This window comes from Lonchura striata, chromosome 8 (genome assembly GCF_046129695.1).
Source record: "Lonchura striata isolate bLonStr1 chromosome 8, bLonStr1.mat, whole genome shotgun sequence".
NCBI classification, from domain to species: Eukaryota; Metazoa; Chordata; class Aves; order Passeriformes; family Estrildidae; genus Lonchura; species Lonchura striata.
In genome coordinates, this window is record NC_134610.1 from 39,084,421 (window position 1) to 39,228,599 (window position 144,179).

Consider the following 144,179-nt stretch of genomic DNA (forward strand, 5'->3'; position numbering starts at 1 on the left):
CCATCACTGTCAATGGCCTCACTGGGTGTCTGTTGTATTTCTTGTAAAAGTACTGTCAAAGCTGACTTCCACTTATTTTCCCATATCTCATATTCAGAAGGTGTTAGTAAACATTTAAATAAGTAAGTGATATCTTTAGGTACCATTTCATTTGAATTAAATGTTGCCCTTATCATCCCTTTAAAAATCTCACTGGACCTCTCAAATTCTCTCTGTATTTTACAGATCTCTGTTTTGTCTCTATATGGTAGTGGTTGGTATGTTGTGGTACCATTTCTTCTTCCTAAATAAATAACCGGTGCTATAGATGGTATAGAGTCCTCGTCAGAGGCAGGTTTATGTCGCCCCGCCACTTCCTGGGGTCCGGTGAGAGGTAACTCCCCCTCCTTTTCTCGGGGTGCCAGTGCCGTGGTGGAAATTCTGGCCCCACCCATGCTGTGAGCTGCTGGGCTGCCGTGCCCTCCCCCTGCCTCATCCTCGGCACCGGGGCTGGGAGCTGTCCAGGGGCCGGCCTCGCCCCCGTTCCCGTTCCCGGGGCAAGGCGGAGGCTGGCCCTGATAAGGAGGGTGTGGGGGGGCTGTGGGAGATTGGAAGGGATTGGAGGAGGGGCAGGTGGGTGGGGGCAGGAAAGTATTGTGAAGGGGGAGGGGGTCGGAGCACATGGCCGCCGCCATTATGGTGCCACGTGTGTTTCAGAGCCATTGCAGGGTGCTGGGGAGAGAATTCCTCGGTTTCAGAGAAATCCGGACTATATTTCTCAGAAGAACCAGGTGTTAGAGGAAGATACAGGGTGGGTGAAGGGGTATCAGGGCTGGGGTACTGAGGGGGTAGGTAGGTGGTAGAAAAGGGATTATTTGGACTGTGATCCTGTGTCTGTATGCTCTTTTCTGCTTCTAAAATCTTTTTTTGGGCTTGTAAATATATCGGAATAAATCGAGAAGCTTTATGTTCACCATTTTTGACTTTTAAAGTTAATATCTGTCCAATTTGGTCCCAAAAAGAAAGCAAATTCAGTTCTCGCACAGTAAAATTTGGTATTTCTGCTAGTAGCCAGTGTTATAAATTGTGACACGGCAATTTGAAGTGTCTTAATTCAATAAAGCAATTTTATTTAAAATAGCAAGCGAGTAAGGCAGGCAAAGCACAGCGCTGGGCGGCCGGGGAGTCTCCTGCTCCACCAACGGCGCGCCAAAATGTTCTGTCCCAACCTTCCTTTTATCCCCCCTTTTCTCCTTGCAGGCGTGACTCTCCAGATGTAGTCTGAGTCTGGTCGTTGTGATAGCTTCTAAGTCTCTTCTTTTGAGATACAGCAAGCAGACCAGATAAACATACCCAGGACTCTAATCTCAACCTCCTTATCACCTTGTAAGCAAATAAGCATTTCAAAGACACACCAGTACATTCTTATGCAAACCAAGGTAATCGAGCATATCACAGTGAACAAATGATCTTCCACTTATCTCAATTCCCCCATTTTCTTGTTCATCTTTATTTTGTTCACTGAATCTTTGTAACTCTTGGTGACTTAGTATTAGGGTCTCATCTACATCGTGTATGGGTTCATATTTTGCCCTAATGAGCATTAAATGTGCTGCCTCTAAGCGTCCCTTCACTATTTTTATTGCCTTATTGAAGATGCATGGCCCAAAGGTCAGTCCCAATATTATCAGTATCAGAGGTCCTGCAAGGGTGGATAACAAGGTAGTTAACCAAGGAGATTGAGTGAACCATGATTCATACCAACTTTGCTGTGCCTCTCTTTCCCTCTTTCTCTGCTCTAATCTTCTCCTTAATTCTGCCATGGTGTCTGTAACAACTCCAGTATGATCAGCGTATGCACAGCATTCCTCCTTCAGGGCTACACACAATCCCCCTTGTTGTAATAATAGCAAGTCTAAACCCCTTCTGTTCTGTAACACCACCTCAGATAGGGACCTTAATGATTTTACCAATCCATCGATGGCCTGCTCAATTTTACTCAGATCTTCATCTACTGAAATTCTTAATGCTTTAAATTCCTTTTGTTGATTTACTAGGGATGCCACCCCAGTTCCAGCTCCTTATAACTGGTGAATCCTCCCATCTTCCTAAAGTCCACTTGAAAGGTTCATGAGTTGTTACTTATGCAGTATTACAAGATATACAAAGGAAAATCGCAAGCAGTAAGCAAATGGCATGTGGGGTCTGGTTTCTCACACTGCAACAATTATACCCTTGTGACTTCTTTCCCTCTATTAGCTGGTTATCACCAAAATACCCTTGAGCCCAAAAACTATTTCTGCCTTTATTACTCCCAGTCCCGGGGTAGTTCCGCAAATATTGCTTGCGTATTCCATCCTGAGGGCTCCTTCCTCCACAGCTGTTTACTCCTCTGCCTCGCCCGTCGACTCGGGTGCTTCGAGCCACAGGGTGTACCATCTTCTCGGCAGCAAGAGTATTCTTCAGGAGGGGATTTATCCCCTCTAGTGCCTTGCCGCATGTAATAAGAACGCCAATTCTGATCTTTTACCTCTGGTGCGGTACAACTGACCCCTTTTAGGTCTTTCCTACAAAGGCCTTCTATGATCTCTGCCACAAATGGGCTCGGCTCGTTTGTATGGTAGCAGTAATAGTCTGGGTGAATGCCCTTTGAGAAAATTTCCCACCACTCTTTAGATTCCAATCGGATTTCCCCTCTAGTCACTTTACAGGTCAGTACCCAAGCTGTAATCTCTCTTTGTACGTTCCAACAGGAATTGCAAGTTCCTCGTGGAGGATACCCTCTGTTGCAATGTGACCACCACCGTTCCCCACACACCTTACAGATATAGCATACAAAAGGATAGCAATTACAATTTTGATTTTTACACTTTACTCTAACACTTGAATTACTAATTAGTCCACTATCTAAGTAATATAAGTCTGATGTTTATTCAATCTGATAAGAGTCCATTAGTTTCTCAGTAACTTCAATTTCAGGTTCCCGGGAGGACTGGTTACTTGCCACACAGTGTTGTTAACTCGTCCTTTTACTCGACTGGCATGTGTCCATCCTCTTTCTGCAGTCCGAATTGCAGTTTCTGTAGTGAGTAACACAAGATAAGGACCTTCCCATTGTGGGGTTAGTGTAGATTCTTTCCAGGATTTTATTAACACATAGTCTCCTGGATGTATTTTATGTATTTTTAAATCTAAAGGGGGTCTTTGCGTAATGATTCCTTTTTCCCAAAGTTCATTGCGGCGTTTCATCAAGGCAATAATATATGAGGTTATTTTATAGTCCTTCAACCGGGGGTGGTCTCAGGGTTCCTCCAAATCATATGGCATCCCGTATAGCATTTCAAAAGAGGAAATCCCAACATCTGCTCTGGGTCTTGTTCTTATGTACAATAGGGCTAAAGGGAGACACTTGACCCATGTCAATTTTGTTTCTATTATTAATTTGGTTAATTGCCTTTTTAGTTCCCCATTCATTCTTTCCACTCTTCCCGAACTTTGGGGATGCCATGGGGTATGGTATTCCCACTTAATTCCCAGAGCATGTGAGATATCCTCAGTTATTTTGGACACAAAGTGGGGTCCCCTATCAGAATCTATTGTTTCTACTATCCCATATCTAGGGATTATTTCTTCTAATAATATTCTGACCACTGTCTGAGCAGTAGTCCGAGTAGTGGGGTAAGCTTCTACAAAATGGGTGAGATGATCTACTATTACTAACAAATATTTATATCTACCCACTTTAGGCAATTCAGTGAAGTCTATTTGTATTTTGGCAAAAGGCCTGTGAGCTAATTCCCTTCCTCCCATGGGCCTTTCCCTAAGATGTTTTCTGTTTACTTTTTGACAGATCAGACAATCTCCCACTACTCTTTTAGCCAAATCATAGATTCCAATACTCATATATTTAGTGGCAAATTGATCTACTAATGCCTGAGTTCCCCAATGAGTCTGGTCATGCAATCTTTGCAAAATTTCTGAGGCCTTGCTTTTAGGTAAAACAGTTCTCCCATCTGGGAGCTTCCATTGCCCTTCAGACCCCTCCTCAATTCCCATCTTTTGTAATTTTTCCTTTTCTTGAGTGGTAAAACTATATATTTGCCATTTTTCTTTGGGGGAGTCCACAGATACAGTGTCGCTCTGCCCCATGTCCCCCCGAGTTCGTAGGGCTGCTTTCTTGGCTTCTTGGTCAGCTAAATTATTTCCCCTGTTTCTAAGGTCCAATCCTCTCTGGTGTCCCCTTAAGTGGACCACAGCAATTTGAGCCGGGCCCCTTAAGGCATTTAAAACTTGGACAATTAGCTCTTGATGAATTAGATCTTTTCCCTGTGAGTTTATAAGTCCCCTCTCTTCCCAAATTTTTCCAAATGTGTGCACTACCCCATATGCATATTTAGAGTCTGTGTATATTGTTCCAATTTTTCCTTTTAATAACCTTAAAGCCCTGAGTACTGCATATAATTCACAAGCTTGTGCAGACCAGGAGTTACTTAGTGGTCCGGATTCAATTACCTTTAAATCTTTTTCCCCAATTATGGCATATCCTGACTTTCTTTTCCCTTCTACAACCCGAGAAGAACCATCTACAAACAATCGCTCCCCTTCGTCCAATTCTTCCTCTTCCAGATCGGGTCTAATTTTTGTTTGACTTTCAATAGTTTGAAAACAGTCATGTGCTAACTTTTCATCACAGGGTTTCCCATACAAAAATTGGGCAGGATTTTGCGAGGTAACCACTTCAAGTGACAAATTGGGGGAATCAATTAAAATACCTTCATACTTCAGAAGTCTAGAATCTGTAATCCATTTATCAGCTTTCTGTTGTAAGATTCCTCTGATATTATGTGGGGATAACACTTTCAATTTTCCATTAAAAGTTATTTTATGAGCCTCTTCTACCAAAAGGGCAGTGGCTACTATAGCCTGCAAGCATGTAGGCCATCCTCTGCTCACCGGATCCAGTAATTTAGATAAATATGCTACAGGCTTCTTTTTATCCGCCCATTCTTGGGTTAAAACCCCGTATGCTGTTCCTCCCTCCGTATTAACAAACAAATAGAAGGGTCTTTTTAAATCAGGTAGGCTGAGGACTGGCGCGTTTACCAAATCATTCTGGAGCTCCTGGAGTCGCTGATCATCCATGGGGCTCCATTTCATTAGGCTATCTTGGCTTAATTTATCATAGAGGAATCTGACCTTCTGACTGTAATTTTCAATCCATTGTCTGCAATATCCAATTAATCCCAGTAGCTGACGAACTTGCCTTTTATTTCTGGGGGCTGGAATCGAGAGGATTCCTTTTACTCTTTCAGGATCAATCTTCTTTACCCCTCCACTTAAATAATGCCCCAAATACTTCACCTCCTCCTCTACAAACTGTAATTTAGATTTGGATACTTTTAGTCCTTTTAGGCTTAGGAAGTTTAGTAATTTAATACTTTCTTGCCTCACTGTTTCTTCTCCTGTCCCAGCAATAAGCAAATCATCCACATACTGAATCAGGGTTGTCCCTTCATCTACTTTATATTCCTGAAGAATTTGTTCCAAAGCTTGGCCAAATAAGTTAGGTGAATCCGTAAATCCCTGCGGCAAAACCATCCACCTTAATTGCTGCCGCCGGTGTGTTGCCGGATCCTCCCATTCAAATGCAAAATAATCCCTACTTTTCTCATCCAGGGGGCATGCCCAAAAGGCATCCTTTAGATCAATAACACTATACCATCGATTTTCAGGTCCCAGACGGCTCAACAAAGTATATGGATTTGCAACTACTGGAAACCGGGCCAAAGCCTCTTATTTATTTCTCTTAAATCGTGCACCAATCTGTAGGACCCATCTGACTTTTTTACAGGCAGGATGGGAGTATTGAAGGGAGACATACAGGGCTCTAAAAGCCCTTTTTCCAATAACCTATCTACTTCAGGTTTTAGTCCTAATTTTCCCTCCCTAGGGATAGGGTATTGTTTTATTCTTATGGGTTTGCCAGGATCACTTATTTCTACTGAGAAAGGCTTAATCTGCAATTTCCCCACCGTTTCCGGGGTATACCACACCTCAGGATTAATTTTCTTTTCATCCTCTACCCTTAAAGGGCAGAGCTTTATCTGTAATTCTTTATTTACAACTTCTAAATTAATTCCCAATTCTATTATCAGATCTCTCCCTAATAAATTGTAATCTGCTTCAGGTACCAGTAGTAAAGAACCTATACCAAATTTGGAATCAGTTTCTACCATCACATCCTTGATAACAGATACCTCAAAGGGCTCTCCTTTTGCCCCAATTACATGTACAGTGTCAGATGACTTTTTACATCCAAGCGGCAAGGCTTGCACCGTGGATCTTTCAGCCCCGGTATCCACTAAAAATTCCATCTCTTGTTGTTGGGGTCCCACTTTAAGCTTTACCAAGGGCTCCTTAAGATGTTTCTTCCCCAACAAATAGAGCCCTTGACACCCCTAATCTTCCTTAAAGGCCTTCTCATCCGCTATCTGTTGTCTGCATCCCCTCTTCATATGTCCCTTCTTTCCACAGTAGAAGCAGACAATTTCACGACCTCTTTCTTTTCCTTCCCTAGAAATATAACTCTGCTCCCGATTCTCCCTTTGTTCTACATTCCTTGCACGGGAATTAGGGTTAGGCCCTTCCCGCACAACTGCAGCCATAATCCTCGCCTGTCTCTTGAAATTCTCATCCTCCCTTCTCACAAAAACCTTCTGCGCTTCCCTCAAGAGCTCCTCTAATCCTCTAGTCTGCCATCCGTCCAACTTTTCTAGTTTCCTCCTAATATCTACCCATGCATTTGCCACAAACTGCATTTTCAACACCGCCTCTCCCTCCTGGGTATCAGGGTCTATCCCAGAATACAAGCGGAAGGCTTTCCTTAAGCGCTCTAACCATTCCGTGGGATCCTCATCTTTTTTTTTTGTTGTAATCCAAAAGCCTTCTTCACATTCTGCCCCCGCGGAACTGATTGTTTTATTCCCTGAATGATGATGTTTCGCAAATCACCCATGTGAGTGCGATGCAAGGGATCCTGGTTATTCCACTGGGGATTTTGTAGGGGCCACTTTATATCTGCTAAGGGTCCTTGGTGGTGTTCATCATCCCATATCCTCATACCCGTTTCCCTTATCATCCTCCTTTCCTCTGCCGTGAACAAAATCCTTAGTATTGACTGTAACTCCCCCCATGTGTACACATTGGGCCCCAAAAATTGGTCCAACCGTTCTGCCACTCCTAGAGGATCGTCCAACAAATGTCCCATTTCCTTCTTAAAGTCCCTGACTTGCCCAGAGTCTAAAGGCACAGTTACATAGGCAACCCCTGCTATTTGGGGTGGCTGACCTTCCTGTCCCGCTTGGGGATTCAGGATCATACCAATGCTTTGTTCTCTTAGGGGAAAACATCCCCAATTCCTGTTCCTTTTTCCTAGTCTGACTTCTAGTTACCCTACGATTGTTTTCCCTTGTTCCTCCACTCTCTGCCTCATCATCAGAGTCTGAAGGAGCCGTGGGGACCCCGGGGCCAACCGGGTCCGCAGGCAGCTGGTGATATATATTTTGACTAGCAGGGGGTGGGAGTGGAGGAATATATGGAGGAGAAACGTAGGGGGGCATATTATCTTCCTCCTTGTTTTTTCTTGTTCTTTTCCCTGGCTGATAAGGCAAATAGTTTTGTCCTTGTCTCCCCAACTGTCCACAGGGAAGCATATTTGCTCTCTTCTGAATCAAAGGCTTCCTTTGAGTTAACATATATATTAAGAGCCTGACAAATCCAATCCTCAAAGGACCCGAATACCGGCCAATACAAATGGTTTCCCCTAATTTGTTTCCCCCCCCACACTTCCATACAATAATGTATCATTTTAACTTTGTCTTTCCTTTTTCTAGATGGGAAAGCATCCCAATTAATTATCATCAAACCCAAGGGGCTATCCCTGGGAATCTGGGGAAGCTTAGCATGGGTCCCCTCTCCCATGGGACCAGAGGGCTTGCTTTTCCTCTGTCCCATCTTCCGGAGTGCACTCAGTTTCTCACACACGTGCTCCCCTGGTTCGTGGCCCAGCCCCTCGCGGGGAATGGAAAACACACTAATACAGAGTTCGCACTCACTTGGTCTCCACGAGACCTCTCACACACAGCACTCCGGGAAAACCACCCCAAACCGAGCGGGAAACCGGCCTATACTCACGCGTCCTGCGTCTTCGCTGGTTCTTCGTGCACAAAGATTACAGGGGTAACCGGTTCTCCTTTGCCCGTTACTCAATTTAGGTTCGTCGGTGGAGAGTGATCAGAAAGCCTGGGGCAGCCGGGCCGCCATAAGGGCGGGGCGCCTCCCGATCGTCCCGTAGCGACTGATCTACTTCTCCATCCGAGTCACGGCACCAAATTGTTATAAATTGTGACACGGCAATTTGAAGTGTCTTAATCCAATAAAGCAATTTTATTGAAAATAGCAAGCGAGTAAGGCAGGCAAAGCACAGCGCTGGGCGGCCAGGGAGTCTCCTGCTCCACCAACGGCGCGCAAAAATGTTCTGTCCCAACCTTCCTTTTACCCCCCCCCCCCTTCTCCTTGTAGGCGTGACTCTCCAGATGTAGTCTGAGTCTGGTCGTTGTGATAGCTTCTAAGTCTCTTCTTTTGAGATGCAGCAAGCAGACCAGATACACACACCCAGGACTCTAATCTCAACCTCCTTATCACCTTGTAAGCAAATAAGCATTTCAAAGACACACCAGTACATTCTTATGCAAACCAAGGTAATCGAGCATATCACAGTGAACAAATGATCTTCCACTTATCTCAGCCAGCATACGAAATGCAGGAGGAGCTTACTTATCTGAGAAGGATACATTGTTTAAAATATTGATAAGGTGTTTTAGTGTGCTCTTTTGTTCCATCAATACTTTTGCACCCATTATTTTAATCGTATCGCTGGTCTATTCTCCACCAGATTTTGTAACACAGTACAAATATTTTGAATTCCCGCCATAACACGGGATCCAAATGGGGGGGGCATGCAGGGGGATGGGCACTGCCGGAGCGGCTCCTGTCCTAACTCTGGGACAGGTGGTTTCCCCTGCCGCTGTGCCACAGCTGCTGTCTCCCTCCCCTGGGAACACGGGTCTCAACTCGCCAGTTCCACGCTGGCATGCAAAGGGTTCCTGGCTTACCCCCGCATGCAGCTTCCCGCAGTCACTATGGTAGATCCTCCCAGCCAGGTGCAACCCCAGGGTGTCACGTTCAGAAGAGTTACCAAGCCTGTGAACTGTGGAGTTCGTCTGTGAACTTGTCTGGGGTCCCTTTCCAGCTGCCCGCCTCGGGTACAAAGGCAGGGTCCCCGAACTTTCCCTGTCACTCAAAGCCTTTAAAGGCAGCTAGAGTAATAGGGCAGTTGACTGTCCCAAAAAGCTTTCAAGATCCTATGAAATACAACCTCCAGCTTCTTCGTGGGCTTATGGCAGCACACACTCGGGGCCAACTAACATTCCCCCCCTTGCACAGCCCCCTAAATATCAGGCTAACCCAGAGGTCTGAGGCTGTGAGGGGAGAAATATCAGGAGATGGCAAAGATTTCCAAAAGAGGCTCTTACACCGATATGTTGGTTCAGCTCTCTTTATTCTGTGATGTCCATGTGGAGAGCGGGGCAAAAGAGAAGGAACAGGAAATGTCAGGGGTCTGTATAGACTTTGGACAGGGTGGGCTTCCCTGGCGCTCCGCCAACCCCGTTGGGGCAGGAAGGAGGGGTCAAGGGTTATCTTGATCAGAGTCACAGGATCCCGGGGGAAGGGAAATAGAGTACCGATGAGCTCACTATAACACTATGAGACACTCAAGGCAGCACAAGTTTGAGGTGTGGGCAGCTGGGATCTGGGACATATCCTTCGATTTTCAGATATTTTGCTCTCAGCCGCCTGCTAAGGGCCACAAATCCCTGGGCAGAAACACTGGCCCATTCCCCTGGGAAAGAAAATTTACCAGTCCAGGTCCCTGATATCAGTTAGTAGGGCTCCCTTGGGACTGTCAGGACAGCGCAAGTTTAAGGTGGGGGCAACTTGGGTCTGGGACACATCCTTCGATGATTGGATTTTTTGCAACCAGCATCCTGCTCAGGGCCAGGGGGCCCTAGGAACAAACTCTGGCCCTTTTCCCTGGGAAAGACAACTTGCCAGGCTAGGTTCCTAATGTCAGTTTGCAGGGCTCCCTTGAGACAGTCAGGGCAGCAAAAGTTAGAGGTGGGGACAACTGCGGTCTGGAACCTACACTTTGATACTCAGATTTTTTGCTGTCTGATGCCCACTCAGGGCCACTAGGCCCAGGGCACAAACACTGGCCCTTTTCCCTGGGAAAGAAATCTGGCCAGTCCAGGTTCCTGATGTCAGTTTGTAGGGCTCCAATGGGACTGTCAGGATAGCACAAGTTTGAGGTGGGGGCAGTTGGGGTCTGTGACAGATCCTTCGATGTTTGAATTTTTTGAAGTCAGATATTTGCTCAGGGCCAGAGGGCCCTTGGCAGAAACTTTGGCTATTATCGCAGGGAAAGAAAACTCACCAGTACAGGTTACTCATGTCAATTTTTAAGGCTCCCTTGGGTCTATCAGGGCAGCACAAGTTTGAGGTGGGGACAGCTGGGGTCTGCAACACATCCTTCAATGTTTCGATTTTTTGCAGTCAGCTGCCCACTCTGGACACAAACTCCAGCACTTTTTGCCTGGAAAGAAAACTCGCCAGTCCAGGTTCCTGATGTCAGTTTGTAGGGCTCCCATAAGACACTCAGGGCGCCACAAGTTTGAGGTGGGGGCAGCTGGGGTCTGTGACAGATCCTTCGATGTTTGAATTTTTTGAAGTCAGCTGTCCGCTCAGGGCCACAGGGTACTGAGCATGAACTCCAGCCCTTTTCCCTGGGACAGAAAACTTGCCAGTGCAGGTTACTGATGTAAGTTTGTAGGGCTCCCATGAGACTGTCAGGGCATCACGAGGTTGAGGTGGGGGTAGCTGTGTTCTGGGACACATCCTTCAGTGTTTGGATTTTTTTAAGTTAGCCGCTCACTGAGGCCCAGGGGGATCTGGGCAGAAACAGTGGCCCTTTGCACTGGGAAAGAAAACTTGCCAGTCCAGGTTCCTTGTTGGAACTCAAAATGTCTCTCAGACATTTTTAGAGGTTCCAGACCTTGGTCAGAAGCATTTTAGACCCTGGCAGGCAGCTGGAAACAGCTGTGATTTTGAGTTTGAGCCATGGAATGAGTTACCAACTTTGGAGGTGGAACAAGCAGTCACAAAAGGTTAGACAGCATAGTAAAAGTAGTTACAAAACAAAGGGGAAATTTTTTTAGTATTGTACAGGGGTGTTTTAGCACTTGTATAGGGGGGTTTTTACTTTGTACATGGCGGACAGAAGTTCTAAGATGGAGGAATGTGGGCTGATCCTGTTCTTCCTCCTTCTTCCTTGCCACCATGTTCTTGGTGATGTTGGCACTCACAGATTTGTTTAGAGTAGAAAAGCACTTTGTAATATAGGTAGTAGGTATTGGGGGAAAACTATAAACATGTAATACGTAATATATCATATAAAAGATAGCAGTAGCCCTGGGTGGGGGGAGAGAAGAAGAAGACAGCAGACAGAGAGGATGTCAGGGTGTGTGTATGCCTCTGTCTCGGCTGCTGACCAAGCAGCCACAGCCCAAGAAGACTATCTTTTGGATAACTCACAATAAACTGCCTTGAGACTGAACAGTAAGAGCCTGCGCAGTTTTTCTTTGGAAGCACGGGTTGGAGAAGAAATTTCACCACCATATGGGACCCCAGACCAAGCCCGGGGTTCCCACAGTTCCTGATGTAAGTTTGTAAGGCTCCCATGGGACTATAAGGGCAGCACAAGTTTGAGGTGGGGGCAGCTAGGGTCTGGGACACATCCTTCGATGTTTGGATTTTTTGCAGTCAGCTGCCCGCTCAGGGCCAGGGCCCCATGGGCACATGCTCTAGCCCTTTTTCCTGTGAAAGAAAACATGCCAATCGAGGTTCCTGATGTCAGTTTGTAAGGCTCCCATGGGGCTATCAGGGCAGCACAATTTTGGGGTGGGGGCAGCTGGGGTCTGGGACATAGCCTTTGATGTTCTGAATTTTTGCAGTCAGCCATCTGCTCAGAGCCAGGGGGCCCTGGGCATAAACACTGGCCCTTTGCCCTGGGAAATAAAACTCGCCAGTCCAGGTTCCTGATATCAGTTTGTAGGGCTCCGTTGAGACGGTCAGGGCAGCACAAGTTTGAGGTGGGAACTGCTGGGATCTGGGACACATCCTACGATGTTCATATTTTTTGCAGTCAGCCATCTGCTCAGGGCCAGAGGGTCCTGAGCACAATCTACAGCCCTATTCCCTGGGAAAGAAAACTTGCCAGTCCAGGTTCCTGATGTAAGTTTGTAGGGCTCCCTTGGGACTGTCAGGGCAGCACAAGTTTGAGGTGGGTGCAGCTAGGGTCTGCGACACATCCTTCAATATTTGGATTTTTTGCAGTCAGCCACCCAATGAGGGCCTGCGGGCCCTTGGAAAAACATTAGCCCTTTACCCTGGGAAAAAAAAACTCTACACTCCAGGTTCTTGATGTCAACTTTTAGGGCTCCCTTGGGACTGTCAGGGCAGCACAAGTTTGAGGTGGGGGCATCTGGGGTCTTGGATATATCCTTCAACGCTCGTATTTTTTGCAGTCAGTTGGCCGCTCAGGGCCACAGGGTCCTGAGCACAAACTCCAGCTGTTTTCCCAGGGAAAGAAAACTCGCCAGTCCAGTCAGTTTGTAGGGCTCCCTTGGGTCACTCAGGGCAGCAAAATTTTGAGATGGGGGCAGCTGGGGTCTGGAACAATAATGTCAGAATGTACACACTAGTGTTTTAAATGGAACTAAATTAGATCAAATTATGCTGTCAAAGTAAAATGGGATCCAATTTTACCTTTTTTTTCTTCCTTTTTAAGCTATTTTCTTTATGCAATATAATGATGACTTCAGAGCATCTAGTTAAAATTTTGGATTTACCAGAAAATATAATTTACTGGAAAATGTTCACAATCTTCAAGGTTAAGAAGAGCTGAGTTTTTGAACATTTGGAACCATATTATTGCAAAGGAGGCACCATAAGTGAACTTGAAGCCAGAGAGTCCAAACTGCTGCTAAAAGCTGCTGAACTTGGACCAGGTTGCTCAAGGCATTTTTTGTCTGGATGTGGAAAATCTATTGTTAATTTCTAAATATTTTTAAACTTTAAAAGCAATCAGAATTTTAAAGACTTTATTAAAAGTCTTTAAAACTCTATAACTCCAAGTTATAATGTCTTCTAGTGTCATCAAATTTAACTGGCAAACTAAACTTTCAGAGTCCCACCAATAAAGTTGAATGGGTTCTCTGCAGAATGAAGAGATCTCTTCAACCAATATTGTCTACTAAAAAGAATCCCACAAAGAGTTGAGCTGTTCCATTAAAGCTGTCATAAAAATCAAAAAAATGAAACAAAAAAAAACCCCACCACCACCAACTTCTCAAAAAAAAACCAAAACAAAAACCTGAAAAAGAACCCAAACAAAAAATAAAAAGAAACCCTCAAAAAAGCAAGAAATAATAGTTTATTTGAAGGAAAAAAAGAACACCAAAACACACTAAAATGTATGTTTCCAGATAAAAATTAATTTAATCAATTTCCTTGTTAACATGCTAACAGTGTTTTCTGCAGCAGTGTTGAATATGACTGAACACCTACTATAGATAAACACATACAGTATTGAAAAAAGTAAAACTCCCAGCATGTTGCACAACTCTGGAGACTTACCTCTAACCATCTAACAATTTGCATATTTTGAGAACATACAGTAAATCTATTAGAATAAAATGAAACTAAAACCAGTGAACATAACAAAACCGAACAACAAACATAACAAAACTAAACATGAACCTTGAATTAATTCAGTAGTGACCCATACTAAGAATCTATTTGGGCCATGTAACTGAGCCCGGATTTTAAGGGTTTCTTCTTTTTTGGTCTAAACTGACAAAGAATTTTTTTTCCTGTAGGTCATGCCATAAATGATCTGCAAGGTACATAGTTTCTGATGATGTGAATCTCCAGCTGACAATCAGAGAAGTTCCATGTCATATAGTGGTTTGCCCAGGTGGATGGAAGTGATTCAGGCATAAAGAGTGTCCACCATTTGGGAAAAATTACGATTGTTTATATGGTTGTATAATGTGTGAACAAATGGTAATTCTCAACTGAAAACCCAAGACTTTGCTGATCGTGTATTTCCTAAAGGTATCTAAAGTCATGTTCCTTCCTGCTATATTTATTTCAATTATTTCTTTATGCATGTATTAAAAGAGGACAAGAATTCACTTAGTAGCTTGCTTGCCTTGATAGCTCATCATGATATACCCATTCTGATGATAATTGTACAGACAAGAGCTGTTCAATATAAGACATAAGCATCAGGTAGCTGAATTCTGTGGGACACTGGCTTATCTTTTACAGCACCAAGTAGGATGCGACAAAATCATAAAAAATAGCAATAATTTCAAATAATGTAAAGCTACTAGAAACTAAATAATGTATGATTGTTTTAGAAGGAATGTCCAGCTCAAGATGAGTCAATCTCCTCAGATCAAGGGCAGACCTTTCACTGATTTTGGCAGAAGTTGAGTAAAGTCTATATAGGATGGTTTTCTTGCTGGTAGAAGTATGAAACATACAAACATAAATGGTAAAAGTAAGGAAAAAAGAAGATGAGACTGTTGTGCCCACATCACAAACACAAAAAAACAAAATACTGTATTGTATGATGTTAAAATTTGCTCAATTAGTTTAAAGCCACAGTAGTTAGGAAATTAAGCCTTTGCTGCCCTTTCAATTGAATAGGAAATGCTGGATGCAGTACTTTAGAGAAAATTATTAACATAATTGTTAAATCAATGACTGGAGCCAACATATTTTACATTAATGAATGGAATTTGTCAGCTCTTACTATCAGTGTCTTGTATTTGTGTGTGTATTGCATTAAAGAGAAGTTCTGTGAGTTCAGAATCTTCTGGGAGAGCTCAGTCTTCCTTTTATGTGGATGTTAGGACATTAGCACTAAACATAAAATTACCATTAAATTTTAGATAAGCCATTTTTATATGTTTATGTTTTAATAGGGTCAAAATAGTTTTATGGGCAAGTAAGACTGGATAGTGCTAAGAATATCTAACTTAAAAAATCATATTCAATGAAGAAGGAGGTATGCAGATAATTTTAAAATATTCACTGTATACAACAACAAAAACAAAACAAAACAAAACAAAAAACCCAAACAAACAAACCCAAGACACATGGATTACAAATAGATGTGTTTAAAAATAGTTAGAAAAATTCAGGTTTTGAAACTTGCAATCCTGAATTCTATTTATTATGTAAATACCTGTCTTAATGTAGATTGACTAAAATCCTTGCAAAACACTTCTTGTTTACTTCAATGGCATCAAGAACAATGAGCCTTTTTTCTTCAAATGGCATGAGCATTTATCTATTTAATACATATTATCAAAGAACTGTAGAGACTGATAAATGAAGTAATTATTTTGACGTTTATGGGAATTTCTTTTACGTTTCTGAATAATTAATAGGAGCTCAAATAAGTACAACAATATCTAAATGTAGGCTTCATTTTTGTATTGGTATACATACTTTTGCCATGTTGCTTTGAAGTAATTTTGTTATATAAAATTTGTTTTAAAAACAAGCCAGGTCATTCATGACTAAAAATATCTGCTGTCTGTGATCCAAATTTAGTCAAAGGGCTTGAATGTATTTCCAAATTCTGACTTTTCCACATTTTAAATAATGCTAAGCTAGTATGAGCACTTGCTCTTTAAAGATGATTCCACTAATGCCTCAGATGAATTGGGAAGACTTACAATGTTCTACCATTCCTTTTATCTCTTTTGTGAACAGATGGATAATTTCTTGCCTATGAGACAAGTGTGCAATTTTTCAGGACCACTGCATTCAGCTGAAATACAAAACCAAGGAAGTTCAGCACACATGCAGAAGTAAACCAAGGATTTTAACTTCAAATATCTTTAAAAAGTGCCTTTTCCTAGCATTTTAAGAAAGGCATTGTAATATGGAAATAATAGAAAAAAACCAGTAATTCATAAACATATAATTAACAGGTTTTTAAACTTATCAGTAATGTGTGTTTTCTATGTAAAACTTTTGATACTACAAAGAAAGCAGATAATACTGTATAATGTTAACTTATGGAATATGAAAACTTGAATCTGAACTTTTCTGAAATTGATGGGTCTTCAATTGTGTCTAAAAAAGTATCTCATGAGGTTTGTTAAGAATATATTCTTAAGAAATATATTAATGTAATGTTTGTGTGGGAAGAATCCAAGTGTCATATCTAGATTTTTCAGCATGACTGAAAGCCCAATACATGTGTGAATAGACACAGTCCTGCAAAATAGATTCAGACCCAGCCATTGCTCTGTCTACTGTTGTTTGTGGGCACAAGCAGTTTGCATTAGAGGCAGCTGGCCACAATTATGATGAAAATAAGCTAACTGGTTGCAAGAACAGGGAATGTTCCCCAAAGCAGATAAAAAATGTAGTACAGGCTAGCTAAAATTATGAGTAACAAGGCTGTTGAAATGCTCAGACATACTTCTGAACAACGATGAGACTTTGGGTTGAAAAAATAGAATGTAGATGATGGTTGGAAACAGTGAACTTCTCAGTGTTTTGAGGCATAACTGACTGGCTTTGGTTAATATTAATTATTATTACCAGTTATTTTATTTAAAGAGATTGTGTTAAAATGTTTGGATATCTGTCAATTTATTTGCTAGAGATCAGCCTGCCCTTGATTTTGACTTCATATATCATAGTATAAATATGGGCAGTGTGGAATGGATTTTTGTGTTTCACTGGATATGTTGCATTATGTTTTATGACAAGCATTTGCATTTAAAATATATTTAATCAAGTATGCTAGCTACTCTACATGTAAAGTTCAACCAGAGTGTGTCACCTCTGGTGCAAAAGCTATTCTGTTGATAGGATTTTTAACAGTAAGCAGCTCAACTACATTTAGAAATATGATTGCTATTTAAAGAAATCTCAGAGAGATAAAGAGCATATCTAATAATTTACATCTTTCTTACGTGACAGTGAAGAAGCATGCAAAGTATAACTGAGTTAAGTTGATATAACAAAGACATTGGTCACTGAAGGTTTTCTGTAGCCAGATGCGTAATTTGATTTATTTTTTGCTTTATAAATGTATTACCCGAATTAGACATCCAAAAATGCATTTTGAAATTGAATACCAGAGAATAATTAAAGGTTGATGATGAGTGTATTATGAACAGTTAAACTTCCTTGTTCAGACATTTTGAAAATATGTATCATTACACCTTATTTAAAAGTGTAAAAAAAGGAGGAGGACTCCAGGAAATATTGACCAATCATTCTCCCCTCCATGCCCAAAAACATAATGGAACATATTATTCTGGAAGATATATTGAAATATATGAAAGATAGAGAGATGATTAGAGACAGACTTTAAACTAAGAGTAGGTTTAGCTTTCACATAAATATGAAATTTTTTACAATACAGGTGGTGAGACAGTAAAGAAGCTGTGATTTCCAGATCACCAAAAGAGTTCAAAGTCAGGCTGGATAGGGCTTTGAGCAACTTGATCTAGTGAGTGATGTTCCTGGCCATAGCAAATAGTTGAACTAGATGATCTTTAAAGGCTGTTTTCAACTCAAACCATTCTGTCATTTTATTTTATTCCTAAACATTATATTTTTGTGTTGAAATAAGTTGACGGATTTAATGAATTTCCACCATTTTTACTATGATTCAATCTAACTGCTAAGTACTGTAAAACAGTCTTGCTATCACTGGGGGTAAAAGGAAATTAATATATTATCTTCTACAAGTAGAGAGTGGAATAAAGAATAATTGAAAGTTGTGAAAAATAAACTATTAGAGCTGGTTAAAATTAATAGTTTATAAAATAATCTTTCCTAATAATGACTGAAGAAGTTACTGAGCAGCAAATAAAATATAACTTCTGACTACAAGAGGCAGAAAAAATAGAAGAATAATGGTCCCCTGATAATAATTTTGACATTGTTATTGTTGCAAATTAGGATTGAACTCGCTCTTCCTGGCACACCATTGCAGCTGTGCTATCAATCCTTACACTTCTTACAAAGAGAATCAGTTTTTATAGTTTTAAAATTTTATTAAATCTTATGAGGGAAATTAATTCAATACTGTGGTTTCATAAAGATTAACAGTACATGTCCTTTTTGTGCTATGGCAAAAGAAGATAGACTCTGGCTCTGATTAAAACCATAGAAAGAACACATATATGTTTACAGACATAAAACAAAACTGGGCAGAATTTCCTAGTCTGATGTCATGGCTCAATATCATAGAACCATGGAATCAGAGAACAGTTTGTGTTGGAAAGGACCTGAAAGACCATTTAGTTCCAACCCCACTGCTGTGGGCAGGGACACCTTCAACTAGAACAGGTTGTTCAATGACCCATCCAAACTGACCCTAAACGCTTGCAAGGATGGTACATGCACAGCTTCTCTAGGCAACCTAGTCCAGTACTTCACCATTCTTACAGTAAAAATTTCTTCACTATATCTAATGTAAGCCTATTCTCTTTCAGTTTGAAGCCATTTTCCTTTGTTCTGTCACTACATGCCCTTGTCAATACTCTCCAACTTTCTTTTGGGCTGTTTTCAGGTACTGGAAAGCTGCTCTAAGGTCTTCCCAGAGCCTTGTCTTTTCCAAGCAGAACTTCCTCAACTTTCTCAGTCTGTCTTCCTAGCTCTCTCTAGGTCTCTGGTCATCTTCATGGCCTTCCTCTGGACTCATTCCAAGGTATGCATGTCCCTCTTACGCTAGTAGTCCCAGAGCTGAACACAGTACTCCATATGGAGAGTAGAGAGAGAGAATTACCTCCCTTGACCTGTTAGTTAGGTTTCTTTTGATGCATCCCAAGATATGGTTGGATTTCTGGTCTGAAAACCTACATTACCTGGTCATGTTGAGTTTCTTTTTGAATCACACATCCAAGTCTTTCTCTGAAGAACTGCTTTCAATCAATTTTCTTCCCAGTTTGGGATTTGCGCTTGGGATTGCCCTGACCTACATGGAGGCTATTGCACTTGCCTTGTTGAACTTCATTAAGTTCATATAGGCTTGCCACTGAAGCCTGTCCAGGTCCCTCTGGATGGCATCCCTTCCTTCCATGTTGGTGAACAGATTTTGGGACTGTCAATAAATCTGTTGAGAGTGCACTCAATTTCACTGTCCATGTCAACAACATGGATATTTAACAGCACTGGCCCCAGTATGGGTCTCTGAGGAACACCACTCATCACTATTCTCCGCTTGGACATTGAGATTTGACTGCAATTCTTTAAATGTGACCATACAGACAATTCAAAATCCACCAAGCAGATATTCCATTTCTCTCCAGTTTACAGACAAGAATGTCATGCAGGACCGTGTCATATGCTATGCACTAGAGCAAGTAGATGCTATCAGTTGTTCTTCCCTTATCCACCAAAACCTTCACCCTCCTGTACAAGGCCACTAACAATTTCAGACACTATATTTGTTGCAGACCAGCTTCTGTCTTATATATAGGCCTTTAAATAACACATTTTTTATATGTGAAAAGTCCTTCTCTTTAAGGGAAAAAAAAATTGTCAGATGCCTTTGAGTGACAGATTCCTTCCCTATACCAATAGCAGTCCTTAAGTACTAGAGACATTGGTTCTATATAAGATATTTTTATCAGTGTTTGCACTAAATATTGAAACTTAAGCAGTGTATTTATATGTTGGAAAATGTTTAAATAGGTGACTCCCCTATAGAAAAGTAATTTACCTAAACACATATGGTATTATTGTTTTGTCCTGGGGGAAAAATTAGTACAGTAATTTGGATTTTGCAATTGAAGTTAAAATACTGTGAAGAAATTGAATTTCTGTTATGAATTTGTCTACATGTGCTGCCTCACGTCATGCGAGATGTGTGTCCTAAAAGTGCATCTCCTGAATCCCTAGCAAAAACTGTTCTTAGCAGTATCTTCCTTAATACTTGCCTCAGAACTTAGATTAAATATATTTTCTATATAGTTCTGTATACTTGCCTATACTATATACTTGCCTCAGAACTATGTATTAAGTGAAGCTGAGGCAAAAATTGGGAGATAGATTCTGCCTTCTGGTATACTTGATATGGTTTCATTATTACTATATGGGTCATCTACATGCCTCTGAGGAGATTTTACTCAATCAAGTAACTTCACACAATATTACAGGAAAAGAAAATTTCCAAAATTTCAGGTGCCAGAAATCTCCGATTAAACTCAGGAGAAAAGAACCTGAGGGAAAAACCAGAGAGGGAACATAAAACTATGAAACTGAGCTAGTATGTAAGTGAGAAGTAAATCTGATGACTACGTGGATGCATTAACTGAAGTAAGAAAAGTTTCAAACCTGAAAACTAATGGATTGACAGTTTGGCAGTGAAAAAGGAGAAGGAAAAAAAATCTTGACTGTCTGATACATGTATGCTGGACCTTATACAATGAAAGTCATTAGAAGGAAGTTTGGAATAAAGAAAAATCAATTGCTTGTGATGAAAGCATAGCAGGAATGGTTTGTCTTGATTGAATGAGGTACCTTGAAAATATTTTTTTGTATTAGAATATGAGTGATGACAACACTATGTCAAACAGAAAAAAAGCTTCATTACTCCTAAGGAACTGAAAAATAATCTATTAAATCTATCATCCAAACAAAGAATGACTTTCTGATGGATTTCCCATAAGTATTTTCAAGAAGTCACATACAGATTTTTACTCAATAGACAGATTTTTCATGAATTTTGAGCAACTGTATAGCTATCTTTTAGCAATATAAATGTACTATAAAATGTAATATTGGAATCTGGAATTACTTTTCCTTGGTGAAGTATCACAAACTTGATAATATTTCTCCATGCAAAAACTTCAAGTTCTTGCTTTTTGATCAACAATTAAAAACTAGATTGCATTAATATAGGTGGAAATTTGTAAAATTGTAGACAAACACATGCATGCATTCTATTCTTTTTTAATTGTCAGTAGCATCTTCTGGTTGTTTTTGCTTCTCTCTCTTTCAAAACAGAAGCAGTTTTCAGGCTGCTTTGTGCCTACGTGCAGTCCTGGGCACTCCATTCAACAACACATGCTTAGGGTCTTGCTCAGTCCTCAGCGAGCTGGCACTCCTACTCCATTTGTCAAATACAGCCTAATTGCCTAGAAGTAAAGTTATGAAGTACATATTGCATAATGTTTTATATAAGAAAAAAAATGTAGCAATATTTGTCTGTTTCAAAGTCTGTTTGATATTTTTCATTGTAAAATATAATTTTCAATTGCTTAGATAAATTAAGTGTAAAGTGATTGCATAGATAATCACATTTCTAAGAACTTGGTAAATTAATTCACCAAAGCAATGCTCTGCCTAAGCAGGAGCTCGAGATTTACAGAGAAACAGAATATTTCAGGAATGGAAGAATCGAGCAAAATTTCTCCTCTATTGACATGGATGATTCCCTGATGAACTCTGTATGAGTTTGGTCTAGTTTTTGATTGTATCAACAGAATGTGCTGGAGAAGTACCAAGAAATAAACTAATCTCAAATGTGGTGTGGGATGAGAATAAAATTGTTGGACAATTTTGTGACTCAGAGATGGGGCAACTGAGAGGTGTTTTAAAAACTTTTATTCTATTCTCAGTCTCATGAGAAGGGTGAGACAATACAGATGTTTTGATTCATGCTATTACAATCAGAAGCAATTTTTTATTATAAAACACTATTAAGCTTGTAATAATGATGGGCAAATCTTTTTTCTCTACGTTTTCTTTTGATGGCTTTTTAAACTTTAGGTACTATTATAGTGAACTGTCAAATGTTGCATGGGCCACCTTTAATTTTTGAGGAAATGCCTTGCTAGGCTCTATCTCCATAAATGAGCCAATATCTTTCTGGCAATTGCTGTGGGGACTCATCTAGGTCAGAAATTTTACTCTTAGGGAGCACTGGGGTAATACAATTGCACAAACTTGATTTTCTGTATACAGGATGAAGGGGAGTAACATTTAGTTGTGGATCTCCCGGGTACTGAAACTCAGCACAAAATTCTATTGCCAAAGAACTAAGAATTTCTAATTCTTGAGGTTCAGAAGGTGCTTTAAGAAGATCAGGAACTCAATGATGCTAATTGGTTATGGGATTGGTCTTGTTGGTATCTTCATGCTAATATTTGTCACGATTGGGTATTGGCCATTCTTTGGCTGACACTGGCACACTGCACTATTGGTTTGGGCTTGAATTGGCCAAACATATGGTGTCTGTGCCTGCTGACTTGGCTAAAGCACCCCAAACATTTGTTTTTGGTTGATCTACAGTCCCATCTGCATTGCAAAAGTAAGTAAGTAAAACTAGTAAGTGCCTATATATAATTTGATTAAACTCAATGTTCTTGTTCAGCTGCTTTTTGGCAAAAGCTTTTCCATATATTTTAGTTCTTAAGCAAATCTTTTAGCACTTGTTCAGGGCCCTGAGAACTCTCTACAAATCAATTTCCCACATAAAATAATAAATGCAAGAGCTAGAAGCAAAGATAAAGAAAAGGAAGGCAGAACTATAGAAAAATGTGGGATGCCACTGGCAGAGAGGATGAGGAGCAAGAAGAGAGAACTTCAGATGATATGAAAGGAAAAAGTAGTTGTGTGTCTTGATGTACAGCTCTGTGTGTTGGTATGATAGCAAGAAATAGTTTAGGAATATTCATCAGGAATTAATTTTCTTACAGCACATCTTTCTATCCTCACACTAAAGTGGCTATTCATACAGATTGCTGTAGTATGTCTGTTTGCAGTCCTGAATGTGAAATGTGTTTGCAGATTTGAATCTATCCTTGTAAGCTATTCCAGTACCTGGAATACATTTTCATATTATTTTGTTTATATTGAAGAAATAGCTGTGAAATACTTTTCTAAAAGCATTCCCCTTGCACACCCTTTAGAGGCCCATTTGTTCAGAATGTCATTCAATGTCTGGAGGTATTAAGGTTTTTAATCATAAAAGTCTGCATTGTTACACTTAAATTCTTAACCTTAATGACAATCCAGACAAAAGTCTGAGGTTTTTGGTGGTTTTGTGGGGGTTTTTTTTGGGTTTTTTGAAATGTGTTATTGAATATAAGAAACATAAAAAATCTGTCATAAATGAATTTTGAGAGGATGAACTTAAGCACTCTAAAGATGAGATATAAAGTTATCTGTGCATTCTAGCTTTTTTTCCTTCCCTGCAAAGTGTATTCTACACTGCAAAGTGTGAGGTTGCTATAAATCAGACATGTAAAAATATTCTCAATGTGAAAGTCTCACAGTTTTGATGCCTCATAATTACTCTTCAAGAAAGAAATATTATTTCCATTTCACAGGTAGCACCTAAAAGCATAGACATAAGTGTCTTGCCCAAAGCTGCAGAGGAAATCTGTGTTACAGCAGATAATTAAATGTCTCAAAACAGCTACAGGGCAGATGAATATTCTTCTGTTAATATTGTACAATATAATATTGGGATAGGTTCAGACATTTACACACAAATCCCTGGGCACGTATAGACAGGACGTCTGGAAGGATTTATGTGTTTTTTAATATCACTAAGCAAAAATTCAAAAAGTCCAAAGTTAAGTGTAACAGAGACATTCTGTGTCTGAGGAACCTAATCTCTTGTCCTACTGCCCCACTTTTGAAACCTATGCTTTTTGAACTGTGGCACCACTTAACTGAAAGTCTCTTGTTGAAATCTCATACATGAATGCTGAGGGATATATTTTAGTCTATTTAAACAATAAAGTCAAAATATGCCCCATGAAAAATGTGTCAGACAGATACTTAGATCCTTCATTGTCTCAAAGAGAACAACTAAGATCACTTTCTGAATTGCAAATTTGCAGTAAATGTTACCAAATTAAACTATAAATTTGTGTCCTTATATTTAAAGGATTCCCTCACTTTCATTGATATAAATTATTTTGGAAGCAATATTGCATTTTATGGAACAACTTAAGTGTCTTAGAAAGAAGAAATCACAACAGAACAATTCTTAGTTTAAACATTGCTACAGAATTGTCATGGTTTGACACAGGAAAAAGAATCTTCTCAGCAGGAAGAGTTCAATCCAGGCAGGGGTCAGGTTTGGATATTGGCACTTGGAATGACCAATTGAGGGTGGGCACACCTCTGAGGACACAGAGGGGTTAAAAGCAGAATTCCCAGGAGAACTGGCTTTCTTTGGTTCCAGTCATTGGAGAGTGCAGACCTCCCCTGCCCAGGCACAGGCTGGGTGAGGAGGGGAAGCCATGTGGCCTGGGGAGGTAGGCCGGGGGTGAAGGGTCTGGAACCGAGCTGGGCCAGTTCCTGCGGACAGAAGGGTGGAGAAAACCTGAGATGTCTTTGTTCCCCACTCCCCTGTCCCCCCCACACCACCAGAGGGAAAGAGACAGAGAGCCTGAAGGCACCTGAAAGTTTGCAGGCAGAGGAGAAGTGGGGGGAAGGTGCCCAATGTGGGAGTTGGAGTCCAGGGCCAAGATTTCAGCCATCCAAGGAGTCTGGAAATGAAGGCTTGGTGAAATATTACTCCTCCTCAATTTTGAGGAAAGAGAGACAGCCTGGGACCTGAGATATTAGGGAAAGAAGGTTGGGGGGAGATGATGTAGTGGCTTTTGGCTGGGCTTTTCTTGTTAACCATAGACTGGACCAATTTATCCTGCAACAGAGACTGCATTTTTACGGGGATGCAATGGTGAGCCAAAAGACCTGCTTCAGCAACTACCAGTACAAGAATAGAGTGAACAGAGAAAGACTGGGGAGGGTGTGATGATGCCCTCTGTCCTCAGAGAAGAAGATCTCTGTTCTTGGACCCTCAGCCTCAGGGGAAAATGGGGGGGACTATGGTCCCAAAAAGAGACACTGGACTGTTGTTCCTGTTGGTCCTTGGCAAAGCATCCTTAAAGGTAACCTATGAGCAGTCTTGGTCCATGCACGGTGGTGAGAGCACTGTGACATGGAGAGGAGAGTGTCACACTGGCAGATTCTCTCCGGGCAGTGCCATGTGTGACATGGAAACACAAGAGGTGGCAGCTGTGTTTTCTGGGGGTCTGTGGTGCAAGGGAGACTCCTGTTTCCCCTGACAGATTTAGTATTGATTATATTGAAGGGTGAATACTTGATTAAGGGTCCAAATGTGTCTCACTGTGGTTTGTTGGAATTGGATGGTGGGAGGAGGATTGTTTTGAAAGGTTTTCATTTTGGATTTTGTGTGTGGTTTTCTTTCTTTTTTTCTTTTATAGTAGTAGCTTAATAGGTTTTTTTCCCCCTTGTTATTAAGCTTGGGCCTGCTTTGCTCGGTTCTCAATTGCATTTCAATTGAGAGGTTGTATTTTAATGGGGGTGCTGGCATTGTGCCAGTATCAAACCATGACAAGAATATAAAATATATTATCAGTTCTTCTTGTGTATGATAGTCTCTTGCTTATGTCATTAAAATGATACAACCTCAGTGTTCAGGAAACAATTTTGGTTCACGCAAAAGAGAAATAGCTTGTCATATTTAAAGCAGAGAGTAGTCCAATATTTGCTCTGCTCCCTAGTCTATCCTGCCTGGGATATAATTCAATTAATTTTGTCTTTTTTTTTTTTTTTTTTTTTTTTTGTAGGTGGTGGCCAATATTGACTGAAACAAGGAGACTGAGATTGAGATTCCATCACCTATGTTTGTGTCTGCAGTGCAGACAATTGCATGTGAGCTAATTGTGTCTAAGCTCCTGCTGCAGTCCAAGAGCAACAGAGAGTTAACACAGTCAATGAAACAATGAGAACTATTAAAATACAGACATCAAAGTTACGGTGAGATGAGCAGTTCCCTATTGTCCACGGCTGACAAGATCTGCATCTGTAACAAGCAGCTAGCCTGCTAAAACTTATGTTGCATGTACCTAAACTTGTGTGTCTGGATATAGACCTGAATACTGCTCTAGGAGCTCATAGTAACCTGGGGGCAAAGATTCTTCTAGTGGTACCTGCTTCAGTCTATTTGCATTTGTAGCCATCTTAGCCCATTGGCCAGATAATTCATTGCTAGAGGAAGTAAAATTCCAGATTTTAGTAGCTTTTGGAAGATTTACATGTAATGTTACTGTTGTAATATTAGAAAAGTAAAGCGAGGCTCTAATAAGTCCAGGGCTAAGGATACCACATTGTTTGATAGCAGAAGTTCATAGGTCTGTCAGGTCTCAGGCCTTGGGTGATTTCTTTTTCAGACAATGGCTGGATTTGGATGCAGTAGACAATCTTCAGAAGTTCAAGGAAAGATGAATACCGAATATACGTATGTCCCTTTTCATATGTAGTGTTTCTTCCTTTCCTAGGGGACTAAGACAGCAGACACCTGCACTTTTCAGCCATTTTCAACCCAGATGCAGTCAATACTGAAGCATCATCTGCTACCAAACATCAGCATTTTGTTACAAATATTCTGCTCTTTCTTCAAAGAGAGGAAGTGTAAATCTTACTTGTCAACCAAGTTGGTACATAATATTTTTATTATCTAACAGCTTTCAGTACAATACAGTTAAAAACATGAAAGTGAATACAACCAAGTCCCACCGATATATTACTACTAAAGGGTGGAATAGAAAAAGAAGATGCCACAACTTACATAAAAACTTAAAATATATATATAAATATAATATAATATTATTCTATTATATATGTATTACCCTTATGGACACAAGAAATATTAAAATGAATTGAAACTATTGAATCAAATCTATTTACACAAGTCAAGGGGTTTTAATCATGCTAATTTTATAGCAATATAAGATCTCATTTTAATTTTCATTTTGTAGGAGTATTCTAGAGAAAGGCCAAACATGTCAATTGGTATGCAGGCAGCAGTATTTTCAGCTCTGAATATTTTATCTGGTTTCTTGGTCTTTATATTTCTTCAGATACTGCTCAGCACGTAGAATTAATACTGATCACTGTGCTACTTACTCTGTCAGAGTGTCTCTGAAGTTAATCCAGAGTCATGCAAAAAATGCTTCACTATGCTCTCACAGAGGTTTTAAAAGGTCAAAATTCTCCATTAATTTATAAGAAATGTGGTCGTTCTAATTTGTACCAATAAAGGTCTTTTTATTTCAATGTCCCAGTCTTATGCCATGCAATAAGATTCTCTGAGATGGGAATTTGTGGAATAATAATTTATGCGTATATACTGTCATAGCTGTTGACCTTCGGTCTTACACTCAACACATTAAGTCTGAATTACTGGGTAGTATGTAGAGCTTTATAGTGATTCATTCCTCAGCCATGGTGGTGTGGGTGAGGGAAGGACCCAGATAACATCATCATAGTAAATTACTTCTCTAAAGGAAAAATTACTTAATTGTTCTAGTGAATCACTACCATTTCCTTATAGAACTTCATGCATATAGAAAATAGATTTGTTAAGAATGTAAGAAAATATTTTTTTTCCCAGTGATAAATGAAAATATAAAATAAAATATTTTTGTTTAAGGCTTATTTTCCTGTTTTGATCCCATCTGGGAGCTGAATGCTTCTCAGTGCTGAGCCCACATGGGAAATGTCTTCCACCTTTACATTCATCAACAACAACAACATTTTTTTTCTTTTTAATAAACATGTTATCATGTAGAATTTTTATTTTAGATACAACTTCATTCTCAGAAAATAGTGTTTCCACAGGTGCTACAAACATTTGTATGACATTACTGAACTTTTAAAAACACCACCATAGGAATTTCTTCACCAGTAACTCTCAAAAATTGTATTTCCTGCTATCTTATGATGAATTATTTTGTTTTTATGTATTAAGTTTCATGAAGTGAGTGATCATCTTTATATATTAACTACATCTCCGAATATGGTTTCTTTCATATCTAAAATATTTTGGTCTCATATGATGAAGCATAAACCAGATTTACCACAGAACACAGTATTTTAGGCAGTACAGGATACAGGATACAGGATACCTCTGTCTGTTTCTGTTCTCCTATTTGAGATTTATAAAACTCTCTCTCATGGATGACATTTCCTCTGTCTCCCCAGTAAAGTTAGTGGCAGGGCCCTGAGAGTGCCAACAGGCTCTGCAGACGTTCTCTACTGTGGATTTAGCCTCCTGTGCTGTAGGCTAGCTCTCACTTGGTGCAGCTGTTGGACTCTGACTTCTGCGAAAGAGCTCTGAGAGTAAAGGATTTGCCCTCATCTCATGGGGTCTGTATGGACTCAAGGGTTCAGATCTTTTTCTTGAACTGAGTCTAAATATGACCAGAAGTGTCCTGATCATATTGATGATGGCACTGACAATGGAAACAGCACATGAGGACACAACAGCACAAGCTGAAAACACAGGTCATGTGAGAGGCTGGACTGCTAGTGTTTAATGACTCAATCAACCAAAATATTCTTGATTCAACCCCATAACTTGGAAAACGGAAGACATTTAAGGGACACTAAAAGGAGAGAGGTGTAGGATTCCTTAAAATCAGAGGGCTTTGGGCACATTGCAAAAGGCAAGCCTCAGGGACAGCAGGATGGTGATTAGAACTAAGCAGTAGCTATAAGATTTGTCAGCAGAAGAATTATTCAAGAAGTAGAAAGAAAGGGCAAATAGAACAATGGTCTGTGTATTAACACTTGGGTAAAATAACTCCCTAAGTTGCAGAAAAGTATCTCTGGTGAGATAGTAGGAAGTTCTAAGCTTAATAATGGAGCTCTGTGCATTGTATCTTAAGGTTTACAAGCAAGTATTGTATTTGAAATAAGCAAGCATTTTTTTAACTAAAGGCACGTGTATTTATAGTGATTGGATAGAACTACTGTCAATATGCTTTTGCTTTGTGTGATTGGTCAAAAAGATTTTAAAGTAAGTTGTAACATTAAGTTCTTGGTCTGCTGCCTGGGATGTGAGCTTCTGGCATCTTCCCATTGTCATAGCCATGTAATGAGAGTGATGCTAAAGAAATAAACAGCTCAAGATGCATTCCGCAGCAGTCCCGTCCTGTTTGTGATTTGTACATAGCCCCTGGCTGGCGATAGAGAGGCTGTGGAGGGAACCCAGAATCAAGGAGAACCTGAGAAACCTTGGGGGAACATAAGGGTCCTCATTACTTTGCCAAGAATTATTTTCAAAAGTAGTTGTGCAATGTCTTTATGTTTAGAGACATAGCAGATTGACATAGTGAAATATATGGAATTCCTGAGTAATTTTAACTCTGCATTTATTTTTCTTGTTGATACTGAGATCATTTTTCCTCTAGAAAAATACAACTTAATTGGTGTCACAATATATTTTTTAGTGAAGTAATGTTTTATAAATCTTATGAATCTACATTTCATCTAATAGCTAGTGTGGAGTTGTGTTTCATTTAGAAATGCATGAAGTGAAAGTACAGTTCTCCAAGGAAAGCATATCACTGGCTTTAAAGTGGGCTGGGCTGCTATGCTTCAAGGGCTTTGAATACCCATTTTAATTCTTTCTACAAATCATTTTTCATAGCAAAAGATGTTGAATTAGGCTATACTTAAAGCAAAAAATTCTATGTTTTATAACAAGTTAGATATGTTAGTAAAATGACCTTTACATATTTTTAAATTGCTTAAATTGGATCACACATGCATTTGAGATACCATTTTGCAAATTCTGTATTTCATGAGTGAAATAAATGTTACTCTATATCAATTTACCTTTGTCTTCTAGTAACAGCAATGCATTTAATTGCCACAAGAAGTAGCAACTCCTGATTATATTTTTATTTTAAATGTAGATGGACTTGTAGGTCTTCCCAAGGGTTATGTTTGCTGTATCAGCAAACCCTTTAAAAACTCTACTTCAGGAGTTTGATGGTACCTTGCAGAAATTGCATATATCTTACACATGCCTAGAACTTCCTTGTTATTAATTTGAGAAGGTTCAAAGACTAGATTAGATTATTACAGACCATTAGAAGATGAACATATTTCAAAAAGCAGCAGTTTCTCTCCCAGAAACAAGTCTGGCCGGGATATCTCCGTCCCTGCTCCCAGTGTCCCCCCAGGGCTAATAGGGCTGTTTCTTGCTCGCTTCCCCTCACTCAGCCCTGGCTGCGGGGCAGTGTTTTGGCCTGCCTTGCCCAGGCTTTCCCCAGGGCTGAGGGGCTCAGCCGTGCCCTGCGCTTGGGGCCGCTGCAGCCACTGCACCGCCTGGGGCCAGCCTGGCAGCCCCAGCACAGCCCCAGCGCCAGCACCTGAGCATTGGCATTTGGTACAGAATCAAATACTGAACACCACTTGCTTTGAAAATCCATGTAAACTGGTTCAGTCGCCTTCTATCACAGCTGCGAAAACACCTCCAGCCCAGATTTTCCCTGTTGAGACCCCTCTTTGGTGTCCTAGGTCTAGTTTTACCGTACAAGTACAAAAGTTTCCATGGGTACATCATAAAAGCTGGAAAGGGGCTGTAGGTGATCAAAATGTTACCTGGTATAACTTCTGTCATTGATATCCAATCATAGATTGGACCAATTAAATTTCTTTATGAAAATCTGTAGTTTCATTTTCACTTTGAAAGACAGATGTAGCTATAATTTCAGTCTTTAAATTTTCTTTATAATCCAATACCCAGCTGTGCCTGACACATTTCTACAATATTTTTTTCCCTGAAGGAAGCAATGAGCTATTCAGTGAAATTGTTTGATTTCACAGCAAGGTAGAATAATCTCTGTAGGATTTTTTTTTTTTTTTTTTAATGGGGAAAACCTCCCCAATGATATGTTTTGTACAAGAGATGCATTTACTGAACACTTTTGTAATTAACAATATTTATAAGGCTGTGAGAATTACTAACACTCCATGGGGTGCTTAATTGCCAAGTTCTTTAGCTTTTTTTTAGCATATTCCAACAGACAAGTTAGCTAGTGTGACTGGATCCACCTGAAAGTTTTTGTATGAAACAAAGCTGATATCCAAGTGTAATGTGGACAGAACTACTTCCTCTTTTTATTTCTTTTGCATGATAAAAAGGAGTAAAACCAGAAGTGCTATTAATATGTATGGGAATAATGAAGCTTCAAGGAGGAAAACTCTATCATTTAAACACAAGTAAATGTGATTTTCTTACCAAGTGATTAATATTTAAACAATATAAATTAAAGACAAGAAGAGTTCATTTGAGTTGCTCTACCTTCCTGAATATAAATAGGACAAATAGAGATGTTAATAGCAATGTCAAGGTGCAGTAGGAAAAATATTAAAGGATATTAAGCTGTCTCTGTGCTGAACAAATCAAAGTACAGCAAAATTGTGATGTGAAAACCCATGCTGACACAATATTGTTTAAGGGATTTGCAGCTCTGATTTTGTATTACTACAAATAGTTCTAGATTACTTTTGGAAACCTTTTTTTTTTTTTTTTTTTTCTTCACCTTTGGAAATTTAAAACAAGCTAAGGAAAGCCCACTTTACAGAGTGAGATTTTACATAGTTCTTTCAAGCTCATATCTCATGTGAGTTATAAGCAAAAGAAGGCAGATACTGCTATCGAAAAGAAATAAATGAAAAATTTCAGTTTCTCTTCTCAGTACCAGAACTGTTAATCATTACTATTTTTATCTTTGATCTTCATTGAATTATTTCATAGTTAATTATATTATGATTAACAAAAACCAATTAAAAATCAGCCCTTGCTTTTAATTTGTCCTCCTAAGGCTTTTGCAGTAATTTCACTTTCTAAAGAAAAATGATGAGTAGAGGCTAACTGACATTGAAGCATAGAATGAACTGAGCAACTGTTGGTTGTTCTGAAGCAATGTGAACTCCCATTGTGTTTAGAAAGCACATCCTAAGATAAAGATTAACCATATTTACAAAAATTTATGTTTTTGACAATGATTCTAAGTGGAAAGGTGGGATCTTTTGATATTATTTTAATTCAGGATTCATGCACGTAATGCAGCCTCCACTCTGAAGCCCTGGGGAGAGCAGACAATCCCTCTGGGTGTCTCTTCCCTCTCTTTTAAAGCCATCCTGGGCCAACCGTCTCCGTGAACCTGGGGTAACACATCCCAGTTCTGCTTCCAGCCCCTGGGTCTGAGAGAGACAGTGATATCTTGGGCAGGTCAGCATAGGAAACATATAGAATACCATATACATTTTTTTTTTGGGTTACCCAGGACACATGCCCTTGATGAACAAAATAAATATTTTTTCAGTGAGCTAAAACACTATTTTTTTCAGTCCTCTACTGAAGTTTTAAGAAAATGAAATCTTTAAGAGTTGTCTTTAATAGCATGCTTTCATCTGTACTGTACAGTACTTAGCACCTGGGAGTGAAATCTGCCAGTTCTCCTAAAAAATTTAAAATTCCTTTTTTTTTTCTAGAGGACCTAGGTCATTCTACATTCTAACATGAAGATCAGCAGAATTTGCAAAACACCTCAGACAGTGAGTTTCCTAAAGTTTCCTTGTAATCTGTCTCCGAGGAATTCCTTGAAATATCACAGCCTTTGGCCTTTGTTTCAATGTGCCCAGATGTTCCCAGCATTTCATTCGATGTCTGTGATAATATCATCACATCTGATAAAGATAACTGATTTTGTTTTAAAAATGACATTGATTCCAATCTTATAGAGAAAAGGAAAAATGCACAGATAGTGAAATACTCCTACCTCTGTTGTTCTTGTAGGCAAACTCAACAAAGCTTCTGCCCATGTTACTGTGACTGCTTTGAAGAGACAAACCTGCTGTGTCTGTTATTTCTTAGACTTTTTTCCGTATTTAGGATAGACCAACTTCATCTCTTCTACTTTCCTTTCCCAGTGTAGTTCAGACACAAAATATGTCATTACTCTGTTTTCATTTTAATTCAAAGAAAGAAGAAGAAGAAATGGATGTTACTTCATAGTTTATGGCGTGTCACAGAGAACCCTGTCATCCAAAAGAAAAGCAGAGGAACAATGATTTGGACTAAGTTAAACTCTCTTATTATCTGAACTTTCATTATAGTATCCTAGAACCCACAATTTCTGCATTATCCTTTTAAGGATTATCATGTAGAGGATGAAAATAAAAATTATAAATATATATAGTAACATATACATTAATTAATACTTTTCATTATTATTTTTTAAAGCATGGCTCTTCAGGGTGCTGGTAATGTCAAGCTGCACATTGTGAAAGGAGCTTGTGGTAACAGTGAGTGCACTTCATGAAACACCAGAAAACCCCATAGAGATCAACCCTAATTAGATAAGATGTGAAAAATGTCACCTTTGTCACTACTAGGGATGGAAATTCTGTTAAAAATCTTCTACAGATATGCTAACTTGCAACTTGTATTGACTAACTCTCCTTTCTGGTTATCGTCTTATTAAGTGCTCATTAGGTACACTTTTTGGCTCCTATCTCTTTCAAAAGAAGTTTCATGTCTAAAAAGAGTTGCCTAATTGGGAAATTGCCAATTGTACTGAGCTTTCTCAAAGACCATAACTGGATGATTGCTACCTCTGTGGATAGATAGAAAGAGGAAAGATCTTTTTTGAGTAAAAAAAAAAAGAAAAGTAATATTTTTTGATTCCACCACAGTTTTTGATATTGTCTCTCACAGGATCCTTCTAGAGAAATGTCCAGCAAACAGCTGTAAAAACACATCATACAGTGAGTGTGCAACTGGCTCATGGGTGAAACACAAAGGGTTGTAGAGAATAGGGTTCTACTTGGTCTGGCAGGGAGCCATCAGTGGGGCTTCTCAGGGCTTCATTTTACGCCCTGTGCTCTTTAACATCTTCAAAAATTAATGGGATGCAAAACTCAAAGGAATACCAGGAAAAATTTGCTGAAAATAATAAATTGAGAGGAGCTGTTGATTCCCTTAAAGTCAGAGAGGTCCTGCAGAGACTCAATAAATTAGAAGTCTCAGCATCCATCAACCACAAGAAGTTTAGCAAGAGTAAGTGCTAGATTCCACAGCTGGAATAGGAAACCATAAATGTATGGACTGATGGCTAAAGCAGAGGGTGCTGAGTGCTGCAGAAAGGGACCTGGAGGTCCTGGTCAATGGCAAGTTGAATCTGAGTCAGCAGTGCCCTGGCAGCCAGCAAGTCCAGCCGTGCCCTAGGGGGCATCAGGCACAGCATCACCAGCCAGGCAAGGGAGGGGATTGTCCTGCTCTGCTCTGCACTGGGGAGGCCTCACCTTGAGTGCTGGAGGCAGATGTTATAAATAAAAAAATTACGTAATGGATCTACTGTTACACAATAATTATGTATATATTGCTAAAAGATTTTTCTTTTAGCTGTTAAATAGATAATCAATCAGTCTTAAATTCTCTGGGATTCTATTCACTTACTTCCTACTATCATAATTAACATTAAAATGAATGTATGCTGCATGCAGGTGTTATACAGTTTGCTAAGTTACTGGTTTGTGTATTACTGTCTCTTGATCTTTTTTTAAACACATTTATTATGCTACTAGGGATTAGAAAAAAAGTCAGGATTACATTGCTGCTTCACATCTCCATCAGTGTATCCTTCCATCTTGACTGTGAGCCATCTGCAATCTTTTTCTCAAGCAGCAACAGTCACTGCTTTTGAATAATTGATCTATCCTGCCACAGAAAATATTGGATTTAGATGCTTCTGTTTAGTTTGAAATCATATAACAGTCACAGTTTCTTCAGTACAAAATCAGTGAGCTCACATCAGGCACATGAAGCAGCAGTAGAAAGACATCAAGGCTTTAGGTATACTGGCAGTGTATTCCCCCTCCACAGCATCTATGTTGGCTGGTATACTCTACGCCATAGAGAGGTACTGCAGTTCTAATGGACCTGGGAATCTGGCAAGCTCTCGAGGTCAAGATCAATGTCATATCAGTCTTTCCCCAACAGTGCTGTTTTCTTTTTGTTCTTCTTGCCAGTTTTTAAATGTCTGCAGCTTCTCATGATTTCTGTGCTACCCCACTGAATTTCTTAAATACCTTCCTTTATAGATGAATCCTTCCTATTCTAAACCATTTCTACCACCTCTTTGAGCATGAGGATAGGAAACAGTGATGCCAGAAGGCTTCAGATGAAGAGATGTATGCCAAAAACATGAATAGCTGCCTCAGCAAATGGGTTACTAGGAGCCATGGTAGCTATCATAGGTTGACAGAAGCACCCACGAATCCTTTTAACATAATTTTTGGACTCTTTTTTTTTTTTTTTTTCCAACAGCAGCCATATAATTTTTGAATATAGCAAGCAGCTTTTCCCATGAGCTTGCCTTTCTGTTTCAGCTCACAGAATCATGAGTACGATCTCTTCAATACAGTCAGGGATAAGTTAAAGCTGTTCTGGACTGACACCAGCATTAGGAAAAAATGTGATCTTTCTGACTCATGGAATAGAAACCAAGGAAAATAGAAACCAAGATCATATTTAAAGCTGTAGATTAAGCAAATGGCCACATTATATAAAATAATCCCTCTTTAAGTTAATCTCAAATACAGAGGATTTAGAATTATTTAGTTGAAATCTAAGTCAGAAGATAAAGAAAGGCTTTTCTGTCCATGGACTCTCTTATGTGAATTTATTTTTTTTTCTTTTAACTCATGAAATTTTAAATCAATGGAACGCTCAACCATGAATTTTGCAGAACATTGAGTATATCATAATGGTAATCTAGTTTACCTTTTGATTTATATTTTTCTGAAAATATTTAGTCTACAGTAAAACTATAAAAACTAAATTAACCCAAAATTATCAGACATAGAAATTTATCACTTTTTAAAGCATGACTGTCCCATAGACATATGTTTAATGTCAACCAAATAAGTGCCTTTACTATTTTGTACTTAGATTATTAGACTCCATTTCATTTCATTTGAAAATTACTTCAAATATAATTATCAGTTATATGTAATAGCCCTGGCAGCCAGGATGGCCAACCCTGTCTTGTTGGGGCATCAGGCACAGCATCACCTGTGGATATTCTCAGTTCTGTCAGAGGGAAAAAGAGAAGGATTTCTGCCAGGCTAAGACTGGGAAAACGTCCAGGAGGAATGTAAACAATCTATTATCTTGTTTTCCATTCATATTTTTTATAGATATGTTCTACCACACTGACCTAAGTCCAGTGTACCAATCTGGTGAAATGTTTTTACTTTAAGACCAATGTAATTAATGTTCACAATGTTCTCTATAAAAGAGGGAAGTGCTTTTGAAAAAACATTCATTTGCCTTCTGTAATCGTCCAAGTCATTTCACCCGTCCCTGGCTCAACAACATCAATCACCAGCCAGACAAGGGAGGGGATTTTCCTGCTCTGCTCTGCACTGGGGCAGCCTCACCTCGAGTGCTGGGGGTAGGTTTGAATGCCACAATATAAGAAAGACATTAGGCTATTAGGGGATTTCCAAGGGAGGGAAAAAAGGATGAAGGGTCTACAGCGGAATCTCCATGGGGAATGGCTGAGGTCAGTTGAGGTTCAGCCTGGAGAAGAGGACACTGAGAGACCTTATTGTGGTCTTTGACATCCTCACAAAAGGAATCGGAGGGGCAGACACTGATCTCTTCACCCTTGTGACCCATGATAGGACTTGACAAAACAGCATGAAGCTGATTTTGGGGAGGTTTAGGTTGGCTAACAGAAAAAAGTTCCTCACCCCTCTGGGATGGATGAACACTGGAAGAGGGTCTCCAGGGAAATCATCACAGCACCAAGCCTGACAGAGTTCAAGAAGTGTTTGAAAAATACTCTCAGGAGCATGGTGGGATTATTATGGGGTTCTGCATAGGATCAGGAGTTGGACCTGATGATCCTGAACAGTACATTCCGACACAGCATATTCTTTTCTTTTATGAACCTATGATTCTCTTTCAGACATGTAGGATTTGACTGTTACTGAATTTCTTTCTGCATAAAAGAAATTGAGATAAAGAGAACAGGAATTTTTTGTTTGTTTTTGGGGTTCTTTTAAAGTAGAGTAAGACTATAAATGAGTATGAGAAGTACAAGTGCTGACTCAGACTTTGTTGAGTACTGTTGACCAGAAGAAGAGACAGCTAGTTTTCCCTTTTCATAGATTGTAAACTGCAACAGAAACACTAATATTTCCTTAAATTATGCACTTATGGCAGAGAAATATAATTGTATTAATCTGTTCCTTTCTTAGTGTCCCTTGAATTCTTAAAATTGTCCCATTAATGCTTGCATCTGTCTTAAGCTCATTGATAGGAAGAAGGACAGCATACCAGAAGAGAGTAAAGAAGATTAATATTTTCTAATGGAACAACATGAAGGACTATATCTAGGATGTATTTACCATATGTTCTGTAATGAATTTTTTCACAATACTTTTTTTTTCAGAACATGGAAAAGTTGAAGTGGCATTTTAATTTTGAGTATTATAGAATTTAAATTAACATCCCAAGGTTTCAATATTTAAACACTCTAGTGTTTACACAGTAGACACAAATTAGGCAATTTTGATCTGTTAAGTAGATGAAGTTGTATTGAAGCACACATTTTCATGTTTATTCCCTTTCTTAATGCCTTTGAAGAAATGTATGTGGGAAAGGTGCAAAATAATGTTTTTTCCTTCCCAGAAAAGTAGCATACCCTTTTAGAGAGGAAAATTTTGTCGGCGCTAAGTAACTATTTTGGTATCTTTGTCTCAATTTCTTTCTCTGCTACACGTTTTCTGTGTAATTTTGGATATGCCAAGTTCTTCCACCAGGAGTCCCTCTGGTGGAACTAGACTGCCTCCACATTCAATACAAAATTACGAAAGTCTTTTTTTAAGGGGGTCACCACTTCAGTTAACCATTAAGCGATGTCATTTGTCCCTTAAGGTGTAGTATATTTAAATATAAGCAGGTGTCTTAGAAGGGCCATATCTCAATGCAAGTTTTTTAAGGACTTCTGGGATTTGGTATCAGAACAATTTTCTTGGGACTTCTCAGCTCCAAACTCCAGTTGTTCTTCACAAAGTGTCAGTGACTCAAGGCACCTGTGACTTCAGATGGGATTGCTAATGGTTCCAGAGCCCAGCTGAAGTGCAGTTCTTCTCACTAATCCCAGTTACAGGTGAGCTTCTGTATTTTAGTGTAACCAACCTAAAGCCTCAGTAAACATCACTGCTCCACAACTGCAGAGTCAGAAACTCATTTTCTGGCAGCGATGTATTTGATGAAGAATCCACACAGCATTTCCATGGATGTAGTTGAATTAGAGCAGTTGAAAGGCAGACAGTGTATGTTTATGATACCACTAAGATAATTTCCTGACCTATGACTTCCTGACCTCAATCACTATTTTTTTTTTTTCACTAGTTTAATTCCCAGACTGCTTGGTAATTTTTCTTACCTTCTTGTCTTAACAAACATTATTGTTTCCTTGTTGTTCTGGGTAAGAAACGAACTCTTGCTGTTTTTTTATTGGAGTATCATAATGGAATGTTTTGCCTGCAGTTGTATTGCATGATTCATTTTAAAGCAACAGCTTTTAGAACTTTGTTCTTTATTAATGAAAGATAAAAAAAATCTAAAACAATATTCAGAATCCATGGTAACAGATATTAATACATAAAATATGCAAGCAGTAGTATTTGCTCCTGAGAAATAATCACCCATAGTTGACTATATTTTAAGTAAAATCTTACCATTTTCAATAATAAGAAATTGTTTATTATGAATACACATTACATTTTATCATTGAGATTCTTATTTCAGTTACATAACAAAGGAAAATTCTTTTTTTCCTCTATAAGAGAGTGTTATTCTACGCTCCTCCTGATTTGTTCTGACTTTGCCCAAAGATATTCTTTGCTGCAGAATCTGAGGTTGAGTAATTGAAGAACAGACTTAAAAGGAGGAAGAATGATTACTTCAGAAGAGATAGTCTTCTGAGGAAAAACAGGAGTTTTGGAATGAAGTTATTATTTTATGTCATATTCAAAATAGTTTTACAATACTGCTTTTTTTCAGAGTAGAGATCAACTAAGTCTGTATTGTGGCATATCTAAAACTTCAGCTTTATTTTGTATATCTTGTTTTGGTAAAATTCATAGAATCACAGAATATGCTGAGTTGGAAGGGACTCATCAGGATCAAGTCCAGTTCCTGGCTCTTTCTTTGCAGAACACCCCAGGAATCACACCATGTGCCTGAGAGTATTGTCCAAATGCTTCCTGAACTCTGTCCAGCTTGGTGCTGTGACCACTTCTCCAAGGAGCCTGTTCCACTGCTCAGCCACCCTTTGGAGGAAGAACATTTTTCTAATATCCAGCCTAAATGTTCCCTGACACAACTTTAGGCCATTCCCTTGAGTTCTGTCACTGGTCACCACAGAAGAGATCAGTGTCTGCCTGTCCTCTTCCCCTTGTGAGGAAGTTGTAGACTTGATGAGGTCTCTCCTCAGTCTGCTCTTCTCCAACCTGAACAGACCACATGACCTCAGCAGCTCCTCATACAGCTTCCCCTCTACACCTTTCACCATCTTTGTTGCTCTCCTTTGGGCACTTTCTAATGGTTTTGTATCTTTTCTATATTGTGGTACCCAAAACTTAGCAAATTGTATAACACCTCCATGCAGCATACATTCATTTTAATGTTAATTATGATAGTAGGAAGTAAGTGAATAGAATCCCAGAGAATTTAAGACTGATTGATTATCTATTTAACAGCTAAAAGAAAAATCTTTTAGCAATATATACATAATTATTGTGTAACAGTAGATCCATTACGTAATTTTTTTATTTATAACATCTGCCTCCAGCACTCAAGGTGAGGCCTCCCCAGTGCAGAGCAGAGCAGGACAATCCCCTCCCTTGCCTGGCTGGTGATGCTGTGCCTGATGCCCCCTAGGGCACGGCTGGACTTGCTGGCTGCCAGGGCACTGCTGACTCAGATTCAACTTACCATTGACCAGGACCCTCATATCCCTTCCCATGGAGCAGTTTTCCAGCTTCTCATTCTCTAGTCTATACACACAACCAGGGTTGCTCCATTCCAGGTGCAGAATCCAGAAATTGCCCTTGTTAAACTTTATATAGTATATCCCTATTATTATGTAGTGTATAAGTTTTATATTAGTGCTGTGGCTTATATCTCAGTGAAGATGCAAATGTAGAGAATACAATTCATGTACTATAAAAATTGAGTGGCACAGTGTGTTCTGTAAAATTAAAAAAGGGTATAAAGTTCAACATAATTGTGAATACACTTTTGATATTCCCCTAGTTGCAGCTATAACAGTGTTGTTAATTAAAAAATGTAAGCTGCAGGTACTCAGTGCCACAACTAACAGATGAATGTTATTAGAATCAGATGAAGGCAAATTGAATTAATTCCTCCTGGGGTACTATGGTGTATCTGACATATACTCCATAGTCCCAAAGTTTAGACCATTGTCTGTTGCACTCTATGAGACATCCCTGAAATGAAAGAGTGTTTGGCAGATGACCAGAAAGCCACAGGAGAACTTATAGATTTAACACTCAAAGAATGGTTGTGGTCTTTTTAGTATTCTTAAAAATTCTTGTATGCTTATGACAAGGAATGTGATGTTTTTCTCTGAAAAATCAGTTCCTAGGTGGTTTTTTTCTGTTTTTTTTTTGTTTGTTTGTTTGTTTTGGTTTTTTTTTTTTTTTTGTTGTTGTTGTTGTTTTGGTTTGGTTTTGTTTTTTGTTTGTTTGTTTGGTTGGTTTTTTTGGTTAATATGTGGGGAGGTGAGTAGAGTTCTAAATCTTTGCAACAATTCTGCTTAGCCCAGCAAACAGAAGAAATGCCAACAGGCTGAATATACACTTAATGTCACTATGAACATACACTTTAAGACACTATCCACATATAGTGATCACAGTGGTTTTTGTGATTATGAAAATGTAGGTAAAATGTAAGTGCTGGTAAATCATGATTGACAGTGGGGCTACACAAAAAGAAAATCTGCTGATAAATCCTTGCCTCTGTAAAGAAATGAAATGTGGCCACATGGCTGGTAAGACTTACATGATGGTGTCACTCTATAATCTAGTTCCCTATCCAGCTAAGCATCTTATTGCCGAGCTGTGTCTTGGAGAGTCTCCTTCATTTCTATCTCTGAGGTAGGGAGTATCCATTTTCTGCCTCCCAGCTAGACAAGATTTTAAGTCAGAAAAGCTGACCATCTCATTGATTCATTGATCTAATGAGATCTGAGTCAAATTCTAAGTTAACTCAATGTAACTCCAGTGTAAATTTGCTGAAGCACTGCTGCTACTCTGCATTTACAAGACATAGCAGAACGTGACAACATTATCATGTTAGGACTGAAACTTTGGTTGTATCCTGATAGTTTTCTGCAGCTTGGATTTAGCAAGAAAGAAAATACAATCATATGGTTCCAAGGGAAGTAAACTACTTTAGTAACATGCACTTTTTAGCTTTTTTCTTTAAAAGGTAAGTCATTCAGTAGTCAATCAGCCCATGATGATTATTCAGAATGATCCTTATTTGTCCTATTGGTTTCTTTTCATAGTTAAAGAAAAGGAAATAGAAAAAAAGAAAGAAAAAAAAGAAAAAAAAAAAGAAAAAAAGAAAAAAAAGAAAAAAAGAAAAAAAAAAAGAAAAAAAGAAAAGAAACAGAGAGAAAACCCCCCAAACATATATTGTAATAATATCTGAATATCACAGAGCTGAGGAGCTCAACAATTTTTTGCCTCAGTATTCAATGGCAACCTCTCTCCCTACACTTCTTGAGTAGATGGAGAGCAGGGTGATGACTGGGGAAGCAACGTGTTTCGCACTGTAAGTAAAGATCAGGCTCATGACTACCTGAAGTACCTGAAGGTAAATAAATATTTGGGACCCAGAGTTCTGAGGGAATTGATCTATATAGTTGCCAAGCCATTTCCATAATATTTGAAAAGTCATGGTCAGCAGGTGAAGTCATAGGTGACTGGGAAAAAGGAAGCTTTGCATCCATTTTAGAAAAGGGTAGGATGGAGGATCTGGGTTGGGGTAATCCCCAGTACTAACACAGGATGAGGAATGAACAGACCAAGAGCAGCCCTTACAAGAAGGACTTGGGGTTGATGGTGGATGTGAAGCAGAATGTGAGCCATTGATGAGAGCTTCCAGCCTAGAAAGAAAACCTTGTTCTGGGATCCATGAAAAGAAGTGTGGCCAGAGGGTTGAAGGAGCTGATCATGTTCCTCTGCTCTGGTGAGACCCCATCTGGAGCACTGCATACAGTGCTAAGGTCCCAGCACAGGAAGGACATGGTCCCATTAGAGTGAATCCAGAGGAGAGATTCAGAGATGCATGGAAAAATCTCTCCTGCAAGCAAAACTGAAAGAATAGGGATTATTCAGCCTGGAAAAGGGAAACCTTGGAGGTAACCAAATTCCTGCCCTTCAGTACCTGAGGGAATCCTACAAGAAAGCAGGAGAGGGGCTTTTGGCAAGGGTGTGTAGTGACAGGACAAGGAGGAATGGCTCCAGACTGAAAGGGAGTAAGTTTAGATTAGATATTAGGAAGAAATGCTTCACTGTGAGGATGGTTAAACACTAGAACCAGTTGTCCAGAGCAGTTGTGGATACCTCATCACCGAATTGTTCAAGGCCAGTTTGGATAGATCATTGAGGGTCTATTAGAAGGTGTTCTTGCCCACAACAGGGGTGTTGTAATTAGATGATCTTTAAGGTCCCGTCCAACCCAAGCCTTCTGTGGTCTCTTTTATACCTATTGATAGTATTTGGACAAGCCATGTGTTACTACTGCCTATTTTTTTTTTTTTTTCAAGAATATAGGATTTCTATACCAGTGAATGGTTTAATACCTTGGTGACTGAAGGAAAGCTTAATTTTTAGTTTAATATATTTTTTGCCTCTGTCAGTTTGTTCTGAAATTAGAAGGCAGCAAATGTCTGGTTTGTTATCATGAGAGGGAATTGTGATTCACATTGCTATTATTTTCCCATTGAGGTTTTTCTTGGATTCTAATGACAACTATGAAAATGAACCAATTTTATGACATGTAAGTTTAATGGGTTTGATAATATAATCCTGTGGAGTACTAATGTTCTGTTGCTCTTCTATCTATTCAATCTGCTGCTGTTCAACTTCTGTTTAACTTCTAATACATGCTTAGCTTCCACAGGAAACTCAGGTGGGTAGAACTGCATCTATGGCTGTGGAGAGAATTAACTAATGTGCTGGCAAGATTGTTGTCTACAATCCTTGACAGATTGTGGAGATCCAGGGACTTCTCAATGTGTGGAGGAAGGAAAGTGTTGTCCACAGCCGAAAGGATAATCTGGGGATTTTTAAGCCACCACTTTTAGGCCTCACTTCAGCTCTTGGGAACATCTTGGAGGAAGCCCTCTTGGAGGTAACTTCAGGGCACATGCAGAAGGGAAAAGTGACTGGGGAGAGTCAGCATGGATTTACTAAGGATTTACTAAACCACCATGGATTTACTAAACCACTAATACGTGATTTATTGCCTTCTGAGATTTATATTTTCTTTAGCAGAGCTATTGCAGTCTGTAGAACTAGACAATTAGGTGAGTAAAGAATTGGGTTGATATTTGAACCCCAAGAGCAGTCGTTAATGGGTCATACTGAACATCTTTGGCAAGTGGGATTCTATGTGGGTCTATGCTGGGATCTTTTTTATTCAGTGTCTTTGTCAACAGCCTCTATTTTTTCAGCACAGAATCAGTGAACCAGAAGTGGGTTTATTAATAAAGTTTACTTTATAGGTCAGAGAGCATTCACATTATCAAGGACTGGCATCATCTCAAGTGTAACAAGTGATTTCATAAACTAGTTTTGCTGCAGACTATTAATTTGTGGTATCAGACTAATGGGAGGTGTCTCACAACTCATAACAAATATATGAAAGTCAGGAAATCCATCTGTTATGTTTTGTTTGCCAAGTATCTTTTTTGAAGTGTATTTATTGCATCTATGATTTAGTGGGCTTCAGTGAAGTTAGTGTTGTCATATAGGATATTTCAAAGGGTGTAGGTGTGCCTCTTTTGCTCATATTTATTTGTTAACTGAAAATAAAATTGCAAGTTTTCAGCAAGATGAAATTGGTGTCAGTATTTGAGATGTCCAACTGAGTAATGTGCCCAGACCTGCACTCTAAAGATTTTTTTCTAATGGGAATACATTTTTCTTCACTCCTTTATTTCTTTCCTATTGATTAATTTGAAGATAAATTACTTTACAGGTAAAATCTGTCAGTGCAGTATGGTGAAAATGAAGCTGATGCAGGGAGCATTAGACACTACTGAAACCAAAAAGATAAATTAGTTAACAAACAGAAGGTTTTCTTTCTTTTCTGACCTTCTATGGCAGAACTATATGAGAGAGTCCAAACAGATTTCGATAAATTTAAGGTATTTCCTTTTCATGTCCTATGTTCACAGAACAATAATTAAGAGACCTATCCAGGCAAAAAAAGAAATTTGAGATTTTTTTTTTTTTTTTCTTTGTAGAGGAATGATTTTAGGCTGTTTTTCTAACTCTGTATGAAAACTTATGACTCATTGACTTTGTGCAGTGCTTAGGTACAAGTACAGTGACCACACATTTAGTTTTCTTTCCTCGTGAATCTTACAGATAACAAAATAAAGAAAGGCTGTTAAGGAAGTTTTAATTCAAACACCCCATGAGTTTAAAAAAGATGGAAGGTATAGACAGAAATTCACTAATCTATTTCTAATTCCCTTGTAATTATACAGTGCCTATAAGGAATATATCATATTATTTCCACCAAAATAAGATGTTCCTTTCCAAGAACATAAGCATGTTCTTTTCCGTGCTTAGTTATTGTTCTTTCAAAGCTGAGCTGAGTTCTACTATTTTCTCCTTGTGATATCATCAATTTTCCGCCATTGGAAGATTTTTCTCACTACTTCTGAGAGTTCTTTTTTCAAGTCACAAGATCGAAGCTGAACAGATACTAACTTTAATACTCTTTTGGTACTATACTTATAAACTTGCTCTTCCTTCAGGTCACTTCCACTGAGAAAAAGCTTATGCTTTGAGTCTGTGGAAGGTATTCTTTTTTTCCTATCTCTCTCCAACTTCTTTGTTGTCCCAGACATATTTTACTGCACCACTGCTTCAGACTGTTTTCCAAAGCAGGGAAAAAAATGCCCAAAATACCTTTCAGTGTCTTTTCTTCCAAGGTATATTTTTAGGACTGTTAAGACACGATAATAAGGTTTTGTTAATGAATACTATATATTCTTGTGAGGTTAATAGTTTCCTTACTTTTTATGAGAGACACATTATCTGTAGTTCTCACTTGGATAAGGAAGGATATCAACAATAAGGATTTTTTTGTTTTGCTGCCATGAGAAAATGATAAAATATATTACTGGGATTTACTTATGGCATACATTCCATGGTGCCATTACCTGCAGCCACTGGAGAAAAGCCCTGTATTACTTGACCATACTTACCCTTATTTTGAAAGGCCTTACTGGAGAGAAATGAAAACTCTGCCATTTAGTATATGAAGTAATGTAGAAAAGTTCCTTCCTTAAAAAGGAACTGAAATAACAGATGGATTTTGCCTTGTTTCTCATTTAATTCATTGAAACATTCAAAACTTCTGTCTATTTAAGACCTTCTTTGCCCAGTGTTTCCAAAGAGGCAACTAAAGGCCTTCTGTTAATATTTACTAGTTAATTGCCATTGAGCAGTGGAAGTTTTTCCCAGTAAGAAGATTTTCATATATTAAAGTATGGAAAATCCTATTATGACTGTTGTACAGAAAAAGCCAATTTCAAACTGGGATTTTAGTAAGATTTATGTTCATTCATTCATGAATGCCTGGTAACTGGCAAATGTTAACAGTCGAGCGTAACAGCAGCAAATGTAGTCTGCAACACAAATACATCTATCGTCCACAGAGATTAGCAATTTCTTTGAGAAAACATCCAAGCAGGTCAACATAAAAAAGCTGCCAGAAGGTCATGGCACTTGCTGCTGATGTCTGACACTCTATGTTATTACTTGTTTGACCTTTCCTAACTGGCACTTAAAGAACACCTTAAATTCTAAGTTTTCTCAATCTTTCATGTGGGTAATGCTCAACACCAATTCAGTGGGTGATGAGCTCCTATACTTATGCAAATCTTAGACAACACAGTATTTTTTGTTTTGCTCAGGAAAATTCTAGAGCTTCAAGATAAAAGAATAGAAAGTTCTTGCTCCTCCCCTTGACCTGCAGAAGCATATTTTTTGAGACTCGCATTCCATTGAGCCTTGAAACCTCATGTTATATCCCCTCTTTATGATTGTTATTTCACATGTAGAGATGGTTTAATATCTCCTGATAGAATTCTTTTTACTGTTAATGCTGCAAACTCCTCAAATGAAACTGAGATATTTTGTTGACACTATTAAAATAAATGGATAAGAAAATTCCAGGCAGCTGAAACAATTTTATCATAGTGGAACTGAGGTTCTAAAGAAATAAATAAAAAGGAAAATTTTGATTGGTTATAACTTTCTGCTCACAGAAATCATAATTTTTACTAAATTTCCTCTATGTAAGCAGATCTATTGAAGTGTTTGAAGAATCAGCAAAATTATTTGATTTTTAAATTATTTTATAAAATTATAAATTAACTTGTATGTTTTCCTAGGACATAGATAGTATCCTACATGTGAAGTAAAATTAATTGTGTATAGTAATTTTTTGCCATGAGATTTAAAATCTATGAACTCTTAATTTCACAGGAAACAGCTACAAGTAAGTGCAAGACAACTGCCTGTTACCTGAATGTCATGGCATTTCCCCATTCCTGTAGACATTGTTAATGCTAAAAGCTCTTGGTTCCATTTTATTCTTAATGAAACACATAACTTGATTTCTGTCAGTGTTAAATACTATGTTACATAACAAAAGGGAACCATCTCTTAATTAGTTCATTTAGTGGTTCACACTATTGTTTCCAAGGAGCCCAATCTAATGAAATTAAATAAAAATTGCTTTTATTTTGCAATATGTTGTCCTGCTTTTTAGTAAGTGACTAAAGACTGTTGAACAATGATAGTGTCTCAGCATATCTATCTACAAGGAAGCTCACTGTTATAAGTGTAAAAGTATACATAAAAATGTCTATTTTCGGCATTTTTTCCTTTTGCATAATTTCTTTCTTAATTTGATTTTTATTGATTTTTCAAATTTCATTATGTAATTAGTCATATGCCACAGAAGAACAAATTTCATGCCTAGAACAGCTGCACTGATTTCCACAGCCTTCTAATGGAGATATTAATGGTATTTGTTGAATTTATGAGATATATCTCTACTCTGACTTATAATGCTTCTTTTTTTCTATAAGCAACATAAAAATTTTCTCAAAATATGAAAATAAACTGTAATTTCTAAAATATATCAGCATTAGTATGACTCAGCCTTTGAAGATGAAGAGTTTTCTTTGAAGCACATGCAGATGTCTACATGAAAAATAAACTTTAAAGAAGTTGCTTAATGATTCAAATCAGCTACTAGATGACCTGTACTAACATAACTCTTAAACTTTTACTTTTCATAGTACAAATACCTAACAGTTCCATTTTAAGCAGCTCTTTGGCTTTCTCCAAGTTGTCTTGGAAAGTGACCTTCACAAAATAGTGAAGAGATTTTAAACGTATGAAGTCTGTCGGATTAAGTCATAGGGCTTTATCATGTGACCCAAAGTTGCATATCAATGCAATGAAAGACAGAGCAATAGCTCCACCTGTAAAAGAGAAAAAAAAACTTTGAACTTTAATTAAATGTGTTATTAATTAAATTTATTAAGTTAATGTTAAAAAATAGGACACTAAAGGAACTGAAAATCTTATTTTTTTTCAAGAAAATTATAGGCAGAGCTAAAATAGTATGAAATGAAGAAGACCAGAGTTTTTAAAAGAGTACAATAAACACATGAAAGGAGCTAAAAATGGTCTCAAGATTTATGTAAAGGATTACAAAAATTTATTATGTATATAAAAAATGTAAGGATGTGTTCTATTTAATCCCTTTGTTGAGTGCTTTTCTTCAACAGCATTAGTTTTAGTGTCCTCATTTGACTTGATGTTGTTTTACAGTGGTATTCCATGCAGATTTAAGTAGATTTATTCTGTTTCATACCATAGTAAATTAAGTCAAAATCTATCTCATTAAGGTTCTTCATTGCAAGTAAGGCTACTAAAGAAGCAATGCCCTTTTGCAAGTTATTTTAAAACTTTATCTAGCTTCTATTATGTATGTCAGTAACTTTTTTTCTGTAAAAATAAATTAGGCATGTTGTGTACATTATTTTCTCATAGAATTATTGAACTGGTTGCATAAGATCAATATTGGCATCTGTATCATGTTGCAGCTTAGATTTTAGCTAAATATTTTTTCTTCATGTTTCCCTAAAGGATCTTTCTGTACTAAGGAAATAAATAGTTTTATTAAGCATTTGTTTGGTAGATACCAAGAGGAAAACCCAAATTATTTATTTGATTCGAGTCCTATTAATTACATGTTTTTCTTTTCTGACTATGTTATGTACCATTGCCACTTTTGATTTTAGATCCAGTAGTAATAGTGAAAGAAGTAAATATTTGCATCTTCTAGTAACAACCATAAATTACATTCTAATTATATTCTGCATTTATAAAACTTGAGAAGAATGCTAATGCATGCAGTTACATCAGACCTGTTTCAACAGAAAGTTTTCACTACACAAATAAATCATAAAATTTTGTTTATTTTGCTTTGTAGGATTTATCTTTTTCTAATTATGATGAAACTGAAATAAATGAAAAATCCAGTTGGGGGTGCATAGAATGATTCCACAACAATAGAAAATAATATTAAGAGACAAATCTTCACAGAAAAGGTGGTTAAGCGTTGGAACAAGCTTCCCTGGGAAGTGGTAAAATCACTATCCCTGGAAGTGTTCAAAAAACCTGTGGATGTGGCACTCAGGGTTGTGGTTCAGTAGTGAATATGGTGGCTAATGGTTGGACTCAGCAATCTCAGGGGTCTTTTCCAACTTTAATTATTCTATGATTTTATGAAATGTACATCCAAAAGACCTGGCAAATATCTAAAATTTGTATCATTTTGTCTGTAGACAGAATGATTTGAGATTGGTTTAGACTAGAGTTTGGCAGTTAATAAACACAAAAAACTTTGCTATCTGCCTTCATTTAAGAGGCCTATCATGAGGTGTTCCCTCTGATTCTTTGATTCAAAATTAATCTTAAATTACTAGTGAAACAAAGCTCACAGTATTCATAACAGAACAACTGAACCTATTGCAGCTTATTTGGGTTTTTAACTAGCTTTTTGCTTGTTTACTTGGTTGACTTTTGACTACATTTAGAGATTAGAGCATATAATTTTTTTTTCATTTTCTCTTTATAGTCTTTGTAACATTATCCTTTGAAGCATAGTTGTAAGTAGCTTTCATGTAAGCCTCTTAGAAATGGTGCCACAGTCATAATGGCCTGAATTAATATGAAGGTAATCCTTATTAAACTGGAAAGAAATCCCGAGTCCTTGATGTAAAATGATTTGAAATAGAAGGAATGAACAAGATTTCCAAGGGCTTCTTCCAGTTAATTGTTGTGTCATATTAAATGTATAATTTTGTTTTCCATTTCAAACAAAATGTTGGGTTTTGAGTTTTTAATAGTTACTAAAGAAGTATTATTTTTTTCGCCATGTGTTGCCTTCATGGGAAGGCAAGGCGACCTGGTTTCAAGGAACAGCACGGCAGCTCAGTCTCCCCTGGGCCACTTGGGCTAACAACACACGCTGGACACCAATGTGGTGGATGGTCGAAAGCGTTTATTATCTTATCTCATGGGTTTAAATAGTCTTGGGGGACTCTGCTACGTCAGGGGGGGTTGGTAGGGTCTCTAGGGTTAGTCAGGAGTGGAAAACTACTGGGTTAGGTGTGGTTACATTCTTTGGGGTAATGGATAACATGTTGCAGGGTGAGAGGGGGATGGGGGTCTTTCTTTCCGTCACATCCCGAAATCTTCCGTTCGCCTGTCCCTATCTACTACATCTCCCCCCTCCTTTTCATAAATAAAATGAGGTAGTCGTAGATATAGGCACTGGAGTGAGGCACAAACTTGTAACTTGGTAAGGAAAAAAGGGTTTTGGTAAACCTGAGTAATTCTCGCAAGGTGAGTTTTGAAGGCTTTTGCAGCTGACTGTGTTCGCAGTTTTTGGTTTACAGCATTTGTTGCTGGCCCACGAACAGAATGTTCGCCCGTTCTAGACGGGCTTGAACAAACGAGACTAGCTTGTTCAGCAGGCATGGTCCTATGTTAACAGCTAAAAGCAGTATTGCCAGTGGACCTACCAGGGCGGAAATTAAAGTGGTGAGCCAAGGTGATTGATTGAACCAGGATTCGAACCAGCTCTGCTGGGTTTCCCTGTCTCTCTTTCTCTGAGCCAGTCTATCTCGGAGTTCTGCCATGGAGTCTTTAACGACTCCTGTATGATCTGCATAAAAGCAGCATTCCTCTTTCAAAGCTGCACACAGTCCTCCTTGTTGCATGAACAAGAGGTCCAGTCCTCGCCTATTCTGTAAAACTACTTCTGAAAGCGAAGAGACTGATTTTTCTAGATAGGAGATGGATTTCTCGATCCTCTGCAGGTCTTCATCGATGGTCATTTGCAGCTGAGAGAGTCCGTGCTGTTGGGTTGCGATGGCTGAGACACCCGTGTCTGTGCCAGCTGCTCCTAGGCCGAGCAGCATTGCGATAGTTATACCTGTGATTATTTCTCTTTTGTGGAGTCTGTCAGGTTCTTTGAAAAGGTGGTACACTTCTTCATCTGAGTGGTACAGGACCCTAGGAACAATCAGAACTTGGACACAGAAGTCAATAGAGTCATTAAATTTGGCAAGGAACACACAAGGACTCACTCCGGATCGCTGGCAAACCCACATCCCAGATGCGGATGGGACCACTCAGTTATTGGTCTTTCTGTTGGGCTTGACAACTTTAGTGCAGAAGTTGCCTTTCTGCTTTGCTAAAGTTGCATTGCCAAAACATTTGCCTTGTCCTGTGATTTGACTCAGGGTGATTCCTCTGCGGGGAGTGTCCCATCTGTACTGGTGGGGGGCACTGGCTGTGGAGTAACTGAAGGGGGTGTCTAAAGCAATGCCTTCGTAGAAAGGGGGTTTAACATCATAACAAAGCCAACAGGAGTTAGTCAGGTTTGGTTTGGTTTCGTTTAGGGTTAGAAAGGTAGCTTCTAGCATATAAACACAGGGGTGTTCCACAGGCTGGTGGAGGGTTCTATGTGACCCTTTTGCAGCTCGCGGTTGACTAGTTCTAGCAAGGCTGCCGTTCGAGGCTTTGACAGGGGCCACTGCTCGATCCATACGGGGTCTGGTGATTTCCAAGTCAGTTTGATTGGCAGCAGTGGGTGTACGGCAGTGGCCCTTATTATAAATTTGTAATCCTGACTCCTAACATAGCAAGGATGTCCCTTCCTCCCGCAGCCCCAAACAGGCTCCTCTCGGGCGTGTTTGGGGTGGAGGCGCCGCGGCGGGCTGCCGTGCCGGCTGGGGACAGCTCACCGCGATGTGACCTGCCTCACCACACTTGAAACACGCCATGGCACTGGTCAGGGTGTGGACGGCTGCCTGAATGGGTGTCAGGTGTTCTTCCCTCACTACATGTCTGATCATGTCAGCCAGGCTGGCTCCGGCTGGCAGGGAACATAAGATATCTTTGGTGACAGAGTTGCACTGCTGGCGCAAGCAGTCAGATACCACGGGGTCCTTTGCCTCTGCCGGCAGGGTAGAGGAGTCTATTGCTGCCTGCAGGCGATCTACGAACTGCGTGAAGCTTTCGCTCTCTGCCTGCCTCACAGTGGACCACGGCGACGGCTTGGCTACGACCCGGGAGGCTGCACGAATAGCCTCCCTAGCAGCCCGAGTGGTCGCCCTGACCTCCTCAGCCCGCATCTGTGTGGCTTGTTGCTGAGGCGTGATCATATCATCGTGCTTTCCCATAAGCCTGGATAAAGTCGATCTGTTTAGTGGCTGCCTCGCGCCAGATGCTTGGGCTAATAGCTTTGTACAATTATCCTCCCATTCCTGTCTAAACACAATCATTCCGGCACCATCAAGTATCATGCGACCTATTCGCTCGATATCAAAGGGAAGCAGGTCGTCATTACTAAAAAGACCATAAATTAATGTGGAGACCATGGCCAAATTGATTCCTTTTTCTGCAATGGCTTTGACAATTGACTGTACATCTTTTGGGTTTACCGGGGCATATACCCTCTGCTGGTTCCCTTCCGGGCCGGTGATCCTCACCGGGAAGGCTTGTACGGCAGCCGCTGAGGACCATTCGGCACAGGCTATTTTTATTTCTCCCGAGTCGGTAAACTGGGCTGGTTCGTATTGTGGCTGCTTTTCGGTGCAGCTTAAAGCTTCGTTTTTGATTTAAATTGCGTTGGCTCCGTTCCCTTCGTCTTAGAGTCCCAGCCGGCCCCCGGCAGCTCTTCCGAGCTGCCGGAGCTGCTGCTGGATTCAGAGTCGGAAGTCGAATGCCAGCGAACTTCCGGGCCTCGGTGCCGTTTTGTGTGGCTCCGACCCCGCTCCTCCCCCCGGGGGTGGCGCCGCTGCCGACCCCAGGCTCGCCCTGCCTCCTGCAGGGGGGGGTTTCTCCCTTACATGGTAGCGGCGTCAGGCGCGGCTGCCGATTGGCTCCGAGCCCTCTGCCGCTGTCCTCCTCTTTCTCCCGCACACGCGCATTAGCAAAACTCCGCGCCTCTGGGCTCTTCGCGCCGAGACTGCCCACGCCCCGCCCCTCCCCTTGGCTGCCGGCGCCATTTTCAAAGGGATACGGGGGCGGCATGGGTAGGATCTCCTCTCGAGCCGCGGCTCCCGCGCCTCTGGCTTCCCCCGCCAGTCCCCGACGACAGAGCTCTGCGCGCCGCTGCACCTCCGGTAGCGGGTCACCGATCGGCGGTGGTGGGGCGGATGGGGAAGCCGTGGATTTTTGGGAGGTTTCCGCGGGGGGTCCCGGGCCCCGGCCCGGGGAGGGGGGCGACGCGCCGAGCCCCCCCGGATCCCCGCTCCCGGGCGGATTGCCCTCAGGGGCAGTTTGCGTTGCCGCTCCTACGCCTAGCTTGGGTGTAACTAATAAACACGTACGCGCTGCGCTCCATGTCTCCTGCTCTTCTATTGCTTTGCGTAGGGCTTTCTCTACTTTTCCCCACACCTTAAGGCATTTGCCGCTTCCTGAGGATTTCGTGTCCTCGGCCAGCACGGCTGTGCATTTTTCCCATATCTCCGGATGCAAAACATCCACAGGGCGTTCAATTGCCCCAAGCTCAAGCAGCCTTGCTATAGCAAGATAAAAGTCTTTGAGCTTACACTCAATTCCCCATTGCTTATGAACCTCACTTACGACCCTGGCGATGGCGTCCATGACGACTGTGGGTCCTGGGACGTCTCCCTCACCGAGAACACGGTTTCACCGGTCTGGCCGCTGCCCTTGTCCAGGCGACACCCGCTGCCCGAGCTAATTATTCCCCGGCTTCGGCACCAGTTATGTTGCCTTCATGGGAAGGCAAGGCGACCTGGTTTCAAGGAACAGCACGGCAGCCCAGTCTCCCCTGGGCCACTCGGGCTAACGACACACGCTGGACACCAATGTGGTGGATGGTCAAAAGCGTTTATTATCTTATCTCATGGGTTTAAATAGTCTTGGGGGACTCTGCTACGTCAGGGGGGGTTGGTAGGGTCTCTAGGGTTAGTCAGGAGTGGAAAACTACTGGGTTAGGTGTGGTTACATTCTTTGGGGTAATGGATAACATGTTGCAGGGTGAGAGGGGGATGGGGGTCTTTCTTTCCGTCACATCCCGAAATTTTCCGTTCGCCTGTCCCTGTCTACTACAGCCATGCACAAATGAGTAGTTAGGCTTTGATTCTCCCCCAGAAAAATATTCCGTGGCTTCTAACTTTTTTTTTTTTTTCATTTGGAAGCACTGGTTTTTGGAGACGCCTAGAGAAGCAAACAAAATAGATCTAGGTTCAGATATAAGGCAAGTTAAAACTCACATGGACTTTTGCTATTTTTGTTGTCCAGAGATGTTAGTAACACAAAACCTACATACTTTTTATGCTTTTCTTGATTTTTTTTTCTGGCCATCTGAACCAGCAACAGCTCATTGGACTTCATGTTTAATCCGACTAGGTGTCTGACCCTTTCTTGTGGCTTAACCCCAGCCAGCTGCCAAGCCTCAAGTCGCTCGCTCACTCTCCCACCAGTGGGATCAGGGAGAGAACTGGAAGGGTAGAAAATGTAAAATGTAGAAAACTTGTGGATTGAGATAAAAAACAGTTTAATAAGGAAAGCAAACAGTGCACAAAAGCAAAGTAAAACAAGGAATTAATTCACTGATTCCCATGTTCAGCCATCTCCAGAAGAGCAGGGCACCATCAGGTGTAACTGTGACTTGGGAAGAAAAATACCAGCAATCTTGATATTCCCCCCTTCCTCCTTCCCTCCAATTTATATATTTAGCATGATGTTGCATGGTCTGGAATATACCTGTGGTCAGTTTGGGTCACCTGTCCCAACTGTGTTTCCTCCCAACCTCCCAAGCACCCACAATTTCCTTGACAATGTGGCAGTATGGAAAGCAAAAAAGACCTTGGCTCTATGTAAGCCCTGCTCAGCAATAACACAAACATCTCTGCTTCTATTCTGATCCCTGTTCAAATCAAAAGCACAGCCCCATACCAGCCACTGTGAAAAAAATTAACTCTACCCCAGCCAGAATTAAAACACCTGTACAATATACTTAGAGGTAACTTCAGTATTTGAGGATTTACTTAGACATATGGTACATGCAATAATCCATTTTACAGTATATTTAGATGAAATTTGTATGTACAGTAAAATTCTATGGAAAAACAGATCTGTGGGTAACTGTCATATGTAGAGAGAATAATGAGAGTACCAAGGTAGTGCTAGACACCTTGGTTCTATCTAGGAAGAATCTTAGTCTGGATTTTCTCAACTGATCTGATAGAGTCAGAGGACTTGTGACCTCTCTATAACATGGGATTGAGAAGACAGTCTTATAGTATAAATACCCTTTGACTCAGATTTATTAAATGTATGAAGTTGTGTAAGTTTTGTTTGATAAAATAATTGAAAAAGAACAAATCCATGCTTAACAAATACCTTCAGACTACATTTTCTCCCATTTATGATAATGAAAAAAGTGACAACTTCGTTCTTTTCATCTCAAACCTGAAGTATTAATAAGCAAAAGGATTACAGCTTTGTAATTTTTATGATGCTAAAATAGCTTTATAAATATTGAAAAATAATGAGGAAAAATCCCTATGATTATATAAAATTCCTGATCTATTGAAAAAAGTATGAGCATTTCCTGATATGCTTGATGTCAGCATTTTGTGAAAACAAACAAATGTGTACATATGCAAGAGCTAAGTCTGAAAAGTAGGTGACATTTCTGAATTTACCAAAAACAGCAAGTACTAGTAGTTTGAAATTTTTTTTCTTTATTTTCATTGGCATTACAGACAGTTTAGCTGTTTTCAATAAATAATTATGGTGCTTGACTCATAAAACATAGAGAAATTGAAATATTTTTAAAAATCTTCGGCAAAATATTTGTATGCCAGACAGTAACACAATTACTTATATTAAAAATAACAGCACTTCTACTGCATAGTGGAGAGAAGTGGATCACTTCGATAATGTAGACATAAGATAAGCATTGTTTATTGAAGGAAACTACCTGCTGAGAAATTTGTTTTCACTCTAGTATTTGTGTACAGATTTAAGCTCACTGTAATGATAGTGCCATTGAGAGATCTTCATATGGCAAAAATAATTAGATTTGTGTGGCCTTGAGATCATCAAATAATAGTAAGATTCTCTAATTTTCAGTGTCAATTTTCAGGTTGTTGACTTTTCCAAGATCAACTGCAACATTATCAAATTATAATAGAAGTACAGAAAGAATAGTAAAATACCCAAAATTTAATATACATTACATTGTAGAGCATAAGTAAAAATACCTTCTTTTGTGAGAACCCTGGGCTTGCTCTGGGGTCTCATGTGGTGGTGAAATTTCTCCTCCAACCCATGCTTCCAAAGAAAAACTGCGCAGGCTCTTGCTGTTCAGTCTCAAGGCAGTTTATTGTGAGTTATCTAAAAGATTGTCTTCTTGGGCTGTGGCTGCTTGGTCAGCAGCTCTGACAGAGACACACACACACCCTGACATCCTCTCTATCTGCTGTCTTCTTCTTCTCTCCCCCCACCCAGGGCTGCTGCTATCTTTTATATGATATATTACTTATTACATGTTTATAGTTTTCTCCAATACCCACTACCTATATTACAAAGTGCTTTTCCACTCTAAACCAATCTGTGAGTGCCAACATCACCAAGAACATGGAGGCAAGGAAGAAGAAGGAGGAAGAACAGGATCAGCCCACTTTCCTCCATCTTAGAATTTCTGACCCCCATGTACAAAGTAAAACCCTCCCTGTACATGTGCTAAAACCCCCTTGTACAATAATAATTTTTTTTTTCTCTACTTTGTAACTACTTTTACTATACTATCTAACCCTTTGTGACTGCTTGTTCCACCTCCAAAGTTGGTAACTCATTCCATGGCTCAAATTCAAAATCACAGCTGTTTCCAGCTGCCTGCCAGGGTCTAAAATGCTTCTGACCAAGGCCTGGAACCTCTAAAAATGTCTGAGAGACATTTTGAGTTTTAACATTCTTTTACCCATGCAAACTTGAAATACTGGCTGGATGAAGTACTTAGATGTAGAGTGTAATTACGGACTATGTATATAATATAGAAAAAAATCTAACTTCTCCACAAGAATTTCCAAGTGAAGATTTTTTTTGAACATAAATACAATTTAGTAGATTTAATTGCAACTCAACTCATTTCTTATGAATCATACTTTCAGGTGCTCAGTTGGTCTCCCACCTTTGCCACTACCTTTATGAGCTAGAAGCGAATGCAGTCTCTTGGATCTTTCCATCATGACAATTGGATATATCTGATTTAACTCGTGATGTTAATCACATGACCTCTTCCTAAGTTTTTGCATGATTATGTAGACTGCAACACAAAATAGTAGATTAATTTTCAAAAATTGGAAATTACCACCTGCTTTGCACTCTGTAAACATGTAGAATGAATATTAATTTTGCATACATGACTTTGTTTATCTATTTTTTCTTGATCCTTCTGTTCTCTTTTTAATCCATTTAATGATCATATGAATTCAGCTCTATGAATTGGGAAATCCTACTGAATTCTTTCAAAAGGAGAAAATAAATACAAACGGATTGCTGCTGCATTCAGACAATGTTTTTTTCTTTTTTAATTTATCCAGTCTTAGAGGAAAATGAGTTGTTTGAATGAATTGCTGAGTATTTCAGGTGACGATTTTATATTTTCCCACTTTTATTCTGTGGTCTGTTTTTTATAGACTTGCAGCACTAGCAGTTCTCTTGGTGGTGTTATCAAATTTACACTGTGTGTTACATTAATAAATATTTTACTTATTTTCCTTAATTGCTGATTAGGTGTTAAAATAACAATACCTCACTTAAGATTTGGTACAACCACTAAACAGAATATTGAAGCATCATATCTAATTTAAACAAATAAAATCAAGCATCTATATGTTGGGACAATCACAGCTTGAACAAACACATGTCCTATCTAAATCAGACAACCTGAAACATATGCCTTGAAACTGATTATGGAGCACTTCTTTATTCCCCATTAATTTGCAAAATTTCTTCATAGAGTAACATTAGAATAAAAAACATGGAAGATTTCTCTACAAATTTCTGTTTACTTCCAAATGAGGTTCAGTGAAGTCAGTGCTTTTCTGTTTTGTTTACATCTTATTTGTGAATAAATCATGCTGTGATCCAGCAGTTACTGCCACCGGTGCTGATCTCCAGTAGCCTATGACAGTTACCAGATAACCATCATTAATTTTTTGTTGTCCTTCTTGTGGAAAATGAACTTTTCTATAAGATGCTTAGTTCTTTTCTTCCCAAGCTATAATGCTACCATTCTGAAACACAATCAGTCACATCAGTGCAATTATGTAGTTCATACTTAATTTAGATTTTAAGTGCTGCATAACAAAATGTGATACATGCTTAATCTCTGTTGTATCTATTTGTTCCATAAAGTGATTTGTACAATGTTTGTAATGCACTTGGTCTCTTGTTCCTACATATGTCACAGGAATGAAAGAAAGAATATTTGAATGTCACATGAAAAAAAGCAGCACCAACCAACCAACCCACTCCTCAAACTCTCCTCCTTTGCCCTGCTATTATAGCTAGTGAGAGTGAAAACTTTTTTTCAGCATCAGAAGGATCAAAAAGAGTGAATATCCCTTACTGCAGAGGGAATTATAGGAATTGCACGGCTTTGTGGCTATCTTGTGCATGGGGAAGAATAGAAAAGTGCAGAATCAAGGTATTGTATTGATGTATAATAATGTATATGCTTTATAGTGTATTGACGTTGGAGGTTTTTTGATCTTAGCATTAACTTTCAAGATTTTTTTTCTAACAGTTTTCTCATTGAAAGTCCCAAGAGCAAAGTCTTCCTATCCTCTTGCCTCCTTCAAAACTACTACACTATGCTTGTATTATTTTAAAGTATGTAACAGAACTGCATAGCATAACCGAAACTATTTTAGAAAAGATCCTACCATTGGGGATCAAATTCAGCAGTGTTTTTCTGTTAGTAATTTATACATTTTGCAACAGGCCATTGTTTGTGAAGTTCATTTGCATACCAGAAAGACCAACATTCCTTAAAGCTATTCCATTTTTGATGTCTTTCATTTTTGTATTGCTACTATTTCACCTTGAGCGCAACTGGTAATCTGTCATGATTATAATGACTAGGTAAAAAATATAGCTATTTTTAAATAATATAGGTATTTTTTATTAAACAAAGGGGAAAGAATGAAGGAATATAAAATAATAACTTGAAATTAACAAACTTATTTTTTACTCTGAAAAGAGTAAGCTCAAGGTGCACATTTTTGATGTATGGAATTCGTTGAGGCAGGAAAGACATACAACATGATTTCTCTCCTGACACCACATAATTTTCAGGCTCTATATCTCTTCAAACTACAGCTGCAAGGTTACCAGTGTTCATATGCCCCAGGCTTGGAAATATCTCAGTAAGTTGGGCATACTCTAGAGATGAGCTTGCACATCAACTGTGAGGTTTCATTATTTGTGCCTGACTTGTCTTTGCTCAACTGCTTCCCATGCCTGCAGCCTTTGCTTCAGAAGCTGACATACTTATCTATGGCTTTTTAAAATACACATATTTTAACCAGAAGCAGGGAAAAGTAATTTAGGAATCCATCCCTGATTTCTAATATTCTTAAAAAGCAAGTGTATGAAAAGTTGTAGAGATGCTATAGTGTGTTTTTTCTGCCTTCAAGTAGGGAGGAGAAGGATAAGAATAGTGTCCCATCCCACAACATTCTCTCTTCTGTGTTTGATGTACAGAAAGATTTGATCTGTTGCCCTTTGTCAATAGCAGTGACCATTCTGTAGAACTTCACAGAAGGCTTAGCAGTTCAGTATTTAAAGATAACAAATAAAAATGCTGTGGACATGGCAGAAATTTAGGTTCCAATTGAAGCTTTGCTACGTGCCAAATCATGGGAAAATAAAATCACATGCATACTCTTTTCCAGTAAAATAAACTGGGTTTTCATCTGCAGTCTCAGGATCCAGCTTACTGATGTGCTCAGCACCCTTAAACATCCCTTTGATTAGGTCGCTCATCAGATCCACATGGCTAAAGCATGTCAGCTTCTGTAACCAGCAGCGTGCCATCAATATTTTCAGCATCAGGTATTTTTGCTGTCTGATAGATGAAGAAATTTATAAAATTACATCAGCAGCAGAATGAATATGAGGAACGGTAGAGTTTAAAAAAGCAGAATTCCCTACTCTATTATAGTCTTACTGCCTGTTTACTCAAATAAATGAGGAATAGCTTCCCATCTTGACCTTATGACACAGCACAAAAACCCATAGGAAGGAGATAGAAAAGGAAAGAAAGGAATGGGAAATCACTCAGAAGGCATTACTGTCCTAAGTCTTAAGAGATGCCTTTAAAATGCTGTTCACAATATATCACATTTGTATCCCCAAGTAGACACATTTAATTCATTTTGGAAAGAGCAGAAACTGGGAATATTGCTTTTTTCCACAAAGCTGCTTTATTTTAATTCCTTTACTCATAATTAATTCTTTAGCGTATGTCCTAGTTTTTTCTGGCTTTTGAGGAACAAACCTATAACAATTTTTTTAAGTGGAACTGTTTTTTTCCAGTTTTATTTTTTTCTATAAGTTAATTTTTTTTAATTTTTTCTCTTTGCTATCCATGCTTGATTTATAAATGTATCCAACTTAATAACTGAGCTGTTATAAGTATATGTTTACTGTCCAGTTCTGATAAGAAACTCTGGCCTGGTAAACTGTAGGACCTACTATAGAAATACAAAGATTAAATAAGAAATAGAGACACACAGTCTGTGCACCAATGATACATTAGGAAAAACTATTACAAAAGTCCATAAAATACCAAAAAAAAAAAAATTGAAACACATGTCCTAACTAAATCAAACAACCTGAAAAATATACCTTGAGACTGATTATGGAGCACTTCCTTATTCCCCATTAGTTTGAAAAATTTCTTTAAAGAGTAACATTAGAATAAAAAACATGGAAGATTTCTCTACAAAATTCCATTTACTCAAGAACATTCAAACTCAAGAGCATTCAAAGATACACAGTTGAAGAGTTTAACCCTTTTTTCCCTGATTGCTGTGAACCTTCTCTTGTAGTTGGCCAGATCCTGTTGAAGCAGAGAATGCTATGCCTGGAGAGTAGTATGTTTCGTCTTTGCTTTGGAGTCCAGTACAATATCTGAGGTTCTAAAACTGAGATCAAGACCAGGAATCACGTTCTCCTTCAGACTTAGATTTGAAATGCTCAGATCTCAGCAGACATGTTTCAGACAGTGTGGCTGCATAATTCTCCAACAGCATCATCCCAATAGTTGTCTTCTAGCGAACTGATTAGCTATTGTCTTGTGGAAACCTAGGCTTTTGACTCTGCAGCCAATTCCTTTCTTGCTGATTTCCCTAACTGGTATTGGAAGATCTGTGCAAGCCTTTTGGTTAGATGGATCTGTTTCTTTACACAGAAATTCTGTGTGATCATCATGTGCTTGCAGAAATAGCATATCTTCCGATCTTATGCCAGCTTTTCTAGCTGAGAAATGTCACTTTGCAGCATATGCTAGCAAAGGAGAGTTATAGGAATCCAAAGCAGTGGAAACTTACTATACATGTTTTTGTTTCCATAGCAGGAAGCCTGACAGTCGTGACTGCAATGCTGTTGCATATATTAACTTTCCTTTGACATCCATCCCAAAAGTTCTGAAGGTACCAAAACCTCTTCTGCTGTATTCCCAGTTCCCTCATGATGCCAAGACGATTCCATAAATTTGAAAGGACTCATGGCTTGTGACTGGAATTTTAGATGACAGAGAAGTGTCAAGTACAAACTCACTCATATGAACCTTTCACCTTCATAATGTGTATAGCCACACTCGGGAAACAGGACTTCAACCTGGACACATTTGACAAGGGCTACATCATGGTCTAGAAATAGGGAAAGAGAAACATCTGAGTTTGGGATTACTTCAAGTGAGTTTGTGTCCATACTAAATAATTTTTTTGTGTGTTATAACAGCTAGGTATACTTCTATCCTTTTTGCAATGCCAGCATGAATTGGAGGAATGGAAGACTTGAGATGTGCAAAAATTTTCCTGAAGAAAAATATATACACATATAACAAAGCATACGACCCAAAATGTTATAAAATTAAATAATTTTTAAAAAATCATTACTGAGCATAAGTAAGCTTCCTCCTCCATACACAGCATCCTTTTAAATCTTAACCTTTTTACAAATAATTTTGAAGTAGGTGTATGTAGGAAGAAGTAAAATACGTTTGCATTTGTCTGCATATGCCTAGCAGAAACGGGAAATTATTTACTTTAACTGATCTACTAATTATCTGCAAAAATAATAAAACTCATGTTTTATACAAATAAAACATACCCATACAAATTCCCCAAAGTAATTTTCTAGGGCTTAGGCCAATTATAAGCTCATTAGCATTTGTCTTCAGTCTCATAAAGCTAAGGTGATAGGTAAGAAGAAGAAGAAAAAAAAAGACAAAGAAATCAGTAAAGACAAAAATTTTCTTAGATGTGTGTTGGACTTGTTCTGTCAAATTATTAATAATGCTGTGCCTTCTTGTTCCCTTCCTCCCTGTCTCTCCAGTAATTGTCATAACTGTTGATCATTTCTGTGGGAAGTCTAATGATGACAGAAATTATCTACAAAATCCTTTAGACCTGATGCATGAGAAGCAAAATGAATACTCTGTAATAAAACTTGTTTTTCAGAGAATTAATAAAAAAAATTTAAAGGTTTTAATATTTATTTTCCAGTATATATGCAACTAGGAGGAGAAGGTTAGCATTTGGTAAAAACCACAGAATATAAAAAGTTACCAAAAAAATCAAAAGTTTAACTTAATAATATATTTACACTAGTTTTTATTTTACTTTAATAGATTTGTCAGTTTGCAGCAATCATGTGCCAGTTTGGAAGTACCTGTCTTACTTGCTTAGGCTAACTGACTAGCTGTCTCTAGATAGTGCCTAGCAGGAGTGAATAATTTTCACATTGTTTGATTTCAGTCTCTTAATACAACATAACATGTTATTTCCCTTTGCAAATGAAACACATTTAAAATTTAGGCCTAATCACAGAACATTCAACTCTGAGGAATTTTTGATGCCCCAAAATGTTTTTATCTGCATAGCAGTTCTCTCTATAATTCTGTGGTATAAAATACCATGTTAGTAAGGAGATAAACCCCAATGGATTTGCTAAACCAAACAGCAAAACCTTATCTTTGCCTGAGTACAGTATATGGGGGGAAAAAGAGGGGGGGGGGGGGGGCAGGAGGGGAACATAAACATAGTTTAAAAAATTGAAAATAAATCTCATTGTGTGTCACAGAATATTGCAGGTGGCATCTTAGTAGCTGACAACACAGCATGCAAAATGAGTGATTTGCTTTACAAAGGTCTGCAAAAAAGAAATATACCTCATCTGAAGTTTGGAAGCTTCCCACATTTTTATATTTAGAAACCCAAAAAGAGTCATATTTTGCTTATTAGCTGGAAGTAAATACCATTAAAAGCACAATTTCATAGCTTTCTCCATTTAGAATCAGAGGTAAAAGGTTTTGCAACATAACACGTTCTTTAACCTGAAAAAAAAGAGCAAAGTATAGCTGCCAATGAGGTTCAAAATGCCGAGTGACTTTAACACTTCCCAATCAGAATTTGTTGAGACCGAGGCCAGTATATGATTTTCTCTTCTCAGATATTTAGTTGACTGAATAATTTATTCTTAAATCTCTCTACCTGATAAGTGAGAATTGTTTTTAAGATTTCTGAGAGAGACGGGACATGTTTTTTATTTAGAGTGAAGGGTTGAGCTATCCTCATGACAAGGCCCCTGATAAACAGCCTTAGTGGGGCCTGGAAGTCTTGATGCAGCAAGAAGATAGTGTGGCACAGTTAGAAATTATGTTAAGCTGATGTCCTAGTTTAGGGCAAATTTGGGGGAAACCCTCTGGAAGGAGCCCCCAGAAAATAGACCCCCATGGCCCCTCCCCCACCCACCTGGTTCGGGAAAAAAAAATTTCTCCTGTTCATTTAACAAACAAAGCACTCCCCAGAACCAAAGAAAATAACAACACCAGATGACAAAACTCTTTCACCACTCTGAAGAGATGACAAATCCAGAAAGTCTTTCCTGGGAGTGGTCGCCCAGGTCTGGGCACTGGGGATTGCTCTGGGCACTGGGGATGGCTGCTGCAGATCACAGAGCGCAGGCTCTGGGTGTTCCTCGGTGTTTCCAGGTCCCAGTCTGGAGCAGGTTGGATGGTATTCAGGAAAAGGAAAGGAAAAGAAACAGTCCAGGGAAAGATAGGACTGCTTAGCTAAACTAACTAGGAAGCAAAGGCAAAAGCAGAAGCAAGCAAAGCAAGCCAAGCAAGCAAACAAGCCAGCACCAGCCTTTTCTAGACAGCAGACCATGGGGGGACGTGAGCTGGCTGATAACAAGGCAAAACAAACCTTCACTTTCAGAGTCAGTTCTGAAAGCACAGAACAGAATATCAAACATAAACAGAACACACGATTGGAGATACAAACACCATAACGTCACCCTAGGACAGGTGACCACAAAGTAATGAGCTGAGTATGAATTAGAGCAGAGCTGCAGTGTGAAAAGCCTGACCACCTTAAGGCAAAAGTAAACAATGTTTGCTAACCAATTATATGGTACTCACAATGTGTAACCTATGTTGAAGTGTATATAAACTGCCATCTTTTAGAGAATAAACGGAGAACGTAGCTTTAACCATATTAGCTTGATCTGTGTTTGTCCAGTCCAGCTCCCCTCAGATTATAAGAAGTCCCTAGCTTCTGAGAATTATTGTGCTTCTGTTGGTCTTCCCAAGTCTGTAGAATTCAAGTAATGACCGACAGAGTCCATAGGGATATCTATGCATTTATCAAGAGATAGACAATGGGTAAATTACTGTGGACAGAACAAGATCTCCCCAATCTGTGGCCATTCTTAAATGAACTAAAATTCAGTCATTTAAAGGAAACAAATGCTTGCATATATTTAATATATTTTCCTTTCCAGACATGGAAGAATTTAAATGCTGTAAAGGAACCTCTCCTTCTTTCTAAGTGAGCACTTCTCTTTCCTGCACACTTGGGAAAGTCAAGCAGAATGGCACACCTGGTTAGTTTAACAGTGTCAATCCCTTATTCCGGAACTTACAGAGTTAATAAAGATAAATCATATCTACATCCACACAAAAATTTAGTGCAGGTAAACAATGAGTTTTAAATTCACCCTCCAATTAATTCAGGTTGATTTTACCAAGTGTCCCTGAAGATAGTGGAATTGTTGTAAATCCCAGTTAAGAACCTGATCGTCTGATGTTTTCAGCTTATAGTGAAAAATATGTTTAGGCAAAAATGTCATTGCTTGTTATTTTGATTGAGGGCTGAGTGTTAAACTTTTGAGGGTTAAAAAAAAAAAAAAAAAAAAAAAACCCAAACAAAAAACACCAACAAAAAGAAAGGCAAATCAAATCTATCTAAGACTACGAGACAATTTGAGAACATCTGAACATTACCCTTACTTTATTTCTGTTTGCTTTTCCTTGTTTTTTAAATCAGAATTTTCTTTAATCTCATGGAAAATAAATACTGGTCTATTTAAGAGAGGTCTTGAGTGTTTGCCACTCACTTGAGCTCTATAGACTACACACTAGAAATGAAAGATAGGAGTATTAGGAAAATTTAAATTCTAGAGTTCAATTGTTGTACAAATATTCCTTTGCTTATGTCAATTATTTGAATTAGAAGAAACAATACTCATTTTGATTTCTTATGTACCCTTTCCCTCCTGTTGAAAAATCAATATTTCTGTCAGATACCATCATGTAAAAATAAATATTAAATACTGTTTTCATATAGGATTCAATATTTTACTTACTAACTTGGGAACATGAAGACATATAAGGGTAAACTCCCAACTTACTTGCAGATGAAACTGAAAAAGAGGTTTCTTTGCTAATTTTGTAGGTATGCTGTAATTTAATTATTTAAATATGTAGGGGAAGATGGAGTTGTACATATATCTAGCTCACATTTAAATACAGAGGGTATAATTCTAAATTCACCCAGGATTAATAATCCAGTTGTCACTTTGTTTCATCCGCAATATAGAAGCAGATTTCTGTTTGAGAGAGAAAAAGAATAATTGCATCTGTATAGCACAGGTGATGCTAGAAGACAAGCAAGGGGTTGGATAAGCAAGAGGCTGGAAGAAAAGTAATGAGGCTGTGATATCACAAAAGAGTTTCCCATCCAAGGGATAGGGTTAGGATTAGGGTTAGGGCTAGGGTTTTGGATTAGGGTTAGGGTTACCATTAGGGTTAGGTTTAGGTTTAGGGTTAGGAAAAGGGTTAGGCTTAAGGTTAGGTTTAGGTTGAGGGTTAGGTATAGGGTTTCGGTTCAGGTTTAGGGTTACGGTTAGGTTTAGGGTATGGGATAAGTGTAGGGTTGGCTTTACAGTTAGGGTTAGGGTTAGGATTAGGTTTAATTTTAGTTTTTGAGTAAGGAATAGAGTTAGGCTTAGTGTTAGGCTTAGGGTAAATCTCAGGTTTAAGGTAAGAGTGAGGTTCCGGTTTGGCTCAGGTTTAGTGTTACGGTTCGTTTTAGTCATTAGCTTTAGGGTTAGGTGTATGAATCGGGTAAGGGGTAGTCTTAACATCAGTGTTGGGTTTAGGATTAGGGTTAGATTTAGGATTAGGGGTAGGTTTAGTTTTAGGTTTAGGGTAAGGGTTAGAATTAGCGTTGAGGTTAGACTTTGGGTTAGTGGTAGGGTGAAGTTTAAATTTAGGGTTGGGATTAGGATTAGGTTTAGTTTTATGGTTAGTTTTAGGCTGTAGTTAGGGTTAGGGTTAGAGTTACCGTTAGGGTTAAGATTACAGTTAGGGTTTAATTTAGGTTTAGAGTTATGGTTAGGTTTATGGTTAGGGTTAATGCTAGGTTTAGGGTTAGGTTTAGGGTCAGGGTTAGGTTTAGGTTTTAGTTTTGTGATAGGATTATTGTTGTGCTTACCTTTATGGTCGGAGTTTGGTTTATGTTTAGTTTCAGGTTTAGGGTTCGTTTTAGGCTTAGCCTTAAATTTAGGCTTAGGCATAAGCTCTGCGTTCAGTTTAGGGTTGGGATTATGGTTTGGGTTCAGGTTATGTTTGGGTTTAATTTAGCGATATGTTTATGTTAGGTTATGTTTAGGGTTAGAGTTAGGGTTAGGGTTAGGGTTAGGTTTAGGGTTAGGTTTTTGATTAAGAAGAGGGTTAGGTTTAGCGTTTGGGTTAGCGTTAGCGTTAAATTTAGGGTTATGGGTTATGGGTTAGGGTTAGGGTTAGGGCTATGGTTAGGGTTAGGGTTAGGGTTAGTGTTAAGGGTTAGGGTTAGTGTTAAGAGTTAGGGTTAGTCTTAGGTTTTTGGTTTTGTTTAGGAATAGGGTTTGGCTTCTGTTTAGGACGAGTGTTTGGTTTACGTTTAGGTCCAGATTTAGGTATAGGTTTAGTCTTAGTCTTCTGCCTATGCTTTGGGTTCAACTTAATGTTTTGATTAGGATTACTTATAGGTTTAGGGTTGGGGTTAGGGTTGTGGTTTAGAATTATGGTTAGGGTTGGTGTTAAGGTTAGGGCTAGGGTTAGGTTTGGGTTAGCATTAGGGTTAGGTTTTGGTTTAGGGTTAGGCTTAGGGTTAGTTTTGGCGTTAGGGTTGGGATTAGGGTTTTTGATAGACTTTGGTTTAGGATTAGTTTTAATTTTAATATTAGTGTTAGGGTGAGGATTAGGGTTTGTTTTAGTTTTAGTGTTAGGCTTAGTCTCAGGTCTAGTTTTAGGCTTATATTCAGGTTCAGTCTTAGGTTTAGGCTTAGGGTTAGGTTTTCGTTTTGGGTGAGGAATAGGATTGGGTTTAGATTTAGGGTTATTGTTTGCCTTAGGCTTCAGTTCCAGTTTAGGGTTAGGTTTAGGCTTAGGCGTACGCTTATGCCTAGGCTTAGGGTTCATTTAGGGTTAGGAACAGGCTTTGTCTTCAGTTTAGGGTTAGGTTTAGGTTTGTGGTTAAGGTTAGGGTTTGGGTTAGTTTTAGAGTTAGGTTTAGGGTTAGGGTTGGGATTAGGTTTAGGCCAGGGTTATGGTTAGGGTTAGGGTCAGGATTAGGCTTACGTTTAGACTTCGGTTTAGGCTTAGATTTAGGCAGAGGCTTAGGTTTAGGGTTAGGCTGAAATTTAGGCATATGTTTTGGTTATATTGTGTTTGATAGTTCTCTGAAGGTGTCCTTCCCTATGATGGAAGTCATAACAGTCTGTTTTCAAGCTAGTGGCCCTATATAACGTAAAAATTCAGTTCCTTTGGGTATCAATTGCTCATACAATTCATATTTGATGTCAATTCCTAGTTGTACAGTGTACCTGGAATGTTAATTATAACAGTAATTAACATAGTCTGTTTGTTCCTCTGGAACCTACAGGCTGAGAACATCTGAGGTGGGTTTATGTATGAAGTGTTTGACAACCAGGATCTGAATCATTAACAAATGAAAAAAATTAGCCTTTGCCCCTTTTAGCATAAAATTAATAATAAATTCCTAGCTCCTGAATAAAGTGCATTTTTATCTTTTGTTCAGTTGCTGAAACTGATGACAATTACTTTTTTTATGTATTCCTTGATAGTGTGATGTGCTTACTTAGATGGGCTGTAGGCCGTGCATCTGAATTCTGTGAACTGGGTGCAACAAAAAGAAACTGCAGAAAACCTGCTTAACGTAATACTAGATAATCTGTTAGTCTTTAAACATATCTTTTTAACTGACAGCAGTATTGTGCTCAGGATTGTAAAAATAAAATGGACAATACTTCTTAAAATAGAACCAGACTTTTTTGTTGTTTTTTAAATAAGGTTTCATTTGCCTGTTTCTTCCATGATGTACTTAACAATTCTGCTCCATTGGTAGATAAAAGAGTAGTTGCAAAAAAGGCCTCCAGGCCTTAGGGTTCTTCTTTCTGTACCTATCATCCTCACATATACTTTAAATATGATGCCATTACAACTGTTTTCTGGTTTTCAACTTTCAGAGAAAGAGTCTAAGAAACATGGTTGGTGGACTTAATTGGCACAAGCTGCTTCACTGGCTTTGGATTACACAACTTAAAATTTATGGGAAAAAAAAATTGTAATCTTAACCAGAGATTATTATAGCTCCAGGAATAGGTTCTGTCTGTCATTTAATACCTACATTTTACAGAGCAAAGAACACTTCCTCCTTGAGTTTGTCTCATTAGATAAAAATAATGTCTATGAAGGATATTCTGTTTCAAAATTCATCTTTGAAGCCATCAGATCCAGAAGTTTCTCCTTTTCCACTCAATTTTTTTCTGCTAATGTAAATATTTTCATGCTGTTGTAATTAAAAATCTACACTAAGTAAACAGATAGCTTTGCCAAATATTTTTTTAAGTGCAAATTGTAATTGGGATTTCCAGGGCCAAGCTTAAATACATAGACAAGAAAACTGCATTTCTCAGGAAGAGTTCCACTTCATTAGACAACTAGGTTGTTTCTTGCTGGAAGCAATTAAAAAATGTAGCTTCACACCTGCCTCTGCTAAAAAAAAAAAAAGAACAAAAAAAAAAAAAAAAAAAAACACCACAAAAAAAACCCAAAAACAAAGCAAACAATTGTACCAGCAATGTGTTTCCTTTTCTTGCCTTTTTTCCCTGGTAATCACGTGTGCTGAAGAGTCTTAACTTCACAAACCATTTCAGACTGTGCAGTAGAAAATGAACCATGAATGATGTTTTGAACATCAGTTTTTGAACACCCTGGGTTCACTGATGATAATTGCTTTAGTTTTGGCTACGTTAAAAGCAGTAGCATTAAAATACCTAAATTAAACTATATTAAATTAATACTGGACTTTAAAAAACAGATCCCATTGTGACTGATAATGGATGTTAATTTAATATATCTTTGGAAACCAGGAGTAGGAAACTATTCAGAGATCTCTCAAGAAGTATACGCTTTCTGAATGCAGCACTAAAGCAAAGCCTACATGCACATAAAGCTTATATAGAAATTAACCATTTACAGCTGTCCTGCTGAAAATAAGACTCTGCCCCACACTCCTCCTCTAATTTTTGCATGTCTGATACTAGCCAAAGGCACTTTGAGAGTGTTTAGCTGTGAAAATTTGACAATGGTGAATCACTTTTGTACAGTTTTTATTTTAAAATGCTAGTGTATTGCTGATAGCAGAGTGCTTTGGACACTGCCAGTCCCTCCTTTCCCAAAGGAGTTATCCTGTATAACTGTTGTTGGAGAAGCTATCTGAGAAACCACACTTGAGATACTCATTAGGTATCTTTTACAGAAAGTGAGGGTTATTATTTTATGGACAGTTCTGAACTATACCAAAATCCAGATTGCACATTTTAAGACAGACATGAACTGCAAACACTGACTTCTGTAGCTGTTAAATAATGCAAAAGAGAAATTTGCTTTCTAATTTGTAGATCTGAATTCAGAAGAGTGCCTTTTGAGCTCATCAGTGCATTCAAAATTTGGGACTAAAACAATAATTTTTTAAAAAGAGTTAAAGAGACGGACAAAAAAAGTTATTGAATTTTCTTTTAAATTACTTATCAATATTTGATTGCTTTCCAAAAGTTTGTCATATAATTAGTGATGAATAATTAGAAATCTTTGCAAATTACCTGTAAGAACAGTGTCTATCAAAAAGTTGCAGTTGAGGAAGATCTTCATTAGAGAAATAAATAATTTAAAATTCTGGGAAATCAGTTTACTGTGGCACATACTTAACTTTGCTAATAGAGAAGGAAACACACATGGCATCAGTTTTACTTCAGAGGGAGGAATGGTACAGATATTTACCAAATCCAGTCAATATGATGCAAAAATAATTTCACATAGTTTTGTATTTGACTCTACCACAACAATTATTTAAATGATTTTCACATGTCAAATAATGACCTAATTTGTGTAGAACTGTTTCAAAGAATGTGGAAAATAGTCTTGACTAAATTTGCAATAGTGACATGGTCCTTAGTTCTTTAGAGACATTGAGCACTCATAGTACTTGAAACATTACTGAGGAGTGTAAGAGTACTGAAAGTAAATTACAATCCTGTTACTTTGTGAAGCTGCACTTCAAAGGAAGATGTGCATTCAAGAGTATCATCATGGAAACAATCTAAAACGACTGTAACGAGCAGCAGCAGAAGTTGTCAAGCGCTGGGAATAAGGTTCTCCACTACCCTCCCTCCTTCCTGTCCATTGGTCCTCTCTCCCAGTCATCCCCACTACAATTCCTGCCTGCCTTCTGCTTGCCATTCCTATCTGCACACCTCTGTCTTTGCTGCTCCTGATGTCACTGACTCCAGCCATGCACTGGACGTGGCAGACATCCTCTAGTTTAACACTAGAGGATGCTCTGGGCACCTGGGGGTTCTGAACATGTGGAGAAGCCTGAGGGACTCCCCAGGGATTCCCCAGGGACTCCCCAGAGCCCAGAGCAGATCTTTGTTCAGTGCACACCCACCCTGACCACAGCGTTTCAGCAGGAACTGATCATGTCTGTGTACCCAACTGCATCACACATGGTTTGCTCCTCAGAAGAAGCTGCCAAATTACAAAAACAGGCACTCATGGTAAATCCATCTACAGAATACATATTAGCAGTTACCTGACTTGCTGTAAGCTAGTGTTTGCTAAGGTACTAAGTTGTATTATTTGTTATAATAGCCAATCCTATTTGTTTGCTTATTTAAAGTTAAATTCTACCATGGAACAAACATTAAATACATTGTTAGGCCAGGTGCTGTTAGTTGCTACTCACATTTGAACTTTTTCTTGTTTTACTAGGACTGCCTATCAAGATACTTTATCTTAGAATTTGAACTAAAAGGAAAAGAGAGGAAGTGGTACATCAAATATGTCTGAATCTGTAGCAAAAGCCTTAGAAAAAAGCAAAGATATACTCAAACCATACCACTGAAGCATGGTCACCTTTTACATTTACAAGAGGAATGTCAATAATACAAGATACTTGTATAAACTGACATTGGAAATCATTGCTGGATTTATTTTTACTTATCTCTTATTACTATCATATATACACGTATGCATTTCATGAACAAAAAAACAAAATGTTTTTAATTCTTTCCTATTTTAGTAAAACATGAGACTTCTTCCAGGGCAATACAGCCTAATAATGGGAAGACAGTTAATGAAGGAGAAGCAATTTAAAAAGGAAGTGGTCTGTAATGTCTGAAACAAATACAGACATCAATCTAGCAGGGCACTTAAACTTAGAAGTACTTCACTGAATCAGGGGTTTAGGATGATAATTTAAATTATTGCAATTCAGAGTAGTGTAATTCATAATTAGTAAGTACCTACTTACAAAGACAGTGATAAAATTAAGAACATTCAGTGGCAATTTTTATTAATAATTTCTTGGTTTTCGCATTGTAATACAAATCAAATTTCAACTTGGGTCAATTCTTTAAGGATGACATGCTAAATGCTTTAAGGGACTGCGATCTGAAAAAGACACAGCTCTATTGCCTTGGGTGCATGAATTAATTTTTGTGATGCTCATTACTTATCTGTTCCATGGCTTTATATCGCATAGGGAGAGTTTTAAAAATATAAACATATGCACATATGCTCCCTCATTAATCAGATAGATTGTAAAATACTTTGAAAACATAAGAAATGTAAGTAAGATATGATAAAGGAGATATGATCTACCAATTCACTGGAATGTTAAGGAAAAAGCTGCCTTTTTCCCATTTTCTCTTCCTCTCCCACTTAATCCCCAGAGGTCCAGTTCAGACCAGAGCCATTGACAGTAATAAGTACCAGAATTTAAGAAATAGTTTATTGATGTCTATTATGTAAAATCAAAATCAAACAATCCCTCCCTATTTATTTCGCATATATCTGCAGAATTATTCATTCAGAGAAATAATTATTTTGATGGACACGAACTGCAGTTTTCCTTGATGCCCTTTAGAAATCTAATAGCCTGCAGCTTACATCCTTCAGGTGAACTGCTCCAAGAAGCTTGTAGTGTTCAGATCTATATGGAGAGCAGACTTCCCTGAAATCTTCAGTAAGCCACACAGAAAATAAAGTTTAGTGGGATGGGAAGGGAGTGGCAGGGGAAAAGGTAAAAGTCCAGTAACGTGAAAGTAGCTAGCAGCCAGGATTTTATCCCAAACATTCATGCTGTGCCAACAGGAAGACTACCCATTTCATTTATCAGAAAGAGTAACAGCTTCATAAACCAGCCACAACAGCAATGCTAACATTAAATCTGTTATGTTTCCAGTATTAAAGCAATTAGAAATGAAATATCACCTGTTCTTGCCCAAACCTAGCAGCCTCTCTCTGATCAAACAGTGTCCTGGGTTACAACATGGGGTGTAACTGAGGTTTATATTCTACCACCACCTACATTACCTTCTGATGAACTGTTAAGGTGGGTGGAGCATTGTTTCTCTATCTTTGCCATGACTCAAGCATGGTAACTCCTTCTGGGGAAACAGCAGCCACCCTGAGGGGTCGGTCATCTCTGCTAATGGGACATCAAGGACTCCCCAGCATGACTCACAGAATCACATCAGCCCACTGGGAAATTCTCCCACCCTAAGGGACGTACTGAACACTCCTTCCTCTACATAACCTGGGGTTTGGGACAGATACACTGCTGCATCCCCAAGAACCACAAGAACTCTCCACCACCACCACCACCACTGGACCTCAGAGAAGGACCAGACCTTCCCATAGGCTCACTGCTTCGACAAGACCACATCCAATGGGACTGCTACCACCATTTGGACTGCTATCACCACGCTGACCAACAGGGTATCAGGTCATGTTCTGACTTTGTCAGTTTAAACCAGTGTTTCTGTACTATTGCCATTATTGTAATTTTCCTATTAAACTGTAGCCCTGACTTGAAATCTTTCACATAGCACTCACAGAGCACTTGTGTGGGGTTCATTCTCTCCACTGTTTACCTTCCACTCAGCACAAGCAGATACTTAAAAAACTTTCCAGACTATATGTCTTAGGTTGACTGTATGATGCTGTCCTGGGTTGTAAGATAAGCTTGTATTCTATTTGCCATCTGTTGAAGGTTGGGCAGATTTGTTATCTCTCAAGAACAATGGTTTGCTCGAAGAGGTAATGGTTTGTTAATGGGCCATTGACTGATTCAATGCAGGGCTGGTAACGTAACACCATCCCATTGTGAGGTGCTCCACCCAGAGGGGGAAGCCAAGCACTCTTTTATTGGATAAAAGGGGTACCTTTTGGGGGACAGAGCAGCTCTCTCTTTACGGGATTCCCAGAGAAGCAGCTCTCTCTCTCTTCGCAGGATTCCCCGAGAAGCAGCTCCTTCGGCGGGATTCCCAGAGAAGCGGCTGGAGCGCAGTGAGGCAGTGGCGGCGGAGCTCGGAGGCAACCCCGGCGCAGAGGAAGACCGGCCCAACTGCCACCAAATCTTCAGAGAAAACTATACCCTTCTAAAGATCACCACTTCAGCTGCAATTCATCAGCCACTGCAAGAGGAGCAGCTATCATTCCAACCGGACTGCTACCAACACCCCGAATCCTCAGGTTGTGGACTTTATCACTAGTTTTGTTTGTACTGATTGCATTTGCCTTTTTTTAAATTGTTATCTAGTTTTCTCCTAGTAAAGAATTGTTACTCCCATTCCCATATCTTTGCCTGAGAGCCTTTTAATTTAAAAATCCGGGTAATTCAGAGGGAGGGGGGTTTACCTTCTCCATTGCACAGGAGGCTTTGCCCTCTTTCACAGACTCCTGTCTTGTCAAACCAAGACAGATGCCTTTATCCCCAATCGTCTGCCCTGTTTATGCTGAATAATAAGTTCTACACCTTTAAGACTTGTTCCAGGAGTGAAGGTGGGCGGGGGGGAGAAGCGTGGAGTTTGTTTTCAAGAACTGCACTCCCTCCTCCACATTCCTGCTCCTGGACTTGAAATGAACAGGTTTTATGTCTTTATTAGTGTTCAGCTCTTTATTAAAAAGTCAGCTTGGCAGGGGGGTGTTTGTAGCTTCTTCCGGTAGCTGAAGGGCGTGAAGTCGTGCAGAGTCTGTCCCTGGAGTCTCTGTGGCACGCTGGTAGCCGGAGATGAAGAGGTGTCCAGTCTGTATCTGCAGTCCCAACCAGCAGACCATCCTCTCTCCTTTCCTCCTGGCACACTGGTAGCCGAATGGTGGGGGGATGTGCAGAGCCTGCTGCCGAGATCCAGCAGCAGATATCCCTCTCCTGCCCTCCTGGTAACACCAGGTAGAGTGTCTGATTCCTTGTGCCCGCTTCCCACAGCCCAGTCCAATCTGGTCCTCTGCAGGTTATAGTGACAGGTTAAACACAGACTAGGGATGGGGTTCCCTTTTCCCCAACCAACACACCCATCCAGCCCCTTCTACTGTGCCCCTCTTTTTCATTTTGGGGTGTTTTTCATCCCCAAAACCCCCTCCCATGATTCCACTGGCTTATTTTGCATCCTAGTCCTAGTTTGGGTGGGGGTGTAGGTGATTCCCAGGAGCGATTAGCTAATTAACATTTCAATGTCAGTACTTAGGTCGAGCCAAGTGTCCCAGCCAGGCTGTTTTGTTCATAACAGACTGAGTTGTCTGCGGACGGACAGACAAGACAGAGCTCTCCTTTGTTTTTTTTCCGAGTTAGTTTTAGCTAGCTGAGGCAAAGAAGTTCCCTGGACTGTGGTTTTTTCCCTTTCTCTGGACCTGCTCTGGGCTGAACACCAGCAGAGCAGCAGCAGCAGCACCTGTGGCCCAGCGGGCCAGGCCTGGGCCACGGCATTTCCAGCGCTGGAGGGACTGAGCAGAGACTGAGTGAGCCCAGCTGCAACCTGGGGGATTTTTCTGAGTTTGTCTCTCTCTTGGAGTGGCAAGAAGTTTTATTGTTTAATATTGTTTAAGTTTGCTTGTTTAATAAACAGGTTTTTTCCACTTTTTCTCCAAAGAGGCATCTTTCCTGAACTGGTTGGGGGGAGGGGCCAATTGAATCTGCTTTCCTGAAGGAACCCTTTTGGGGTTCTTTCCCCAAATTTGCCCTGAACCAGGACAATTACATTTAATGGCGCCCAATGTGAGGCTCGAAAAAAAAAAAAAACAAAAGTGGAAAAAAACTTTATTCCTTGACTGATTGGATGTTGGTTGTGCTTATTTTGTAGTGGATTAAAGCAGTCAGTAGCCATGTTGCTTACATTCATAATGTCTCTTGGGGTGGAAGCCTTCATGTGGTTCTGGTCTCTAGGCTTTTTTGAGGTTCTAGTACTTTTCTGGTCACTAGGATTCTTGTCCCTTACACGTAGTTTTTACAGTAGAAGAGCACGGATTAAAATAGCTATTGGGCTGGGCTTGGTGATAGTGATTTATAAGGCGCTTGTAAAGATACTGGAGTCTCTTCAAGATATGTATAGTTTCTGGTTTTTTCATCCTACCCTGCATCCTAGTTCCAGTTGTATGTTCTGGGGGTTTATTAGTAATTGCACCTGGTTTGTTAGATGAGGAGCAGGGCATGAGGTTTTCCAGACTCTCCTTTCCTTCTTTTTTGAATCTGTTATGTCACATTTTGAGAATGTTCCATTTCCCCTGAATGTTAAAGAGACCATCTTTCTAGTATTTATTCTGGTAAACTTCCTTTATACAGCCTGCAGTTTCTCTAGAGTGAAGGCTGAGATGTCCAGAGGAGCTGATGAAACCCCTCACCCAGGTGTGGAAAATTCTGAGTGGTGTGGAGAATGGGAAAATATGGGCCAGACCCTGAAGGAATTTTCTGACCCTGCAGAGTGGGATTTTCCATGTGAACAAATTCAGAACCCAGCTGAGGTGGGGAAATACCTGAAAGAGAAGTGCCATGATGACTCTAATGAGAAAAGGATCATTGCAATAAGCTGGGCCTTGGCTTATGCTTATCGCACACTGCTAGATATTGTAGGCTGGCAGACAGAGGCAGGGGAGCAGGGAGATAAACCAGCAGCTATCCCAGTCACTCAGGCTGCAGACAACACCCCAGTTACTCAGGCTGTAGCTAAACCAGACAGTGAATCTAAACCACTGGCAGTCTCTGTGGGAAAGAAGAAAACCAAAACTGACCAGCCAGGGACTGACGATGATGATCCAGGAGAAGGACCCTCAAAGCTAATTACTGACACAAAAGCCGGAGTTAGGACAACTGAGGCAGGATCAGAAGCCACTACTGAGTCCTATTCCCTGAAGGACCTTCGTGGACTAAGAAAGGATTACACTGGACAACCTGATGAGTCTATAATTAGTTGGTTGATCCGTCTTTGGGATGCTGCAGGGGAGGCTAAAATTCCGGATGGTAGTGAAGCGAGACATTTGGGATCCCTGTCACATGATCCTGTCATTGATCAAGGAATGATGAGTGGGGCTAACCCTCACAGCCTCTGGGCATGGGTTCTGGAAAGTGTAGCACAAAGATACCTGTGTGCAGATGATCTTTATATGCAGCAAACCCAGTGGAAGACTACAGAACAAGGAATTCAACGCTTGAGGGAAACGGCAGTGGCAGAGATTGTCTTCTCGTAGATACTGTAAATCCAGACTTGATACTGTGTACATCTGTGATGTGGCGAAAACTTGTAAGACTTGGGCCACATGAATACGCTTCTGCTGTAGCAATAATAAGCGAGATGACGCTGAGGAGACTGTGCTCGATATGGCAAAGAAGCTCCAAGCATATGCAGATGCTGTACATGGCCCAACCCATGCCAGAATTGCAGCAGTGGAAACATGTCTGCAGAAACTAGGAGAGAAACTAGAAAACAAGATAGAGGAGACTCATAAGAAACTCAGGGAGGAGATGAAAGAGGGTTTTCTCCAAGTCTCAGCAATACAGATCAGAGGTCCTGGTACCCAACACAGATGTTCCCCAGATGGGGAAAGAAGGTACATCTCACGAGCTGAGCTGTGGTTCTTCCTGCACGATTGTGGAGAAAATATGAGGAAATGGGATGGGAAACCTACTGGTGCTCTGGCATAACGGGTGGGTGAATTGAAGGGAGGCAAGACTCCAAAAGGAAGTTTCACCAAAAGGGAAGCAGCTCCAGTGACCCATAATCAAACTGCCGTATATGATGATGATGACGATATTTTCGATCCCCTTGAAGGAACCTCCAAGACATATGCCCCAGGAAAAAAGGATAACCAGGCTTAGAGGGGCCCTGCCTCTAGCCAGGTAGAGGCTAGGGAAAACCGTATTTTTTGGACTGTGTGGATTCATTGGCCTGGCACATCAGAACCACAAGTATATAAAGCTTTGGTTGACACTGGTGCACAGTGCACATTAATCCCATCAAAATATGTGGGGGCAGAACATGTTTCTATTGCTGGTGTGAGAGGGGGATCACAGGACTTTACTTCAGTGGAAGCTGAGGTCAGCCTGACTGGAAACGAGTGGGAGAAACAGTCCATTGTGACTGGCACAGAAGCCCCATGTATTTTAGGCATAGACTTCCTCCAAAGTGGGTATTTCAAAGACCCAAAGGGACTCAGGTGGGTATTTGGGATAGCAGCTGTAGAGACAGAGGGCATCAAGCAATTGAACAGTTTACCTGGACTATCAGAAAACCCATCTTCAGTAGGACTCTTGAAGGTAGAAGAGCAACGAGTACTAATTGCCACCTCAACAGTGCACCGCCAGCAGTATCAAACGAATCGAGATGCCGTGATCCCCATCCACAAAATGATTCGTGAGCTGGAGAGCCAAGGGGTGGTCAGCAAAACCCACTCACCTTTCAACAGCCCCATCTGGCCTGTGAGTAAATTTGAAGGAGAATGGAGGCTGACAGTGGACTACCGTGCATTGAATGAAGTGACTCCACCACTGAGCGCTGCTGTGCCGGATATGCTGGAACTCCAGTACAAGCTGGAATCCAAGGCAGTGAAGTGGTACACCACTATTGACATTGCTAATGCATTTTTCTCCATTCCTCTGGCAGCAGAATGCAGGCCTCAGTTTGCTTTCACCTGGAGGGGCATGCAGTACATCTGGAACCAACTGCCCCAGGGGTGGAAACACAGCCCCACTATCTGCCATGGACTAACCCAGGCTGCACCAGAAAAGGGTGAAGCTCCAGAACATCTACAGGATATTGATGATATCATTGTCTGGGGGAAGACAGCAGCAGAGGTGTTTGAGAAAGGAGAGAAAATCATCCAGATTCTCCTGAAAGATGGTTTTGCTATCAAGAAGAGCAAAGTCAAGGGACCTGCTCAAGAGATCCAGTTCCTGGGAGTGAAGTGGCAAGATGGACGGCATCAGATTCCTACAGATATCATCAACAAGATCACAGCGATGTCTCCACCAACCAGCAAGAAGGAAATACAAGCTTTCCTAGGTGCCATAGGTTTTTGGAGACTGCACATTCCCGAGTATAGCCAGATTGTGAGCCTTCTCTACTTGGTCACCTGCAAGAACACTTTCCACTGGGGCCCTGAACAGCAGCAAGCCTTCACCCAGATCAAGCAGGAGATCACCCATGTGGTAGCCCTTGGCCCAGTCAGGACAGGACCAGATGTGAGGAATGTGCTGTATTCTGCAGCCGGGAGCCATGGTTTGTCCTGGAGCCTTTGGCAGAAGGTGCCTGATGAGACTCAAGGCCGACCACTGGGATTTTGGAGTTGGAGCTATAGAGGGTCTGAAGCCAACTATACTCCAACAGAGAAGGAAATTTTAGCAGCCTATGAAGGAGTCCAAGCCACCTCAGAGACGATCAGTACAGAAGCACAACTCCTCCTGGCACCCCGACTACCGGTGCTGGGGTGGATGTTCAAAGCAAAGGTTCCCTATACCCACCATGCCACCAATGCCACGTGGAGCAAATGGATTGCCCTTATCACACAGCGTGCCCGGACTGAAAAACTGAATCACCGTGGGATTTTGGAGATAATTACAAACTGGTCTGAAGGTGAAAACTTTGGTCTACTGATGAAGAGGAAGAAGAAGTGACACATGCTGAAGAAGCGCCACCATATAACCAACTGCCAGCAGAAGAAACACATTATGCTCTTTTCACTGATGGATCTTGCCGCATTGTGGGAATGAAACGGAAATGGAAAGCAGCTGTATGGAGTCCCACACAATGGGTTGCAGAAGCTACTGAAGGGGAGGGTGGATCAAGTCAACTCGCTGAACTCAAAGCCGTTCAACTGGCCCTGGACATTGCTGAAAGGGAGAAATGGCCGAAGCTCTACCTCTACACTGATTCATGGATGGTAGCCAGTGCTCTGTGGGGGTGGCTGGAGAGGTGGAAAAAAGCTAATTGGCAGCATAGAGGAAAACCAATTTGGGCTGCTGATGAGTGGAAAGACATTGCTACCAGGGTAGAGAAGCTACCTGGGAAAGTTCACCATGTAGATGCCCATGTTCCCAAGAGCAGAGCCAATAAGGAGCACCAAAACCACCAGCAGGTAGATCAGGCTGCAAAGATAGGGGTATCAAAGATAGACTTGGATTGGCAACACAAGGGGGAATTGTTCTTAGCATGATGGGTCCATGATGCCTCTGGCCATCAGGGTAGAGATGCCACTTTTAAGTGGGCACGAGACCGAGGGGTGGATTTAACCATGGACAGTATTTCTCAGGTTATCCATGACTGTGAGACGTGTGCTACCATAAAACAGGCCAAGAGAGTGAAGATTCTATGGTATGGTTGTCGATGGTCCAAGTACAGCTATGGGGAGGCCTGGCAGATTGACTACATCACACTGCCCCAGACACGCCACGGCAAGCGTTATGTGCTCATCATGGTAGAAGCCACCACAGGATGGTTGGAAACCTATCCCATGCCTCATGCTACGGCCCGTAACACCATTCTGGGCATTGAGAAGCAGATCCTTTGGAGGAATGGTACCCCTGAGAGGATTGAGTCAGACAATGGGACTCATTTCAAGAATAGTCTTATCAACACCTGGGCTAGGGAACATGGTATTGAGTGGGTGTACCATATTCCCTACCATGCACCAGCTGCAGGAAAAGTAGAGAGGTACAATAGACTGTTAAAAACCACCTTGAAAGCATTGGGTGGGGGATCTTTCAATAATTGGGAGCAGAATCTGGCAAAAGCCATTTGGTTAGTTAACACCCGAGGCTCTACCAGTCAATTGGGCCCTGCCCAATCTCAGCTTTTGCATATAGTAGATGGAGACAAAGTCCCAGTAGTGCATGTCAGAGGTTTGTTAGGGAAGACAGTGTGGATCAATTCTGCCTCAAGCACAGACAAACCCATTCGTGGGATTGTCTTTGTTCAGGGACCAGGTTGTACTTGGTGGATAATGCAGAAAGATGGAAGAATACAATGTGTACCTCAGGGAGATCTGATTGTTGGGGGAGAACTGTGTGTAAATATCACTGTTTGCTGAATATTACTGCCATTGTCTGTGTATAGCTGTATACTGGATGTATAATGCATGTGTTTGTAGGGTTTGAATATATATATATATTAGTTTTAGTAGTAAGCTGACGATATGGGGATAAGGGGTGGAATGTCCTAGGTTGACTGTATGATGCCTTTATCCCCAATCGTCTGCCCTGTTTATGTTGAATAATAAGTTCTACACATTTAAGACTTGTTCCAGGAGTGAAGGTGGGCGGGGGGGAGAAGCGTGGAGTTTGTTTTCAAGAACTGCACTCCCTCCTCCACATTCCTGCTCCTGGACTGAGTTGTCTGCGGACGGACAGACAACAAGACAGAGCTCTCCTTTGTTTTTTTTCCTAGTTAGTTTTAGCTAGCTGAGGCAAAGAAGTTCCCTGGACTGTGGTTTTTTTCCCTTTCTCTGGACCTGCTCTGGGCTGAACACCAGCAGAGCAGCAGCAGCAGCACCTGTGGCCCAGCAGGCCAGGCCTGGGCCACGGCATTTCCAGCGCCGGAGGGACTGAGCAGAGACTGAGTGAGCCCAGCTGCAACCTGGGGGATTTTTCTGAGTTTGTCTCTCTCTTGGAGTGGCAAGAAGTTTTATTGTTTAATATTGTTTAAGTTTGCTTGTTTAATAAACAGGTTTTTTCCACTTTTTCTCCAAAGAGGCATCTTTCCTGAACTGGTTGGGGGGAGGAGCCAATTGAATCTGCTTTCCTGAAGGAACCCTTTTGGGGTTCTTTCCCCAAATTTGCCCTGAACCAGGACACTATACTAAATGGCTTCTACTCAGCTTAGTGTGTGTGTCTTCAGACATGAAACACACATGAACCAGCACACTGAACTTACCCTCCCCCCATCTCATATGATTTAAGAGAACAGCATAAGGTTGCTGCTCCCTCTGCTTCACAAATCAAATTTTCTTGGACAGGAAAAGTATTTATGAATAAACCTGCAAAAAATATTTCTGGTTACATATAAAGGATATACCAATATTAGCAAAGCAGGCATTCAGTTTCATACAGAATTGCACACTGTCAAGAGATGTTTCAATTATTTACATATAAATATATAATTCACAATTCATCAACATTCTCCATCTAAAGTTCTTAGAGTTTTTTAAATTACATATGATCATAGCTTACCTAGAAAGCAAGTAACTATCCTTATTTTGCAATAAAAGCACTCAGAGGAGAACCCACACTACCATTACCTACATCTCAGCTGGTGGCTCTAGTGTTCATTCATAATCAAGAACAGTGGAAAATGGATTTGTAGAAAGTTCTCAGGGCCTGACAGAAGGTCCACACGGCATGCATACATATGTAAACTTTGAGACAAGACTTACTCACTTAGAAATGCCATGGAATAGGACAGATATTGTTGAGAGAGAAATGGAACTAGAAACAAGTTTCAAAAGATGGCCTTGCAAATAAGACTAGATACTTTGGACAAACAGAACTATGAAATATGTATTGTAGTGGGACCCACGAGGGGTAATTTTAGATGTTTAGATTTAAGGCATCTACAACATGGCATGGCAAAAAGCTAGGCCAAGAAACACTTATAGTATATTTTAATTAGGAAATATCTGGCTTCTGATTGTGATGGTGTGAATTATAAACGTCTGTATTGTGTAACCCTTCTCATGAGACTGAAAATGGAATAAAAGTTTTTAAAACACCTCTCAGTTGCCCCGTCTCTGGGTCAGGAAAAGGGTATTGTCCTATAAAGAACCATGTATATTAAAAAAAAAATCAAAGACTTTTAAGGTGTAATTCATGTGGTCAAATGTAGACATAGTCTTCAGAAGATAACCCTCCACGGATTTGAAGTGGAGACTATGATGGAGAATGCCATATCCAGTCAGATGAACCCATTCCCATTCACACGAGACACATTCCTGCCTTTAGTGCAGTTCCCCACATGTGTGCCTTAACTCCTACACTGCCACAGTTCACTGAAGCAGTCTTAGGAGAGGGTGGATTTCACTGCACGTATGTCAGTGGCTTGCTGGACAGCCTTTCTGCATATTCACTTGTTTATGTGCCCGTTTTCTTTTTCATCTTCTATAAGCTTTTTTCAGGTGGGCAGTACTTGGCAGGAGTTCCCTTGCTAAGCATTAGTAAACACCCTACCATAACTCAGATCCTTTTTTGGGATCACTGTGTATTAGCGTAATGAAAACAGCAGGAAGATAATAGTGCTGAGCAATCCTACTGCTTCAGCCAAAGAAAACAAACTTTCACAGCAAGGCAAGATTAGAATTTTTGATCTTTACCTCTCCTCGAGCTCTCCATGATACTGAATTTGAAAAAAGATGTGTTGCTTTTATTAATACTAGATGCCTTTAAAAGTTAAATGCCTAGATCTATAATATACCTAATTTTTGTCTCTAAATCTGTTTCCCTGGTTTTGGTCTTATGGAGACCAGAAATAAATGTCCCTGAAGAATCTTGGAATAAACCTATACATAAAAAAAAAACAAACAAACAAACCAAAACCAAAACCCAAGGGAAAAAAAAAAAAAAAAACACCAAAAAAAACCCGCACAGAAATCACACTGTCTTTTTAATGGCCCACTATATTTATTACTCTGTATTTCTCTGTATTTACATATTCACAGGCACTGTATATACAATAGAGAAACAGCAGAGAGAGTTAAATGCTTCCAGAAGACAATCTGGAACTCATATTGTCATGAATGACTTGTAAGTAATTCTAGGTCTAGTAACTTGGAAGATGACTACTTAATGTCCATCCTTTGTGCTGGGAATATATAAAAGGACTACTCCACTAAAAGTCATCAGTCAGATGACCCACATCTCTCTCCTCTTCCTTTTAACAGGGATTAGCTTCTCCCTGTGTTAACAAGGACTAGATGTCCTTCATCAATGTCTTTATGCCCTCCTTTAGTTTAAAAACTTTTATTATTTTTTAAAATGTGCTAGCTAGAGCAGACTATTGATTTGGATTATTTTAGCAGCAGATGTTTCTTTTTTCTTAAATCTTCAGACTTATGGAACACTACATTGCTCAAGCTTATCATGAACACAGAGATTTACTTTAAATGTTAACAATAGTTGACTTTGCCATGGAAGAGTGCTAATTAAAGGAAAAACAAGAAGCAGCTGTAAAATATTATATCATTCAGTTAAAAAGATGAAAGATGTTACAGAATGTATGGAATAGGGCAACAGGTTTTATTCATCAGCAGTAACCTAGAATTTTGCTTTTTGCAAGCACAAGTCTTGATGCTTTGAGTTCTTTTCAGAACAAACTTATTCCTGAAAACTGCAATAATAAAGGCAGCTATCATATTCCTACTTCACTACAATGCTGTATAAATGCTAATACTTTAGCTAACTATAGTGAAATAAAACTTACCTTAAAATCAAATCCTTTTTCCCATAACGAAGCTCTTTCAGCTGGGCTTGGATCTTTTTTGACTGAAAATGAGGATAATCAAATCAGCTTTTGGGTTTTTAAAATTTTAAATATTAAAAAAAAATTGTGAATTCTGAGAACAGCAGAATCTAGATCAGATTTAAAATGTAGAATGCCCCCTCCAAATAATTGTCGATTGCTTTTCCAGTTCACAAGTCAAACCAACCAAAAGTACTGAGGAAAATGCAAAATGGCACACAACTAAAGCACATACCTGAGTTAGTACTGTAAAGAACAGCAGCTGGGCTTACACATTTTGGACATGAGCTGTTATTAATACGTGCCATGAAGCATAACTGAAGGCATCAACTTCAAAGTAAACAATCTTATTCTTAGAAGCAAAAAGGCTCCATAGGCTTATAAAAGTCTTCGTAAAGATCAGGGTGTTCCAGGTGGTATCCAAAGGAACTAGTTTGGAGCTACCTTCTCAGTTTGTAACCATGCCCTTGAAAGTACAGGTATAGTTATGCTTATTTATATTAGTTTAAGCTGATATTAACTTTATATATTGCTAAATATATCCTTAAAATAATTCTAAGTAGTAGTCTATATATTATTTTAATAATTTAAACAAAAGAAATAGAAATTGCTTTTTTGTACTAAACTTAACTATTCAAGGAACATTATTTCACCATTTATCCAAGAATCCTCTCAAAGGAATAATTTGTTTTTAATAAAATCCACAATCCCAACTGATACACAATACATTTTCTTGTATTAATTAATGCCAAGTGTTTTGAAGTCCTTGGAATGGATTAGAAGTCTGTTTCACATTTATTGAAAGAGCATTCCATAAACATAATATATTACAAAAGTAGTATATCTTAAGTTGGAATTTTTAAAAAGATTTTATTTCTTACCAATTGATGCAGTCAAATTCAGTGACAGACTTTTGGGAAGGCTGAATGAATCTAAGGAATCTAAAATTTTAGAACCTGCTTTATATGTTTAAATAGTAAGGCCAAAATGGTTATGGTATTCTGTAAAATCTGAAACTAATAAACAAGATCAGTCCAGCAAAATTCTTTGAAACAATTTTGATTTTGAAAGACTTAAGAAAAATATTTCTAATCCTATTATTTCCTACCTTTGAGAATTTACCAGAAACTTGACTTTCTAAGTACTGATCTCAAAAGGCAGAGACTCTAATAAAGAAAATGCTTTCAATCATCATTAGGAAAATTTTAGTACAGAGGAAATTTTTTATGCTTTGGTTTCTTTCTGGCAAGGTGCAATAACCTTAAGAGAAATTATATATGCAAAAAACCCAGAGTAAAGTAATGTGAGTAAATCAGATTCACATGTAATAATTTTTTTTTAAACTAAAAGAAAAATAAAGGGAATGCTTATATGAGTGCAGGTACTTCTACATTGAGGAATTTGCCAAAAATAGGATCTTTTTTCCCTTGAAATAAGGAAACAGAATCAGTAGTAATAGGTTGTTCCTGTCTCAGTGTTAATTTCAAAACAGACCTTTGGCAATTCCTGGCTTAGTGTAGACATGGAGTTCATATAAATCAAATCAGTTTTATATATGTTATAGATATATATATATACATATATAGAGTTATATCATAGGCACGCCTAGATGATTTTATTAGTCTAAAACTTGAGTTTGCAACTTGCTTTCTAATACATTTGAGCCGCTTCTTGTGAAGTCACAAAAATAAGTTGGGATGACAGCACTTCAGGAATACTCACCATATAAGCATAATATATATTCTGTACTCATATATATTCTTGTGTATATATATAATACACCAGAACCTCAGTACAAAATACTTTGATGCAAATTTTTTGGGTACATAGATTTAGAACAGAGAAGAATCTTCCTTACCTCTTCTGCGTGCATACCACAAAGCTTGTTTCCTGACAAGAGCTTGTTTTTGAGGCTTTTGTTGTGAGAGTGGGACAAAAAAAGCCAAAATAATTTATTAGTAAGTGTTACAAAGTATTAAGAGACCCTTTAACTATTTGATCAATACTGGCATTATTTCTAAAATGGATAACATCTTCAATTCACCAACAAAGATACAAATAAACAAGAGAGGTTAATCAAGGCACAGTATCCTCTTACAGAATTCTTAAAGGCATTTGCATTACAATTTGCTTCAGCAGGAACAGGACTGCCCATAGAGACCTTCCCAGAACACTGGCAACTGAAAGCAACGTAGATTTAATACACTGAGGTGCAGCATATTAGGGCAGAAAAAACCTCTCTAATCCTTTCTTGGTATCAACTCCATAGCTCAGTATCATTTTCTGTAAATTATTTTAACATCTGAGTAAAAGGGCCAAGGTCTCATCACTTGACCTTGATGATGAAATCAAGGGGTGTTTCTGCTAAATTTTATAATTTAAAACTGCAAATAATAAAACCAGTACGAAGTTAGTTACCTGAAAGCATTCTGCCAACTCAATATGGTTTTTCATGTAGGAGTTTTAAATGTTTTTCTTCTCATTTTCAGAGAAAATAACAAACCCTGACAAAATTAATTCTTCATAGTAATTATTTCTCCATTCCTTACTCATATTATCCCATAACTGACAGTCAAACATGAAGATTTCTCTGCAGTGTGAACATCTTTTAAAACTGGTCAAAACCGTACCGTAAGTATTCAATACACAGATCTACAACTGCTGAACATAACACCCTTAACATGAAAAAAAAAAAAGAATACAAAACTCAACTATTCCTGAGTTAATGAATTGTAAATATACAAACAGAAACAGAACCCACCACATTTCAGTATGTTTCTTACTGAACAGAAATAGCTTTCCTGTACATTGTGCACAAGAACAAGCTGTCATTAGAGAAAAAAACATAATTCCATCCAGTTCAAATATGGGTCTGCATCCCACTGAAACACTGGAAGTTTTAAAACCAGAATTGGAAGCTTTGAGTTTCTCTTGAAAATTAAAAAAAAAAAAAAAAAACCAACAACTTTTTTTTAAAAGCAAATGCAAAGAAACTAAAATTTTATTTGAAAACTCATTTTCATGATTCCAAAATAAGGAGATCTGACGCAATTTCACATTTCACTGCAGAAACAATAAATTTTTCCCAGCTGTTTGACATGGATGCCCATAGTTCTCTGATTCAGAATTCAGAAAGGAATTAGGATGTTATATTGAATGAGACAATCCAACAATCCGGATTCTATCTTTGAAAACATGATTTGCAAAGAGCTGGATGTGTTCTAGTAAGTTGCACAGTCAATTACCTATTTTAGTTCTTTGTTTGAAAATTTATGTTGAAACTCGCCAAAGAGAAACTGCCTATTGTACTAACCACTATAAAAATATTGAATTAGACAACTGGCTCTGAAAAAATGGAGCTGTATAGCAGATACAAGATGAACAAAGGTAAACAAAATGAAAATCAAAGACATGAAGCACATCTGACTCATCTATTGCTCACCAGGGGTACACGCTGTACTTGTGAACACAAAGTGAATGTGTTTTACACACATCTTAATCGTTTGACATAAAGATCAGCATCACCTTTTGGGATGATGTTAAAACAGATGTGCCAAAGGCACTGTTTCATTGGGGACTTGCACTTAACCCAGGATAGCAAGTCATCCTTTTCGTTTCACTAACTCATTATCCTCCAGTCCTTCTGTAGGCTGGTGATGGTTGGCTCAGTAGCACTCTGTCCAGATTTCAGAAGCAAAGAAAGAAGGAATTGTAATCACTACATTTTGATTCATTTATCTTCCTTTTGCCAGTATTAAACTATTATAAGAAATAATGTCTACTAATACATTAATCTTTTCTAAGTAATTTCTACATAGGCTATTTTGAGAATACCATGCAGTAACCCAGAATGTGAAAAACTGTGTGGCAACAGGACACACAATGTACTAGACGAAAAGCCAGGGAAATCTCAGGAAAACGGGAAGCTGGACAAGACAAACACAGATCTGAACCAATGTGGTTAATCAAACATTCTCCCCTTATTTGAGATAAGATGGTAGTTTATATAAGCTTCTATATAGTTTACAGTTACAAAGACACTCTGGCACACTAACATTGTTTACCTTTTCCTTAAGGTGGTCAAACTTTTCACACTGCAGCTCTACTCTAATTCATGCTCAGATAGCTGATTACTTTATAGTTACCTTAACACAATTTATATCTGCGCCACAACTGAATTCTCACTGCATCAAAGGCTTTGAGGCCCCATCAAGGCCACTTATCAGGGCCTAGTCTGACTGGGTAGTTCAACCTTTATTCCAAACATAAATCACGACCTCTGTCTCTCAGAAATTCTGCAATTTCCACATTTTGTGCCAAATAAACCAAATAAATCCAAAAGTATATAGTTTTATATATATATATATATATATATATATATATAGTTATATATATATATATATATAGTTATATATATATATATATACACACAGAGAATTTGTCTGTTGGAATCCTGGATGCTGAGAACGTTAAACTTTCTGTGCTTAAAGGTACAGACCCACAAGAGAACATTGCATTTGACCTGAGGTTGTGGAACAGGCTTTTAAAATTGATTAATAGCACTGGGATTACGGGTGTGTAGTTGGTTAGAAGTGTGTAGTACCACAAGGTGGAAAATGTAAGAGTTTGGGATTTTACAATATAGAAATAAATATGAAGCAAGGTGGAGGTTTTAGGGCAGAGGCAGGTTGTTCTTCTTTACCTTCTTTTTCATGGGTTTGGGTGATGTTTCGCAACTGGACAGAAAAGTCCGCATTGCAGGTTTTGGGGGATCAGTTACTGGGTTAAAAGGGAAAATAATCTAGGTGTCTTTTCTTAATTGGATAGTTCAGTTTTAACAGACCTTGTAACAAGAGTTAGTTAGCCATTCTGTGGGAAACCACAGACTGAGGTATTGTTTATTAAGATATATATATATAAAGCTAGGAAACGGATTTGTGAGAAATCACAGACTGAGGATAGGAAACCAAGTGTGAGAAAATACAGACGGCTTACAGACTAAGGTATTGTTTAGGAAACAAGGATACGCAAATAGCCTGCGGACACAACATTTGCAAAATAAGGAAACCAAACACTTACACCTGGGGACTGACGATACAAGATAAAGATAACCCCCATTACTCACAGACTGCTTACGTAAACAAAAGGAAACTGCAAGTTTAAACAAAGGAGACCCCTCGGGAATTCATGGAAAGAAAATGGGATAAAAGAGGGCCGTTTAGACAAATCGGCGCGGCAAAGAGGGAGCAGAAGTCCCTCCACCGCCCAGCGCTGTTTGCTCGTATCCTACTTGCTGTAATTAATAAAATTCTAATTGGATTATGACCCGTTATGGCGTAAATTTATAACAATTCTGTGCCTTGCTAATGAAAAAGCTGCCGAGCTCACAGTGGTGAGACTAATTCAGGTAAGAAATGAACACCTGAGTCTGAATGCGAAATACCGTCCCCAGCGCCTTCAACCCCGACTCGAGAAACCCATAACTGCTGCCTCTGTGTAAAAGTGGCAGCTCACTAAGGAGAAACTGTGCCAGGAACCCTTGAGGAAAACCAGAACTCTGGAAAACTCCTCCTCAGATGAACATCCCGGTGTTTGGAACTCGGAGACCCAGGTGGAAGGAGCCGATTCCAAGGTCGCAGCATAGACCAGACCCAAGAACTGCAGACACGGAGGGTCGGGTAAGCTGTGAAAGAACCAGGATGGGGGCTAACCTCTCAAAAGCTGAGGACAGGGGACGTTTTATCCCTGCGGAAGCGCTCCCCACAGACAGGGACCGGCCGAGAGCGGGCGCATCACTCTGCGGCGCCCCCAGCCAAGACCGCAGAAAGCCGCAAGGTACGCAACCTGCGCAGCCAGGAGCTGCACGGGCACATCGGCTACGCAAAGTGCGCAGCCAGCACAAACAGCGGAAATAAGGAAACAGCGCAGCCCGGTGCTGGTGGGACGGTGCCCAGTGCCAGCGGGGCGGGCTCAGCGGCTCCGCGGCAATTTTTAAACGCAACAAACACAACTTTGCCTTTAGCAAGTTCGAAGAGCCCGGCGGGGATGAGCCAGGAGCAGACGGAGCTTGCCGGAGAACAGGGAACGAGCGAACGGGAACACAGTTCGGGTTCCGGACCGGGTGTTGCAAACGCAAACCCAGAAATCACAACCGGTGATTCACTATAGCACCAGCGCCAACTCTTCCTTCGCTGCCTGCTTTCTCTCAAACGCCGACAGACCGCGCAGCAGCAGCCACGGTCTGCCCAGGTCCTTAGATGTCCTCAGGCATCTCGGCAGCACCGACAGCCTTTCCCTTCGCACAGTCCGCGGTACCGCAGGAATTCCTCACAGACTTCTTTTAGCGCAGAGATTGAACGTAGGAGCTGTCCGTACAACAAAATGGCAGCGCCTAGCAGACGTGTTCCGTACGGAAAAATGGCGCTCCCGTGAGCAATGCCACCTATTTCCGCCGCCGCCATTTTGCAAGCAGCAAGGTGGTCATTCATATTTAATGATCTCCTAAAAGTCATTTAACAAGATGAGGCGAAGTCAGGAGTAGGACCTAATTCAGAGGATCCAACCGACTTTTTTTGAGCCATTAACACTATGTCTTCATGAATCATTGACCTATCCATGATACTAAACTTACATTTTATGCCAGAATCCCTTGTCTTGGGAAAAGGGTAGGAAAGCAGAATATTCTAATTTAAAATTAGCTATTTTTTCCTTGCTTTTGAAAAGTCTTTCCCCGTATTTAAGCTCAGCACAGAAATATCAGGTAAGATACTTCGTATCAGGCTTCTTTCTAAGCATTAAGAAAAAATAAAAAGAAGGCTCTGAGTACGTATTAAACTTCTCTGGTTTTTGAGAGTAAATAGCATGTATTTGCAAACTAAACATTTTCAGGAAAAAACCCTCAAAGCAAGCACACTAAATAATATTTCAGCAGAAAACTGAGGAAGTTAAGGACTAGCATAAAAGAGAGCTGGAGATGACATTTCTTACTACTTATAAACCAGCCTAATCTATGAAGGGACACCTAGCTGCTAAGAACACCTAGAACACAAGGTGATCTGTCTGATCATCTTCTGATCAGTTCCTAGTTGTGACATGGATATCACCTTTTCATTCATCCTACCATGAATATGGACCTGAGTGAAAACCATAAAGTCAAGGAAGCGTTTCAGGGAGATTGGGGTCATGCCTGAAAATGGTAACAATTGCATATTTAGAAATAAGCATTTTCTTAGTAATTTTTAGATGTATTTCATGTGATGTGATAATCCAAAGCTCTTTAAAATCATTCCCACAAAACCCTTCCTGTTGATGTCTTGATTCACTACTTATGCTCAGCAAAGAAAAAGGTAATTTGTTGATCTTTACCTCAGACAATGTATTATTTTAAAAAAGAGGCTGTACTATGTAACACTGAAATTAGACAGATCACCATGCTGAATTATATTAAAAAGGACAAAGCCCCAAATAGGCAAAGAAAATATGTTGGTTTCTATTCTGAATTTCCACCCCAACACACTATAATATTTGAAAAATATATACCTCCACAGTTTGACAGTGAACTGTGCCTAGAAAAGAAAAGCATATGCTTCTGTTTTCAGAAAAATGCATTACTAATATTCTCCTATATCTTTTAGTATACAGGGAACTGTCAAAGAAGTCTTTTCCTCTCTAACCAGACTATTAGTCTTTATTGTTATCTCCTGGCATCTTGCTTTTTGTGCACATTCCAAATGTCACCTATTATAGATAATATTCTCTGAACAGCTACGTTGATGCAAAAGCTACAAAAAGAAATTTACTGGAGCTATTTACTGTAGCTGAATGTAAAAAAACCAACTCTATAATTACTGAAGTGATGTTCCCCCCGTCGCACAGCCCCCTGAATATCAGGCTAGCCCAGAGGTCCGAGGCTGTGAGGGGAGGATTATCAGGAGATGGCAAAGATTTCCAAAAGAGGCTCTTACCCCGAAATATGTTGGTTCAGCTCTCTTTATTCTGTGGTGTCCAAGGGGAGAGCGAGGCAAAAGAGGATGAACAGGAAATGTCAGGGGTCTATATAGACTTTGGACAGGGTGGGCTTCTCTTGCTCTGTGCCTACCCCATTGGGGCAGGAAGGAGGGGTCCAGGGTTATCTTGATCAGAGTCACAGGGTCCCAGGGAAGGGGAAATAGAGTGCCCATGAGCTCACTGCAACACCTCCCCATTATTTGTTAAACAAGATTACAGGAATTCACTGGGCTCGATTCAACCCTGAGTATGGGTTTCCCACCACCTACAGTGGCGTAGTCAGGCCTCCTCAGGTTAGCCAGCCCTATGTGGTTGACTTCTGAGGCAGAAGGTATGAGACCCTTGATAGCCTTGAAAATGAAGTGACGCAGGATCCCGAACGCTAAGGTTACAAGGAACAAAATAACAAGGAGTAACAAAATTGATTTCTCTAAAAGGGGAAAACAAACATTTTAGAAACATTAAAGTTTCTGTTTCTGCCGGAAGGAATTCACACTTTGGAACATTCTTCTTCTTCCATCTGGCGGCGTCTTCTCTTAGAAGCATCAGCTACTTGCTTCCTGTCCCCTTTTGTCTGACCTGGATTCTTGGGGACAAAAGGTTTCACCCACTTCTGGGGAATCCACTGAGGGCCTGAGGGAGTAGCTACACATGCATAGCCACGACCCCAGGTTACAAGTTCATGGGGACCCTTGGTTTCCCAAGTTTCTGGATCCCTAATCAAGACCGGGGGATGCTGAGACAATTTGAACTGCTTGCCACGTGTAAAGTGATGTACAACAGGTGGACTCATGTTTTCAAATGAGCAGTTCAGAAAATTGATGGCAAACATGGCTTTACAGAGCCTCTCTCGTGGAGACATCCACAGAGCTGAGCTGTTTTGTTTTTTCAATACCTGTTTGAGCATCTGGTGTGCACACTCGACTACAGCTTGACCTGTGCGGGAGTGGGCAATGCCAGTTTTATGTTCCACTCCCCACTGTTGGAGAAATTCCAGAAACTCCTTGGATATATATGCTGGGCCATTATCTGTTTTGATAATTTTTGGAACCCCTAATACTGAAAATGCTTGCACTAGGTGTTGTTTGACATGTGCAGCCCTTTGTCCTATATGAGCAGGGGCATACACTGCACCTGAGAATGTGTCCACGCTTATATGAACGCATTCAAGGTACCCAAAACTCTGAATGTGTGTGATGTCTGTCTGCCATACCTCTGGGGTTTACCCCCATGCCCAATGATGGCATGGCCTGGAGCTGGCAATTAGGACAGTTGGTCACAATGGCTCGAGCCTGACTCCGTGTTGTCTGGAACTGTTGAATCAAACCTGGCACATTCTGATGGTAGTGCTGGTGACTCAGCTTTGCCTGTTGGAAGACATCAGGGAGATGTGCTTTTTTGACTGGAGCAGCAAGGGAGTCTGCTTTGCGATTCCCCTCTGCAATCTCACCTGGAAAATCAATGTGTGACCTTACATGCATCACAAAGAATGGATGCTCTCGGTGAGAGATTAAATAAATCAGCCTCAAGAGCAATCTGAAGAGATGTTCATTTTCTATTTCTTTGAGCACGGCCTGCTCCGCCCTGGACACTACTCCTGCTACATAGGCAGAGTCTGTCACCAAGATGATTGGCTCACAAAACTTCTCAAAAGCTCTCACCACTGCAGCCAGTTCAGCCACCTGGGGGATCCCTCCACACTGAGGACTCAAAATTTTTTCCTGTATTTTTTTTCCTGCAAAAAGCAAGATTCAGACTGCTTGATACCAACATTTCCTCTAAATCTATTTTCATAAATTAGATTATAAACTCTTCAGTTCAAGTTACTGAATTTATGTCAGCATGTTACACTTTATATGTTAGAAGCTCAGCCATGAGTCCATCTAGTTTGTAATGCTTGGCATGTTGAATTACCACCTCTAAACCAGCATCTTCCCTTTTTTGACATACTTTCATCTTCCCAAAGCAGAGGAGAAATGACAAAATAAATTTCATTCTACTCTGTTTTGACTTTCCTGTGATCACCTTTGGCAAGCATTGCTAAGATCAAAAAAACTTTCATTTTTAGTGAAATTTTCAAAATAAAAATACAGCATTTCAGCCAGTCTACTAGATTAGCTTCAGCATATCTAGTGTAAATATCCACACTGCATTTTGTATATAGCAGTGTGTAATTTTACTGCAAACAATATAATAAAGACAAATTATTAATTAGAAGAATGAGCTTTTTATATAAATGATAAATGTGTTCAACTCCATACACACACAGAAGGAGAGGCTAGACTGGAAGAGCACTGCTCACCTCACAGACCATGTGTGTCATCTGACAGATGTAAAGGTCTGTATAGACAGATCAAAATGCTTGAAGATAACATGTGTTTTAAAATAGAAAATAACTATTGCCATGACAAGCTATAATTTCAACATTTTTGACATTCTGGATGGGAGCCACCAGTTAGTCAAAACAGACTGCTGAACATTTCCATTACTTTATCTACCAACAATGGCCCATTTGTTCAGCTCCTCATGAGGCCCATTAAAAGGAGTCTAGATTTTCCTTTGAGGCTACAGCACTTCTCCTGGCTACAAATATCTAAGCCAAAGCCACGTGGAAAGCTTGGCAAGATCTAATAACAGAGAACAGAGCTGCCAGGATCTGCAAAGCAGGGCAAGAACTACTCTTTCTACATTAGGTAGCAATGAAAAGACTTTGCTTTCAAGGTTTGAGTTTGAATGCTGTGTTGCAAAGTATTTAAAACCTTCCCTGAAGAAGTTTAAAAGGAACTGCATGATTTTATATCCATTCTTGAATGGTTATAGTTTAGAATATTAAGCAGGCAAAGCAGATTGTGGTAAACAGCATACTAAGTAAAATGCTGCTATGCTCTTAATTTCCAAGTTATTTTGCTCTGTCTTTTAAGCACAGGAGAGTGGTTTGCAGGTAGAAACTTTCTAGAAGTCCTTCTTTCCTTACTTTAATATTTGCAAAACATCAACTCTCACTATGTGATGACTCAAAACTGTATTTAACTCAGTATTTTTTTCAAATGGTATTAACAAAATCTGCTTGACTATGTTTTCTCTAGATTAAGAGCAGTCTATATATATTGGCAAGGCATTTTTAGGTCTGTAAACATGCTTTATGAAAAACAGGAGCTTGCTGTTGCTTATTTTGCTGAATAGAATATAGGCTTATTAATTGTAACAGCAATTGTTCTGACTTTTGATTCAACCTTCATGGGACCTTTTATACTAAAAATAGAACCAAAAATATCTGGTGAATGAGAGAAATAATTCTTCACTTCTACCTCAACTCAAAGCCACTAAAATATTCAGAGGCCTATGAATGTGCATAAAGAATACTTATATTCCTCCTTGAGATTATCATCAGAATGCAAAATAATCTGCTGAGTGTGGTAATTGATCCATAAAATTATATCGGAATTAACCAGTTGTGCTTTCTTGAAATACCTTCTGGATTACAAAAAACACTACATGCTGATGGATTGGAAAAATTGAATAAAGTTTATGAACCTGGAGGACTATCATGGATACTTAAAAAACCTCATCTAGTTAAGACAAAAGTGTTGCATACCCCAAAAGAAAGAGAAAGACAAATCTCTCCTAAGAAAGGCCAGGAAATGACAAGAGTCGAATGCCATACGGTCTGTCCTCTGGGGACTGCATCAGTGTGTGCTGTGTCTGCCAGGAGCTGCACTCACCGTCTGCCCAAGCACCAGTCAGCAGTGCAGCTCACTGCTGCGAGGACACACGGACATCATCAGTGATGACAAAATAGCTTCGAAGCAAACCCAAACTGTCAGACCAAAAGGAGGCCAGGGAAGTGATTAATTAGTCTCTCTGGTTACTTAAGATGACTATGCACCAGGTCCATCGTTCCTGTGTAGGGCCTTGAATTAAACACTGAAATTTTAGTGCAGACAGGTTGGAACTAGATGCTATTTAAGGTCCCTTCCAACCCAAACAATTCTATGTATCTAAGAAATACAAATACATTAAGAAAACCCATATGCACATAGATGTGAGTGATGCCTCATCTACAAAGGCATGGGGAGGTAAATTATGTAGAAACTGGTTCTGTTAGAGGAAAAGGCTTACACAGAAAAAAGACCAAGCATGTCAACTATGCTATTTAGGTGCAGGTTCTGGAGCGTCATGAAAATGGTAAAATTAGCTAGTAAGGACTGAGAAACAATAAGCAAACGAACAAACAAACAAAACCCCAAAACAGTGCAAAAAAAAAAATCTTCAATATTGATCTGAATAATTGTTGTACAGTCAGGTAGCTTAGCTGAAAATAGATAAATGAATTTCAGTGATTTAAGGCTAAGCAAGTGTTGGACAGCAGGTCTTACTGGGCTTCTGTTTTTCAATATTATATAAAATCCAAACAAGTTACACCTAAAAAGTTGTAACCACTCTCAGAGATGCTTTAAATACATACATTCTAGTTCATCTTCTCTCTCCCTCTCTCTCTGTTCTCTAGTCCTTCAATTCACAGTATTTAAACCTCAAATTACTAACACTAGTTACTAGTGTTAGTAACACTAACACTAATTACTAGTGCCTCTGGGCAGGTCATGCCTCACCAGCATTCAGCAACTCAGCAGTTCACCTTTACCTCACAGACTCACAGAAGGAGAGCTGACACCTGGCATGACAATGAGCTTGTGGAAGATCTAAGCTTGGCTTCTTAATGAGTGCAGATTCAATGCTCTAGTCCTGAATTTTTTTGTATTTCAGAGTCGAAAGAAAAAGCACAGAGATTTTAATCCCCTCTTTGAAAGTTTTTCCGTATCGCCAAAAAAACTAAAAAAAATCATTGAAGACAATTAGTCTAACATAATACCCACAAAAATCTGTGGATTAGTTTTTCACCTTTTTTTAATTCAACCAAATTATCTATTTCAATAGGTACATTTCAATACATACTAGATTTTTTACTTGAAATTAATCATTAATAGCTTTGGACAAGAAAGAAAATTTGACTGCCAGTAGACTTCACATTAATACTTCTTTGGAAAAGAAGGGATATAAAACTACAATTTATCCAGTTCAATTATATCAAATTGAATATTGATCTGTCAGTCATAGGCAGACAATCCAAGTAATGCATCTAGCCAGGAAATTTCCTAACTTTCATGCTTATATTCTTTTCAGAACTATTGTAAAGATCTGGGTCTAGGTCATAGCAAGTGTACTTCTCATGAATGTTTCGTAACAGCTGACTATGCATATTATTTAAAAGTGGTACATTTTTATCTGCAAAGTAAATGTTAAGATTTCTGAAGGCAGCTGAATTTTTAGAGAAGCAATCTTTTAATGAAATTACTGCTCAAAAGCTGCATGTCTCATTACCCATAACTATTCCTCAAAGTCCAAAACTTGATGATAAAGCTGTGTCATTCCAAATTTCCAGCAGTTCAGGATTTAAATAGAAACATTTACAGGCTTATATTCCTGGCAAATATGAGTAACTATCAGACACAATACAGGCACAATTTCCCACAAACCATATTATATGCTAAAAGTGAGCTGCTCACTCTGTAACAGGCCATCTACAAAGGAGAAAATTTTAAAATAATCTCTTTTTATACATGTTCTATTTTATTCTACATTTTTGCAAGCGTCTTACTTCTACTGGTGCTTCTGCATTTCCAAACTTCTAGGTTTCTCTGTCAGTAACAGAAAGTGCTTGAAATAAGATCAAATCTGTTTACATGCCAATCCTTTAAGACTAAATTAACACAATCCACTTGATGTTACAGCTAGAAGTCTGACAGATACTTTGTGGTATTTGCAGGAAGCACTTAAAGCCTTCTAAAGCGCAGATGATTTTGAGACACCTAATCCTTTGTGCTCTACCTGGCACATTTTTTCCTCAATACCACAGACAATTTTTTGTGTTAATTTTTTCCCCAAAGCCTTGAGTCGGCTAAAAATTGCCTTTCTGTACAATGTCCTCTCCTCACACACTACATGACACCTGCTACTGCCATCTATTTGTATCTCCAAATGGCAAAGCTGAATGGCACTAGGGCATGTGCTGAAAGAGCAGAACTAAACAGGAAATTATTTTTACAGTCACAGAAGAGCCTAAGATTGCAAAATTCACAATTTGGCAATATAAAATGAGGGTGAATGCAATATTTGAAAGAACGAGAGCAGCTATGAAGGAAGCATTTTCATTATCTGTTTCTATACAGCTTTATGCAGATTATTGTTTCAAAACCTACACATCAATTGCTATCAATTATTTAAATATATAGCACATCCAAATTTATGAGATTTTTAAAAGCAATGTGTTGTCAATGTTTGGAGGCAGGACCTAAATAACATAATATCTTCTCAAAATCAAATAATTTAAATTCAGTCAAATTTCCAAAAAAATGAGAGAAGTGGTTACTTTCAAGGAACTAATAAACATGGTATAAAAAAATTAATAGAAAGCCATTAGATAGGTATAGCCTTTGGTTCCTTTTCCACAGAGTAGCTGATATTTAAAGCCAATAGAAAGATTCCTTTCAAAGTATTTTTTCTAAAATTTGCTATAAATACAGTAAATACAAGAGAAGTCTACTGACCTACCTAAGCAAATCATTAACAGTCAGACAGTTTGACTATGTGTATTCAGTAAGAGAAAATATTTTTTTAATGACTGCTCAATAGGATGAGACTGATACGATTTATTAGAGTTTAAAGCCTCAATTGCAAAGCATCCAATGAAAACAGATGAGAATAAAAAGCAAGGCACTTTTGACTGTCAATAAAGGCAACTGAGAGCATGACCTAAATAACATGAGCAACTGAAAGAGACATTTCCTGTTGCTGTGGTTTGGGAATAATACTCCTCAATCCAGCACCCCAGTGAGACTCTCCCAAACCAGCTTGCTCGCTCACCTCCTTCCCATTCCAGGACTGGATCTGGGGATTGGAGGCACAAAGGTGAAAATTACAGGTTAAGATAGGAACAATTTACTAGAAATAGCAATAAGGTAAGAAAATGAACAGTAACAGCAACAATATTAATAACAAAGGGTGTAAGAAAAACCAATTATATGGCAAGTAAAAGAGTACCAGACCATTTCAGTCACCATGCTCTTCCCTCTCAAACAGACCCAGAAATGAGAGAGTCTCCTCTTCCTGCCCCAGGGAAGTGATGAAAGATGGGATCAAATAACATTATGGTTCATCCATGCCCCCTTCCTGACTAATGTAAAAAATTAATCCAAAATTAGGATACATTTATGAGTTAAAAACCAATGTACATATTTTTCAGATTGACCATATATAGCTACAATCTCATAGACCAAAGCTGTTTATATGACAGCTTCAAAGAGATCAAGTTTTCATACACATAGACTCAGAATAGTTTAGAAAAGCAAAATAATTGAACAAAGCAGATAAAGACAAGAAGCCTGGTTGGCAAGAGAACAAGGCATCATATGAATAAAATATTTTCAAGTGCAACATCCTTTGCAAAAATGAAGGAATGGAAAGAGAAAACTGCATCCTGATTTAGGCAAATTGTGTGGAAGGAAAGGGATAAGGGGGAAAAGAAATATAATGCTGCTCAAATATTTCATATTTTTATTCAAAGACCAAATTTCAAAATGAATTCAGTTTAATACCAATAAACATTATTTAAAACATGTTTTATATTTTATTTGGAATTTTGGAATCAATTTGGGATTGATATTCATGGCACACAAAGCTTAAAAAAAACGTTTTAGGAGTTTGAGGTTTGTCGTAGTTTGACACGGAAAGAGAATTTTTTCCGGAAGGAAGAGGTCAATTAAGATATTGACCAATTGAAGGTGGACACGCCTCTGAGAACACAGAGGGGTTGAAAGCAGAATTCCCAGGGGAACTCGCTCTCTTTGGTTCCGGTCAGCGTGCAGTGCAAACCTCCCCTGCCCAGCCATGAGCTGGGTGGGGGAGGGGAAGCCCCATGGCCTGAGAAAGGTAGGCCGAAAGCCCCAAGGGTGGTGAAAGGACTGGAACCGGGCAGGCCCCTGCAGATGGAAGGGTGGAAGAAATCTGGGATGTCTCCATTCCCCCCCGCAGAGTTCCTCTCCCAAGAGGGAGAGAGAAAGCCGCAAGGAAGGAGGAGCGGGGGGAGCTGCTGCAAGGTGCCCAGTTGTGTGGGAGTTGCTGGATGTCCGGGCATCGAGCCATCCTGGGAGTTCGAACTTTTAACCCTTCCTTGAGAAATGAAAGCTTGTGAATTTTTTTCCTTCCCCTCCTCGGTTTGAAAGAGAGGAAGAGGGACACCTTGGACCCTGGGATGTTAGAAGGAGGAATTCTAGATGGGAGGGGGACAAGGAGTGGCTTTTGGCTGGACTTTTCCGTGTTAGCCACAACCTGAACCAATCTTCTCCTCTGAGAGAGACTATGTTTTGGGAGGATGCCAGTGAGTCAAGAGACCTGCTTCAGCTGGGAAAAGACAAAAGTTGAGTGAACAGAGAAAAGGTTAGGGGGTTCGTGGTGGCGCCCCTGTCCTGGAAAGGAAAGAGAAGAGAAGAAGATCTCTGTTCTTGAGCCCTCGGCCCCAGGGCAAAATGGGGGGGACTGTGGTCCCAAACAATGAAAAACTGAACTGTTGTTTTCTCCCCTCTTGGCAGGGCATCCTTGAAAGGAAAAATCCTAAAAGCAGTCTGTCCATCCATGCATTGGTGGTGAGAGCACTGTGTATGGAAAGGAGAAGGGTCACCATGGCAAACTTTTCTCCGGGCGGTGCCATGTGTGACATGGAAGCACAGGATGTGGAGCTGTGTTTCCTTGGGGGGTCTGTGGCACAGAAGAGACTCCTGTTCCCTCGATGGACTGAGTATTGATTGTCTGGAGGGTGGAAACCTGATTGGGGTCCAGATTGTATCTCACTGTGGTTTGTTGAAGTTGGGTGGTGGGGGGGAGGAATGCTTTGCAAGGTTCTCATTTGATCCTTGTATGGTTTTTCTTTTTTTTTTCCCTTTTTTTTCCTTTCTCTTTTCCCTTCGTAGTAGTAGCTTAATAAAGGGGTTTTTTTCTGTTATTAAGCTTGGGCCTGCTTTGCTCTGTTCTAGATTCCACTTCACAGCATTCAAGGGAGGGATCACATTTTCATAGGGGTACTCACATTGTGCCAGTGTCAAGGTTTTTTTCAATTTTAGGTCAATCTCAGTTCCAATATTGCATTTCCTTTTTCCTCCTCTTGCTGTTTATTTCTAAAGTAAGCAATAACAATAAGAACAAAGTTTCACTGTGTGTCAATAACTGACAGAACTTCCTTTCTGAAAAAGCAGCTAAAGTTACAGAAGTGTGCTATCAAACTAAGCACCACTAGCATGGAGTCAACCACTGCATTCAATGAAACACTATTTCTATTTGCACACAGTCATTTTTGTTTGCATTTCTGTTCAGAGAATTTCACTGGTGCCTTTTTTGCCTACTACAATAAAGTGCTTTACTTTTGAAGCCAAACCACACTCTCTTCCAATATGAAATCTGAATTGAGATGACAATCAAATATTCCTCTTACCTTGTTTTGGAGGTCTCGTATAATTTTGCTCTTCCTTTCCATTTCAGTCTTCAAAAACTTAATCTACAATTTTAAAGAAATGTTGAGTCGGAGTTGTTGAGATGTAATAGTTAACACTAATTATTTTTTGATGCTTTTAAACGCTTTGGAAAAAAACCAACTTCCAAATCAAAATCTTTGCTTACACACCAAATTGGTACAGGCCACAGTCAAGTATTTGATAAATCTAAGCATTCAGCATATTTACTAAAAAGCTTATAATAAAAAGAAGAAAATTGCTGTATGTAAATAGGCTTACTTTTGTTTTGTACCAGTAGACATAGTGTTTATTTTTCACAAGCTAGTTCAATGTTATCTTCAAAGAACTAATATTTAAAACAATATTAACTGATTTTCTAACAAAAATTTTTTTCCCCTCTAAGAACATATCTATCAGAGCAGGTTTCTAACACAGTTATGTTATTTGAATGCTACAGTGTTGGTCCTAATTAGATAAAGACCTTGCTTCTAGTCAGACCCACCTGTGGAATTAAGTGTGTTATATATGAAAGCATTCAAATATGGTCTTTAGATCCTGCTTAAGTCAATGACTTGACTTGGAAAGTAGAAATTCCAGTCACAATGCTTGAGATTGAATTTAATCAAACACAGTTTAAAAAATTATTCTTACAAAAGAGTTCTTTCAGGACTGAGCTTTAATCACATCTTATGGAATACAATGGGAGGAAGGAGGACATAATTATAAACTAGGATTAAAAGAACACATTTCTGTTACTTTGAAGGAAGATGCTTTTGGATTGTTCAATTAGCGAAATCCCTATTTACCCTATGTTCCATGCTGTTGATACAAAACTCTACACATGGTCAAGGGAAACTACAGTTGTTCTGACATTGCAACAGAAAAACAAAACTCCTGTAAGAAAACAGATTCAGATTTTAGAGACATTGACCCAAAGGTTAATGGTTTGGATGTCATGTACATAAAAAAATGAACACTGAATCTACATGATATGACAGCTGTTCTTATAATCATGTCCCCACTCAAGTAGACATGTCAGTAATTTAAAAAACATCACTGAAATGACAGCACTCTCACCTGTATCAAAAGCGAAGTCACAGAATGCTATCATCACTTAAGACAGAAATGTAGGTAGGGGGTCCATGAAAATAGTGCCACCTGACATACATAAGTAGAATTTCTTTTAAAAAATCTTCCAAAGTTCTGTTGCTTCTCTTTCGACCGCCACTTTGCTCTCGGGGGTTTCTCGCCGCTGTCCCCCGTCCCTCCCCGGCCCCCCGGGACCCTCCGGCTAGCTGTCCCCTCCGGGGCCGGGGTTTTCCGCGGTCCCGCTGCCCTGGGCTTACCAGGCAGCGTCTGGGTTAGCACGGTCCGAGCTGCGGCGCTGCCTCAGTCGCCGCAAGGGTTCGAGATAAAGAGACCAAGAGAGACCAATGGTATGCTTGTCCAGAGAGATTGTATTGCCTGAAGCATTGCAGTGACCAAAGGCCCTGGGCTATTGCCCAGATACAGTTTTATACAGCAAAATTAAGAGATAAGGTCTTAAACAATAGAGACAGTGTTCAGCTAAGGCACATCAGAACCACCCCAGGGGCCAGGTCCAATGGGAACTGCTCAGGGGTGGGGAGAAGGGGGTCTACAGAGGAATGCTGAAGCGGGACTTTCCCGAAACAGTGGAGCATACATAAATGTATCTTTTCCCTCAGTTTCTCATTCCCAAAGCCTTTCTAAAACAATGGGGCATACATGAATGTATCCTTTTCCTCAGTTTACCATTCCCAAGGCCTTTCTAAAACAATCCTCCATGCTACCATGCCAGCATGACTGCAACAATTCCCCGCTTTTCAATTACTAAGATGAACGATGCCTTGGGAGAAGGTAAACTGTGGCTCTTAAACTGCAGTGTCTTTCTGCTTGTCGTCTTCCCACCAATCGCTTTCCGTGGCGGCAGCAGCGATGAAAACCGGCGCAGAAGCCTTCGGCTTCGAGGTGATGACCTTGGAGACGATCCGCTTCAGAATTCCAAATGCTAACAGAACTAAAAACAATGCAACTAGAAAGTAAAAGATGTCTTTTAAAAGAGACACTGCCCACCCAGAAAGGTCCCAGTCTTTGAACAGATTTTTAAACCAATCCTCATTTTCTTGCTTCACATTCCCAATGAGGTTTCTCATTTCCTGAATGGACGAGTGGACACTCTGTCCTTTAGATGACAGATCAAAACAACACAACCCATCAAATTCTTTACATCCATGACCATGTGCCAACAGCAGGAAATCAATAGCTGCCCTATTTTGGAGGGTAGCCTTTCTGGTTATTTCCTCATCTTCTAGGAGGTCACTCAGGGCTGCTGATGTTAAATTTGCCTGCTTGGTCACCCAGCATTCTAGATTGCCTAATTCACTCAATGCTTTGGCTGCTGCAACCCATGGTAAAAACACAGAGACAGCAACTCTTTTGGATTTTGCCCAATGATAAATTTCTGCATCACAATGTTCATCAAATTGGCTTGCACTCCGCTTAGTAATTTTTTTCCCACTTTTTGCTTGCCCAATTGGAATTTGGGTCATGTTGGGGGAAGCAAGGGTCAGATGCCCAAAAGTACATGGACCTCCAATAAGACGAGATGGGATTCCTGGGTACGCTCTGTCCCCACAGATAAGAAACATTCCCTTGTCCAGCTTGCGTGGACGGAAATCAGTGGTGGATGCAAATTTCAGCTTGTAGACAGCTGTGCACCATTGACCTGCTCTGAATTCTACCTTGTACTGTTTGACATGCTCATATAATTTTACTTCTTTGGTTGGGGAAAAATCAAATTGAATGCAAAATTCAGCTTTTGCAGAGCCTAGGAGTTCTAATTCCTGGGGCTCCCCCTCAGCAGTGGGCAAATGTGAAACCCACCCTTGCCACAAAATGAGGGGATTTCGCACTTGTGCTTCAACTTGTCCTGCACCTTTAGGTATTTTATTTTCGTTCACCTGCTTTTGCAAACGGACCAGACTAATTGGAAACTCATCCTCCTTACTTGGAACCCCTATTAAACATGTGGACATCGGATTTTCTGCTGAGGCAGTGGACAAACACATATGATCCTGTTGCAAGGCTTGGGCTAGCGTGACCCACACATTTTTCTTGGGCTGTGGAACAATCCATGCATCCACCGTGGAAGGGTAGATGACCATTCCCTGGAACCAAACGATGAGCAGGAATGTGGAAATTGACATTCTGCTAGTCTGAAAGAAAGATAAAATCATACAACAAAGTGAACTAACTCTGAAAAAGATACATTTTGCTCTGCCAGTATAAAGGAAAATGATTCTCCCCCCTCCCGCCTTCCCCCCTTGTCGAGGAGGCCCTTCAGATCCTGGAGTCCTGGGGGTTGCTGCTCCTGAAGCAACCACCCTTTCCCGTGGTTTTATCACTGAGTCCTCTGTCATCAGCATAGCTTTCCTGGTGCACTCCTCGATGAGCTGATCGAGTGTGGGGGGAGGCGATGATGGAAGGGATAGGATGACTCGCTGACAGGCTTCATTTGCATTTGTGGTGACAAGTTCTAATATAAGTTGGTCTTGGAGCTCTGGATTTTGCACCCTCTTTTCCACAGAGGCTCGCACTCGATCCACAAAATCCATGAATGGTTCTGAAACAGACTGCTTTAAAGCGGTATATGAGACAATAGGGTCTTTAGAAGGCATATTAAAAAATGCACGTTCTGCTGCATCCCTGGACAGGTCCAACACTGCTCTGGGAATGCCTGCTGCTTGCTTTTCAGCTTGGCTCCAATCACCTTCACCCACTAGATGTTCTAAAGTGATTTCTTCATCCTCTATATCTGTGGAAAGGCTTGGACTTTGCAGAATCTCTGGGAGGAGATCTGCTGCAAGTCTTTTCCACGTTCTTTCCCACAATCTAAACTCAGACTGAGGGAGCAAGCAACTGAAAAGACGTTTCAAATCAGCGGGGACAAATGTCTTGAAGCATAGCGTAGCTTTCAAAATGCTCTTAAAAAATTCACTTCTTTCCCCAAACTCACGCTTCGTTTTGCAAAGTTCCCTAATACTATCATACGAAAGGGGCTCCCATTTGGCGTTCTGTCCCCTGGCATTATAAATCACAGGGGCTAAGAACGCAGGCTCGGTCTCTCTGAGCACTTCCCGGCTGACAGCCTGGGCGCTGCCGTTGCCAGGGAAACCGGGAGAGGGAGAGGGAGGAGGAGGAGGGCCGGCTTGTGAGGGAGTGGCCGCAGCCGGCTGGGCTGCGTGGAGCGGGGCAGGAACAGGGACAGGGGGTGGTGATGGAACTGCGAGAGGAGGAGCTGAGGGCTGGACCGGGGGCTGGAATGTGGGCTGGATCACCGCAAGGGAGGAGGGGTTGGGGTCAGGGACAGGCGGGGGGGGGAATGCGAGGGCTGGGGGCATGTTCTGGGCTGGCACAGGGAGCAGGAAATGCGGGGATGGAGAAGGGAAAACCGCGTGGCCACCTCCATCTTGTGGGGGCTGCACGGGAGGGGGAATGGGGGGTGCAAAGCATGGATTTTCAGCTGCGGGAGCGAAAGCAGGAGGAGGAGAAGGGTTAGAAACTAAATCTACATCTGCACAGTTAGTTTTCTCACCGCAGGGGGTGCGGGGGGGCACCGGGGACGCGACAGGGCACTTTTCTGCTCCCTGGGCGCCCTGAGTGTCCGCACTCTCTTTCACAACATCGTAAACGACCAAAAACATTCTCATAAAACCTTCTTTCACTGAGGGATCTCCTGCCTTTGTCCTTTCACTCAGCACTGCACCAACACGCTTCCAAAATCGTCTTTCTCTCACTACTTGCTCTGTTATCTCTGGAATACTTACTGATAACCATCTGACAAACTCTTTTACAAGGCTCTTAGGAAATTTGACACCTGCACTCAGCAGGGGCTCCTGAACTTGTTTATAAATCTCTTTCTGCTGTGTAGTCAGCCTAACACCCATGGCTGGCTTCACAGCAAATCTCAACCAATTACTGCAGCAAACCCAAAGTTCTAAAGCTACGACGGAGACTCCCGTCACGCCTGCGCGCCGGCGTGTCCCCCCATGGGCACACAGGAGCCGATGTCTCCTGGCCGGGCCCCTGCCCCCCAGTACGAGACTCACCCACCGCCGTCCTTTAGACACCACTGCAGCAACGGTTCCCGAACCCCGGGCGGTCTCCCGGGTGTGGAGAGGTGCCGTCCGACCCGTGACGACCTCGCCGGACAGAAATCGGCGTCTGTCTCCACGGCAACAGTCCTGCTGGGCTGTGTGGAGAGGCAAGTGCCTCACACCACCAGCGTGATCCCAGAGCTTCTCCCCGCAGAGCCGACAGCCTGCGTAGCGATTTATTCACACCGCTCTCCGCTCTGCAGCTCGCGGTGACACTGCGGTGTCTGGAAAAGCTCCTAGCCAGTGCACTGTCCACGACGGCTGCGGCAGGCTTGCTCAGACCAGTGCAAAGCCCAACGTTGGTGCGCCACTTGTTGCTTCTCTTTCGACCGCCACTTTGCTCTCGGGGGTTTCTCGCCGCTGTCCCCCGTCCCTCCCCGGCCCCCCGGGACCCTCCGGCTAGCTGTCCCCTCCGGGGCCGGGGTTTTCCGCAGTCCCGCTGCCCTGGGCTTACCAGGCAGCGTCTGGGTTAGCACGGTCCGAGCTGCGGCGCTGCCTCAGTCGCCGCAAGGGTTCGAGATAAAGAGACCAAGAGAGACCAATGGTATGCTTGTCCAGAGAGATTGTATTGCCTGAAGCATTGCAGTGACCAAAGGCCCTGGGCTATTGCCCAGATACAGTTTTATACAGCAAAATTAAGAGATAAGGTCTTAAACAATAGAGACAGTGTTCAGCTAAGGCACATCAGAACCACCCCAGGGGCCAGGTCCAATGGGAACTGCTCAGGGGTGGGGAGAAGGGGGTCTACAGAGGAATGCTGAAGCGGGACTTTCCCGAAACAGTGGAGCATACATAAATGTATCTTTTCCCTCAGTTTGTCATTCCCAAAGCCTTTCTAAAACAATGGGGCATACATGAATGTATCCTTTTCCTCAGTTTACCATTCCCAAGGCCTTTCTAAAACAATCCTCCATGCTACCATGCCAGCATGACTGCAACAAGTTCTAAGTGCTTTGACTGTGGAAATACTGATTTCACATCCACCTACTGGAAGAGAATGATGCTTTATTCAGCACTTACCTAGTAGTGACATCCACAAATACGGAAATTTAGAACATGTATAGATAATAAATATGAAGATTTTGCACAACAAAAAGTAAAGATCATAATCAAAATAACAGATCAAGATGAATGGGGAGAAGCACAATACAGCTATTTATTGTGGTTACTTTGCTTTTTCAGCTGTTCAAAGGAATTGCCAGCTACCTACCATTAAATACTGAAAAAAATATACTGATCTCCACTAAAGAGTGCTCCCTATCTTAGATCTATCTCTCAGGAGTATTAATACTCCTTCAAGGCACTTCACTTCTACTTATGAATATATATGAAATAATTAAAGAGATGTGATACCAAAATTATTATCTCTACATAGCTTGGCTCTTTTAGGGAAGAGACATTTAAGACAGTCTAGTACTATAAATTTATCCAGTAATATATGTTAGTTAAATTTTGTTAATTACTATTTACATACACATGCTTCTTATATCACTGATATGGACACCTTACATAGAGCAAGCATACCATTTTAGGTTAGCTGAAAGAAACCCAAAAATTAAAATTAACAAATTAAAAAATTAAGAATATTTTTACATTGCTTCCTTTTTCAAAAATAATAGAAGAATTATTTAAGAACTGATTATTTTTGCCTTTAAATTATAACAGCATTTTAAGGGTCTTCTACTAAATCTCTAACACATGAAGAACCACTTAGTCACAAAGTATAGGTATGGAGAGTTACATAGGAGGGATTTATATGACTTGTTTACTAGAGCCATTAAAGGGATAACTTTATCCATTTAAGTGTACCCATATGTATAGCTTCATGTTCTAAGGCAGATCAATCTGTATTGGACCATTTGCATGATGCTTTCAGTAAGTCTCAAGGACAAGACAATTTTCCAGAAGAGATGTAAAAATAATCCTTTCAGTCATCAAATCCTGAGAGTATAATAAGCAAGAACTGACATTTATACCCAGCTCTAAATTACCAGTGAAAAAACAACATTCACCTCTTTCCACATGTTGTTTGTCTTTAATTGCTCTCTGGCTGCAATTATGACAGTACATAATGAAAATCTATTGTCTTAAGGCTGAACTTTTCAGTACTAAGCAAGAACACTGCTTCCATACCCTGGAGAGAGTCATCCAAGATACTCAGAGTTTTGTGTGTTTCAGAGCTCATTATGTTTATTAAAGACAACAGTTTCCATCCAGTGGCCTTTACTCACAGCAGTTGGTGACCTTGGAATGTTTAAATTAAATTTTCCCCCATCAAAATAGAGAATGCTTTAGCAGATGGTAGTGACCTAATTCTAAGAGTCAGACAATCGTAGTTATCCATGACAGGATGGTAAAATCCCAATATAACATCATTACTGCACAGCTAAGGCTCAGCTGCAATGATATTCGGTTACCTCCAAACTCCTTGGATCTTGCTGAGGACTAAAATGAGCAGTTAAGGTTTGACTGAAATTCATTCATTAACACCTGACTATTTTGGCCAAATCTGGAAACCCTAACATACTCAGTGTTCATTTTCCTGGTCTACTTTTCAAGATATACTGTAAAAATTGACTTCAAAATACAGTGTAAAAATTTACTTCAGAGGAAACTGTCTAGGGTATTATGTAAAACATAGAAAATATTCTTTCCTTTGGGCAAAAAGTGTTCTACAGAGTGCTAAATACTTCTAAAAGCAAAGCTAAATAGATTTCACCTATTAGTCTTTCTTAGAAGAATGTAACTTTTAAGCTGCAAGTTATAGTTTGATTAGTAAATGAAACTTCCATCAAAGGAACATTTAAGACTTTATGAATAGTCATAAAAGCTTTTACTAGAAAAAACAAATATTTTTTAAGGGAAAAGAACTTCAGAACTTTTTATTAAAATCTTCAAGTATGGGGATAATACTGAATCAAATTCCTCACATTCTGTTAACCTTTTATTACATAAACCTTTATTCTAACCTTTTATTACTAGAAAACCTTTTATTTGTATAAAATAAAAGAAAATCTTTTATTTGCATAAACTTTTATTACTAGAAAAACCTACTGATTTAAAAATACCCATATTGTTTATGGTTCCTTTAAATAAGTAATATATAGTGTAACTTAATTCTTATTTCTCATAATGAACACTGAGAAAAAAAGGAAATTTCACAGACAAATTTTCTCCTTTATTCTGACAGACAATACTGTAACTGCACTACCAAATAATTCATTAGCATATCTTCTTTAAAATTGCTAGCATGAGATAAAATACCAACAGAATAGAATAGAAAAGGTAGATTAAACTTACTCTATTTAGCCAAACTATTTTTGAATGTTTCCATATTTCTTTTTCTCCCTCATCCAGAACCAGCCAGCTCTTTATATAAACTTTATCTGCAGTTAATGGGAAATAAGTTTTCAAACTTGCTAAAAATGTAACTATTTCTTAACATGCAAACATTAACATGAAGTACAGCCAAGCAAAGAGTCAGTCTCCCAAAAGCTCTAAGAGCCTTTTAACCTAATGAAGACATACAGAATCAATACTTACTCTATTTATTCAAATTAATTGAAAAACCTCAAACAATCAAAACAAGACACTTTCAAGTTACATGTGCCACTTGCTCTGTGCCTTTTTGTTAACAAAAGTGAAAATCAGTCCATGATCTCCAACTCTGCTTCTGGATGAAATGGCTCCACTTCACATTTAGAGATAACAGCTTGACTTTATTAATATTTTTTAAATATTTTTCACTGCATGAAAACTTAATACAAATTGCTTAGGTATTTGATGCTAAATACAGAACAAAGAACTTTTTCAACCTTCAATGATTGTTAAAGAGGACATCAGGTTATTTAGAATGATGTCTTACATATTTTATATGCATATTGTACACCTAAACCCAGTATGGTCCTTCCGAAATGTTTTTAGATATATAAATAATCTACAGTTCTAGTGTGAGACCATCTGTAGAGAAGCTCCTTCATAACCAAAGTCTTTCTGGAAGACTGTATTTGACCTTGAAGTTTGCAATGTAGAACAAATCTAAGATTTAAACCATCCTTACAGTTTTTCTAGTGTTTCTCTGCACATTTTATTATCCCAGACACAACTACTGAAACAACAGGCATAAATGTATCTGAGATCTGCCATAAGTTTTCTAGGAAAGGCCTGTCCCAAGACAAACTGCTGCTGCTCTTTGTTAGTGCTAGAGATGCAGGACACAACCCAGAAAGACAGCGCTCACTGCTGTTAAGATCCCTCAGTGTGATCAGTGCTCTGGAGGACAGGAATGTCTTTCCATGTCCTTTTATGTTCCACATGCCTCAGCTGCTGCTTCCATCCTCAGGAGGTCGTTTCCTACCCAGCAGCAGCTGCACCAGCTGCCCTCTGCCTGTACCTCTGCCGGTACCTCTGCCTGTCCCCACCATCACTTGAGCAGCTGCTCAGAACAGCAACCTTTTTGCTGCTTGCAGTTCTTGATTTGTCTAGGCTTAAAAGGGTGAAAAGAATGGATATGCAAGCATAACAACATTGATACCTCTGCTTCTGATGAACCATTCATGCAACACTAGTGAAAAGCCTTGCCACACATTGCACCAGAAGGCATGAATGTAAAGTCTAATGTATAGCTGATGTGACTCCCTTTTTCTTCTGTTTTGGTCAGAGTCCTTGAGTAATTTCCCAGTTATTTTTTATTTAATTAGACTTAATTCCTGTGAATTCTTACTTACACTTTTACATTGACCTAATAAAGAACACCTTCAGGCAGGTGTTACATATTGAATTACATACACGCAGTAAGCATTGTATTATGTCTCCTGCGCAAATGCAGAAAAATGTATTTCCACTCTTCCCCCTTCCACCAGTGCTTCATTAGTCTTTATGAAATGTAATTCTACTTTCATTTACTCTGATGAAAATCAAGATTTCTTTCATCAAGTCCTATAATATAAAATGTGCTTAAATTGGACTAGAAACAAGTTTCGCGATTAATTAAGTTAGAATTAAATTCAAGCTCTCATTCTCTCACTAGTCTTGCATTACTTAGACCTTCTTTCATAGATTTCACATTGTTTTCAGAAAAACGTGGAACACGTAGAGAAACCAGGTATAAAATAACCTTGTGTGTCAGTAATAATATCTATCTCCATTTCTATTGCAATTTTAATCTGAGGATCCTGAGGTACTTTTTGAATATTCATTCAGTCTCACTGTACTGCTGAGCTTCACTATGTACATTGTGCCCCAAGGAATAAAGAAGTAAATCATAAACCAAGGACACAGTTCTGACTTCCTTAGAATTATTAGCAAGTTTAATATACAAGTAGTGTCAAGTATTGGAATACAGCTCAAGAATTCAGATTCTTTAAGCATCTGGCACCCCTCCAAGCTCCCAGAGGAGCTTTCCCTGGTTTCTACACCAGGTGGTATTTTGCTACCAGTTAATGGCAGATATTGTTTTATGTAGAACAAATCTTGTGCTTTTCGAAGTGCTAGACTGGGACTGAATGTACACAAGGCACTGTTGCTCAAACAAGAAAAGCAATAACACCAACAAATCCATTCACTGTATTTGAGATTTATGCAATCCACACCTGAATTAGTCTTGAGAATCAAAATCTAATAAAAAGATTCAATAATTAAATGTTTTCCACCCTCCATTTGTAGGACTAGAATTCATTGTGCTGATAAAGTCAAGAGGAATGCATTCAATACTCCTGAAAATTGTCAACGTTCAACTAGTGAAGAAATGTTATTTTTCTTGTTTAAATCAAGCAGCTTTATTCATCTGAAAGTATGAAAAAAACTCCATCCCTGAACTGCTTCTGGCTGTTGTGAACTTGCTGAGAGGCTCAGTTGTTATAAGAGAGCTACAGGGATACCACATGTAAGAGTATGTAGTGACTACTTACACAAGAGAGGTACAGGGAAACTACAAAACCATTTTAAAGGAAAGAGGATAAAAATGGTTTCTCCACACATTTCTCATTGCACATATTTTGTGAACTTTACAACAGTGCCTTTTAAATATTTTCTCTCCCACATACAAGATTCATGAAGTGGAGAAAAATATACTGATAAAACTCCAGACTCTGCTTGTACTGTGAACAAATGCTGAGCTTCAAACTATCATCACCAAATTCTCAAACCTCACTAGTTTACACTGTAATCTAACAAAATGTTACATGATAGTTTTATCCTCTTATTTTTTTTCCTCCAAAACAAAAAAAATTGCCTCTTAACCACTGATGATCAAAACTCATGGTCAATATTCAAGTAGAAGTTTATTTGAATGGTTGCATTTACTCCATTCAAAGTCATGTTACAAAGTAAATGAAATTTCCTCTTTAAAAAGACTGCAGGATTTAGCTTATATTATTTATATTCAGCACAACTGGGAGCACTGTAAGTTTAGCTTTCCCAAGAAGCCTGCAACAGAAAGGAACTAAATCAACAACACATGCAGAAAATTGCATTTTCCAAAGAAGTTTAAAATGTTCAAGACATGAGCTCATAAATAATTTTTCTTTAAAATGTTTCTGAAAACTACTTTGTGTATTTAATTATCCTTCAGGCTATGCTGAAGTTCTCAATACAAGTTCAACAGGCTACCTTCACTATTCTGAATGTATCGGCTGTCACTTACCAGCTCTGTCATTTCTCTGCCACTAATTCTTAATGGTAGAGAGACAAAAGAAATAAAGAGTGCTCTGAAATAAATTTTAGTGAGATTGATATATTTTTTCCTGACAAACTCTTCTTTTGAAGGAAAACAGCTCCATCAGTTTGTCCCTTCACCCTTCCAAAATACCTTTTTTTTTTCCTTTTGGCACTGAAGTGTGCACTGTTTCTATTACATGTTCTTGGAAAACAGCTGAGAAGCTAATGACTCTTACCCCATTCTTAGTGCTAACTAGAAAAAAAATAACAAAATAAGTCCACAATATAAACACTGAAATTTAGTTATGTCTAATAATAAATAATAAAATCTAAACCAAAATCTGATTTTATTTTAGAACAACAAAAACAAAGAAGATGTAAGTTCAGTATCAGACAGCTTTATGTTGATGAATATGAAATGAAACAGGAATAAGGCTTCTGCATTCACACTGCAGTTATTAAGTTATTCTGAGAAGCTGTCTGCATTATTATTATTAGGCAAATCTGGCTTAGTAATAAACCTACTGTGGATTAGGAACTATTAGGCTCAGTTCCACTGCACATATGTGTACAACTGAAATTATTACAGGCATATAGGAGGTGATAAACAGGCTTCTCAATGAAAGTATTTCCACTTAGCTGACTTGAAAACTGATCAGCTCAAACTGATAACTGGAAAAGAAAAGGTGGAGAGGTGTTCAGTGTGCATTCCTCCTGAATTCTTCCGTGGAAGTCATGCACACACCCTTTTGAATGAGAAAATTTCATGCAGGCCATTTCCCCCTATGAAAAAGCAGCCCCTTCCTCCTGTGAAGCATAACCAAATTGCTCAAAGCCTCTCTTATCAGACCCAAGAATTGGTCTCCCACATTTACTGAACTAATTTATATAATCTTATATACTTCAAACGAAGCTTTTGTGCAACACTTCTCTACGGTTTTGTTTTGTTTGTTTATTTCTTTGTTTTCTTTTTTGTTTTTTCTTTTTCTTTTTTAGGAGGGGAGATTCTGGTGTGTAAATAAGCAGAAAGGTAACAGATGGTTGCTGGAGTCATGCCACAGAAAAAGCAGTGGCTGACAGGATGTTATCCCTTCACAGCTGCAGATAAAACCTTGACAGTTTAGGATAAAATTTCATTTTAAAAAATGTAGCTGCTGACAAATTAAAAAATATCCACTGGAGAAGACTGTGCAAAGAAGATTTCATCCTGCAGAGATGATTTCATGCATTTAAAAGAATTTCTAAATATATGAGAGAGGAAATGCCTTGCTGAAACAGAGATTCTGCAATTTGGCCAACCATGGCAAACTCAGGTAAAGGCACAGGAGAAATCAAATTCCTTTCTCCCATTTTTTTCTGAAAAAGCTAACAGCAAAACATCTAAAAGATCCCCGTGTGCCCACTTCTGTGCAGCCAGAGCTTTCCAAGACATTTGACAGCTATTCTCATGCAGAAAAATGTCAAGCTTTCTCTATAAAAAGGTATTGTATGGAATCAGAACTATACAGAAACCTAAAAAGCCATAAAAAGGGTAAGCCCTTAAAGGCCAATTTCTTGCAGGATAAAAACAAATTCCTTGTAAGGCCATAAATAGCTATGGTGTAATGTAATACATACTAGGTATGTAATTACCAGATCATTTCACCAAAAAAGAGAGGCTGCCTCTCTCTGTGAACCGTTGGACATGAATTACAACTGACAAGAACAGTTCAAATATTTGGTGTCTTCAGCTTCAGTAAACTTCACTGGCAGCAAAGCCCCTGTTGTGAGCAGGCTCTCTGCAAGCAGAGAACTCCTGCTTCAGATCTGCAGCTCCAAGTTCTGAACCAGAACTGGCACAGCAGCAATATCACACAGCTAACAGGAAAGTACCAATACCTCTGAAAAACAAACACCTCTAGGTTGCTCCAGGCTCACCCTTTGCCTACTCCTAGCAGCCATCTCCTGGTCAAGAAAAAGGACCACTTTTCACACTAGCAACAAGAGCTGGAGTAAGTGAGCTGATGGATCAGCACAGATTCCAAGTGAGAGTCACAATGAAATGTTATGCAGCCCTGGATAACAGGAGTTGCTTTTACTAAGAAACCTGTTACACCTGTGTTGTCTGTACTCATTCCTCTCACCAACACACACACACACACACACACACACACACACACACACACACACACACGACCACTCTTCTTAAGCTGCAGCTATTAGGCCCAAACTTTCAAACCAAGTTTTTACACTCAAGATGTCCAAATTCAGGTAGGTAGAAAGAAAAACATAGCATCAAACAGAGTAAAATCAAAAATCAGCCCTCCTCTTCAAAAAGAAATCTATGAAATAAATACATCATGTCCTCACATGGAATGAAAAGATTATCAAGTTAACTTCAAACAATTTCTAAAGAGTAAAAAACTGCATTAAAATACTTCCCTTAAACCTGTGAAGCTTTTGGTCATTTCCTAACAAAAATTATTTATCTTGGGACAGAATTTACATACCTGTTCCTTTCTCCACATGTGCCTCGCTTCTCCACACTTTCACTTTTGGTATGCTCAGGAAACCTAGATATGTTCACTCTTAGCCCTCCTTTGGGCTAAGAAAACCTGTCCATTTCATTCCAGGTCTTCAGCTATCCAGATCCTTCCATTTCATCAAACAGTGAAGACAAACATGACCACCAAATTATTAATGGTAAATGGCAAGCTAAGCAGCAAGTGGTCCCACTGATGCTGCAATGTCTTAAAGAAACTGACCAAAATCAAACAAGTAAAAACCCCAAATATTTCACAGTAAGTTTAGAGACTAGGAGTTTCCCTGGCAACAATAGCTGCAGTTTTCTATTGGATCAGTGGTATCTTTTGCTTCCTAGGAAACCACTTGCCTAATGCTAAGAACTGAGGTGAATCTGTGAACCTCACTTGTTCATTGTGCTCCTGGAATAGGCTGAGAAAGAACAATCTAAATGAAGGGTGGTGGAGATTGCCAAAGAAACAGCGATGCACCAGAAAAAATAAAAGCTGGAGGCTGGACTTCTCATCAGGCTCTGATCCCGAAAGAGGGCTATGAAGATGGTGAAGGGCTTTAAGGGGAAACCATATGAGCCATGGCTGAGGTCACTTGGTCTGTTCAGCCTAAAGAAGAAGAGACTGAGCTGAGACCTCATTGCAGTTACAAATTCTTCATGACAGGCAGAAGAGGGGCAGACTCTGCTCTGTGGTGACCAGGGACAGAACCTGAGGCAATGGCCTGAGTTGCGTCAGAGAAGGATTAGTTTAGGTATCAGGAAAAGGTTCTTCATCCAGAGGTTGGGCACTGGAACAGGCTCCACAGGGACCTCCACAGGACACAGCACCAAGCCTGAGAGAGTTCAAGAAGCATTTGGACAATGCTTATAGGCAGAGTGTGACTTCTGGTGTATCCTGTGCAGGGACCATTCTACTTCAGTGATCCGTATGGGCCCCTTCTGGCTCAGAATATTCTGAGTTTTTGTGATCTTGAGTGAGCTGGCAGAGATACGTCTATTACCATCCAACAATTTAAATCTACATAGAGCTGAAGTTCTTAAATTCAAGTTTTTAATTTATAAAAGCTAAAAAGTTCTGCTAGAAACTAATAAAATTTGTCGACCATTCTTTCCTTTCAAACATTTTAGTTCTGCTCTACACTAGAGATATTTTTCTAGCAAATGCTTGATGTTACTATCTTGCAGAGTGGTATGCACTCTCAATGTTAGCTCTTGTTTCCTGCTTATGAAATACCTATGGTATATGACACTGAGGTCCAGCTTCTGAAATTAACAATATCTGCATGGCAATTTATTTCATAATTGAGGATGACTTTCAGTTGCTTCTTTTCATGAAAAAAATTGAGACTATACGTCCTGATGTTATATCACTTCCTTAAATTCTCCCCCATTCATCTTCTCCCTCTATTTCCCTCTTCTCGCTCCTATCCTATTTCCAATGAAAGTAAAAGCAATGCACCTTAAAAATTTAACTTATTCTCAATGTCTCTGTAAAAAGTGAGATCATGATTATCCATTTGACTGATGAGATGTCCAAGAGCTACTAATGAGAAGCTTCTTAGGTCTTTTATCTTGTCAGAAGATCATAACAGCTTACATGAGCCCAGTAAATCGTGAAAATATAATTCTTCTCCTTGTTTTTAATGTCTGGTTGGAAAATACAACATTTCCTGGCTCTTACAGTCTGTCATCACAGAAAGGCACCACACAGATTTTGCATCTGTCAAAGTTTGCAAATGAGCCACACGATGCTGAGCAAAACGTGTGGCAAACAAAGGCAAAAACTGCACTGAAACGTATTTGCTATTAGAAGCTCAGTAGTGCCATGCAAAAACCAGAAACGAGCTATGAACAGTATGAAGTACACTGTCCACTTGTTTCTTCTTGGATGAATGAGGCCATTAAAATACACAACACATGAAGAGAGAAAGAGAGGGAAGTGCTTTGTTGCTGTTCTTCAAGTGGCAGACCAGCACTGGGGAGGAAGGGAGGTTAGAAATAACAAATCTTCAAAAAGGAAACATCAGTCTCATCTCCCTTGAGCTATCAGAAGTGCATTTACCACACTATGTGGCTCTCCTGCCAGCATCCTCCTGAACACCCTGTTGCACTCAGAAGTACCTAAGGAGCCTTTCACTTCCCTCCCTTCAGCATAATGGAAAGTAATTACTTTCTGGTAGAGGAAGAGGATTGGAAGAGCTAAACTTGCAGATCAAAACAAGAGACAAGGTATAATCTCTCTCAAAATTATACCCTGCATACTGTTAAATAACCTGACAAATAAAATGACTACACATAATCTCTTCTACTCTGCTCATAGGTTAGGAACTGTAAGCTCTCCTGGACAATACTCCTCAATCAAACTGCATGGACCAGCACCATCCATGTTACTGTAATATCCTGAAAGTGTGATGTTCCGTGAGCACAACAGAGCAGATTTTCTAATGATAGGATTGGATTTCTTGAAAGACAGGATGGAAACATTACAGAGTGGCCTTCTGCACTGTCACTAAAATGGCACCAGTCAAAAGGGAGAGAAAGAGAGTAGTAAGGACTTCATGAGCTAAAAGCAGAGTCATTTCATTCCTGCAGACTACAGTTCTAAAAGGATTTGCTTCAAATTTTCTGTTTCTTTGGTTCAGTTTGGTTGTGGTTTTTTTTTACTACCAAGCATTTATTCTAGAGAAAGAAGGTTGCTAAACAATATAGGGCAAATCCCAGTGAGAAGAAATAGCAAATACAGGTGGATAATTCTGCACATACAGAATTGCATTTGCTGTGCTGTGAGATGGCTCCACCTGTGCCCAATGCCTCCCCAGCCATTTATAAACCACCTTGTTATAAACGAGAGTTTATTTTAGCCAGATTAAAAAATAAAAATAATTTTATTAGCGGTCAAATTCTATCTAGCCAGCCACACAGAAAGGACAGAGCCGAGCCCGGGGTCGACCCTGGGTGTGCAACAAGGAGTCAGCCTCAGCAGAGGTTTTCCCCTATGCCCACACACCTCCATCCTGGCACAGGCGGTTTTTATAGGGAAAATTCTGCCTGAGGCCAAGGTTTTAGCAATCAGTCCTTTCTTCTATTCGGAGTCCATATGTTAATAAGGAATTCTTTTTGGTGATGAGGAGAAAAATTCAATGTTAGGCGTTTACGGGAAGGCTTCTTTCATATGGATCTGTCTGAGTATTTCCATGATATCCATCTTGGACGATCAGCACAGACGATCAGCAGACAATGGCCCATCTCCCGGCCGGGCCACATCTGTTTACTTGTAAATCAGTTTCCAGTATGCACTCAAGTCTCACCTACAAAAGGGGGGGAAGGGGGGGGAGGAACTAATACAACGGGCATGATTTAACAAGCATCCAATATTACATATTTCATACAAGGAATGGCGCGAATTATATTTACTATACATAACAACCTCAATGTAAACAGTGGAAAGACAGGAACTGTTGCCACATAACGCAATGTGCTCAAATACACACAAAAATAAGTTTTACAAGTTCTGTGTATCAATTCTTTACCTCACTGTAAGTTGACACATGCAAGGACCTGTTAGATGCTTGTTTATTTTGCCATGCTCAAGCTGGAATGTAATACTCTCTGGGAAAATCTTTTCTAGACAAGGTTTCCAGCTAGGTCCCAAAATCCCAAATGAACAGACTGTAGGATAGTCTATGGATTCCATCCTCACCTATTTTAAGGAAGCAAGATTCAACCTTAATTATCTTCATCAGGAAAGGAAAACAGATTGCTGTTTGTTTTATCATAGCTGCTATGTTTTTTAAAAACTAACTTGTGCACAAAGTAAAAATTTCCACCTTCCGTGTAGAAGACATCTGTATGAAGAATTGCAATGTGCTTTGGACTTGCAATTTTTGAATTGAGTGTATTTTTGTGCTATTTAGACTCCTCAAATTTATTTTTCTGGGGTCAGTTTTTCACACTGAGGAGGAGTATAGATTAAATCCTGAGAGACTGTATGATTTCTGTGTAGGGAAGGTAAACCTGGTATTTCCTTTCTGTATGAAAGAAATACTTAAACACAGACCATTGGTTCTGCCAAAACAAGGGGCCTGGCTTGAGTAAATCTGATGAAAAAAAAAAAAAAAAAACCCAAACAAAAAAAATCCAAAAACCCCAAAAACTTCAGGTTTTCACAGGACATAGAAAGTTGAACCATTTACTTCTGGAGATAAGCCCACACTGCCAAAATTTGTATTCTTTAATTCACTAAAAGTGCATTTCCCATGGCTATCCTTAGTACCACCACCTCTGGAGAAACCTTCCCCTTTACCCTTAATTTCAGGTATGGGTAAGAGGGACCAATTAAGAGAAAAGGAGAGCTGCCAATCATGCCTTGTGTCACATAAAACCTGTAAGCTCTGTTCTGTTTCATCCAGACTGGGAATGTCAACTTCAATCTTCTACACCTTGCATTAGAGAGTTAGGCCAGAAACCCATGGATGCCACCACCAGTCCCTCGGGATTCTGAAAATCCCAGCCCGTGTCTCAGGCTTGAAAACAGCAGTATTGCACAGTGCTGTCACTAGCTATACCACAGTCACAGTAATGCCTTCCATTTTACCAGAAGTTTCTTTCTGAAGGTGACAACCCTTCCCAAAGAACTACCAGAAACATTCCCAGCAATGTCCCACCCATGCAGGATTACACTGTTATGTTCTTAATTCTTTAGACTCTAAGAGTGCCTGGCTGCTATTCAGACTTACAGCAGACTAACACTATTAATACCGAGACAATCCTTTAACAAAGTGAGATTAAGTATTTGGAGAAGACTCCTGCAGAAACATTGAATAGGCCATGTTCCAAACTCTGTCTGCTAATCTCATAAGCAGTTTTACATGAGCACAGAAATTAAACTAGAGTTTATTTTACTTCTATCAAAAGAGAAAAAAGGTGAGTTTTGAAACTTACAGTTCATACAAAATGTTCTGATCTAATTTATATCCTCTCATAAGTGAAAAAAAAAGCCAGTTTAAAAGTTTAGAAGACAGACAGCACTACTGTTTTCTGCTTAGGAGGAAATTAAGGTCAGCAGAGGTAATGAAATGAGAACTTGATTCTGAAAATGCAAAACTGACCAGAAACGTTTCAGGACATTGCAGTTAAATCATGCATTTCCTGGAAAACTTTTGTCCCTGTGCTGACTTACACCGAGACAGTTCCAAAGGTGAGAACTGGTACAAGATAACCGGGTTTTATTTATTTTTTTCTTATGAAGTTGCAACATGACTCTCTAATGATAATGTTTTTTTCTTTTTAAACAAGAGCCAAATTAATACTGCAGTCTGTTCTACAATGAATAATGGCCCTTTACAGTTTCATTCACCAAATTATCCCACTTTTTCTGAATAAATAGTTCTAAAGGTTCTGAAACACATGGAAAGTAAAGCCATAATAGAAAGTTTTCAGCACAGATCAATATAATTGAAGGCAATATGAAAATGGACAGTGAGCTCTGAACATCACTTTGGTACCCATGGTGGAGTGTATTCCACATAATTCTTCTTGTTATCTCATCTTTTTGCCAGCTTCTTTGCAGGAGATGACCTGTGTATACGTGTGTAAATAAACACAGGTGGGAAGTCACACAACAATGAAGAACACCTGGTGATTGGACATATCAAACCACATAGTTTGAGTTCATAAACCAGCAAAAACACTGCAACCACAAAACCTCATCAGTATGTATTTAAATGGAGGATATGAAAATGTTCTATTTTGCATCTGTTGTGTAGCAAATGTAACTTAGCTGGAGCAGTACATGTACAGGGTTTCCTACTAGGTTAAAACTTCAAAAAGTAAGTAATTTATACACATTTGGCAAGTTCAGAATTTGGAAGAAAATCTGGAAGGCACACACACTGACAACTGGAGCCCAACATTTCTATTTCTAGGATCCCCCAGTTCTCCTAAAATTTAGAAACAGACAAAATAAAACTGAAGAAAAAAATAGTAACAAAACAATAACAATAATAATAAATATACACAAGCCACAGATAATTTGCTGGTGCCAACAGACACATTAATCTTCCTTCATGAAAATAGGCTGGAAAATATTACATTAACATGTATTTCTGATACTTCAAAATACTCAAGACTTCTCCCATTCACAGTTCAGAAGAAACCAAATAATTTAAAAATAAATATTATGCTCTTTCCCTCCTTATACCACACCTTCATATAAGAGATTATGGCATGAAACAGTTGATATCACAGCCCTAGTGCAGATTTATTTTCTTTTTTTTTTTTTTTAATGGAGTAAACATAAAAGAATGCTCTGAAAAATCAGTCTGTAATGATATGAACTTTTCCATTTCCCATACGCAGAACAGATGTTGAGCTAAAATTTCATTTGTCAAATGTCAGCTCAGAACACATATTTAAAGTTAAGAGCATCAGTAAGACAAACTACACAGTGAAAACAATGGAAAAAAAAAGTCAATTACATCAGTGCCTGCCAACCATTTTTCTGGGCCTCCAGACAGAAATTGTCTGAATTGAAGATTCCAGAATATTATGTTCAATTTTAGGAATGCCAATTGCTTATTAGGGTGAGTAAAATCTCTTCTGGATAGCTACTTTTTCATCTTGAGCTGAATGACATATATAGGAAGTACTACTCAAAAGCCTGCAAATAGTGTGCTGTTGTCTTGCTGATTTTCCTCTGCCACTGAGTAATTTTTGGACCTCCGGTTAGGCAGGTAGGTTTGGTGTCTGAAAATGATGCCTACTATTGCCCTCTACAATTTGTGACAGTCATAAAACACTCCAACCAACCAGCCAACAAAAGCAGCAATATGTCTGTAAGGACACTTGTGACTTCTCAGTTGACAAAATGTAGCTGCTGTCAAACCTGTGTACTTTTTTCTTGCTGTCTAAGATATAACTGGTAACCCTCTGAGGCATACAGCACAACTCAATACAGCCACTGAAAGTCTACATTGCATTTGGCTTGTTTTCCTTTTCCTGGTTGCATCTCCCACATTCTACCCAAAGTAATTTCTATCCTTCCATATTATTTTTTGAAGTATCTGGAAAGTCTTTAATTTTATCACTTCCACACTTGTAATATATTGGCATTTTTGTAATCTATTCATATAAATCGACATGTTAAAAGCATTCTGATTGCTTTTGTTACTTTTCTCCAAACTCTTCTCAAATGTTTAATGTCTTTCCAACAGCTGAATGATCAGTAACTGCTGTAGGCCACAGATGGTTTTACAAGTCAGTCTGCCTCGGTGGAGTATGGTTTCTGGGGATTAAGGCATAACATAATCAAGTGTGTTTCTGACATTTCTTTATCAGAAATATTCAAACCAAAATGCAAGGGTGGAAATACTAATATATACCACACACAGCCTATGGATCAAATAAATGAAATCAAGAGTAATGCAAATCTATTTACAAAAGTTTTGTACAAATTTCCAATCCTTTGGACAGTAATCAGTAGTAATATTTAATGAACCCCTCTAAAGAGTTTACAAAGTTCATTTTATATTTAGATGTCTCCTCGATCCTATTTTACCTACAGAAATCAATACTCATGAATGTACAAATGGCACTACAAAGAAAGAACAAAAAAGAAGCAAATGCAAAATAATAACATATATCCTATACATTAACAGTAGCAAAGTGATAGCAAAGGAATTGAACAGGAATAACATTTTCTTAAAAAGATATTATGTCTAAGACCTGTAGAGATACTGTAAATGTATTTCCTGTTTATAGGGAATAGCATTTTCAACACCATCATGCTTCTTCTACAAACATTTCATATAGATTACAGTCATTTCTCAGCTGATCTAGTGCACTCCTAATGTAATTTTCTATAACTTTCAATGTAACACAATTACAGAGCAAAGCTCTTTTTTCCACATGGGCTCTTATATTCTGGAATAGAAATGTAATACCACCGTTCCAGAAAAATACTTTTCCCCTCTCGTTACTAATATTTGCTTTGGCACAGGGGGAAGAAGGGGACCAATGAAATAGAATTTTTTTTCAAATTTCTGCAGTTAAAGCTAACGGGAACAAAAAAAAAGCTTGAAGATCAAAGTGTTCTCAACAAGTGAAACCCTGAAAGCAGTGATGTTTCTGATGTCCTGTTAAATGTTATCTGCTGTTCTATTCCTGGGTGAAGAGAGAGAAAGAACTGCTATAATGCTAAACAAGTCACGAATCAGTTTATGAATTAAATTTTCTTGTTAACTTTAGGAATGAAGTTTCTTCAAATTGTTACTTAAAGACCTCAAGCATTTTTGTTGCAGGCAAAGTTTTGGACTCTCCTATCATGAAATTACACATTACAACTAACAAATAAATAAATCACACCATCTGCCAAAGAAAAACATTGGTATCACCTAACACTTTCAACAAGTTTAAACTCAAGTTACCAAAGAGAATTGATTCCTTTTCCCTCAGAAAACTGAACAGAATCACAAAGCTCGTTGAGCATTCCAGCTAGCATTTCTGTTGCTGTTATCATAGAAGTCAAATAATTTCCCAGAAAATTCTCTCTCTAATCTATGTGCCTGCTTAGTCTGTAAAGTTTCCTCCTTGCACCTTCCCTAAGTAGATCAGGATGATCACTAGCAATCTTGAAAATTGTGCTAAATATTTGAAAAGCATGCACAGAAATAACCATTTCTGCAAAGCTGTAATCACATAGTCTGTTACCACATACGGGCACTGCAAGCCTATACAACACATAGGATGAAACACAACCCTGGTTACATGTTGCTTTCACATTGCTCAGTCTCACTGCACAACACTGAAATATCCTTTTTCTGCAGCATTTATAAACATTGCATGTAGACAAACCAAGAACTGCAACAACTTCTGCCCAAAAAGCAACATGAAAATTCAATGCACAATGGCTAGAGAGTCAACAGTCACTCCGCTCTTCCCATTTCCAGAGAAAATTGCCATTCTTAAGCTTTTGAGAGGTGGCACTACCAAAAGCAGGCTAAACATACACACAATCAAGGCCACACCTATGATTTCATTGCACAGAAAAGCTCATGAGAGCTTTCCAAGGTGAGGCATTAGAACAATGCTGTCATGCAAACAAAGTCTTCCATGTACCACCAGAGGTGTTTTTTTTTTTTAATATCCAACAGCAGAAACACGCAAAGAAAAACCTCAATTACAAACCTCAGTGCAAGCAGGAAATAAAAGACAATGAAGAAGGTTTCACCCACCTGGGGTCTTTCTGAATGCTATCAATGGAAGGTGACCTAGCCAAGGTCCCTTCGGGTGGGATGGCTGGCCCAGATTTGCCGTATGGTGATTCAACAGAAGGACAATACTGCAGCTGTTGGTAGGGGTCTGCGTAATTGGAGGTGGGGCCAGCCGCATAGCTGGCCCTCTGGAAGGTCGCGGTTGCGTTCTGTGTGCCGTGTTGACTGCCTGTGCGCTGTAAGGGTACGGAGTCGACACCAGGGGAAGATGGGGCTACAACAGCAAAGTAGGGACAAAGTAAAAAATTGAGGACCTGTTCACAGAAATGGTTAACCAGGTCTATGAAGAGGAAAAAATAAAACACACACATATAAAACGAGGGTTCAAAAAGAATGAGACAAAAAAAAAAAAAAAAAAAACAACCAAAAAAGAAACAGGCAACATTGTCATTTTCCAAACCTTAGAAGGAAATAACCATCAAACAAATTTCTAAATGACATGCCAGTTCCAGACTAGAAGATCTGAATTCCAATTAATGGAGAAATATTTTCACCTGGGGTTCTAACTGCACTAACACAGAAAATGAAGTGCAGAAGCAGCATGGGAATATTCAAGCTAAGGTTCACAGCCACCACTAAGTGAGGCTTTTGCAGTTCTTACAGCACTGGAAGTCAGTCATATCCACCAACAGAAGGAGGATCAAAGCAGGCTCAAGAGTCCAAACTGAGACAGGTGGGTCTCCAGTGTCATAAACGAGCACAATAGGCTGTCAAATCCAATTAAAAGGATTTATTAATAGTGGAAAGCGAAAGCAAACCAGCGCGCGCTGGGCGGCAGTCGTTTCAACTACCGCGCTTAGTTCCCCGTTTCCCCCCCACTTATTGGGTCGTCTCTTCCGGATGTGTGACGTTCTGGTGACGTTCTGGTGTCTTTTCTGCGCAGGCGCACCCTGTTGTTAGGTGGTCGTTTTCTGCCTCTTGGTGGCGCCAGTGGTCTTCCTCAAGGTTGTCTCTGCGACCTGGAAATTTTCTCAAAACAAGAAATGTTATCTCTAGGCACGTTTACATGTTTTGCTAAGTCTGTAACGGAACTGTCCTTGAAAGATATCGACTCGCTTAGGTGTTTGGGTGCCTAGCAGCAACTTTCTCAAAACAGTTACAACTCCCTAAAAAGTTTGTAACGGAATTGTCCTTGAGAGATATTTACTGGAATGCCTGGCAAAATGAGAACATGTTCAGACAAGTGAAAACTCTAAGTAAAAACTCTATTCTGTGAATGTGAGAAACTCTATATTATGAACAAAAAGGCCTTATTTTCCTAACAATATCCCCCCTTTTTATTTTTAACCCCCTTTTTGTTCATTAAAGCGCTCTAATTCCCTTTTGCTCAATTCTAAATACTCTTCAGTCTCTACTCCGCTAAGTGGCTCATACTTTGGCCTTACTATCATTAAATGTGCAGCTTCTAACCTATTTTTCACTAGTGTAATAAGCTTGCTAAGAATACATGGCCCAAAAGTAAGTATTAGAATTAGTAAAATTACTGGTCCTGCAAGGGTGGATAATAGAGTGGTTAGCCAGGGAGAATAGGTGAACCAGGATTCATACCAACTCTGCTGGGATTCTCTTTCTCTTTTTCGTTGTTCTATTTGTTTGCGTAACTCAGCCATCGTGTCTTTTACAATACCTGTGTGATCTACATAAGCACAACATTCTTCTTGCAAAGCAACACACAGTCCCCCTTGCTGTAAGAATAACAAATCTAATCCCCTTCGGTTTTGGAGGACTACCTCAGAAAGGGATTTTATTGATTTAACTAGTTCACTTATGGCTTTATCTATTCTACTCAGATCTTCATCTACAGATGTGCGCAGAGCTTTCATACCCTGGGTTTGACTTACTAAGGAAGCGACCCCTGTTCCTACTCCTGCTCCTCCTATGCTGAGCAAGATTGCTACTGTTAGTGCTGTAAGTGGTTCCCTTTTAACCAGGTAGTGTTCAGGGGTCATCTGATGTTCTAATACGTATTCTTTTGGGTGGTATACGATTCTGGGGATTATTAGAACTTGAATGCAGAAGTCTGAATTATCAAAGGCTCTTACCGATAGGCAGGGTGTGACTCCAAGTTGTTGACATACCCACTTAGTATTGACTGCTGGCATAAGCCAATCAGAAGGCTTGTCTGTTCTGCTAATGTTCATTGTTGTGTTGCAGAGGTGTCGCATATCTGCTGGAACTTTCCCTACACACCTTCCTTGTCCACTAACCTGGGACAGGGTAATGCCTGAAACATTATCTCCTTCTTTTTTCCAGAGACACTCTTTTGGATTTGTACCATTTATTTCCCTTGCCTCAGATGTAATCCCAATAGCTTCATAAAAGGGTGGATTTATCATATAGCAAAGCCAACATCCTTTAGTTAGGTTAGGATAGGTATGATTCAAAACTCCAAAAGTAGCTTGCATAATTTTCCATAAGGTTGTATACTTCTGCACTAATAGCTGAGGTTCTTGATTACCTTTGTTTGATTTTATAACATTATCTCTGGTTTTATTACTCTCCTTTAAGTCATTGCTTATTACTGGATTTGGGCCTATAGGGCTAGGGTCATGTGGCGCTACCTCCTTTTTTATTTGTATCAGATTCCCTGGATCATGTCCTTCTATCCAATGCCTAACCCCCCATGTTTTGCCTATTAACCATCCAGAATCGCTTGGTTGAGTGACATTTAGGTAAAGAAAGGTGCAGTTCCCAAGTAAGTTTTTCCCAGTCCAAGGCCACTCTCGTGGTCGTTTACACCCTGCTGGTCCATGTCCTACTTTTAAATATTTGTCTAATCCTCCACCCGGAGCCCACGCTGATGCTATTGTTTCACAGCCCCAATAGGCGCAGTAATAATGTTCGGGGTAAATACAGTATTGCTTCCCTGGGTTCGAAGCAGGGCACATATAGAAGCTTGTTAAATTTAACAGTCGCCCGCATTTTAAATTTCGAGTTAGATCACAGATCCCAACCTTGAAGCTTGGTGCTCCAGGTCCCGTTATTGTCTGTAAAATATGACGGGTATCATGATCCTCCCATCTGCTTAAGGTCCATTTAAAGGGTTCATGTATATTAACTGTGGCACTCTGAAGGGGAAGCCATACAAACATAAAAACCCGTAGGATTGAGTGATACGCACTGCAGGGGAGGGTGTTACTTATCATGCTTAGTTTTACATTCCCATTCTCCCTCCTTCCGTTGTCACCATTCTCATACTCATGATGATTTACGTTCTTTTTCAAGGTTTGGGAGGGCCCCTCATCCCCACTACCTACCTCTCTGTCTCGCCTGTCAACTTGGTTGCTACAAGTTACAGGGCAAGCCATCTTCTCGACAGCAGAGATATTCTTCAGGGGTGGGATCGTTCCCTCTCTCCCACTTTGATCTCCGGGAGTTCCAATTTTTCGTATTCAACTGTGGAGTGTCGCACCTGAGCCTTTTGACTAATTTGCGACACTTGACCTGGACTATATCCGTGAGGAACAGACCCAGGGGTTCATTGGAATGGTAACAGTGGAATTCAGGGTTTATTCCTTTTATGAAAACCTCCCACCACTCAGGGGATCCTTTAGTCAATTCCCGAGTGGCAACCTTGTAATTTAGTACTTCAGATGTCAATTTGCGCTGCTCCAGCCAGCAGCGTTGACATACACTTCTTGGAGCTCTCCCCTTTCTGCAGTGAGTCCACCACAATCCTTTACAGATTTTGCAGGAAAAACAGGCAAAAGGGTAACAATGACAATCTAACCAGCTACACCTTACTCTAATACTTTGATGTTCAGCATGGCCCTCCCCTTCCCAAGGTCTCTGTTCTTTTTCAAGTCGGATGAACCTATAAAAGGGCTGCTGGGCTGAATCCTCTAGACGTTTACAGTATCCTGGGGGCTTTGTTTCTCCAACTAGTTGTACTTGCAGTCCCCAGTTATCTCCAACCCAAATGTCCCTAGAGCTGATAGAGTTCATGAAAATTATTTGTAAGTCCTTTTTACTGTTAGCTTTAAATCCCCCGGCTTCCCGTCAATTTTCCAGCTCGTTTCTCTGGAAGCTGTATGAAATCGAGTTGGATCCACCGGCCCCTTTATTCTGCTAGAATGAGTCCATCCCTTCTCTGCTGTGCGGACTGCAGAGTCAGTGGTGATTAAAACCAGGTATGGTCCGTCCCACTTTGGGGTGATTCAATCTTCTTTCCAGCTCCAGATGAGGACCCAGTCGCCGGGTTGTACCTGGTGTAACACAAGATCTAGGGGTGGTCTTTGGGCCCACATCCCTTTTTCCCATAACTGTTTTTTATATTTCATTAAAATGGTTAAGTATTTATTAATACTTTGATCAGTAATGTTAGGATTGGTTTGAACTTTTTCTAGGGAATAGGGCATCCCATATAGCATTTCAAATGGGGACAGTCCTATATCAGCTCGTGGCTGAGTTTGAACATTTAATAATGCCAACGGCAGACATTTTATCCAGGATAATTTTGTTTCTAGTACTAATTTGGTGAGTTGTTTCTTAATTTCCCCATTCATTCTTTCTACCCTCCCCGAACTCTGTGGATGCCAGGGAGTATGTTGTTCCCACCTTATGCCCAGAGCTTCTGCTAGCATCTGTGTTATTTTTGAAGTGAAATGGGGGCCTTTATCAGAGTCTATCGTCTCTGGGACCCCATATCTAGGTATTATTTCTTCCAGCAAGGCTTTTGTTACTGTCTGAGCTGTCTCTCTGGCAGTGGGGATTACTTCCACATAATGTGTTAAATGATCCACTATAACCAAAAGATATTTTAGTCTCCCTATCTTGGGGAGCTCAGTAAAGTCTACTTGCAGATTTGAAAAGGGCCTCTTTGCCACTGGCCTCCCACCCAGGGGTAGTTTCCTTAGGTTTTTCCTGTTTACCCGTAGACAGGTTGGACAACTCCTAGTAATCCCTTTCGCTAAGTCATGTAGGCCCACCGTCATATAATGGGTGGCAAAGTGATCCACCAGTCCTTGAGCGCCCCAGTGTGTTCTCTGGTGTAATTTACTGAGCATCCGCTGGGCTATGGCTCTAGGTAGAACTTCCCTCCCATCCTTTAACAGCCATTTCCCTGATTCCTCTTTTATTCCTAATTTTGTAAGCTTCTCCTGTTCTTCTATTGTAAATATAAGCTTATCCTGGGTAGTCGACTCAGGGTCCTTTGGGGTATCCACAAGGTCCTTCCTAATTCCCTCACTTAAAGTTAGTGTTTTAATAATTGCAGCCTTCTTTGCCTCATAATCTGCCGCATTGTTACCCCTACTCCGGTAATCCATTCCCCGTTGATGACCTTTTAAATGGACCACTGCTATCCTGGTAGGGCCTCTCAAAGCCCTCAGGAGGGCTATTATTAGTTTCTGATGGATTAAGTCCCTTCCCTGTGAGTTCACGAGGCCCTTCTCTTCCCATAACTTCCCAAAAGTGTGCACCACCCCGTATCCATATTTAGAATCTGTATAAATGGTCCCCTCTTTTCCTTCTAATAGTTCCAAGGCTCTTAGGATAGCGTATATCTCGCAGGCTTGGGCTGACCATGTTTTGTCTAGGGCTCCAGATTCGATTACTTTTAAGTCAGGCCCCCCCACTATGGCATATCCTGATCTTCTTTGACCCTCAACTACTCTGGATGATCCATCAACAAACAATTTTTCCCCAGTCTCTAATTCCTCTTCCTCTAGGTCAGGTCTAATTTTGGTTTGTTCTTCTATAGTGATTACACAGTCATGTATCAGTGATTCAGTTTCGGGCTCTCCGAAGAGGAAGGAGGCTGGATTTTGCAATGAGGTGGTTTCTAAAGTGAAATTAGGGGTTTCTAATAGAATCCCCTCATACTTTAGGAGCCTGGCATCAGAGATCCATTTGTCTGCTTTTTGCTGCATCACACTCCGTATGTTATGTGGAGTTAACACCTTCAGAGTGGCATTAAAGGTGATCTTCCTTGCTTCTTCTACTAACTCCGCACAGCCTGCAATTATTTGTAAACAGCCCGGCCATCCCCTACTTACAGGGTCTAAAATTTTAGACAGATATGCAATAGGTTTCTTTTTCCCCGCCCAGTCCTGGGTAAGTACTCCATAAGTTACCCCATCTGTGATATTGACAAATAAAAAGAAGGGCCTCTTTAAATCTGGGAGGCTTAGGACTGGAGCATGGACCAGAGTTTCTTTTAATTCTTGGAATTTAGATTTTTCCTCTTCTGTCCACTTAAGGTGCCCATCTTGGGTAAGTTTTTGATACAGAAATCTTGCCTTCCCGCTATAGTTCTCAATCCACTGCCTACAATACCCTGTAAGTCCTAATATCTGACGAATTTGTCGTTTATTTTGCGGTAGAGGCAGGGATAGGATTGCTTGTACTCTATCTGGATCAATTCTCTTTTCTCCCTTTTTCAAATAATGTCCCAGGTACCTAACTTCCTCTTCTACAAATTGTAGTTTTGCTTTAGAAACTTTTAATCCTTTCAGTCCCAAGAAATTCAATAGTTTGATACTTTCTTTCCGGACTTTGTCTTCTTCTTTACCTGCTATTAACAAATCATCCACATACTGAACTAGCTTTACCTCTGGGTCTGTTTTATAATCTTGCAAAATTTGTTCCAGGGCTTCTCCGAATAAATTGGGCGATTCCATAAAGCCTTGAGGTAGTACCGCCCACCTGAGTTGCTGTCGCCTCCCTGTGTCAGGGTCCTCCCATTCAAAGGCAAAATAATCTCGACTGGATTCGTCCAGAGGGCAGGCCCAAAAGGCATCTTTCAGGTCTATGACACTATACCACTCATTCTCAGGTCCCAGTTTGCTTAAAAGAGTATAGGGATTTGCCACTACTGGGAATCGGGCCACGGTTCGCTTATTAATTTCCCTAAGGTCGTGCACCAGCCGATAGGATCCGTCTGCCTTTTTTACCGGGAGTATAGGGGTGTTAAAAGGCGACATACATGGTTCTAGCAGTCCTTGGTTTAACAGCCTTTCAACCTCAGGTTTTAACCCTCTCCTCCCTTCTAGTGAAATTGGATACTGTTTTATTCTTACCGGGATCTCAGGATTTCTGATTTTTACTGTAAATGGGGTTATATTTAATTTGCCCACGGTCCCTGGATTATACCACACTTCGGGGTTTATTTTCTCTTCATCTTCTAAACGGAGGGAACAGAGTCTGACCTTTAACTCCTTCTCTACCACCTCAATTTGAACTCCTAATTCAACAATCAAGTCTCTCCCTAACAAATTGTAGTCTGCTTCAGGAACTAATAGGAAGTCACCCATCCCCATTTTAGTTCCCGATTCTACCACCACCCCTTTAATAATTTGTACTTCAAATGGTTCCCCCTTAGCCCCTATTACCGTGGCTGTCTGTTTCGATAAATTACAGCCCTGAGGCAGAAATTGAATAGTAGATCTTTCTGCCCCCGTATCGACCAAGAAATCTATTTCCTGGCCCTGGGGACCCACCTTCAATTTTATCAAGGGCTCTTTTTGATGTTTCCTGGTCCCCATAAAGTAGAGCCCCTGACTCCCCTATTCGATTTTGAACTCCTCCTCGTCCCTTAGCCTCCTTCAGCACTCCCTCTTGAAATGTCCCTTCTTACCGCAATAATAACACACCCTTTCTCCTACCTTTCCCTTGTCACCCTCCCTGTTCCGAGTGACTCTCTTCTGTCCTTCCTCCGCCCGCCTGCTTTCCCTCACTGCAGCAACCATCATTTTCACCTGTCTCTTCTGACTTTCATCCTCTCTTCGGACATAAACCTTCTGCGCCTCTCGCAATAATTCTGCTAAATCCCTGTCCTGCCAATCATCCATTTTCTGTATCTTTCTCCTAATATCATCCCAGGATTTAGAGACAAACTGGACTTTAAGAATTGCCTGTCCCATTGGGTTATTTGGGTCTAACCCCGAGTACAGCTGAAAACTTTTCCTTAACCTCTCTAACCATTCAGTGGGGGTTTCATCCTTCTTTTGTCTGTCATTAAATGCTTTATTTATATTCTGGCCCCTAGGAACGGACTCTCTTATGCCATCAATTAATATGGTCCGAAAGTCCCGCATGTTAGCTCTATGGGCCGCATCCTGGTTATTCCAATTAGGATTCTGGAGAGGCCATTTAGTATCGGCCGGGTGCTGGGCATGTGTGGGTTGGGCATCCCAGGCCCGCATTCCAGCAGTTCTTATCATGTTCTTTTCCTTGGCCGTGAATAAAATGTTAAGTATAGATTGTAATTCCTCCCAAGTGTATATATTAGGACCTAAAAATTGATCCACCCGCTCTGCCACGCCCAGGGGGTCTTCTAGCAAATTTCCCATCTCCTTCTTAAAGTCTCTAACATCCCCCGAACTCAAGGGCACCGAAATAAACCCAATCCCTGGCTGTGGTCCCCCCATCGGCATTTCCCTTAAAGGAAATAGTTTGCCTTGCGTCTTACTTCGGATAAGAGGACCACGCGAGCCTGAGGGTTGATCAGAGTCTGAGTCTGATTCTTCCTCATCCGATTGTGGAGGAGGAGGGGGTGCATTTGGCGCAGGGGGAATGTAGGGCGGGGGTGCAATAATTACTTCTTCCGCTCGCCCCTTTTTTCTTTCCTCCTGAAACCCCCGAGAGTTTAAACACGAGCACCTCCGGCTTTTCTGTCCAGACTCGGGCATAGGCACTCTCCTCAGGGTTAGAAGGTTGTTTAGCGTGTATCCAACCATTCAACAGTTGCTTTACCCAGTCCTCTGAGGACCCAAAGATGGGCCAAAACACACCTTTAGAAATCTCTTGTCCTCCCCATACTTCTATGCAATAGTGTATCATCTTTGCCTTATCCTTCCCAGGTGCCCCTGGAAAGTGCTCCCAGTTTGTCAGCATAAACCCTAAGGGACTATCCTTAGGAACTGGGGGAAGTTTTACCCCCACCGGGGAGGGGGATTTACTCTTGCTCTTCCCCTGCCCCATGTCCTCCGGAGTACCTTCAATCACTCACGACAGCACAATCGCTTCCCCTGGTTCGTGGCCCAGGCCCTCGCGGGCTCTGGAAAACGCACTACTAAGGATCCACACTCGCTTGGAGAATCCGGCTGCCGGTTCTCCTCTCATACACACACACACTTGCCGTACTCCGGGATCCCGAACCCCGCCCGGACGGATCCCCTTTATACTTACGCGTCCTGCGTCTTCGTCCGGACTTTTGTGCACAAAAATTAAGGGGTACCCTGGGCCCGCTTCCCTTTCTTTGCTTTCGCTCTCTATGCTTTTAGGTTCGTCGGTCGGGATGAGGGTAAAAACCCCGGTCTGAGTCCGCTCAAAGGAGCGGAATCGTGGCGCCCCTCTCAGAGAGAGGTTCCCCAGATCCCGATCCGAGTCACGGCACCAAATTGTTATAAACAAGCACAATAGGCTGTCAAATCCAATTAAAAGGATTTATTAATAGTGGAAAGCGAAAGCAAACCAGCACGCGCTGGGCGGCAGTCGTTTCAACTACCGCGCTTAGTTCCCCGTTTCCCCCCCACTTATTGGGTCGTCTCTTCCGGATGTGTGACGTTCTGGTGACGTTCTGGTGTCTTTTCTGCGCAGGCGCACCCTGTTGTTAGGTGGTCGTTTTCTGCCTCTTGGTGGCGCCAGTGGTCTTCCTCAAGGTTGTCTCTGCGACCTGGAAATTTTCTCAAAACAAGAAATGTTATCTCTAGGCACGTTTACATGTTTTGCTAAGTCTGTAACGGAACTGTCCTTGAAAGATATCGACTCGCTTAGGTGTTTGGGTGCCTAGCAGCAACTTTCTCAAAACAGTTACAACTCCCTAAAAAGTTTGTAACGGAATTGTCCTTGAGAGATATTTACTGGAATGCCTGGCAAAATGAGAACATGTTCAGACAAGTGAAAACTCTAAGTAAAAACTCTATTCTGTGAATGTGAGAAACTCTATATTATGAACAAAAAGGCCTTATTTTCCTAACATCCAGCAGAAGAAATACCCAGCCATCCCAGATTTGTAGTTCTGGTATCCATAAAGCAGGTAAAACCAGACACCTGCTACTGAGAATCACTGCATATGCTTTGTCAACCCCTCTCCTGGAAATTCACTTTATGACTTAGGAGAGTGTTATTGCTAACTCAGTCTGAAAAAGAGCTAAGCACAAGGTGACCGTGTAGATGTCTTAATGCATGTCAGCAGTGGCTGCGCTCATACACCACAGCTCAAGATTAATACATTACCAGTTCTGAGCAGCTTAACCAATAGCTTTAAACTGGCTTAATGCTTTTGCGACTCAAAAATCTTATTAATCTCGCTTTTAGCCCATTATCTTTCTGTTACAGCACTGGGTAGTGGAGATCCAGTCCACTGGATTAAATATGCAGTATTTTTGAACCAAAGTCCAGTTAATGGCAAATGGATTATCACTGTAAGGGCAAGAGGACCAATACCCACACGATCTTTGGTCTGGAGACAGATACAAATTAAATGCTGGCTCTACTCAGAAGAAAATATGGACTGTTTGAAATGGCACATGAACTCATGGTGATTGCCATTTCCTCCTGTCTCAAGACACAAGAATACTTTTGCCAAAAGTAGTGGCCCAAATCCAGGGCTATTTTTGGCTGGGTGAAATTCATATGCTAAAGTGCAGACAAAACCACATACTGAAGAGACAGGTTTTTATAACAGATTTTTCAAGCATTTTTCATTGGCATGCACATTTAAAATAAATATTTAATGCATTATACGTCCATGAAAGGGATTTTAAGCATTTTATCTCAAAGTGTCAGCAAATGAAATACAATAAGCTTTAAATACAATTACCATGGTTTTGTATGACCTTGTACTTGTCAAAACTACAACACCTGAAAATTTTTAATTTTTATTGAATTTTTTTACTTATTTTAATTTTTTTTCTTATGGTTCTAAAGTATTTAACTTTACAATAGCAAATATCATAACTTCATTCCAAACATAAGAAAGTGGGATCACCCACTTATCTATTATGCCATCCCTGGAAGTGCTCAAGGTCAGGTTGGATGGAGTTTGAGCAATCTGATCTAGTTGAAAGGGTCCCTGCTCACTGCAGGAGGATGAAACTGGATGACCCTAAAGGTCCCTTCCAACCCAAACCACTCTGATTTTGCAATCAAATTTACTCATATATATAGCAACATTTTACATGTATTGTTTTGGTTTAATTACTACTGTGTATATATATATATTTTTTTTTAAGAAATAATTAAGACACACAAACCTTTTCATAAAACTGCATCAGTTCAAATACATTTAACAGTATCAGAATATTTATATATCCCATTGTCCAAGTTTTTTTTAAAAAAAAACGTTTTCCAATTCCCATCTGAGTAGGAGTTGCCTTAGAGCAGTTTTCCTTATCTGCTCTTAATGGCCCCATCAATGCCTGGCCACATGACTCAGAGATAACACTGTCCAGGAGGAGGAGGTGATTAAGGACACACCTTGTGACTCATGACCCATTGTGAGATGCTCTGCCAAAGGGGAGGAGCTAGGCATTCCCACCTGGATAAAACTGGAGATTTCTACACAGAGGGGAGCCTTTCCACAGGTTCTCTGAGAAGACACATCAACTACATCTGCCATCCCAAGAGGACTGCAGCTACTCCAATTCGGACTGCTACCAGCATGCTGGCCAGGTTGTATTCTGACTTTGTCAGTAGCCTTTCCCTTTGTATTATTGCATGTATTTTTGTCCTTTTCCCCTTTTCCCAATAAATTGTATTTCTGACTTGGAGTCTCTCACTGGTTTTGCTTTCAAACCAGAACATATTTTTGGCGCCCAACGTGAGGCAAGAAATTCCTGAGAGAAGTCAGAATTACAATCTTGTATTGTAGAGGGTACCTCTTCACTATGATGCTTAACATGCTTTTTTGGGTCTTATACCTAGCTCTCTATATTTTCCCGAATGTGGGGAATTATTTGGCAATTGTAATGCTCATGTGTAGACCAGGGTATGGTAAGAGAATTGCTTTATTGGTCTACTATGTCTATTGCATTATGACCTCTGAGGCAATGAACATAATTTGGAATATGTACTCAATTCTGTTTGCTTGTCCTAATCTAGGCTGCTACATCTGGGGCCTCGGCAACCTCACCCAGCCCCTGGGGGGAGGGGTAAAGATTGATTCTTTCAAACCTATCAGGCTTGACACAGCAGTTTTTGAAAATGTTAACTTCCCTCTGGATGCCAAGGACAGCATAATGTTGTTGTTAGTTCTTCTTTGTCTTCTGTGCACAATCTGCAACATGCTTAGAAACAAAACACTACATAGTGTGGTGCAGCAAAACATACATAGTGTAGTGCAGCGTCTTCTTGAGGAAGAGGAAACAAGAAGGAAAGCAGCAGTGTCCGTGCCTGTACAGAATACCACAACAGCATGCATGTCAACACAGGCTGCCATAGAGAAAGAAGAAACAAAAAGGAAAACAACAGTGTCCGTGTCCACGCAGACTGTAATAGAGGAAGAAACAAAAAGCAAAGCAAAACTGTCTATGTCTACACAGACCGGCACAGAGGAGGAAGGAACCGAAAGCCCCATCAGCATCTCCACACAAACCATCACCAAACCAGAACTGCCTGAACCCATAGTAGTTGCCCCCGTTCAGAAGAAGAAATCGAGGAGCAAATCAGTCCGTATAGTGACTGATGAGGACACTGCAGGGCCCTCGCCTCCAGCAGAAGAGACGGAACCAGAGATCATCACTCGCTCTTTATCCCTGGGTGAGCTACGTGACCTGCGGAGAGAATTCACCCGCCAGAGAAATGAGTCCATCCTGACCTGGCTTCTCCGCATCTGGGACGCTGCAGCCAATGACACCATTCTAAATGGAAGTGAGGCCAGACAACTGGGATCACTATCCCGGGATGTGGTCATTGACCAGGGGATTGAGAGAACCCAGGAAACTCTCAGCCTCTGGCGGCGACTGCTCGCAAGTGTGAGGAACAGATACCTTTATAAAGAAAACCTCCAGGTGCTCCAAAGGAAATGGAATACCATGGAACAAGGTATCCGATGCCTGAGGGAATTGGCTGTGTTAGAGATAATTTTTGCAGAAGATGAGAGATTTCCTAAGAGTCCAGACTGTGTCCAGTGCACATCACAAATGTGTTTGCGATTTGCACGGCTTAGACCAGAGATGTACTCTCGTTACCTGGCAACACTGCAGTAGAGAGAAGGTGAGGACAGGGTGGGCGTCTTAGCCAATAAATTAAAAATTCACTAGGATACGGTCACCGCCCCATTTCATACCCATGTCTCGTCCGTAGAAACAAGGTTGGCTGAGCAAGTCCGGGACTTGATTGAAGAGAGTCATAAGAAACTAAAAAAGGAACTTAAAGAAGAAGGCTACCATATTTCACCAGAACCAAGAAGAATCTCTGTCATTAGGAGCCAGCGCTCCCAAGCCAAAGAGAGAGGATACACTCCATGAGGAAACCTCTGTTTTTTTCTTCAGGAGCATGGAGAAGACATGAGGAAGTGGGATGGAAAACCCACCTCTTCCTTAGCAGCCCGAGTACGTGAACTAAAAAGAACACCTAACACAAAAAGAGTCAATGCTGCTCCAGTCTTTCAAACACAGAGTTCCAGACAATATAAGAATAATGATATAACTGATCCTCTTGAAAAAACCTCAAGAACCTATTTACCAGAAGAGAGCAACGTGTACCATGACCAGGAATAGAGGGGCCCTGCCTCTAGCCAGGTAGAGGACAGGGACAATCGGATCTATTGGACCATGTGGATTCGATGGCCTGGCACATCTGAACCACAAAAATATACAGCTTCGGTTGACACCGGTGCCCAATGTACCCTGATGCCATCAAGATATGTAGGAGAAGAATCCATTTCTATTTCTGGGGCAACAGGAGGATCCCAACAGCTTACTGTATTAGAGGCTGAAGTGAGTTTAACTGGGAACGGGTGGCAGAAACACCCTATCGTGACTGGTCCAGAGGCCCCATGCATCCTTGGCATAGATTATCTCAGAAATGGATATTTCCAAGACCCAAAAGGACATCGCTGGGCTTTTGGGATAGCTGCTGTAGAGACAGAAGACATCTGGAAACTGAATACCTTGCCTGGTCTCTCAGATGACCCTTCTGCTGTGGGAGTGCTGAGAGTTGAAGAACAGCAGGTACCAATTGCCATGACAACAGTGCACCGTCGGCAATATCGTACCAGCAGAGACTCTGTGATCCCCATCCATGAGATAATTCGTAAATTGGAGAGCCAAGGGGTGGTCAGCAAGGCCCATTCAGCTTTCAACAGCCCTATATGGCCAGTACGCAAGTCCAGTGGGGAATGGAGACTGACGGTGGACTACCGCAGCCTGAATGAGGTTACACCACCACTGAGCACTGCTGTGCCAGACATGTTGGAGCTTCAGTACAAGCTGGAGTCCAAGGCAGCAAAGTGGTATGCAACCACTGATATTGCAAATGCCTTCTTCTCCATTCCTTTGGCAACGGAATGCAGACCTCAGTTTGCCTTCACCTGGAAGGGAGTGCAGTACACCTGGAACCGACTGCCCCAGGGGTGGAAACACAGTCCCACCATCTGCCATGGACTGATCCAGGCTGCACTGGAAAAGAACGAGGCTCCCGAACATCTACAGTATATCGATGACATCATTGTGTGGGGGAACACAGCAGGGGAAGTCTTCGAAAAGGGAGAAAAAATTATCCAGATTTTACTGAAAGCTAGTTTTGCCATTAAACGAAGCAAGGTTAAAGGACCAGCTCAAGAAATTCAATTTCTAGGAGTCAAGTGGCAAGATGGACATCGTCAAATCCCGACAGAAATAATCGACAAGATCACCGCTATGTCTCCACCTACCAACAAGAAGGAGACACAAGCTTTCCTAGGTGCCATAGGCTTTTGGAGGATGCACATTCCCGAGTACAGCCAGATTGTGAACCCTCTCTACCTAGTCACCCGAAAAAAGAATGATTTCCACTGGGGCCCTGAGCAGCAACAAGCCTTCACTCAGATCAAGCAAGAAATCACTCATGCTGTAGCCCTTGGCCCAGTTAAGACAGGACCAGAGGTTATGAGCGTACTCTACTCTGCAGCTGAGAACCATGGTTTGTCCTGGAGCCTTTAGCAGAAAGTGCCTGGAAAGACTCGGAGTCGACCACTGGGATTTTGGAGCCGGAGCTACAAAGGCTCTGAAGCAAACTACACTCCCACAGAGAAAGAAATCTTAGCTGCCTATAAAAGAGTTCAAGCTACCTCAGAAGTAATTGGCACTGAAACACAGCTGCTTCTGGCACCCCGACTACCAGTGCTGGGGTAGATGTTTAAAGGAAAAGTTCCTTCTACACATCATGCCACTGATGCCACATAGAGTAAATAGATTGCCCTCATCACTCAACGTGCCCGTATTAGAAATCCGAATCGCCCTGAAATTCTAGAAATTATAACAAACTGGCCTGAGGGGGAGACTTTTAGATTGTCTTCTAAAGAAGAAGAGCAAGTGGCACGTGCTGAGGAGGCCCCACCATATAATGAGCTACCAGAAACTGAAAGACAATATGCCCTTTTTACGGATGGTTCCTGCCGAATCATAGGCACTAGCCAGAAATAAAAAGCTGCAGTGTAAAGCCCCACGCGACAAATGGCACAAGCTACTAAGAAACAAAGTAGATCAAGTCAGCTTACAGAGCTTAAAGCTGTCCAGCTGGCTTTAGATATTGCTGAGCGAGAGAAGTAGTCGAGGCTCTATCTCTACACCGACTCATAGATAGTAGCTAATGCTCTCTAGAAATGGCTAAGTCACTGGAAAAAGGCTAACTGGCAGCGCAGAGGGAAACCCATCTGGGCCGCCGAGATCTGGCAGGACATTGCCTCCCGAGTAGAGAAGCTGACCGTGAAAATTCGACACGTGGATGCACACATACCCAAGAGTCGGGCTACTGAGGAGCATCACAACAACAAACAGGTAGACCGAGCTGCCAAAGTGAAAATATCACAAGTAGACCTAGATTGGCAGCATAAAGGAGAGCTATTCCTAGCTCGTTGGGCCCATGACGCTTCTGGTCATCAGGGAAGAGATGCAACATACCGATAGGCACGAGACCGAGGGGTGAATCTTACTATAAACAGCATCTCACAGGTCATGCACGACTGCGAGACCTGCACTGCAATCAAACAGGCCAAACGGATGAAGCCTCTGTAGTACGGTGGGCGATGGTTAAAATACAGGTATGGGGAAGCTTGGCAAATTGACTACATCACGCTTCCCCAGACCCGACAAGGCAAGCACTATGTACTGACCATAGTAGAAGCAACCACAAAATAGCTAGAAACCTACCCTGTGCCTCATGCCACTGCCCAGAACACCATCTTAAGCCTAAAAAAACAGGTCTTATAGAGACACGGCACCCCTGAGAGAATTGAGTCACACAATGGAACACATTTCAAGAATAGCCTCATCAACACCTGAGCCAGAGAACATAGGATTGAGTGGATATATCATATCCCATATCATGCTCCAGCTGCCGGGAAAGTTGAACAATGTAATAGACTGCTTAAGACCACCCTAAAGGCACTTAGTGGAAGAACTTTCAGGAATTGAGAACTGAACTTGGCAAAAGCTACCTGAATAGTCAACACCCGAGGGTCCATCAATCGAGCTAGTCCTGCCCAATCTGAACCCTTGCAGACAGTGGATGGAGATAAAGTCCCTGTGGTACATATAAAAGGTATTTTAGGAAAGACTGTTTAGATTAATCCCACCCCAGGCAAAGACAAACCCATCCGTAGAATTGTTTTTGCTCAAGGACCCGGTTATACTTAGTGGGTAATGCAGAAAGATGGGCAAACCCGTTGTGTACCACAGGGAAACTTAGTCTTAAGTGAGAACTATATGTAAGGTTTCATCACGAAGAAGATGGAAATAGGAAAAAGGGGTGGATAATGTCCAAGTTTTAAAAAAAAAACGTTTTCCAATTCTCATCTGAGTAGAAGTTGCCTTGGGGCAGTTTTCCTTATCTGTTGTTAATGGCCCCATCAATGCCTGAGAGATAACACCGTCCAGGAGGAGGAGGTGATTAAGGACACACCTTGTGACTCATAATGACCCATTGTGAGATGCTCTGCCAAAGGGGAGGAGCTAGGCATTCCCACCTGGATAAAACTGGAGATTTCTACACAGAGGAGAGCCTTTCCACAGGTTCTCTAAGAAGACACAACAACTACATCTGCCATCCCAAGAAGACTGCAGCTACTCCAATTCGGACTGCTACCAGCACGCTGGCCAGGTTGTATTCTGACTTTGTCAGTAGCCTTTCCCTTTGTATTATTGCATGTATTTTTTGTCCTTTTCCCCTTTTCCCAATAAATTGTATTTCTGACTTAGAGTCTCTCACTGGTTTTGCTTTCAAACCAGGACAGTTCCCAATGAGATATCTTTTCAGTGCAAAGTATGTCCACCATCCCTTCATGAGTTCATGAACTATATAAATATAGTGCATTCTGTTGGTACCATATTTATAGAAAGATTTATAAAGAAGATCCTTTTCCAACCTAATATACTATAAAAATAAAACAATGCATTCTCTGTCAATTGGGAAAAAAAAATTCATCAAGCTTGGGACATACAAACACTTTAACTCAAAATGCTGAAATGAGTGTTTTAAGGCATGTACCAGCCTTTTTGCCTTCTTAAATTTCTATGAAATTTAAGAAAATAGGTGTTAATCAAGCTAGTAGTAAACTGGCAATCCAAAGGAACAAGCATAAACAGTCAATTTTGATACTGTTCAAGATGCATAGTATTACATATGAAAATAATAAATACTACTAACAATAATTTGCTTTGATATTACTTTTAGAAGCATTTTTCCACATGGGAAGTATAAAATTTTAAAGAAATACATGGTTGAGGAAAACTGAAAATATTTACTGAAAGAGGAGAAAAATCTCTCCCCGTAATTGGTATTAGCAACTACTTCTAATGCAGTCAAGATTTGATAAAGGCACTATCATATCTTCTGCTCAAAATACACATTCTCAAGGAATTTTGTACTTCAGACATGCAAAGTGATAATCAAACAAATCAAAAAAAAAATAAAGCAAACACTACAGGATTTCAAGGTTCAAAGCTTCCATTTAGACTTAAAA

At 40.1% G+C, this 144,179-nt stretch overlaps 2 protein-coding genes and 1 long non-coding RNA gene across 3 annotated transcripts; 1 reads left to right on the top strand and 2 right to left on the bottom strand.

The window, feature by feature from the left end:
- Window positions 1-53,826: 53,826 nt before the first annotated feature.
- LOC144246714 (uncharacterized) lies at window positions 53,827-102,445 on the bottom strand. Its single transcript, XM_077785215.1, has 5 exons — window positions 102,437-102,445; window positions 86,747-86,801; window positions 84,850-84,911; window positions 54,290-54,460; window positions 53,827-54,177 (listed from the first exon to the last, which is right to left on the bottom strand). Exons 2-5 carry the CDS (start codon window positions 86,759-86,761, stop codon window positions 54,090-54,092), a joined length of 336 nt encoding a protein of 111 aa, XP_077641341.1. The 5' UTR covers window positions 86,762-86,801; window positions 102,437-102,445; the 3' UTR covers window positions 53,827-54,089.
- Window positions 100,747-101,954, top strand: LOC144246715 (uncharacterized). Its single transcript, XR_013340395.1, has 2 exons — window positions 100,747-100,881; window positions 101,541-101,954. It is a non-coding gene; the product is annotated as an uncharacterized LOC144246715 (long non-coding RNA).
- Window positions 102,446-103,892: 1,447 nt separating the features above from the next.
- On the bottom strand, window positions 103,893-106,753 carry LOC144246713 (uncharacterized). The gene is made up of 2 exons (XM_077785214.1): window positions 105,484-106,753; window positions 103,893-104,493 (listed from the first exon to the last, which is right to left on the bottom strand). Exons 1-2 carry the CDS (start codon window positions 106,151-106,153, stop codon window positions 104,348-104,350), a joined length of 816 nt encoding a protein of 271 aa, XP_077641340.1. The 5' UTR covers window positions 106,154-106,753; the 3' UTR covers window positions 103,893-104,347.
- Window positions 106,754-144,179: the final 37,426 nt, after the last annotated feature.

Bases quoted from the DNA above. Each gene is read 5' to 3' on its own strand.
- LOC144246713 (XM_077785214.1), bottom strand. From the start codon at position 106,153: ATGCCTTCTAAAGACCCTATTGTCTCATATACCGCTTTAAAGCAGTCT. The intron at 104,494-105,483 runs GTAAGGAGGATG...CATTGTTTTTAG, and splicing joins ATGTTTAATAGGGGTTCCAA to TTCTGTTAGCATTTGGAATT.
- LOC144246714 (XM_077785215.1), bottom strand. The intron at 54,461-84,849 runs GTAAGTTTTATT...CTACCCTTCCAG, and splicing joins AAAAAGGATTTGATTTTAAG to TTCTCTCCCTGATCCCACTG. The intron at 54,178-54,289 runs GTATGTAGGTTT...TTGCTTCTCTAG, and splicing joins AATCAAGAAAAGCATAAAAA to GCGTCTCCAAAAACCAGTGC.